The 132,630-nt window shown below is 43.6% G+C and overlaps 1 protein-coding gene across 1 annotated transcript; it reads left to right on the top strand.

Moving 5' to 3' along the window:
* Window positions 1-66,408: 66,408 nt before the first annotated feature.
* On the top strand, window positions 66,409-117,236 carry LOC138789642 (solute carrier family 13 member 1-like). The gene is made up of 16 exons (XM_069968396.1): window positions 66,409-66,980; window positions 81,517-81,645; window positions 83,845-83,981; window positions 89,769-89,944; window positions 95,812-95,848; window positions 97,404-97,449; window positions 98,005-98,043; window positions 102,529-102,677; window positions 105,398-105,517; window positions 106,760-106,858; window positions 107,600-107,701; window positions 110,770-110,870; window positions 111,620-111,747; window positions 114,005-114,166; window positions 115,769-115,906; window positions 116,035-117,236. The coding sequence occupies exons 1-16, from the start codon at window positions 66,804-66,806 to the stop codon at window positions 116,173-116,175; spliced, it is 1,881 nt and encodes a 626-aa protein (XP_069824497.1). The 5' UTR covers window positions 66,409-66,803; the 3' UTR covers window positions 116,176-117,236.
* Window positions 117,237-132,630: the final 15,394 nt, after the last annotated feature.

Genomic DNA, 132,630 nt, shown 5'->3' with positions numbered 1-132,630 from the left:
CCCCCGCAGTCACACTGCGGGGGTCCCGATCGGTAAGTGACAGGGGACTCCCCGTCACTTACACTTAAACGTCGCGGCGTTTAAGGGGTTAATGACATGCGGCAGCGCGATCGCTGCAGCGTGTCATTACCGGTGAGATCCCAGCTGCTCACTGCAGCCGGCCCCCACTTCCTATTACGTTACTGCTGGAAGAGCCGGGTACATACCGTACCCAGTTTCCAGCTGACAATGTTATCTCGCAGCCGACATCTGCTGCGTAATTGAGGTACGAGGAGGGGTTAGTGTATATGTTTATTATTTTTACCCCAAACCCCGGCCTGCCTGCTGATTTTAGTCTTCATGGGACTTCTCCTTTAAGCCCAGGAAATGACAGGTAAAACATGAGTCACAGATCTGTACATACCCATATGTATTGACTTTTATTTAATCCCCAGGAGAAACTTTATTTACTTCCTTGTCCTGGATTTTTACTACAGGTATGTTTAGATTAATGCTATGGTTTATTATTACATAATTAATAATGATAGTATACCCATCACAATGATAGTATTTGATAGTTACGTTACACAGCAAAAAAAATATAGGAAATGATATCTGCTGAATCAACAAATCACTGGTCAGGGTACAATCAAGTTATAGCTCACTGATTATTATTCACTAGACTAGTCAATGGTAGCACAACAAATAGGAAGAAGACACAATCTGCAGAAGCAGGATTGAAAGTGAAGCCTCAGTTTTGCAGCTATCTTAAATTTTTAGGTCACCAGTACACCAATAGCATTGTCAGTGTTAGGTATGGCAAGAGGCAGTCAAACAAGACAGTGAGGACAGTAAGCTCTAAGGTGACCCCACCCACTGTCCCTGCCTACTTGCCACAAGACAGTCCTAGGCGACTGCGGAGACACATGGTGGCAGTCCCTATACTAAATAGGGTGAAGCACAGAACAGCGACAGACGAACAAACACAATAAATCCAAGGTTAACATTCCAGGTCGGTAACAGCGGGCAGCAGAAGGTCGGCAGACAAGTCGGGTAAACGGGAACAAGACAGAGGTCAGGGCAGGTAGCAAACAGGATAGAGTGGACACAAGCAGAGTTCAGATAAAAGTACAGAGGAACAAACAGGAACCCTTAGCCTAGTAATTAAACTAACAGCCAGAGACTTGCTGCAGACCATGCTGCCTATTTATGAGGTGGATCCAGATCCCCATTGCACCGGCGCTCAGATAAACACCCTAACTGTCAGAGGCACCTGCCCATCAAGGAACATACAAGACTGCTCAGGTACAGAAATCAATTAGCAGAGACAAAGTAACTCTATCCTTGCCAGAGGCTGAGAGGCAAGGCGGGTGTGGCTGAACAAATAAGGCAGAGCCCTGTTCACACCAGGTTCAGTGCCTTCTGCGCTGTATGTCCTTAACACAGGGCTGGCCTTAGGGTAGATGGCACCCTGTTCGAAACTTTTTTTGACGCCCCCCCCCCCTCTGTTGATACCCCCTAATAGTGACATAGACTAAATCTTACAGCCTCCCACCCCTCTGGACAACCTCCACAATAAAACAACAACTGAGATGGGAGGCTGTAGTATTAAGATCGCCGCTCCCAGCTAATTAACTATTTAAATGCAGCTAGCAAAGCTGACAGTGGAGGGGAGATCCCTTGTACTGAGCCTGCCGGGGATCAGCATCAGATGATGCTGATCCAGGGTCGGCAATCAGTGTATCTGGTCTGCTGCACACCAGAATAATAGAGCACTGATCTGATAGATCAGTGCTCTATTAAATACTCAGCATTGATCTCAATTTGAGATCAGTGCTGTGTATATAGAAGTCCCCCAGGGGACTTCTAATTGCTGTATTTAAAAAAAAACAATAAAGTGTTTTTATTAATAAAAAAAATCCCCTCCCCTAATAAAAGTTTAAATCACCCCTCTTTTCCCATTTTATAAATAAAAATAAATTAAAAATAAACATATTTGATATCGCCGCATACGTTATCGCCCGAACTATTAAATTATCACATTCCTCTTCTTGAAAGGTAAACGGCATAAATGCAAAAACCTGCAAAGTGCAAAATTGCGCATTTTTGTTTGCAACAAATCCAGAAAAAAATTAATAAAAAATGTGATCAAAAAGTCACATATACGCAAACAAGGTACCAAAGGAAAGAACAGATTGTGGAGCAAAAAATAAGGGCTCCTGTGGGTCTGTAAGGGAAAATATGCAAAATATTCAAACACATGAAGGAAAAAAATGAAAGCACAAAAATGAAAACTGGCTACGTCCTTAAAGGGTTAAAAAAAAGCAATTGACATTAAAATTTCCAGCAAATTTGAAATTAAAGAATAAAAAACCCCATTAGTGTTGCCTTCACCAACCTGGTTGATCCTGCCTGTGAAACAGCTACTATTTTGACGGAAGGTAGAAGGCGAAAATTATCACTCCCGACTTGGTGGAGAAGTGACGATAAATAACAATACAGTATTCTTAAGAGGCCATGGAATTTGAATGAGGACACCTTCAATCCTTAAACAAGGATCCATGACAGGGCAAGTCTGGCAGTTTGGGCAAAAAAAATTTAAAATTGAATTTGAAATGTAACAATACTGTGACCCTGGTAAAACATCATTATAATGATCCAAAGGTGAAACAGGACATTGATGGTGACCTTCCTATTAATTGTGCGTGAGGATGTTAATCCTTCTACGAATGGGCCCATGAGATCAACATAATTAGAAAAATGGAGGAGTTGGCCACAGAGAGAGTAGGGACTCCTGGTGAAACTCATCAGACCTGGGTTTCTTGGACACAATTCTGAGATTCTAAGCATATCCTTACATTGATAGATTAGCACCAGGGCCGGCCTTAGGGTAAATGGCGCCCTGTGTAAATCCTTTTCTCGGCGCCTCCCCCCCCCCCCCAAGGTAACATAAAGATCCCTCTGCCTTCCACCCCTCCAGATGACATCAAACACCCATCACCCGACCCCCTCAACCATACACACAACTACCCCCCCAGCCATTCACGCAACTACTACTTCCCCCTCAAGCCATACAAAACAACTACCTCCCCAGCCATACAAACAACTATGCCCCCAGCCATACAACTACCCTTTCAGCCATACACATAACTACAATGACCTTTAGTTTTAACATAATAAAAAAAATAAAAGTTTACATTTTTTAAATAATTGTGGTTAAAATTGCCCTATTCTATTTCAGCTATCAGGCTTGTAGTCCTGTAATATTTCAGCTATCAGGGTATGCTTGGGGTTGTCCTCTAATAGTTCAGCTATCAGGGTATGCTGGTGGTTGTAGTCCTGTAATATTTCAGCTATCAGTCTATGCTGGGGGTTGTAGTCCTGTAATGTTTCAGCTATCAGGCTATGCTGGGGGTTGTGGCACTGTAATATTTCAGCTATCAGGCTATGCTAGGGGTTGCAGTCCTGTAATATTTCTGCTATCAGGGTATGCTGGGGGTTATAGTTCACTGGCAGTCTCAGGTTGGGAATGCTATGATTATCACCACTACCCAGAGAGTCTGATGGCTTCAGGTGCCATGATCACTGATACAGCTCATTATCATTAATACACTTCTGCTCTTCCAAATAGCCTATTTACTAAAACAGCTCCGCTATACCAAGTATAGTGATCACTTAGACAGCTCTGCTATACTGAGTGTGATCACTTAGACAGCTCTGCTATACCTAGTCCAGTGATCACTTAGCTCTGCTATACCGAGTCCAGTGATCACTTAGACAGCTCTGCTATACCGAGTACATATTACTGTATTCGGTATAGCAGAGCTGTCTAAGTGATCACTTTACTCGTTATAGCAGAGCTGTCTAAGTGATCAATGTACTCGGTAAAGCAGAGCTGTCTAAGTGATTGCTGGACTCAGTATGCTCAGTAAAACTATAGATAAAGATTTGAAAAAAAATATGTGCATGAGAACCTGGTGGTGACCCTCTAAAATGTTCTTCTAGTAAAGATTAATAAGAAAACTGTATGAATTTGTGGAATTTGAATGAGCACACAGCTGAACCGCTAAGTTGACAATGTGGCCTAGGCATGGCATGTGGAGTTGGTGCCACAGAATAGGGAGAAAACAATCCAACATATATCCAAGGATTGACATTGAAATTTAAAGAGTCACTGTCGTATTTTTTTTTTTTTTGCAGAAATCAATAGTCCAGGCGATTTTAAGAAACTTTGTAATTGGGTTTATTAGCCAAATCTGCCATTATCTGCATGTAAAAAGCCTTTTCCCAGGTCCCCCCCCCCTCCTTCCTCTTTTCCATCCACTGCAAAAAATCTGAAAATTATGACTTGTTGCATCAGACGTACCCAGTCTGCTCTAGGAGAACAATGAAGACAGGGGAGAGAGCTTCAAACTGCTTTTTCATGATAAAAATGAATTTTTTGGCTAATAAATCTAATTACAAAGTTTCTTAAAATGCCTCGACTATTGATTTCTGCAAAAAAAAAAATTCACGATAGTGACACTTTAAAGTAAATTTAAAATTGACTGTCATAATTGACTGCATAAGTGGTGTTCTACTAGAATGGTTAGACTGTATAATACCGATACTATATTGTAAGGCAGATGATTTTTGGGGTTTCATTTTCCAGAAAGAGATAACACTAGTCAGAAAATGAATTGTTTTCAACTTTTTGGTGGTAGTGTGTATGTGGTGTGAGCCTCTGGGGGAGTTGTGTCGGAGGATTGGCCGGTCACCTGCTAGATGGTGAAGTGTGACGCCACTCCGGTGGTGGCTGGCCGAGATACAGCTGGACCTCGAGGTGTTAATTTGTGACGCCAGTGCCGGGTAGGCACACAGGTATGATGGCATGCCTGCTTTTAGTTTAGGAGGCCGGGTGTACCTTTTTCCCCTGTGAACAGTGTCCTGCCGGGCTGCTACGGGGTCCCTTGGGATAGTGTAATCATGGATGGCCTGAGTGGTGTAGTGACCCTCCTGGACTATCGGAACTGCCACCCACAGAAAGGGAAAGTGTCCCAAGGTTACGGTGTATACTGTGTCGGTGTAAGGTGAAGGATCACAAAGTCTATTTTTCATAAATAAGCCTGGTTTACTAAGAAAGTACATGCTTGCAGCAAGTTACACAATTATGATGTTTCTCTTGATAAAGCACTTGAAAATACACTTGATAATATTTGTAGACAAATACTTGACAATACAGCAACTGAATCTGTGATAGGAATGTAGTATAGGATACAGTCCTGCCAACTGAGTAGCGTGTTGAGTGATGCAAAGAAGCAGAGTAGCAGAGAGGAGGATGTTGTGAGAGTCTCTACCCAAGTAGTACTGTACTCTGCCCGGATGTTGGAGGATGAGGTAGAAGAATACTTAGAAGAAGAATACTTGTGCCTGTGAATTGACCTGTCAGTCTTCACACCACCTGATGCCCACTACGTTTGGCTGAACCGTCCTAGAGGGTGACACAAAGCCCCAGACCTTGTTACCTGGGATGAGCGGAATGCTGAGGGTTCCCTGCTGACAACCGCGCTGCGAGAGTTCCTAGGCTTTGCATAACATTGCTCTATCTGGATCAGTTCCTAGCTTACTGCTGTCTGTGGATACTGTCCTGCTCTGTCACTCTACTTGTCCATGGCGTTTGTTGAGGTTGTCTCTGACTTGTCCTCTCTTGGAAGAGGTCTAACACTGCATAGTGTTGTGTAGTGTTACTGGGAAGAAAATGGTGTGCTGTCTTGCGTCTTACCCATACGGGGTTCTAGCTAAGACTGACCCTGGTAGGGGACCTGGCAGAGGGCCAGGGCCCAGAGAGGACCACTATAGAGAGCTGTCTAGCTGCCGTCCTTCCTCTACAATGTCCAACATAAAAGACTCTTACACTTCCTCCACCCATGTGACTTCCTTCCGCAGGGCATCTAATGTGCGCTGTGAGTGGGTAAGGAGTGCAAACAGAGGAAGTAAAGAGAGAGATAGGAGAGAAGAACAGATTTCTATTGGTCCGCAGATCCATGTGACATACAAACAAACAATAACCCTTTACAAAATTCAGCTGTGCAGCATCTGGATTCACATAGCTAATATAGCGACATCTAGTGGCGATACCTTGGTATTAATTTCATCATCACTTATATACAATAGGTACAGACATTTCTGAAGGGTGTAATAAATAGAAACACCCGTGGTAGGACACCATATGTATACTACTACATCACTGTGCCTCTTATCTCTGTATTGTGATTTCACAGTTCAATAAAAGAGATGAGTCAACCTCAAGCATGCTTGCTTACGGGTGGCTAAGAAGTGTGATTCAGCCCTAGGGACTCCTGAAACACATGGATACAGCTTTCAGCCTTCTTTAGCCACCAGTAATGAAATGCTGCACAAGAGGATTCGGACAAACCCAAGCGTGCTCAAGTTTAGCTGTGTGTTGTGTTTATTACCTCAGTAATATGACATCATTGTGTTCTGACATCAATATTTTTATAATCTATGTTTTGTGATAGAGGTGCACACGTTCAATTGCACATGCACATGTGCAATTTCCACCCAGTAACTATTTATGATATATGATGGGACTTGGAGAGGACGTATGATTGACACCATACGACTCTACACAATGATCAAACACATCAGTAATGTATATTGATGCTGAAATAATGACGCTTATCAATAGTATGTACAAGAAAAACCTGTGCGCCAGGTCCAGGAGTTGTCATCTATGAAAACAAACCAAGGACAATTCATAATCCCAGGTATTTTCATAGCTCCCACAATTGTAGCCACAAAAGGATACAATGTGTTACGCTGAGAGGATAAAGGATGACACAGGGAGATCATCTTTAGTAGGTATTTTAGGTAGAATTCCATTTACATATACGTTTTTAGGGGGGGATCTCCTTTACATATAAGGATAGTCAATTTTAACTTGACTTTTGCCATAATGGAAATCGCTGATCAAGCAATGTATCATTATACAAAGCATCCCACACATCTCAGCTATACAACTTTGGAAAAATAAGTGTGAGATTCCTGTCCATCAATGATTGATTGATTGTTTGATTAATACAATACTCCCTCATCCTTTCCAAATAGAACTGTAGCATTTGTTGTATATGTTTTAATGTTTTGCAGCAGCTGGGGCACAGACCTGTATGATACATCTATAGCTGCCTAGTGATATATATGATATACAAAGCTTTTTTTTTCTTTTCCCAGAAACAGCCTCACACTTGCGTTGGGATCTTGTGTGGTATTACACTTTGGCTCCATTCACCTTAATGGAACTGAATTAGCTGCAATACTCTAACTACCCAAAGTGACCCTGTTCATGGAAGAAAGGATTGCCATTAATAACACGAGTGCTATAAATCTTCTTGTGGCAACAGCCAGCTCTGCACCCCCAATAACTCTGAAAGTGTCCTGATAATACAGGTGTTTTCACCTAAAGACAATGTTTCTGTACTGATGTGTATCCCCTGTACATGCATCTGTGTTCATAGGGACCCAAGACCCTAGACAACAACCCTGCCCAAGTTCTACCTATATATTCCTAAAATGTTTAAGCTTTCATTCTTTACAAATATCCTGTAAGCAAACAAACCTGTTGTCTCCGACAATTCCAAGCCCGAATCTTGCTATATTCCAGATGCTAAATGTACACCAGCTGCATGTATATAATTAGAGAAGCTGCACATATATAATTAGACTGTACACCAGAATGTGTGTTGATTATGACTGCATGGCCTGTATCATTACTTCAGATATTCCTCCTAGTTAATACCGGATATTAGCAGACCAGTATACACTAGTTTCTAATTCACATAGATGATAAATCTGAAGTCATAAGTTTACATACGCAACCACAATCACTTCCTGTCATAGATTTGTGCAGTAACGTCAGTGCGGCATTTGATTACCGGTGGCTGAAGAGATGGATGCAGCCCAACTGTTGCATCTAACTGCTGTGACATCGGTGACATTGTACAGCTATTGGAATATGTATCCATCTCCTCCACATCTAAGAAGGCTTAAGGCCCTATGTGTCACGACCAGTCACACCAAACACACAGAGACAGTAAGCCCTGAGCTCAGCCCCGCCCACTGTCCCTACCTAATTGCCGCAATCTGCCCTAAAATGGCAGCGGACAACTTGGCGGCGGTCCCTGGCCTGGATAGGTGAAACAATAGACAAGACAAAACGAACAAACACAATAAGAATGGTCAGCAATCCGGGTCACAACGGTCTGGCAGCAAAGGTACAAAATCAGGATCCAAAAGAGTAGTCAAATAACAGGCAATATGGTCGGGGGCAGGCAGCAAGCAAGCGAGGTCAAAAGATACAAAGCAGAAATCAGGAGAAGCAAAGAAACAGAACCACAAGCAGGCAGAGACTAAGTCAATAACCGGCAAGGCACAGGCAGAAACAGAAATCTTAAATAGGACACCAGGAACCAAGTCCAGAAGATGATTGGAGGGACCAGCTGTCTATCACTGAGGCAAGGCATGTTAACTGTTACATGACCAGGGAAGCTTAGAAGCACAGACACGGGTGGGGCCGGGAAAACAATTAGCAGACCAGAAGGAATAAGACACAGTTCAGACAGGGCAAAAACAAGGCAAACTAAACACAGAATAAATGGAAGATTATGGCCAAAATCGCAGTCTTTGGCGCAGAGGTCTAATCTTCGCAGCAGAGGGTGTCACTGATGCCTTTTCAGGCGCAATCATGACACTATGACACCAACAGATTATCTGACAGATTTTTTTTAAGCCAAAGCCAGGAATGGATCTGAGAAGAGGAGAAATCTCAGTCTTTCCTTTGTTACCTGTTCTCTGTTTATAGTCCATGCCTGGCTTTGGCTCAAAAAAATCTGTCAGATAATCTGCTGGTGTAATAGGGCCCTTAATATCAACAAGCTATTGTTGCCTAATACATTATTCTTATAATGGGTCTTTATTTAACCCCTTAACGACCGCCGGCGTATATTTACGCTCTGCGGCCGCCTCGGAAAGTTCAGCGTGGGTCCCGGGTGCTGCATGTAGCCCGGGACCGCGGCAATTAGCGGGCACGGTCCAATCGCCATGCCCGCTAATTAAGCATTCAGATGCAGCTGTCAAAGTTGACAGCTGCATCTGAATCCTTTATGCAGCCTCATCCCTGTTGTCTTGTAGGGTGGATTGCTTCCCCGGAACGTTGTCCCGGAGGAGCGATCCACACATCCTGTACCTGCCCGGCTGATCCCGGCTTGGCACTCAATTGCTTTCGGCTGCTGTTGTGTTGTTATTAATTAAAAAACCCTCCACTAATAAAAGTTTGAATCACCCACCTTTTCCCATGTTATAAAAAAAATAATAAAGTTCAAAAGTGTCAGCTCACCCACTCCTTCACTGATACACTCGGATCCACCTTCGGTTATGTGCTGCGACATCCAATAGAAAGGGAAAACGATCCAGCTCAATTTAGTAAAACCAGTACTTGCGCTTTATTGGAATTCTTTAAAAGTCAGGACATAATACACCATCGTGCTACACACTTCTAGGCTCTGTAACATGCGCATTTATACCCAGTGAGGACAGAAGGCTGAGGTCTGTGAGCAAGGGCGCATGCGTCCGAAACATGTCAGCAGAAGTGTGTAGCACGATGGTGTATTATGTCCTGACTTTTAAAGAATTCCAATAAAGCGCAAGTACTGGTTTTACTGAATTGAGCTGGATCGTTTTTCCTTTCTATAAAAAAATAAACATGTTTGTTATCGCCGCGTGCGTAAACGCCCGAATTATTAATTTATCACATTCCTGATCTCGCACGGTAAACGGCGTAAGCGCAAAAAATTCCCAAAGTGGAAATTTGCACATTTTTGGTCGCATCAAATCCAGTAAAATTGTAATAAAAAAACGATCAAAAAGTCACATATGCGCAATCAAGGTACCGATAGAAAGAACACATCATGGCACAAAAAAAGACACCCCACACAGCCTCATAGACCAAAGGATAAAAGCGCTATAAGCCTGGGAATGGCTATGCAAGTGCTATGGCCTTTTAATCACAAGGAGGAAAAAAACGGAAGTGCGTAAATCGAAATTGGTTCTGTCTTTAAGGGGTTAAAGCGTAACTGTCACTGTTTTTTTTTTGCAGAAGTCAGTAGTATAAACGATTTTAAGAAGCTCTATAATAGATTTTATTAGGCAAAAAAGTCTCTTTCTGTACTCAAAAAGCAATCTCCCAGCCTCCCCCCCTGACTTCTTATCTGTGCATTATCAGGTAAATCCGTCTTCATTACAGAGAAGCCAGTGAAGACGGGTTCTGCAGTGTCCATTATATCTTATGGAGGGGCCGGGGGAGATGAGAGAGCAGGAAGAGGAGACATGAAGGTCAGCTGTCAGCTGTAGACTGTCTGGGCACCTAAAAAACACTGGATTCAGAGGTCAGAAAGGTCAGTGCTTATCTAGGTACTTGCTGAGAGAAGATTGCAGGGTGTTGTGCTGTGCAGGACTCCTCTGTGCTCACTCATTCCTCTCAGTTCCATATACACATAATGAACACAGAAATCCTGCTTCTTCTGAAGTGAGGGGGGACCTAGAAAAACACCTTTTTGAGTACAGAAGGAAAATCTTTTGGTAAATAAAACCTATTACAGAATTTCTGAAAATCGCTTGTACTTTAGATATTTATTGTTTTCACAAAGATGACCCTGAAATGACAGTTACGTTTTAACCCTTAGGGGACACAGCCAGTTTTGGAGTTTATGACATGGCCAAATTTGTCAAATATGACTTGTTACTTTAAGAATCAATAACTTTGGAATGCTTTTACCAATCCTTGATCCGTGATTCCAAGATTGTTTTTTTCGTGACATATTCTACTTTATGTTAGTGTTAAATTTAGGTTTATAACTTTTTGAATTTTCTTGGGAAAAACTCCAAAATGTTTTGAAAATCTTAAAAAAAATAGCATTTCTATACAAGTCTCTGCCAATAAGGAAAATAGTAATACTACATAAATTATTTATTAATTTATAAATTATTTATTAATTCATATCTAGAGCATGTCTACTTTATATTAACAGCATTTGGTTAACATGTACTTACTTTTTTAGGATGCTAGAGGCCGTAAATGTTTAGTAGCAATTTTCAAATTCTTCATGAAAATTTCAAACTAAGAAATTCTTTAGGAACCAGTTCAGTTTGGGAGTATATTTTAGAGGCCTGTATACTAGAAACCCCCAAAATATACCCCATTTTGAAATCTTCACCCTTTCAAGTATTCAAATTTACATTCATATAGTTTTTTAACCCTTTGGGCATTTCACAGGAATAACTGCAAAGTAAGTGTCAAGAACTTACCTTTCCGGGCTCCAGCGACGTCTGTGTCCAGCTCTGCTCTAGCGGCGTGCCATCGCTCCGGCTGCCGGAGCCGAGTGACGTCACGGAGACACAACGGCGTCCCTGACAACCTGGGACGCCGTGGTCACGTGACTGCCGGCCGGCACTCAGCTGAACAGCTTCTATGCAGGCTGGGTGGCGGATCGCTCTGCCACTCAGCCAGCAGTGCTGCAGCTGAATTGTGTCTGGATTCAGGAGGCCGGACCAATCAGCCTTTGGTCTGGGCTCCTGATCCAGTATAAGAGGAAGTCAGAGCCAGCCTCTAATCGCTGGCTATTAGGTTCACTCCTGGTCCCAGCTCCCCTTGTTACTCCTGCGAACCCCGTCCTAATTCCTTCCTTTTGACTATCCGTTGTTTTGCTGACTTTGTACCGCGTTGCCCGTGTGGTTTGACCCGGCTTGTTCCACTACTCTTATTGTGTTTTGTCTGTCCGTATTGTTCTGCGTGTTCACTTACGTAGCGTAGGGAATGTCTTCGTGGTTGTCCGCGACCGCTTAGGGTCAACTGAGGCAAGCAGGCATGGTCAGTGGGGGGATTCAGATCCAGGACCCACTGTCTCTCGTCTGTCTGTACCTGCCCGCCCTGACAGTAAGAGTGAAAAGTTCAAATTAGCATTTTCTTTGCAAAGATTTCAATTGTAATCCTATGCATTTTATACCATACAGATTACCGTTACCAATCCATCAATGCCGGCAATTGCTGATGCTGGACTGTTGGGGGTCCAGTGGCAGTTACACTAAACTGTCAGCTATCAGCCGAAAGTTTTGTTGTGGCTCCCGGTCACTGTGTAAACAGCGAGCATCTGAAGCAGCCTCCTACTCTCCTCCTACCATGACGTATTATAACTGCCTGGTGCAGCTAGGGGTTAAAGGGTATGTTTCACCTATATTGTGTTTTACTGGTTAGAGTCATTAAAAAATTTGTTCTTTTATTTTAAACTGTTTCTTTGACAGTTTTTTTTTCACCTTTTGTACATTGTTATGGGTAGAGATGATCGAACATCTGGATTTTGCAGGTTCGATCGAACTTGAACGTTCTCGAACCTGCAGCACTTGATTCCCAATGCCTTCCGGGTCCGTGGGGAAGGAGGAGACAGCCCGAGTACCGCCTGGAACTCTGGGAAACAACCTAGGACTGTTGAACTATATTGTTTACTGCATAGAATAATTTTGATAAACATTGTTTGAATATTTATTACAACAGGAAATTACAATATAGCATCCCTGTCACTCAACGCAAGACCGAGCAACAAAACAAAGCTCTGAACAGTCTTCTGATGAGATGACATATTTATAATTCTTTGATGAGTGAATCACGCGACTGTCACTATAGATGTCTGGGAAGTAGATCATACAGGTTTCTGTTGTGAAGGCAGCTTTACAGGTAAAGGCATCTATAAATTGTTGCAATAACACTAAACTAGTTGGGGTACTTGCATCTCTCAGTAGCCCCACGAATGCCCAAAGGAAAAGTGCTGGTGTGTCAGTCAGGTGATTGCATTTAACATACTAATTACAATGTGCTTCCAATTGGAGGATTCAAAATAATTCTTACCATATTATAATATAAAACCCGTAGAGTTATAGAGTAAATGCTGTTTTTGCCAATAGCTATCTGTCAACCCTGGTATTGCACAGGCCTAGTTAGCTGCTGGCAGTATTGTTACATTTGTACCAGCAATACTGCTATAATTCACTGCATATGCCAGTAATTAAGTTAACATGGAACCAAGGACGGTGAGGCTGCAAAGCATATCCCTACTGGCCTTCAGGTATCAAAATGATGCCGGGAGCAGGGAAACATAGAAGATTGTCTGCAGAAAAAGACCACTGGGTTCATCTAGTCTGCCCTTTCCCTTATTGTTTCCCTTCTTATTATCTTAGGACAGATGTATGTTTATCCCAGGCAGGTTTAAATTCTGTTATTGTAGATTTACCAACCACATCTCCTGGAAGTTTGTTCCAAGTATCTACTACTCTAAAGTAATATTTTCTCACGTTGCTTCTGTTTACTAAAAACACTTCCCTCCTGAAGCTTATTTAGGGCCTATTCCACGGGACGATTATCGTTCGGATAATCGCTAAACCATTTGGAACGAATCGATAATCGTTCGGTTTAATAGCAGTTAATGATTAAACGACATACGAGAAATCGTTGATTGCTTACTGTGAACTGGACCTATTTTTATCGTTGCTCATTCGCAATTTGTTTATTTGGAATAAGACGTCGTTTGCATAAGTAACGATCATTGTTCCGTGTAATTGGATGAACCATTTTAGGTCGTTCACAATAGCGGTCGTTTGAGATCATTTATCGTTAAGGATTTTCCAAACTATAATCATCCCCTGGAATAGGGCTCTTAGTCCTTTAACATACTTAAAAGTTTCAATCATGTCCCCCCTTTCCCTTCTTTCCTCCAGACTATACAGATTCAAATCCTTAAAGTGTCACTGTCGTGAATTTTTTTTTTGCAGAAATCAATAGTCCAGGCGATTTTAAGAAACTTTGTAATTGGGTTTATTATCCGAAAAATGCATTTTTATCATGAAAAAGCAGTTTGAAGCTCTCCCCCCTGTCTTCATTGTTCTCCTATGGAGAGAGCTAAAGAAAAGACCAAAACAGGACAACAAAGGGTTAATCTACAAATCCCTCACTCGTTATCTGTTCTGACCATCACCAGTGACCTGTCTGAGCTCGGATTACAGCTGTCACCCAGCTCCGTGCCTGTAATCCTCTGTTATCTGCTTTCTGCTGCCGGCTAACTCCCTCCTTCCTCCTCCCCCCTCCCCTCTCCCTAGAACAGACAGGGGACGTCTCCTGCAACAAGTCACAATTTTCAGATTTTTCAGAGTGGATGAAAAAGAGGAAGGAGGGGGGGACCTGGGAAAAGGCTTTTTACATGCAGATAATGGCAGATTTGGCTAATAAACCCAATTACAAAGTTTCTTAAAATCGCCTGGACTATTGATTTCTGCAAAAAAAAAAATACGACAGTGACTCTTTAAAGGAGAAGTCCAGTGAAAATTTTTATTAAAGTATTGTATTGGCCCCCAAAAGTTATACAAATCACCAATATACACTTATAACAAGAAATGAACATAAAGTGCTTTTTTCCCCTGTATTTATTACTGCATCAAGACTTCACTTCCTGGATAAAATGGTGATGTCACAACCCGACTCCCAGAGCTGTGCAGGCTGTGCTGGAGAGGATGATGGCGGGGGGACACTAAGGGACACAGGGAACTGGAGGGACACTGAGCATCCCTCTGCCATCATCCTCTCCAGCAGCCACAGCCCGCACAGCTCTGGGAGTCGGGTCGTGACATCACCATTTTATCCAGGAAGTGAAGCCTTGATGCAGTAGTAAGTGCAGGGAAAAAAAGCTCTTTATAAGCATTTCCTGTAATAAGTGTAAATTGGTAATTTGTATAACTTTTGGGGGGCAATACAATACTTCAATAAAAATTTTCTCCGGACTTCTCCTTTAAAGAGGATCTGTCAGCCGGCATACTGTACGTAACCCTTGCTAGAAGTCCCGCTACTGGATCCGGTGCCTGGGTGGAAAAATCATGGCCCAAAGCTGAGCACGCGCGTTATGCAAAGCAGTAAAGATGAGCCTGACATCAATAGTAAATGACTGGTATAGTGATGAAATCCATGATGAATTTGCAACAATTTCTGTACGTTAATCTTTTGCTGCGTATTTGTAACAGATCTGCATGAAAAAATTCTGATGCTTGTGGATCACTTTAGTGGGATTTATAAGGTCTTATTGCTTCGGGCAGCACAACCTGTAAAGACGGCCCTGCCTTCAACCCCACCCAATATAGACATGGCAGGTATATATATATTTTTTGGGCAACTATACTCCTAAAGAAACTGTATTACGAACAAACTGTATAACTATGCTTCTTAGGTGCAGAAGACTTTATTACAAATGTGTTTCAGGACAAACAAAATTATAGACATACCTCAATTATATACAATTATAAACAGGTGAGACTACAATGTCCCTGCCTATGCTAGTATAGAGTCCCCCCTGGTAAGGGCGTCCCCAAACTCCGGATACAGGGGGACTATCCCTACACTAAAGTAGTACGATATTCCATATATATATAATAGGAGTAAACGTGATAATAACCACAACACTTGATGGCAAAACAATATACCCATTCCACATATATAATAGGAAATAATGTAATATTTACCGCATCACTAAATGGCAAACAATATACTTGGTAATATAGCAGAAGTCAATGTAATCATGTATTTTGGCAAAGACAAAAAAGATAAAATATTGCGTAATATATTGCACTGAAGTGGCATCTGTGGCGATTTACTCTTAGCCACTTTATGCCCAATTAGTTATCGTAGGACCAGACCTACTGGTCTTAAGTGATATATAGTTTTGGACGTCACACTTCTTCCAACGCGTTTCCCCCTGCGGGTTCATCAGGGAATTGTGTGGGTCTCATAAGATGATGACTATTTTGCTTGGTAAGTAGTCATGATTGATAAGTAGCTTGAAATGAAGGTAGTATCCCTCACATGGAAAAAATCTAGTCTAAAGAGACATGTGGCCCAAGTCATTAGAGGGTCTATCCGATATGTGAAGATATTTAAACAATACACTTAGGTGTCGGCTGGCACCGGTATCTTAATGGTGCGTTCACACCTACAGGATCTGCAGCTGATTTTCTGCAGCAGATTTCAGTTAAATAACTTAACACAGCATCAAATCTGATGCTGTGTTAATATTTAACTGAAATCTGCTGCAGAAAATCAGCTGCAGATCCTGTAGGTGTGAACGCACCCTAAATAAGATCCCACAAGGTCCAGCTAGGTCCAGTTAGCAGTTGTCCGTAGATAAGGAAAACAAACTGTGTCTGGATGTGATTTATATTACAAACGGGTATACGATGTCAGCGTCCGTGGTGGCTGGGTTGCCGGGATGTACGTGTCCATGATGCGGGAACACCAACACCAACTATACTCCTAACACATTTGGATTGCCTGATCAACCATGTTTAATGCTGTTGGGATTAGGGAATAGGCAGCTACCTGGCATAACTAACACCACTTACCTTTAAACGGCAGATGTCAAAGGAAAGTTGGGCTGCTCCTATAAACATTAATGACACAATAGATTGTTTTTTTTTCCTTATATCAGAAAAGTGTAAAATTGTGATTTATTCCCTCTCCCTAACTGGCTAAGAAGAATGTACTTCATCCTCCTCACACTCATCCTCTATGTGCACTTGTTTGCTATTTACTAAGATAACCATTAGATGGCGCCAAGCTACCTGACCTAGGATCTATGGCATTTTCTTTACACCATCTACTGTTCTTTCAATCCACTGGCCACTTTAATGAGCCAGGCAGGAGAGTACCTAGATTTTGTAGGGCCCCACAGCAAAATGAGAAGGGACCACTTAACCCCTGGGCCCAATAGCTGTTGCTTTATACATAGTTTTGTCTATGGAGCGTGGGTTTAGTGGATGAGGTAGGGCGTGTAATAAAGGTACGCTCAATTCAGAATTTTTTTGGCGGAAAATAAGAAGGAAACCTACTCCAGCTCTGAGCTGGTGTAGGTTTCCTGCCGCGTGCACTGGTGCACATGGGATTTATGTAGAGGCAGTCCCCATAGTATTTTGGCCAGTGTTTCTCTCAGTATTTTGGTCAGTATTTGTAGACAAAATCAGAAGTGAAACCAAAAGAGAAAAACTATAATGGAAAGATGTGCAGTTTCTTTGTTTTCAACGCACTCCTGGTTTTGTTTGAAAAAAATACTGGCCAAAATGCTGATCGAAATACTGTGTGTGAACATAACACCAATATTTTCCAATATATGGTCTAACACTCTATACTTAACATGTAACACTACTATGAATCATGTTGTACACCGTACAATATACCCACTTATTCTGAAGAAAAAACTCACCAATGAATGTTATACCGAAAAGCATGTGAGTGTACTTTTACTTTAAAATACTTATACTTTATCCATAAAAAAAAAAAAAAAAAAAAAACACATTACGATGAAAAAGAGATGTCCAAAGTACAACATATCAGGACAGAAATACACATGGAGGATTAAGTAAACAATATAAACCATGTCCCATATAAAGAAACAGTACAGTGGTACCTTGGTTTAAGAGTAACTTGGATTGAGAGAGCTTTGCAAGAAGAGGTCAGAGTAATTCAAAATTGTGACTTGGTTTAAGAGCTCCCTGTACTGGGTGGGAGTGGGGAGGGGCATGGCCTGCACATGGTGGTCTACAGCACTGTACTCTGACCCAGGACGTCTCCGTCACCTTCCAAATCATAGCAGATCCACTTCAGGCTTGGGCTTGCATCAGGGGACAGGACTGTGGAGGTAATCTCTCCATAGCTGTAACCCGTCTCTCCCTGAACAGAGAGTGCTGCATGTATATGCCCATATCTACCCTGCTCATGCCTTCATGCTCCCTGCAGTCTCTGTCAGTCCTTGTGTTTCCTATCCTCTATCCATTCCTGCTATAATGTGCCTGCACTTACACTCAGCTATACACACTGCTGTATAGAAAAGTTTCTGTCACTGTCCTCCTGCACAGTTCTTACTTCCTGATTGGTCCATGCTGAGCACACACCCCTTCCCCATTGCTTGTCATGTGACCATGCAGACTTCTGACAGCAGCCCTGCTTCTCTATTCCACCTGTTGTACTACACTACTGCATTATGGGGATCTGCAGCTCCATCCTGTATCTACAAACTGACATATCCAGCTGTTTGTTTCATTTGTTTTACATGTTATTCAGAATAAAAAAAAATTATTATTTTTGGGCTGTGGAACCAATTGTTTGCATTCAATGATTTCTTATGGAAAAATCTGCTTTAGTTTAAGAGTGATTTGGAATACAAACGTGGTCCCATAGAAAACTTCTTCTGCTCTCCAGACTGGAAAGAATACACAACTTACTGCAGGACATAAAGCAGCTGATAAGTACTGGGAGACTTGAGATTTTTTAATAGAAGTAACTTACAAATCTCTGGCACCAGTTGATTTAAATAATTTTTTGTGAACCACCCCTTTAAAGCATTTATGGCTACAATATCACACTATAAAGGGCTTGTTTCTTGTATGTTATATGGAGATGTATAGTTTTGCACAGGAGTTGTACACAACATTTTACAATATTTATTTTAAATTTATTGGTACTATTTGAAGAAAGGTTGTGCAGGTGAGTATAAATATTAGGAACCTTTTTCCTCATTATCTAGTGCCTAGGCAATAAGGTCCTATTGGTTCCTAATCCATGCAGAGGTGTTAGTTCAATATTCCTTGATAAAGAGCTGGCTTCTGTCCTGACCACATTCTTTTGTTTGCTGCCTACCCAAGTGTCTGCTTAAAATCCATACTGAGACACTGCCTGCCCTTACCTCTGCCTGTACGACTGATTTCAACCATCTACCACTTTATCACAAATTGATGTCGTATGTCCATCCACACATCAGCTGTTGCTAATGGAGACTACTCCGGATGTAGCAACCTGGGATTTTCTTGTGGTAACATACACACTTCTTAATGGCAATGTTTCCTTTAAGCTTGGTGGAATGGCAAGAGAGCTAGGCAATGTTCAAGCAAAGTTGGGCAAACCAAAAAACTTTGCACAGGAACTTGCTAAGTCTCAAAGCTAATGTAGCATAGCAAATAAAATATAGTGGAACAGTGAGGAGGGGATTTATGAATACTGGCGTACAAGTACGACGGTCTTATGTTAGGCCCCTTCCCCTTTTCACCCGGCAGGATACACTAAGACATGCACGTTGGGGCGAGCAGGGCGTACGGGAGGCGTACGCCAGGGAGAAGGGGCAAATCTGCATCTTCTCCCTGGCGTACGCGTCGAAAATCCCCCCCTTAGTGTACATTCACATGAACATCTGTTTTGCAGATTTAAAAAATTAGTTATATTGGTTTACATAGTATTAGATCAGCATCTTTAGGTGATTACAGTGCAGTTATTTCCAGTGGCTCACATGAGGTGTGTTCAGAGTCATTCACTTTTCCTGTTTTTTTCTAACCAGACCAGGCAGTCTTAAAGACTTCTCCCGGCCATGAAAAAGATTTTAGGTTCCTTTCTCCAGCAAATATAGTAGTTAAGCCTTGATGCCTATAGTTTTAAGCCCCCCCCACGTGCCCTTACGTAATAGGTATGCTTTAAGCCCCTTTATAGTAGTAAGGTCCCCATATGGTATAAGCTCCCCTGTGCAGTCCCCATATAGTGTCAAGCCCCCTCTGTGTAAAATCTATATAGTATATGGTCCTCTATGCAGCCCCTATTTAATATCAGGTCCCTCTGTGCAGCCCACTTATAGTATAACACCTCTCTGTGCAGCTCCCCATATAGTATAGGCCACTGTGCAGACCTATATAGTACAGACCCACCAAAGTATGGCCCCCTGTGTAGGTCCCCCTATGGTAGATTACACACTTTGTAGACCCCTTTATAGTAGATGGCTCACTGTATAGTCCACCTATAGTAGATGGCCACCGTTGCCTGCACTCTATTCGTTCTCTATGGGGCTGGCGAACATTTCTAGGCACAGTAGGTGCTCCATTAATTTTCAGTCTATTATTCCTTATCCCCTGAATAGGGAATAACAAGCTGAGATGAGAATTTTAAATCAAATCATAAAATCTTGGGTCCTAGAGGTAGTTCAGGTGATATTGAAAGGCAGATATCTACTTTAACCTCTTAGGGACCCATGAGGTACCGGTACGTCATGGATCACTGTCACTTAATGATCCATGACGTACCGGTACGCGGGTCCTTTAAGAGGGCGCCGCGGATCGGCCGTATGCGATCGCGAGAGATGGACTGCTGAAATACACTGCAGGCCATCTCTCCCTGTCGGCAAGGGGGGTTGTTAAACCCCCCCCCCATGCCGATGATTGCTCCTATTGGCTGATCAGTTCAGAGACAGCACCGACCGCCATTACTGTTAAAAGTAATGGTGGCCACGGTGCCACGTCCCGAACGCCGTGATCGGCCGGCCAGTCGCGGCAATCAAAGTCCCTAAAAGTAATAAATACCTGCTCTGGAGGGGTCCAGAGCAGGTATTTGGCCATACTCACTGGAACCCGGGGTCCCGATCGGTGTCTTCCGGGTTCCGTGAAGTCATCTTCTTCCGTTTGGGACTTTGGCCTTTTCTGTTGGCCCCTCGGATGTCCTCGACTTTTTTTCGGCGCTCTGCTGCCCTCTAAGTGTAATACACTTATCAGCAGCTATAGGGATGTTAGGCATGTAGTAAATGTTTTTTGTTTTTTTTTCAAATTTTTTTTTTTGTATTTTCTGCACCCTTACGCTGCTGAGTGTTGATCTGCATCGCACATAAGTGCGCTGCTAATCAGCAACTCCTCCTTTTTGGTGTAGGGTGTTTTTTTCTATATCCTACTGCCACGGTCTGCTGATAAGTGCTGCACATAAGTGCGGCATTTATCAGCAACACCATTTTTGGCGTAGTTTTTTTTTTTTATACTTAATGTTAAAAGAAAACGTAAAAAACACTACATTACACTACACTACATTGAATTAAGTTTTACACTACACTACTACATACCCCATATACCAATCCCCATATAAAAATGGCCCCCAGGGCGTTTTCGGTGTCGGATGCATACGCTTTTATTGCCTCCGACACCGAAACAGCCAGTGAGGATGAATGGGGGATCCTTTTTTCCTCCATTCATCCTCATCATCCATCAGCATCTCAGTAGGAACTGCATCTCGTTAGGGAACTGATCTTCCCACTGCTGGATAAAGGTTACAACCTGTACGGGGATAACTTTTATACCAGCACTCCCTCTTCCGGTCCTTCGCCGCCCGAGCTACTGTAGCTTGCGGCACGATCTGAAAATATCAGAAGTAGTAATAAAGCCCTAATATTTAGCAGCCATGGAGCGGACCCAGCACTTCTGGATATAAAGGACACCGTATCGCACCAGGGAAACATTTTCCAGGTGACGTCCCCCACACTGGAAAACAGGAGACCCCAGAAGAAGTGCAGAGTGTAGCGTAATAGGGGGATCAGGAAGGACACCATTTTCCAGTGTGACACCTGTCCTGATCACCCCGGCCTCTGCATACTGGATCGCTTCAAGGCGTACCACACGTCATTGGAGTTCTATATTTTCTAAATTCTCTCCCTTATTCCTATTTCAGGGGTCACGTTGATCCGGGGATTATTCTGCCATTATGGAGTCGGGAAGGAATTTTTTCCCAGTGATGAGGCTACTGTCATCTGCCTCACGAGGTTTTTTTGCCTTCCTCTGGATCAACACAGGTTGAATTTGATGGACACCTGTCCTTTTCAACCATATAAACCAATAATTGGCCTAATACCCCCAAATAAATTAAAATTGTCCCTTTTCCCCAACTAAATAGGTATGGCCGCCATTCCCATTAGAGGCTTGCCATGATGCAATTACAAAGCCTCTGTGCGGCCAGGACAGTATAATCCCCCACATGTTACCCCATTCTGGAAACTACACCCCATAAGGAAACTAACAAGGGGAGCAGTGGGGATATGGCCCCCTGGTGACGGCCACATTTGGCACGTGAAAATGAAAAAAATGGTATTTTCTATTTTCACACCACATATTCTACATATGTGCCTGTTACCAGTGGGGTCCATATGCTCACTACACCCCTTGTTAGATTCCTTATGGGGTGTAGTTTCCAGAATGGGGTCACTTGTGGGGGATTTCTACTGTCCTGGCAGCACAGGAGCTTTGTAATTGCGACATGGCCTCCATCCTCCATTCCAGACTCTAAATGGCGCTCTGTCCCTTTGGTGTCTTGCCCTGTGCCCATATGGCACATTATGTCCACATGTGGGGTATTTTCGTACTCAGAGGAAACTACCCTATACGTTTTGAATTGATTTTCTTTTTTAACCCCTTGTGGAAATGGAAAAAAATCAAGGCTAGACCAATATTTAGTGTAATTTTTTTTAATTTTTTTACTCTAAATCATTGATCTTGTCTTTATTTTTTTATTTTCACAAGGGGCTAAAAGATAAAAAAAAAAAAAACACAAAATGTGTAGAGCAATTTCCCCTGAGTACGGAAATACCCCACATGTGGACATAAAGCGCCATGCGGGTGCAGGGTAAGCCTCCAAAGGGAAGGAGCGCCATTTGGTTTTTGGAGGCTGGAGTTGGCTGAAATGGATTTCAGTGGGCCATGTTGCATTTTAAAGGCCCCTGTGTTGCCAAGACAGTTGAAACACCCCACAAGTGACCACATTATGGAAACTGCACCCCTCAAGGAATGTAACAAGGGGTGTAGTGAGCATATGGACCCCACTAGTGACAGGCAAAATTGTGGAACAATGTGACGTGAAAATGAAATATTACATTTTTTACACTATAATGTTGGTCTAGCCTTGAATTTATCATTTTCACAAGAGGTTAAAAGAGAAAAAAAACACAAAACGTGTAGAGCAATTTCCCCCGAGTCCGTAAATACCCCACATGTGGACATAAAGCGCCATGTGGGTGCAGGGCAAGCCTCCGAAGGTAAGGAGCGCCATTTGGATTTTGGAGGTTGGATTTGGCTAGAATGGATGATGAACGCCATGTCGCATTTACAGAGCCCTCGTGCTGCCAAAACACTGGAAACCCCCACAAGTGACCCCATTCTGGAAACTACACCCCTCAAGGAATCTAACAAGGGGTGCAGTGAGGATATGGACCCCTTAATGACGGGCACATTTGTGCCGTGAAAGTGAAAAAATGAAAATTTTCACTTTCACGTCACATTTTTCCACATTTGTGCCCGTGACGGGTCCATATCCTCATTGCACCCCTTGTTAGATTCCTTAAGGGGTGTAGTTTCCAGAATGGGGTCACTTGTGGGGGGTTTCCAGTGTTTTGGCAGCACGAGGGCTCTGTAAATGCGACATGGCCCTTGAAATCCATTCCAGTGAAATCCAGCTTCCAAAAGCCAATTGGCGCTCCTTCCCTTTGGAGGCTCGTCCTACGCCCACTTGGCACTTTATGTCCACATGTGGGGTATTTCCGTAACCGGTAGAAACTGCGCTACATGTTTTGTGCTTTTTTTTTTCCTTTTATCCCTTTGTGAAAATGAAAAATTGAAGGCTAGAACAACGTGTAAAAAATACTTTTGTCTTTTTTCACGCCATATTGTTCGGAAAATCTGTAAAGCACCTGTGGGGTCCAGATGATCACCGCACCCCTTGTTACATTCCTTGAGGGGTGTAGTTTTCTAAATGGTGTCCCTTTAGGGGTGTTTTTTAGGTTTTGGCACCCCAGAGCCTCTGCCAACCTGAAGTGGTACAGTCAGAAATGACCAAATATAACGGAGCCATTGAAATTCCCTGGGCGCTCCTTTATATCTGAGGCTTGTGGTTGCATCAAATAGAGCAATAGGGCCACATGTGGGGTATTTCTATAAACTGCAGAAACGGGGCAATAAATATTGGGGTGCATTTCTCTGGTAATAGATTTATAATTATGAAAAATATTGATTTACAATAAAATCTCTGCACAGAAAATTAAAATTTTCTAATTTTGGGGGGTGCAGTTTCTGAAATGGGGTGCTTTGTGGGGATTTCTAACATACAGTCCCCTCAAATACACTTTAAACCTGAACAGGTCCCTAAAAATATCTGATTTTGAAATTTTACTGAAAATTTGGAAATTTGCTGCTAATGTTTTACCCTTTCTATTGTCTAAAAAAATGAAATATTGTTTAATAAATGCCGCCAACATAAAGTAGACATGTTGCTAATGCTATTTAATATATAAATTGGAAAAATTCATTTTTTCAAAAATTTTCACGTTATTTTGTTTTTTTTCATAAAGATTTGTTATAAGTATCGACTCCAATTTACAAGAAATGTGAAGTACAATATGTCACGAGAAAACATTCTCAGAATCAGCCAGATAGGTAAAAGCATCCCGAAGTTATTAATGAATAAAGTGACACAGGTCATATTCATAAAATTTGCTCCGGACCTTCAGGCCATTTCAGGCTCTGTCCTTAAGGGGTTAAGCCCCTTCATCCTAGTGATTTATATGGTTTCCTACTCACTGACTTGCACAGATGATACCCCCTGAATTGTACAATACTACAAGGAGACATATACATGTATAGGGGCACTTTAACATATTTGTGTAATTAATGTATTAATTCTGTCCTAATTTGCAATTTATGAGAACAGTTTTATATCTGCCATGGAAATGCAAACAGCATGATCATCTGCTAATAGAAAGGATAACAATCTGTTAGCCTGTCATGTTCGCGGCTGCTGTGAAATTTCTTACCAGTGCAGAGAAAAGACTGTCTGCTTGTAACAAATGTTTGCAAAGTACTACACAAACACACTGATAGTTTATAGATATGTATGCTTTAGAGCAGCGTTTCTCAACTCCAGTCCTCGAGTACCCCCAGCAGGTTGTGTTCTGAGGAATTCCTTGATATTTCACAGGTGATATAACTATAGGCAGTGCATCTGGTATCAGCGGAGGTGATCTTTGTATGGGATCTCCTAAAATAATGGCCATTTGGGGGTACTTGAGGACTTTGGACCTCAGCTGTAGCTCAGCAGTTTAAATCAATCTTATCCCCTTAGTGACCGCACATATGCTTATTCATGGCGGACACTAATGGGCTTTATTCCGATACATACACCAAAAAGAAAGGGCCATGGGCCCAAAAATACATCAGTATAAGCCCGCCTCCTGATGACGCCCCAAATCGGGTGAAACTATCTAGGGGCCATGCGCTGTTTCTTTTAATTAGCACACTCCTATGTCTAAAGAACTATAGATAGATGTATTGATAGACAGCCAGCTAGTAGTCTGCAGCTACTGGGTGACTACACCCTGAATGGGGATATGATATCACTTTGGCATTAGGAGTGAGTCCTTTAAAATTGCACTATAGATTTTTAATTTTATAAGAGCCAATAAAAGTTATATTTTATACAGTGGGAACTCATTCTGATGTGTTTTTGGGCTCATGGCCCTTTCCTTTTGGTGTATGGATTTATCCATCAGAATGGGTTCCTTATAGGCACATTTAGGGTTTGATTTAGATTTATTCCGATGCATACACCTTTTTATGGCGGTGCATCAAAATAAATTTCCAGCATTGCAGGGGTTAAAATCTCACTGCTTCGGGAAGCTGAGAGCTAGTAGTAGACCTCAGTCAGTGGTCCCTAATAGCGTGATAGCTATTATTTAATGAATTACAGCAGTTGCATATAAAGTGAATGATAGCTGTCAAAATGCATTTTTTATCACCAGTCAATACTAATTTTCAATTGGTGGAGATAAATGCATTTTGTAGGTCCCCTCACTTGTCCAAGATGTAATGGCGGCTTAAATATTCAGAAAGGAAGCCCCCATCTCTTCCTGGTCGACAAAAAAAAAAATGGTGCACACATTAGCCATTAGGAGTGGTAAAAAAAAACAACTGTCATCATGGTCATATTAGACTGGCCATGCTGTCCATAGTACCCCTGTCTTTGCAGCAGTCATCGCACAAACCCACTATGAGACCTTAAAAGAGAAGTCCTATCAAACTGAATCAGCTGGGCTGTGACGTTGCAGTTGGAAGAGCCAGGTAGGTGATGTACCGGATTCCAGCGGAAGATGACATCCAGCGGCCGTCAAAGGGACCTGGGAGCAGCCCAACAGAGGCACAGGGAAGGGTGAGTTTACTTTATTATTTTATCATACTCCCTGCCTCCCTGATGTTTTGTGGGACTTCCTCTTTAATGCGTTTCATGCATTTTAATGATAATTTGCACGCTCCCTAAGAAATCACCAAGATTACGATCGCCCCCTTAAACTGAGACCCCTATTTTCCCTCCTTAAGGGTACAAACCCACTTGCCGGATCTGCAGCGAGTCTCCTTGCTGCGTTTTTGCAGCGAGACTCACTGCAGATCCTGGCCCTATACTTTCAATAGCAGAGAAACTCGCAGCAGGGATGTACATCCCTGCTGCGATTTTGTCTGCAGCCCGCCCCATTAACCCCCCGGCCGCCGGACATTATACATTACCGGGTCCCCGTTCCTGCTTGCTTCGGGGCTCCCGGTGTCTTCACGGCCTGCCCGGCCAATCAGTGCGCTGCGGCAGGGCAGCGCACTGATTGGCCGGGCAGAACGTGCCGGGAGCCGCCGAAGCAAGCAGGAGCGGGGACCTGGTAATGTATATCCTGCCCGCAGCCCCGGCCGCCCCCCCCCGCAGCCCCGGCCGCCCCCCCGCAGACCCGGCCGCCCCCCCGCAGCCACGGCCACCCGATCGCAGCCCCGCAGCCCCGGCCGCCCGATCGTCCCCACGCAGCCCCGGCCGCCCGATCGTCCCCCCGCAGCCCCGGCCGCCCGATCGTCCCCCCGCAGCCCCGGCCGCCCGATCGTCCCCCCGCAGCCCCGGCCGCCCGATCGTCCCCCCGCAGCCCCGGCCGCCCGATCGCCGGGGCTGCAGGGGGGCGTGTAAGCGATCAGTGCTGCGGGGGGACGGGCGATTGGGCGGCCGGGGCTGCCGGGGGACGATCGGGCGGCCGGGGCTGCGGGGGGACGATCGGGCGGCCGGGGCTGCGGGGGGACGATCGGGCGGCCGGGGCTGCGGGGGGGCGTGTAAGCGATCAGTGCTGCGGGGGGACGGGCGATCGGGCGGCCGGGGCTGCGGGGGGACGATCGGGCGGCCGGGGCTGCGGGGGGACGATCGGGCGGCCGGGGCTGCGGGGGGACGATCGGGCGGCCGGGGCTGCGGGGGGACGATCGGGCGGCCGGGGCTGCGGGGCTGCGATCGGGCGGCCGGGGCTGCGGGGCTGCGATCGGGTGGCCGTGGCTGCGGGGGGGCGGCCGGGTCTGCGGGGGGGCGATCGGGCGGCCGGGGCTGCGGGGGGGGCGGCCGGGGCTGCGGGCAGGATATACATTACCAGGTCCCCGCTCCTGCTTGCTTCGGCGGCTCCCGGCACGTTCTGCCCGGCCAATCAGTGCGCTGCCCTGCCGCAGCGCACTGTTTGGCCGGGCGGGCCGTGAAGACACCGGGAGCCCCGAAGCAAGCAGGAACGGGGACCCGGTAATGTATAATGTCCGGCGGCCGGGGGGTTAATGGGGCGGGCTGCAGACAAAATCGCAGCAGGGATGTACATCCCTGCTGCGAGTTTCTCTGCTATTGAAAGTATAGGGCCAGGATCTGCAGCGAGTCTCGCTGCAAAAACGCAGCAAGGAGACTCGCTGCAGATCCGGCAAGTGGGTTTGTACCCTAAAGAATAATTTCTAAGGCCGTGTTCACATGGCATGAGACACCAGCCATTCAATGACCTGGCCTTTAATCCTGCAACTATTGCCTGATGTCCGTGGCAACCTTTGACCTCCTGCTGTCTGACCTGCGTCCTGGATTTCTTCTCCAGGATAGTCATGTGGCATGCGATTTCACCAGATGAAAGGCTGCTTGAGACCCTCAGGTGAGATAATTAATCACTGTTATTTTTATAAGTTTACAATATTTGGCCTGTATTGTTCATTTTTCTTTTGTACCTACAGATTTCTTGTCACTGGGAACTTGTATGCATTACGAGTTTGTGTTGGATATTTTCACAATATCCTCTATTGTTGGATTCACCTGTGCAACCATCTGGGAGCATCTAAGGGCTGTGATGCCACCCCCCTTGCCTGAGGATTGCATCCGTATCGCTGAGGGATTTGAAGAAGGAGTACAGTTTCCCAACAGCATCAGGGCACTGTATGGGAAGTGCTTCCATGTGAAGAAGCCCTCTCACTCAGGGTCACTATACTATAACTACAAGCAGTTTTTCTCAGTGGCCCTGTCCAGATCCATGATGCTGCATCATCCCGGAGGAAGAGATATCTATGCCTTCTGTCCCCATCCCATAGGAAAGGAACTTGATAGGAGGACCTGGATCGTTAGGACTGGCTGTTCAGGACTTTTTTCCAAATTAGTTCCTTTCTCTGGCAGGAGCTGTATCTTGGTGGATAGTGGCCCTGTGCTAGAGACTTTTATTCTGCACTGCTTCTTCACGTTATATTCAGTTAAGTAGTTTTGGTTTCTGTGTTAGTTAGTTAGTTAGTTAGTTAGCTAGTTAGTTAGTTAGTTAGTTAGTTAGGGACTCGTTCTAGATGAGGCCTGTTGACATGGGTGGTGAGCTTACAGTATTTCAGGCAGGGCCGTCTTAACAGCATTATGGGCCCCTGGGCAGAGGTGCGAATTGGGCCCCCCCCAACCGCCGCCATCAAATCCCCCACATCTTTGCATATAGTGCCCCCATAGTAGCCAATTCCCCCATATAGTGCCCCCCATAGTAGCCAGTGCCCCCCATAGTAGCCAGTACCCCTATAGTAGCCAGTACCCCCCATAGTAGCCAGTAACCCCATAGTAGCCAGTGCCCCCCATAGTAGCCAGTGCCCCCCATAGTAGCCAGTACCCCTATTGTAGCCAGTGCCCCCCATAGTAGCCAGTGCCCCCCATAGTAGCCAGTACCCCCATAGTAGCCAGTGCCCCCCATAGTAGCCAGTGCCCCCGTAGTAGCCAGTGCCCCCATAGTAGCCAGTGCCCCCCATAGTAGCCAGTGCCCCCATAGTAGCCAGTGCCCCCCATAGTAGCCAGCACCCCTATAGTAGCAGCACCCCTATAGTAGCCAGTGCCCCCCATAGTAGCCAGTGCCCCCCATAGTAGCCAGTGCCCCTATAGTAGCCAGTGCCCCCCATAGTAGCCAGTGCCCCCATAGTAGCCAGTGCCCCCCATAGTAGCCAGTGACCCCCAAAACAACAAACCAGTTACTCACCCTTCCGCCGGCCCCAGCAGCTGATGTCTCCCGGCAGCGCGCACTCCCGTCATCCTCCGGCAAAGGCAGCGGGTAACAGAGAGACTGCCTGTGCCGGAAGTGTCAGGCTGCACGACACATCCAGGACACAGGCAGGGTCTCTGTACCCCGCTGCCTGTGCCCGGAGGATGTCGGGAGTGCGCGCTGCCGGGAGACATCAGCTGCTGGGGCCAGCGGACAGGTGAGTTCCTGGAGTGCCGGCCCCTTCTTTTGCCACTTAGCTGAGCCGATCAGAAGCCCAGGAAAGTGCTGCTCATTGCACTTTCCTGGGCTTCTGATCGGCTCAGCTGAGAAGCGATAGAAGGGGCGGGCTGGGCGGGCGGAGGGGGTGGCTCAGGGCCGCTCACTATGCATATGCTTAGTGAGCGGCAATACAGGGGGCGGGCAGGACGGCTTCCTTGCGGTGCTCAGTACTGCTTGGAAGCCGTCTTCGCTTTATAGGACGCACTTAGTTTTATAAGTGCGTCTTATAAAGCAAAAAATACAGGTGTGTCCCAGAGGGCAGGGGGCCCCCTAGGACACAAGGGCCCCCGGGCAGCCGCCTACCCTGCCCAATGGGTAAGACGGTCCTGATTTCAATACCCCTTTTTATTTAGAGTATTGTTGACACAAATATCAACCAAGACCTCATCAACTAAGTGGACAAATTCTTTTCCCCTAGAGCTGGGATAGGAAACCTTTGGTCCTCCAGCTGTTGTAAAACTACAATTCCCATCATGCCTGGATGGCTGAAGCATTAGCTTTGGCTACCCAGGCATGATGGGAATTCTAGTTTTGTAACAGCTGGTGGGCCAAAGGTTCCCCATCTCTGCCATAGACAATGTACAAAATCAGTTTTTGGTGGTCAAAGAAACAGAGCAATCCTCCCAGAGAAATGGCTCTGTTCATCCACAGTTTTTCAGTCAGTCTTTCCATAAAAACAATAGTGGAATTTATTTTTAAAAAGACAGAGCAAAAGACAGACAGAATATTATGTGTGAACATAGTCATTGTGTGCAATGTTGTGTATAATAAAGTAAACACTACTACTTTTTTGTTTTTTATATACCCAAATTAGGCGCCCCCCCCCCCCCCCCCCCGCCCCCCCCCCCCCGGCACTGGCAGGTTACATGCATGGTATATACCCTGGCACTTCAGTGGCGCTCTGCTTGATGCCCGCTGTTCTCATTAAACAGACATGATGGAGAATGGAAGGAGGTCGGGGACGTCTTAGTTTGGGGACCGCTTCTGTCTAGTGTCAGACAGGGGTATCTGGGGCCCACCAGAGGAAATGATCCTTGGGGCACATCTATATAGAACCAGTGAGACACGACATGCTGACCTGGTCCTTCCCTGGATTCATCTGTATCTGCGACAAATCCCTTGTGAATAACATTATTCAGTCGAACTAAAACTCTCAGAACTCCCTACATTTATACAGCTCTCAGGGTATGCTGGGAGATGTGGTTTCTGAGAGGATAACCCTTTAATAAATCACTGTGTGCAGAGGCTCCTGGTAGCTGCAATCTGTGGGTGACATCAGCCCTGAAGGTCCAGCAATACATCTGTCTACAGCGGCTGTTATCAGAAGATTGTATTACTGTACTACAACTCCTAGCATATCCTGAGTAGGGATGGTGCGAACCTGCTTCGGTTCGGGTTTGTACGAACCTGAACTCCCAGAAATGATTCCGTCTGTCTGCCCGCTCCGTGGAGAGGGTGGATACAGCGGGAGGACCGCCTGGAAAACTGGGATACAGCCATAACCATAGGCTGTATCCCAGTTTTTTAGGTGGTCCTCCTGCTGTATAAACCCGCTGCACGGAGTGGACTTGACTTGATGAAGGCAAAAAAATCCAATTCACAATTTAAAGAAAATTATGGTAAATTTGCAAGTTTTTTTTAATTTACTCAAATTTCCCACCCTCCCCTAAAACTGCTGTCAACATAAATTAAGCAGATGGAAATATATCTATATCATAAAAATCAAAGTCTGTCTGTCTGTCTGTCCTTCTGTCTGTCTGTCTGTCCTCTATAGACTTCCAAACGCCTGAACCGTTTGACCCCAAATTTGGCACACAGATACATTGGGTGCCCGGGAAGGTTATTGCGAAGGTCCCGTCCCCGCCAGATGTACAGGAGGGGAGGGGGAGGGGAAAGAGAGGCGCCCCATAGAGATGAATGGGAAAATCTCCTCACTGCAAACACAGGTGATATAATTAGCTGCAGCAGACACGGCAGTTGGAGCCTTAGCAACCAATAGGATTACTGCTTTCATTTTCACAGGGAGCATGGTTGCTAGGGAAGCTGCCTCACAACATCCACAGTAATAACTGGTAGACCCCCTACTCCATCTATACAGTACAGGTATATACAGGGCCCCCTACTCCATCTATACAGTACATGTATATACAGGACCCTCTACTGCATCTATACAGTACATGTATATACAGGACCCCCTACTTCATCTATACAGTACATGTATACAGGACCCCCTACTCCATCTATACAGTACATGTATACAGGACCTCCTACTCCATCTATACAGTACATGTATACAGGACCCCCTACTCCATCTATACAGTGCATGTATACAGGACCCCCTACTCCATCTATACAGTACATGTATATACAGGACCCCTACTCCATCTATACAGTATATGTATACAGGACCCCCTACTCCATCTATACAGTACATGTATATACAGGACCCCCTACTCCATCTATACAGTACATGTATATACAGGACCCCCTACTCCATCTATACAGTACATGTATATACAGGGCCCCCTACTACATGTATACAGTACATGTATATACAGGACACCCTACTCCATCTATACAGTACAAGTATATACAGAACCCCTACTCCATCTATACAGTACATGTATATACAGGACCCCCTACTCCATCTATACAGTACATGTATATACAGGACCCCCTACTCCATCTATACAGTACATGTATATACAGGACCCCCTACTCCATCCATACAGTACATGTATATACAGGACCCCCTACTCCAACTACAGATTACATGTATATACAGGACCCCCTACTCCATCCATACAGTACATGTATATACAGGACCCCCTACTCCATCTATACAGTACATGTATATACAGGGCAACCTACTCCATCTATACAGTACATGTATATACAGGACCCCCTACTCCATCTATACAGTACATGTATATACAGGGCCCCCTACTCCATCTATACAGTACATGTATACACAGGACCCCCTACTCAGGGGCGGTCTTGGCATTTCTGGGGCCCCAAGCAAAGTTATGTCTGGGGCCCCCCCTCGACACGCGTTCCAAAACAATAGACTGCTGTGTGTTGCCCCCAGTGGTAAATACCCCTTGTGCGCTACCGCCAGTAATATAAACTCCTTGTGTGCTGCCCCCAATAGTATATACCCCTTGTGTCCTGCCCCCAGTAGTATATACCCCTTGTTTGCCTTCCCCAGTTGTATATAGACCCCTGTGTGTTCCCCCAGTTATATATAGCCCCCCGTGTGCTGCCCCTGAAGTATATAGACCTCCTGTGTGCTGCCCCAGTTGTATATAGACCCCCTATGTGCTGCCCCCAGTTGTATATACCCCCTGTGTGCTCCCCACTAGTATATAGGCCTTCTGTGTGCTCCCTTAGGGGTATGTAGCCCCCCTGTGTGCTCTCCCACTTGGATATAGACCTCCTGTGTGCTCCCCCACTTGGATATAGACCCCTGTGTGCTCCCCCAGTAGTATATAAACCCCCTGTGTGGTTCCCCCAGTAGTATATAGATCCCCTGTGTGCCCCACCAGTATTATATAGACCCCTTGTGTGCTGCCCCAGTAGTATACCGACCCCTGTGTGCTCCCCCAGTTATATATAGACCACCTGTGTGCCTCACAAGTAGTATATAGACCCCCCTGTATGTTCCCCCAGTAGTATATAGACCCCTGTGTGCCCCACCAGTAGTATGTAGACCTCCTGTGTGCTCTCCAAGTTGTATATTGACCCCATTCTGCTGCCCCAAGTAGTATATAGACCCCCTGTGTGCTGCCCCAAGTAGTATATAGACCCCTCTGTGAAGCCCCAGTAGTCTATAGCCCCCCGGTGTGCTCCCCCTGTTGTATAGCCCCCCTGTGTGCTCCCCCCATTTATATAGACCCCCGATGTGTGCTCCCCCAGTTAAACAGACCCCTGTGTGCTCCCCCTCCCATATAGTATATAACACAATAAAACAAACACTTATACTCACCTGGGTCCGGGCATCTCCTCTTCTCTTTACTCTTGTGGCCGCAGGAAGAGGCCGCGCTCCCCTTGACCTGGCGCCGATGCTCCAGTGATGTCACTGGAGCGCCGGCACCGCAGGGACAAAGCTGCCACTTGTGACAGCAGGGAAAACCCTTCCTGTGGCCACAAGAGTGACTGACAGGAAGGGGGCCAATGTCTCCCGCCCTGTCAGTGCTGCTGCATGTAACTATGAGCGCTCATTACGAGTGCTCATAGTTACAGTTCAGATGGCAGCAGCGAGCAGGGCAGCGGCCCTGTCCAGCGGTCTTGAGCACAAGAGCGGGGCGTGGGGGCCCCCCTGGATGTTGGGGGCCCCAAGCGATCGCTTGGTATGCTTGGTGCCAAAGAACGCTACTGCCCCTACTCCATCTATACAGTACATGTATATACAGGGCCCCTTACTCCATCCATACAGTACATGTATATACAGGACCCCCTACTCCATCCATACAGTACATGTATATACAGGGCCCCCTACTCCATCCATACAGTACATGTATATACAGGACCCCCTACTCCATCCATATAGTACATGTATATACAGGGCACAACAGGTATACCAAACTGTGACTGGGTAACACTGCTACACCAGACCTTACCAATATCGCCATACTGTGACTGGATAACACTGCCAGACCTGACCAATACCGCCATACTGTGACTGGATAACACCTCCATACCAGACCTGACCAATACCGCCATACTGTGACTGGGTAACACCGCCACACCAGACCTGACCAATACCGCCATACTGTGACTGGATAACACTGCCACACCAGACCTGACCAATACCGCCATACTGTGACTGGATAACACTGCCACACCAGACCTGACCAATACCGCCATACTGTGACTGGATAACACTGTCATACCAGACCTGACCAATACCGCCATACTGTGACTGGATAACACTGTCATATAAGACCTGACCAATACCGGCAAACTGTGACTGGGTAACACCGCCACACCAGTCCTGACCAATACCACCATACTGTGACTGGATAACACCATCATATCAGACCTGACCAATACTGCCATACTGTGACTGGATAACACCGCTATACCAGACCTGACCAATACCACCATACCGTGACTGGATAACACCGCCACACCAGACCTGACCAATACCGCCATACTGTGACTGGATAACACCCCCATACCAGACATGACCAATACCGACAAACTGTGACTGAATAACACTGCCATATGGGTAAATACAACCCTGCAGGTATACAGGACACTACAGGTATACAGGACCCCAAAACTATACACTACAAGTGCACGAGACCTCCACAAAACTATATACTACAGGTATACAGGACCCCAAACTTTACACTACAGGTATACAGGACCCCAAAACTATATACTACAGGTATACAGGACCTCCACCAACTATATACTTCAGGTATACAGGACCGCAAACTATACACTACAGGTATACAGGACCCCAAAACTATACACTACAGGTATACAGGAACTCCACCAACTATATACTACAGGTATATAGGACCCCAAACTATACACTACAGGTATACAGGACCTCAAAACCATACACTACAGGTATACAGGACCTACACCAACTCTATAATACAGGTATACAGCACCTTCACCAACTCTATACTACAAGTATACAGGACCCCAAATATACTACAGGTATACAGGAACTCCACCAGCTATATACTACAGGTATATAGGACCCCAAACTATACACTACAGGTATACAGGACCTCCATCAACTCTATACTATAGTTATACAGGACCCTCAAACTATTTACTACAGGTATACAGGACCCCCGAACTATATACTACAGGTATACAAGACCTCCACCAATTATACACTACAGGTATCCAGGACCCTCAAACTATAAACTACAGGTATACAAGACCTCCACCAACTATACATTACAGGTATACAGCACCAACTATATACTACAGGTATACAGGACCCCCGAACTATACAGTACAGGTATACAGGACCTTCACCAACTGTACAGCCCCCCCAACTATGCACTACAGATATGCGAGACCCCTAAAAACTATACATTGTGGGTACACAGAACCCCTCCAACTATGCACTACAGGTATACACTAATTCCACTGATTAACTCAGATGAAACAATACCTTTAGCTTGGCCTCCTGGGCACCTTAGAACAAATCTAATTAACACACTGACACTTTATACCCGGGCAGCGCCGGGTACATACATTTTCTAATGAATATATATATATATATTATATATATATATATATATATATATTCAACAGAATGTACTTAAATATGTAACATATTTAGTTTAAAGTTGTGAAAAATTAGTAAAATTATCTTTTTTCCCCTAATTTATTTATTTTTTTACCTATTTAAGAAAATGACATCAAATCTTTTTTTTTTTTTTTTTTTTTCTTACTACTTAAAGGGGACCTGTCATCAAGACAATGCTATCTCATCTATCGCCATCATATTATAGAGCAGGAAGAGCTGAGCAGATTGATATGTATCATTGTCGAAAAGATAACATGTTGTAACATGTTGATTGAAATCCCTGATCATTCTGTGTTATGCTGCGTTTACAGGAAGCGATAATTCGCCTAATCGATTGTTTAACGATTTTGAAGCAACGATTTGGTTTTTATAACGATCAGCGTTTAGACGAATAAATCGTTAGAAAAATTGTAAGAAAATTCGTAAGAAAAATCATTATTGCGATAGTTTTTAAGATCGCCTAAGCCCATCTTTTACATAGGGTGAATCTTTGAAAGACTGTTTACACAAAGCGATCTGCGAATTTTTAGAGAACGATGACCAACGATTTGTGAACATGTTGAAAGATCAAAATGAACGATTTTTCGCTCGTCGATTGATTGTTTGCTGCGTTTACATGGAACGATTATCGCTCAAATGCGATCATTAACGCAAAAATTCGAACGACAATCGTTCCGTGTAAACGCAGCATTAGGGGTCCAGCAGGTCATGTCACTCAATGGATCAGACTCTTTAAACTGCAAACATCAGAGATTTCAATCAATAAATTTGACAAAATCGTTTCCCATAAAGACATATATTAATCTGCTCAGCTCCTTCTGCTCTATAACATAATGCTTAAAGCTTAGATAGCATTTTCATAGTGACGGGTTCATATCTGACAAAAAAAAACCTTACAATCTTAAAATTGATTGGATGTTTGAAATTGTTACCGGGTTATAATCTGATAAAGTTAAAATCTGATATCAGTTATAATCTGATAAATTCCAAAATCTGGCTTGGTCATTAATCCCTTGCCGCAAAATTACTTTCCTGGAACGTCATGTTGTCCCTGCCTCCCCCTGCTGTGTCTAGCGGCGATCGGGCAGCAGGAGGAGGCTGTCCTCCCATTTTCACTGCCCAGAGGGCAGTTAACCCCATAGGTGCCGCGGTCCACAGGATCTATGGGGCATCTGGAGGAAGATCTGCTCCCTCCGACCCCCCTTCACCGTTCAATCGCTTGCGTGTCTCAGGGGGGGTAACCATAGCAACCCAGGCGCTGGGCTGCTATGGTTGTAATGATCAGGCCCCTGCACTGAGGCAGGGGTCTAATGCTGTGAGTGTACTGAGAGCTCATTCACTATATAAGGGTATATGCACACTGAGCAATTCTCGCGGAATTCCGTCGCAAAAAGCGTGTGGCGTCCACGCTTAATTCCATCTGTGTAAATGCAACGTTGCTCCTTTCCATAGAGAACAAAGGGATTTCCGACTGTCCGTGCACACAGAGTAAATTTCTGTCTGGAATTCCGCGCAGAATACGCTTTCCGCCCAAAAAATTGACATGTCCCCTAGAGGAATCCTATAGAAGTCAAAAATGAGGCTTAAATACTACTTGAAATTCTGCTTGCAATCCGCTCGGATTCCACTCAAATTCAGCTCCTATTCTGCCAGAGCAGAAATCTTTCAGCTACAATTCCTTGAGAATTCCTCAGTGTGCACATACCCTCAGGGTATATGCACACTGAGCAATTCTCGCGGATTCCGCCGCGAAAAGCCAGCAGAATCCGCTCAGAATTCTGTCCATGTAAATGCAACATTGCTCTTTTCCATAGAAAAAATGGGATTTCCGACTGCCCGTGCACACAGAGGAAATTTTCGTCAGGAAATACGCCTTATGGCCCTGTTCACACTGAGGAGAGCCCCGCAGCCGCAGGAGGAGAGTCCCATCGTGGAATTCCGACATTCTTGCTCAGTGTGAACTGGGCCAAAGAATTGACATGTCAATTCTTTGGGCAGATTCCACTAGAGGAATCCTATAGAAGTCAATGGGGCTTGAATTCAGCTTGAAATTCTGCTCGATTTCAGCTCGGATTCTGCTCAAGTTCAGCTCCTATTCTGCCAGAGCAGAATAGGTGAGGAATTTCAAGCGGAAAGCTTTCTGCTTCAATTTTTTGAGAATTGCTCCGTGAGCATATACCCTCATGTATTATAGCTGTACCTGCAAAAGTAAGTTAAAAATGCACCACACACATACATCAATAAATAAATAGGTTAAATAAAATAAATAAATAAATAAATATAAACAAATAAATAAATATGCACATTTCCTACCCCTCTTTATAAATGATCCCCTATAAATAAGATACACATATTTGGTATCACTGTGTCCGTAATGTCCCCGTCTATAAACTCATTACATTAATTATCCCACCCGATTAACACTGTAAAAAAAATAACCAAAATGATATTCTTTTGTTAATCCCTAAAAAGTACAGAAAAAAAAACAGATCAAAACGTCACATGTACCCAAAAGTTGTACCACTAAAAACGTCAGCTTATGCCGCAAAAAAAAAGCTGATAACAAAAGCTGATAACATAAACTATAACATAAGCTGATAACATGTCATATGTAACGTCTAGTAAACAGTGTACAAAAAAAAATTTGAAAAATCGCTGCAAAATTTCGAAGCCCTCTAACATCCTAAAAAGTAAATGGAAGTTCACCAAATGACGTCACCATAAAGAAGACATGTTGTAGTAATAATTAGTTCATGTGGCATGGCTATCTTTCTTAGGAAGAGCTTTGAATATAAAGAAACGTAAATTTTTCCAATTTTTGTGCAAATGTTGTGTTGTTTAAAAACTACTCAATGTATGAACCAAAGTTTACCACAAACATAAAGAGGAATATGTCACGAAATAACTATCTCAGAATAACCGCGATAGTTAAAAGCATCGCAGAGTTATCACTACATAGAGACAGGTCAGATTTGAAAAATAGGCCCTGGGCATTAATGCCAAAACAGGCTGCGGAGGCAAGGGGTTAAAAGTATCTGTCATTTGTATAAACATTTGTCATGTCATAGAGATTGATCCGGGTCTGAGTGTTCCAACTCATACCGATCAGGAGAACAAGCAGGAGAGCTCCCCACTCTGTGTTACAAAGAAAGAGTTGGGTTCTCTATGACAAAAGTTTTTACAAATGACAGGTACACTTTAACCCCTTAAGGTCAAAGCCGATTTTCGTTTTTGCGCTTTTGCTTATTCCATTTTAAGTTTAAAAGTCAACAGCGCTTGCATTTTTTCACCTAGAGACGTATATGAGCGCTTATTTTTTGCGAAACCAATTGTACTTTGTAATGACAGGCATTATTTTTCCATAACATATGCTGCGAAACCGGAAAAAAATCATTTGCGCTGTCAAATTGAAAAAAAAACTAATTTGTTTTGATTTCGGGGAGTTTTGCATTTACGCCGTTCGTCCCATGCTAAAACTGATTTGTTATGCATGTTCCTCAAGTCGTTACGATTACAACGATATATAACATGTATAACTTTTATTGTATCTGATGGCCTGTAAAAAATTCAAACCGTTGTTAACAAATATACGTTCCTTAAAATCGCTCCATTCCCAGGCTTATAGCGCTTTTATCCTTTGGTCTATGGGGCTGTGTCAGGTGTCATTTTTTGCGCCATGATGCGTTCTTTTTATCGGTACCTTGATTGCGCATATACGACTTTTTGATCGTTTTTTATTAAATTTTTTCTGGATTTGATGCGACCAAAAATGCGCAATTTTGCACTTTGGAATTTTTTTACGCCTACGCCGTTTACCGTGCAAGATCAGGAATGTGATTAATTAATAGTTCGGCCGATTACGCGCGCGGCGATACTAAATATGTTTATTTATTTATTTATATTTATAAAATGGGAAAAGGGGGGTGATTTGGACTTTTATTAGGGGAGGGGATTTTTTATTAATAAAAACACTTTTTTACTTTTTTTTTTTACTTTAACTAGAAGCCCCCCTGGGGGACTTGTATATAAACAGCATTAAACTCTCATAGAGATCAATGCTGTGTATATACACAGCAAAGATCGATCAGATCGGTCATAGATTGCTATGGCCTGCTGCAGGCCATAGCAATCTATTGCCGAGCCGGGATCAGCGTCATTCCGACGATGAGGCCCGGCCTGGGCAGAAGAACGGATCTCCCCCCCGCGATCGCATTGCGGGGGGGAGATCCGTCCCACTAGACACCAGGGACACGGAGAGCACAGCATCTAAGTGCAGCTGTCAGGTTTGACAGCTGCACTTAGAGGCTTAATTAGCCGGCGCGGCAACGGGACCCGCGCCGGCTAATAGAGGCACTGCCCGGCTGCACGTGTCAGCCGGGATCAGCGCCGTTCAGAGCAGGTCATGGTCAGATACGTCATGGGTCGCTAAGGGGTTAAGGCCCAAAATGGCTTGGTCACTAAGGGGTTAAAGCACTACATAAAGTCACAGGGTGGCCAATGCCTTAAAGGGGTTATCCAGCGCTACAAAAAATGGCCACTTTTCCCCCTCTATTGTCTCCAGTTCTTGTGTTGTTTGCAGTTAAAGGGGTTATCCAGCGCTACAAAAACATGGCCACTTTTCCCCCTCTCTTGTCTTCAGATTGGGTGGGATTTGGAACTCAGTTCCATTGAAGTAGATGGGGCTTATTTGCAAACCGCACCTGACCTGGAGACAAGTGAGGGGGAAAAGTGGCCATGTTTTTGTAGCGCTGGATAACCCCTTTAAGCTCCATTTACTTCAATGTAACTGAGTTTGAAACCCAACCCAATCTGGAGACATGAGAGGGGGAAAAGTGGCTATGTTTTATACACTTTATACTTTTGCTGGCCGTACCCACTGCTTGCAGCAGATCGGCTGTCATAGTAAGGTTTATGGGGCTCCTGGAGATGGAAAATCACTGCATGAGGCTGTATTCACAAGTCTAGTAAAATTTAATGAACCATTCAAATCAATTCATTCATTCACGTGATCTGTGCCGCGCCCCCCATCGCGATCCGTTCTGCGAAAATAGGACATGTCCTAGTGCAGAGGAGGATCGCGGCACGGATCCCACAATAGAAGTGCAGCCCCTCAACCACCACCCCCCGACCCCCCCCCCCGGCTTACACATGTTCAACAGAAGTGGCGTGGTCTCTCATTGCCATGTTCTGCCAGCACAGGGGGAGTAGGCAAGTATTTGTCAGATTATGTGCTCTCTGCTGCCAGGAGGTGGGGTTGAGCTGCACCTCTATTTGGGGTCTATCAGCGCGGATCGCAGTGTGGGTCGTGACACGGATTGTGTGAATGAAGCCTGACACCTTTGTTCTTGGAAAGGTAAGCCGGCGCCAGAGCAGTCTGGCTGCAGCTTACCTTTCTCCTCCCCATAACTTACCCCTCCCAATAAAGAACAGAGGAACACTCGGCTGCACTTACTCATACCTAGGGCCCTGTAGTGTCACCACTCCTAGTCACCGGCTGGGTTCTTGAATCTCCCAAGTTCCTGTTTCACAGAAATTACCTGCTACCTAGCCAATCTGTGACTACAAAGTTGTCTCGTCTCACCCTTAAGTTGTCTCGAACACCCTTAAGGTAAATTAAATGTAAGGTTAGGGTATGTTTACACTGAGCATATGTGGCGGAATCCTGCCTGCCTCAGTGTGCCACTGTTTCTCTATGGGAGGGCGCTCACGCCTCTGCTCCTGCAGCTCTCCGTTCAAAAAAATTGACAAGTCAATTATTTGAGCAGAGGCATGCGAGCCTTCCCATAGAGAAACAGTGGCACACAGAGTGCTCTGCCATGGAATTCCGCCACATTTTTGTGAACATACCCTTAAAGTCCCATATGATAATTAGCCTACATTAGGCGTATATGCCATGATACTGGCAGAACAGTGTGCCAACATTTACTACACCATAACATTGCCAGTCTAAATGTCATCTATTAAGTTCAATAACCTGAACTTGGAAAACTAGAGACTCCATTTTGCCCATATCTGAGCATGTACAGTGGTACCTTGGTTTAAGAGTAGTAACTTGGTTTGAGAGCGTTTTGCAAAAAGAGCTCACAGTTTTTCAAAATTGTGACTTGGTTTAAGAGCATTGCTTTGGTTTAGGGCAAGTGGCGAGGGGTATGGTCTGCATAGCGGGGTCTAAAGCACTGTACTCTGCCCCTGGAAGTCTCCCTCATTTTCCAAATCATAGCAGAGCTACATATAAGGCTGGGGCTTGCATCATGGGACAGGACTATGAAAGTAATCTCTTTATAGCTGTAAGTCCTCTCTCCCCGGACAGAGAGTGCTGCTATACTGTGCCCACATCTGCCCTGCTCCTTCCTTCATGCTCCCTGCAGTCTCTGTCAGCCGTTGTATTTCCCATCCTTTCCATTCCTGCTATAATGGGCCTGTACTTACACTCAGCTATACACACTGCTTCTATAATGTGTCTGCACTTACACTCAGCTATACACACTGCTGCTGTTTCTTCAGGTTTATGCACTTACTATACATTATACTCCACATGCTGATTGCTATACTCTACAGTACCTTATAATATCACATACTCAGCTGTTTCTAAATGTTTGTTTCCCTTGCTTTACATGTTATTTTGAATTTAAAAAAATCATTATTTTTGGGGTGTGGAACCAACTGTCTGCATTTCAGTGATTTCTTATGGGAAATTTGCTTTGCTTCAGAGTGGATTTGGATTACAAGCACAGTCCCGGAACCAATTATGCTCGTAATCCAAGGCACCACTGCACTGTGTTCTCTGCAGAACCATAGCCTAAGAGGTCATCATAAGGTCGTTCACCAGTGTTGTGAGTTGAAAACTAATTTCATGTTACTCGTAAAATAGCCACATTTTTTTGTAACGGTTCTGGTTTTGTTTATCTAGACAAGGTGAAGTATCAACATGTGTATGTACGACTGTGGTCTTTGGATTGCATCCTTGCATGTTAGTCAAGACTGTTTCTTTATATTGTCATTTGCAGTAAACAGAGACATTTCACATGAACACCCTCTCTCCACATCCTGAATGGTTTGTATTTACTCTGCTCTCACAATGGATATCATTCTAAAGGACTCGGGTAAAGGACCATGAGAAGACCAGATCAAGTGTAGTATCTGTTCTTATGCTGGGAATTTCGGCGATGAGGCAACCCGGGAGGCCTGGCGCCTTATGAACTGTTTTAAGGACGCTATATGGCTTGCCAGGAACCGCCTCATTTTGAAGAAGGAGAGGATGTTCTTTCTGGACTGCCGCAGGCTGGTCCACAGCCTGCTCAGAGACTATTCCATCATGGACAGATCGGACCAGGAAGAAGAGGATTGATACCCCTCTCCTTCCCCCTCTCCCCTTGTGTTGTGTTGTCTTTCAATAAAGCTTCGGGCCTGTGATTTCCCCTCCCTACCCCCCTCTTTCCCACCCCCCTTACCCCATCACTTGTCTGTATTGCTTTATTGTTTGTTGTTATAGGATTGTTAAGGTATGCAGGAATGTTAGTGTAGCGGGTGGTATGATGTATAGCGTTGGGAGCCTGTGCTGTATGTTGTACCATGGTGCTGAGTATGTATTGTCTTATTTATTGGGCTGCGCTGCGTCGCAGTTTATGTATGCTCGACGACGACTGATTGTAATAAAGATATTTTCAATAAAAAAAAAAATCTGTTCTTATGCAGAACTTGCTCAGAAACTATTTTGTATTGAACAGCCCAGGTGTTAATGAGGAAGAGGATTTACACCTGCTTCTTCCCCTTCTCCTCCTTGTGTGTTTTTCTTCCCATAAATCATTTGGGCCTGTGATTTATTTTGCCCACCTTTTCTGTTCCCCATCCCCCATTACTGTCTGTTTTTCTTTATTGTTTGACTTGTTTATAGTGTTAGTGTAGCACATGGTATCATGTATAGTATAAGGAAACCTGTTCAGTATGTTCTATGTTAAAGGGGAACTCCACATAAGGAAAACTTGTTTTCTATTAAAAGTGCATTAAAAGATATATAGATGTGTTTATATAATGTATTACCATATCTGTATGGTTCTGCAACACTGGTAGCTGATTGAAATCCAGGAAGTGAAGAAAACTGGTCTCTGTGCCAATCCACATTGTCTCCTGCTCCCTCTGCTCTCCAACCTTAGGAGATAAAACTTGCATGCCTCTGTCTCACATTGTGTGTGTTTGCTGAGCATAGACTGATGATGCAGACAGGGGGCAGGGCGTGAAGTTATAGGAGGCTTCGCTGGATCCCCAATCCCTTGAGTGATTCACCATCTCTAACAAGCCAGAAGCAGCTGCTGCAACTTCGCTGATTGTGAAAAACTCTGCACTAAAATTAGGGCTATTTTCACACATGCTGGAGTTTCATTGCAGTACTGCAGCGTATTCACAAAAATGATGCAGTAACACAATTAAATGATGCTACTGTACATGGCACAGAGGATCCCGTACACAGTATATCCCATGTAACATAATATTGGATAAAGTCCTTATTGTGGAGCTCAACTTCAAAGATAAAAGATGCTTGAGCATAAATTATTGATGAAATTATTGATGAAATTATTATTTTTTTTTAAATTAAATAAAAAAAAAAGTTCTTTACTTTATTCCAATATCGGCATTACAGGTAGAGAAAACAGTGTGCTGTGTGGTGTTACAGGTAGAGAATACAGTGTGCTGTGTGGTGTTACAGGTAGAGAAAACAGTGTGCTGTGTGGTGTTACAGGTAGAGAATACAGTGTGCTGTGTGGTGTTACAGGTAGAGAATACAGTGTGCTGTGTGGTGTTACAGGTAGAAAATACAGCGTACTGTGTGGCGTTACAGGTATTAACTGTGTGTTGTGTGGGTGGGAACACAATGAAATGATAAATTACTGCAAATAATTCAGTAACAAAATTAAACTGCAGTGTGTGAATACAGCCTAGATGTTCTGCAATACATTTGGACGGGGAATGTGCAGGGTGGAGGACTGTGATGAACAGATGAGAGAAAGCATTGCATTCTGGAACCTGTAGTACTGAGTACATCTGCTCAACCAGGAAGTACAGAAACACAATACAGAACAACCCCCCCCCCCCCCCAAAAAAAAATAAAAAAAATAGTAGTTTCAAAACTGGGATAGATAGGTAAGTAAAGCTATAAGCTTCTGCAGAAAGTGAATTTTTTCCCCTCTACCTGAATATCCCCTTTAACCCCTTCCCGACCAAGAATGTACCTGGACCAAAGGATAAAAGTGTTATAAGCATGGTAATAGAGCAATTTTAAGGAGCATTTCGATTTTTAAAAAGGTTTTAATTTTTTAAAAGCCGTCAAATAAAATAAGTCATACAAGTTACATATCGTTGTAATTGTACTGATCTGAGGAAAGTAGATAACATGTTAGTTTTACCATAGGGCAAACGCTGTAAACACAACCTCCCCCCCCCCCCCCAAATAAAAAAAACCCTGTGTTTTATTTTCAATTTCACTGCGCAAATATTTTTTTCCTGGCTTTGCAGCATATTTTATGGAAAAATTAAAACTGTTATTGCAAAGTACAATTAGTGTCATAAAAAATAAGGGTTCATAAGGGGTCTGTAGGTGAAAAAAGGGAAGTGCTACAGCCATTTAAACGCAAGGTGGAAAAAACGAAAGCGCAAAAATTTAAATTTGCACTGTTCTGAAGGGGTTAATGCTATGTATGTAACAGTGTGCTACTTCTTAGCTTACACTGCATTGTATGTTTATAACAATGAGTTGCATATGTCCATATTGTGTCCATATTGGTGACTATTGCCAGGGCTGTGAATGGACAATTACATAAATGAATGAGAAGGTTACATAGAGGTTGGGCCAATGGCTACTTGTGGGCAACACAGGTCTCTTGATTGAAGTCATGCTGGCTGAAGGCCCTATTACACGGGCCGATCACCAGGAGCAAGCGAGTGCCGACCTGTCAGATCAGCGCTCGCATGTTGAAAGACATTGAAAGACAACAATTTACCGACATGGTGCATGTTGGCTGATCATTGCCTTTTGTTACAAAAAGTGATTATCAGCTGTAATGGCCGACAATTAGCAAAATCACTTAGTGCCAAAGGAGTGGTGACCCTGAGGTTCCTAAACATATTGTGGATAGTATTGCACTGACTAGCCCAGAACATAAGAAAAGGCTCTATGCAGGGTTTACACTAACCTCACTTTTATGTGTATGGGCAGTCCGGGAGAAATAATTGTTAGCTGAATGATCGCATAGAGTTAAAAAGATAGTTCACAAGTTAAAAGTTAGAATACTGGCGAAACTATCTAGACATTGCAGAAAGAGGAAGATACAGTATAACCAGCTGCCATCAGTTTAAGAAGCAATAGCGATGGCTCAGTGATGCTCTGATCCTCTAGCATCGGAAGCCTACAGAGTGTGGAAGGCAAGATGGATTCTATGAACTCACCTGAAAAGGTCAATTTAAAGAAGAAGATTTCGCCTCTGAGGGTTCTTAACCTCTCATCTAAGAAGTGTTCCATAAGTGCAAGACAGCCTGTGAGTAGGACAAGCTACAAGCAAGAAACACGGCCTTTGAGAGCCACAACATTTTCCAAACTTGTGACAATAAAAAGTCACCAAAGGCAGTCCATGCTGCAAAGATAGTGTCTATTTTCTGCAACCTTCTTCTCATCCAGGGTTGGCTAATTGACTGCTCAAAGGCCCCCTGTAGAGGTGTAACTACCATTGTAGCAGCCATAGCAGCTGCTATGGGGCCCACCACGTTAGGCGGCCTGTTGGCCCACTCCTGCAATACACTGGCCGCACCTGGCCACCTGGCATTCACCATTCTCTTCTTCCATAACAATGATCATGCATTCATGTGACAAATCTGCAGAGTACTTCTGTGAGTATAAATATTTACCACAGTCACTCAATGACAATGTCAAGCTGTGAAGATCCTCCCTTTTAAGTAAATCTGTAACCCATAGCAACCAAAGTACATAACTAGCAAAATGCCTTAGAGCCCAACTCTTCAATTAATCTACTATTAGCGACAGTGACCAACTCCTTTTACAGTCCATTACAGTAGGATATATGAAAACTGAACAACCCCTTTATGTACGTCAAGACACTTATAAAATGTAGAAGAAAACACAATCTTCTTCAAAAATCATTGGGTAACTAACACATTAGGCAAAGCTGAGAAACAGGTCAATCAGCTTTCTAAAATGGCCTCAGTTACAAGAAAAAACGTTCTCACAGCCTCTTCTTAAGAAGACATGATTAATTTTTACCTGTCACTGAACATCTGGTCTTTTCAGCATAACTCTTTTTATGTAAATAGTTTCATGTATGAGCTGTACATATACGAACGTCTGCCATGCACTAGTATCACAAAGTCTACAAAAAGTATTTACCAATGTAGTCTGTTTCCTGTTTTATTATCACTGAGGTTTAACCCCTTAAGGATCTAGCTATTGTAGTTTTTGCAGGCCTTGAGGGCACATTTTTGTCTATCATCAAATTAAAATTTTTTCCATTGACATAACCTATAAAGGCTTGTGTTTGCAGGACTAATCGTCTTCATTAATACCACCATTTCAGGGTACATTAAATGTATTAAATATATATTGAAAAACTTTTTTTGGGGGGGGGGGGGATATGCCATTTTGTTTTGAGTTTTGTTACGTCTATAATGTACTTTACTATACTGTAGTTTTTATATGTTTTAACTCTTTATCGAGGCCTTCCTACAAGTACAACCCCCTTTAATACACAACACTGCAACTTTATTGACAAAATATAAGTCAAATTACTAAAAAACAAATGGTGAAACAAATATAAGGTAAATAAATTACCCCTGCCCGAAATAGTTACTAGCAAATACTGGCATTATATTGGTACAAATACATTTGCAAAAACACGCTCCGCTCTGGTTGTTTCGATTATTCAGGCCTACCAGTCTCGAGGTGCCTGTTTGTATTATTATTTCAGCCTCTCTTTGCAATAAAAATTTCCACCTATCACCTCCAAATGGTAATGGTCTCACGTTTCAGACCTAAAGTACTAATTAATTTGTAGATCGCTATCATGGTATTTACTCATGTGGGCAATTAGTCTTGAATTCCCACCCCCATGGATAATGTTAGAGAGGAGCGAACCGGGTTCGAGTCCATCCGAACCCGAACGATCGTCATTTGATTAGCTGGGGCTGCTGAAGTTGGCTAAAGCTCTAAGGTTGTCTGGAAAACATGGATACAGCCAATGACTAATATCCATGTTTTCCACATAGCCTTAGGGCTTTATCCAACTTCAGCAGTCACCGCTAATCAAATGTCGAACGTTCGGGTTTGGATGGACTCGAGCATTCTCGAGGTTCGCTTATCTCCAATAATGATCTATCAATGTATAGAGCACATGAGTGTAGTGATCAGACATCAGATGTAGTGATGTTGTGAATTTTGAATTGACATCCACCCAATTCCACATGTCTAGTACATCTGGCAGAGTTACAAAGATTAAAATCTCAACACAACAGGATCCCGGCACTTACAGACACACGCATACTCCAATCCAGACGTCAGCACAGTACTCGCGTCTGTGAACCCAGGAAGTGACCAGTGTCCCAATGGCTTGTCAGCGTCCATGACCCATGTTTCATGGAATTAAGTCAATTAAAGTAAGAAGTCCGTTGAGTGCCACTTTTCTTCAAGTGAACTGTTTGACTGAAACTATTACAATGGCCGCATTTACAGGGGAACTATCAGCAGGTTCATGCAAACCTGTTGATATAAACCTGTCGCTGTGACCCTCATATTAGGCTGGGTTGACACTACATTTTTGCAATCCGTTTTTGCAAAAAAAGGATGGAAAAACAGATGCATTTGTGTGCGTCCGTTTTGATACATTTTTTCATTGACTTCCATTATAAAAAAAGGATCAAAGCGCATCCATTTTTTCTAACGTACACAAAAGTAATGTCAGCTACGTTTTTGTGTACGTTAAAAAAAAACAGAAGTCAATGGAAAAACAGATCAAAACAGATGCACACAAATTCATCTGTTTTTTTCCATCCATTTTTCATCTGTTTTTAAAAAAAAAAAAATGGATTGCGAAAACATGGTGTGAACCCAGCCTAAGCCGCGCTGTTCTTCTTTTTTTCTGTCAGTCCTGGTCTTCTGGAGCAGTTTGATAACATGAGAGCACAAAATATACTTTGTGATTGTATATAAGTATAGTTTGGAACATTGTGTTGTCTTGAAGTACTTGAGAAAGGCCCCCCTGCATTTGAGGGCAGAAAAGCACTGCCGCAAATAAACTTTTTCTCGTTTTCCGCTCGTATGGTTGTAAGTATAGATGTTCCTCATTACCTACAGTGTATGATTGAATCACCTAGCTGAGACTTGTGGTACCTCTACCTGCATTCCTTGCATAGAAGTTGGTTTTTGTTCTGCCTGGTCCTTACAGAACACTTTGGCTGCTACAACCCTGGCATATGAGAACTGCCATTGGATGTATAGAAGGAAGTTGCCATTGGCTCATTTTTGGGAAAATGTAGTATTACATGGTGTCAATTCAGAACACTCTGATGGCCTGAGTCATCTACAGCAAAAGCCACAATTAGTTCCACACACCCAGTTGAAATGCTCCGCCTCATTAACCCAGATTATTTTACCTACGTAATTATCCACCCTCCTTCTTTTTGTTTCTAGTCTCAACTTACTCAGAATTTTCTCATGTTTGTCACTGTTATTTTTCTTTGGTTGCTCAGGTCCATTGTAAGCATTAGTTGATCATACATCTGGCGTTGTTTGTAAAATAGCTACAAAGCTAAAGAGTACCTCAGATAAGTCAAAAGTTATTGATCCCACTGGGTCTCACTGCTGATATAGCTGGGGAGAGACTGCGGCAACAGAGCCATCCACCCCCCAGCCGCCTGCTGTGACTGTAATAAAAACCAGTCTCATAAACTTCCATTGATAGACAGAGCAGTATCGGAGATACGGCCATCTGCCGTGGTCTCTCCCCTGCTATTTCTCCTGGTCAGTGTGGGCAGTGATACCTGTGCCAAAAGATATTTTGATGACAGGTACTTTTTAATAGAATTGAAATAAAGACAAGAATCCATCCTACCTTCATTCCTAACAACCCTTAGCAAAAACTCTTTAATCCAATACATAGGGGCTATTTACGCTGATGTTTTATGGCAAGGCAAATGCACAAATCACAACTATGATCTAAAACAATGTGTTTGTAATAATTGAACATAAGTCAGTTTGTCGGCACCAGGGAAATTACAGACCTTACTGGGCTGTAGACTCAGCATATTGACAGAAAATATGGCCCTGGGAGAGTTGTCATTTGAAACATTGGAAAGGATTATAAAACATTTACATTCAAGATGAAGATCCAATGCAGAGTGTGGCAAAAGATGTTGGTTGTTCCTAGTAAGCTGTAGGTAAAATCTGATGCAGGTATAAACAACAAAGGAAAGTTTCAAAAGGAAATCCAAGAATGACCAAAAAAGATGTCAAACTGTCACAATTTGAGATGACTCACAGCAGTATGCCTTAATAATAGAAAACGGACAACGCAAAAAAAATCTTCAGAAACAGGAGTCAAAGCTTGTGATAGAACTGTAAGAAAATGTCTGGGTGAAATAAAAAGCAATAATGGAGAGTGGAGGCATGGATGAAAGTAATATTCATTGAATCATGAACTTGCATTGGCCAAGGAGACTTTTGTCTCAGTCCATTGTAATGAAACATGTTAGATGGCTGCCTGAAGAAAACAATCACATTTCCCACTCATTTATGTTTTGAAGTTAAAGAACAGGTAAATGACAACGGCAGATGGACTCATGACATACAAATTTTTGACATTTTTCTCATTCCATTGATAGAAAAAAAGATCTTTCTTAATACACAACCCTCTGACTTTATTAACACACCTATTATGTGGGAAACCCTTAAATGTATGGCATGAGGCCAGTTTAACACATCTTATTGATTAGAGAACATCAGAACAACAAACATTAAGACCCTTTTTGAAAATCATGAGAGCTGTGCCAGAAATGTAATTCCACTTCTCAGGACCATATAGATCAATGCTCTATATGTTAGGCTAAGTACCTAAGTTATGTTTCTTAGCTCACTTAACCTTTCAAAGTTAAAGGCAAATATGAGGATCTCCCTGAGGTTATGAAGGCCCTAAGTAGGTTCTCAGGACTGGTTTTTCCACTGGAGGTTAATGAGGCCCATGAGGACATAACAAATAGGTTTCACTGTTCTTGAGGTTGCGTGGTGCCCTGGAGTGGACAGCTTTAGGGGATGTACTGGTGACGCAGATTTTGTGCTGTTTAGCCTATGACCCAAGAAACCTTAGTCAGTGCATGGACATGATGAAAGTGACAGCATATTGTCATTTTGTCTATGTTGTTTTAACTTTTTATGAATTGATGCTGGTAAAGAAGATATCTGGTCATTAAGTTGGTGGAGTTCTCCTTTCTCAAATGATTTACACCCATGCAAGCTTGCTTTGCTCCTGCCTATAGAGATCTTCCAGCCCTAGGACGAACACTCAAGGTTCTCACATAATACACTCTTGGGTCTCACGTCCCACCCAAGGGTCAACACTTTATTCATTAAAACATAACCTTCGGCTTTATTCCTGGATGGCTGGCCCAGAGGCTCCTTTTTTCATGGAGCCCCAAATGTCATAGGATTTCACCCAATTTGTCACTTTGCTGTCAGTCTTTTCCACCATCTCACCTGATGTCTCCCATCTACATATTGCACTTGGGAACGAGTGAACCCGCTTGCTTTCTTTCCTTATGCGATAGCTTGTTAGACAGAAGTACATTCTTTTTCTTGGATGGCTGACAATTACAGAAAGCTTACTACCCTAGTCTAATATATATAAGAGTCCAATGAAATAAAACATACGCATCAGTATAACAGACAATAGAAATAAGTGAATAGTGGCTAGTATGTTGCAGTAAGAAATAACTGATGTAAATGCAAGTGGCCGGCACCTTATATATTAGTTATAGAGAATTATCACATAAGACCCCCACCACGAGCAGCTCTGGAATGATGAATCTGGATGGTCTGGGAGTAGGAATGATGACTAGGGCTTCATTCTTCTGTCATAGTTATATGTGTCTTTGGTTGAATGTTTTAGGGTCCTTTTAGATGTGAAGATTTGTTGGCCGTGGGTGCCACAGACGACCACCAAACTACGAGATCGGCACCCATTTGCAGGACATTTGCATGTTTGAGCATGTTCGTTTTTCTAGTCTGTTTCTATTTTCTGACTGCTATTATTTAATTTTTTTTTGTACATTGTTATGGGGGCTACTGTTTTGCCTGTACTGTTTTTAACAGCATTTAGTGACATACTTTACAGCAAGCATCACAGACATAGACAACAATAGACAGGACTTGCCCCGTTGAGATAAATGTGAAACATTGGAGGTCATACTCTGCGATCTCTGAAGAGGCCATTCCTCAGGATGCTGCTGTCACTTTAGCAGCCTTAAATTAAACCAACTCTGTACCCACAATCTCACCCCTTCCCCCCCAACTGCTTGTACCTTCAGATAGCTGCTTTTAATCCAAGATCTGTCCTGGGGTCCGTTCGGCAGGTGATGCAGTTATTGTCACACCCTCTCTGTCCTTCCTCCCCACCCTCTTCATCATTAGGAATGCTCCAGGCAGATTGCCTCCTATTCGTCAGCTGGGCACATGGGCTGGATCATTAAGACACCTGTGCAAATGTTCAGCATGGAGAAAATGTTTCAGTGGCATTCCTAATGATGAAGAGATTGGGGAGGAGGGACGGAGGGGTGGTGCAAAGTTAGGGCACAGATATTCTAAGCCACGGCCATAGGGCAAGGGGCTGTAAGTTTAAAAGAAGTTGTTTAGGACAATAACTGAACCACCTGCCAAAAGGACCCCAAGACAGATCTTGGATTAAAAGCAGCTATCCGAAGGTACAAGTGGTTTGGGAGGGGGGGGGGTCAGATTGTGGGTACAGAGTCGCTTTAAGTTGGGGTTTACGCAAACCTGATAGCTTAGTGTATGAATCCTGCTGCCTGGAGAAGATGGATTCAGCCCTACGCAGCCCCCAATCAGCACAGTCAAGCATTCCTGTGTTCCCTATTGGGAAGGGTTAGCCGCAGCCAGACAATAGCTTATCTCTCTGCGAACAAAGGGATCGGGCAGTGATTTCACTTCATGCTCCACTCCTATCTCCACCAACGTCATCTGTCAGCGTAGTCTCGGTAGACACAGTGGTGGGTTTGGCCAACAGAAATATGAAGTATATGGGGATCTTTAGTTTTAGACCTATTGGTGAGGTTAAAAACTGCATAATTTCAGGAATATTTTATAATATAGATAATAAAATAAAAAAAAATCACTAAAAATCTTTTAAAAATCTTTTTAACATAAAAACTTGATGTAAAAGGAACCTATCACCCGAGCGCCCGGGGCAGAGCCCACCCGACCCCCGGTAGAGCCCCCAATACTTTTCTGCTCCTAAGGGTCCCGCCGTGGAGAAATCACCGCCTGACGGTCTGTGCGCTCAATATGTAAATGAGAAGAAATGAGTCCAATGTCCATAGGAAATCAATGCTGCAAACAACGGCCATTATTGTATACATTATGCGGACAGATGGCCATTGTTTGTGTTGACTTCAATGGGAATCATAGAAGATTAAAATAATGACCGTTATTTTAAATAAAATTGGTTGCTATTATTTTAGCCATAAAGACAGTGTGTAAACGTAGCCTTAGCTGTATATCTGGGTGTCTTGGTTCCATTGGTCCTACAAGTTCTCTATATCTTGTAGAGAGCCTATTGTCATTTTCATGATGCGTGAACCACAAGTCATCCTGGCAGTCCCCACCCACCAGCCTTGATTGATAGGTCTCTCTTTGGGCATGGGGAGAGATCTATCAAGCAAAGTACAGAAGGTCAGGTAAAAGCCAATGGTATAGAACACATTCAGTCCTGTATAGTATTTTCCCATAGTATATTTAGTAATATTGGAGCTGAAGATTTAGGCTTTATGTTTCATATTTGAATCTATATAACATTACAATCCGTGTAACAAAGCCTACCTACTCCAGCACAATGAAAAGAATTCTGCCTCTGGCCTTTCTTCAAGCCATATTTATTATGGTAAAACATAACCAAGTTAAAATTCCCTTCTCCATTACAATGTGTATAAACCAGTGACCTTACCAGGTTTCTTACTGAGTAGGAAATTCTAAAGGTTCATGGGTCATAGACATTAAAGTGGAGGAGATGCATTGTCACCACCACCCACTAGAAAAGAAATGTCATGCTGCATTTGCATTTGATTTACAATGGGATCAAGGGGCATCAGAGGCTACTGTATATATTATTACATTTAAACACCTTTCTATTCATTTTTATTTATTTTCCTCCATCAGCCATGTACCTTATAGACCTCACATCACCTAAACAAAAAATCACAGCAATATTTACAATAAACTTTTGCCCCTCTGCCTTTTGTCTCTAACCCCCGCCTATCAGTCTGTAAGCTCTTGGGAGCAGCGCCCTCACTCCTTATATATGGCTTGATAATTACATGTGTATGTCTGTTATGTCTGATTTTGTGTATGTTTGTACCCCCAGAATTGTAAAGTGCTGCGGAATCTGTTGGCACTAAAAAAAAAACCACTATGGGCCCCATGGATCCCAATCCTAGTGTCTAGGGGGTAGTGTGGTAAGAGCATTCCCCCCCACTCTCACTCTCTCACAGCACAACATCCCCCCCCCCTCTGGGGCTCAGAGCGCCTCAGTATGCTCTGAGGGCCTTCTGAGGGTGGGAAGGGTGGCCTTTAAGAGCCGTCCCAGGGGAAGGGGGGGGGATGTTGTGCTGTGAGAGCCTGAGCGCCACCTGGGGGGATTACCCATATCTGTGAGCGCTCTGTGGTGCTGCTGGGGGGTGAACTGTCAGCTAGTTAAACTTGCAGCCACTACCATGGAGGCAGGCAGTGCTCTTCCATGGGGGCCCGGGCCTCTTTGCAGCTGCACGGGCCTCTTTGCAGCTGCGTGGTCTGTATCCACGGTTAGCACTGTAGCCTTGCAGCGCTGGGGTCCTGGGTTCAAATCCCACACCAAGGGCAACATCTGCAAAGAGTTTGTATGTTCTCTCCGAGTTTGCGTGGGTTTCCTCCGGGTACTCCGGTTTCCTCCCACACTCAAAACATACAGATAGGTGAATTTAGATTGTGAGCCCTAATGGGGACAGGGAGCAATAATTGGCAAAACTATGTAAAGTGCTGCGGAATCTGTGTGCGCTATACAAATAAAAGCATTATTATTCATTATTAGCTACCCCACTGGTGCTATATAAATAAATAATATATTTTATGGTGGTGTCAGAAAGTTGTACAGACTTGTAAATTACTTTGTTTAAAAAAATCGTGTCTTCCAGTACTTATTAGCTTCTGTATGCCCTGCAGAAAGTTAGGTATTATTTTCAGTCTGACACGGTGCTCTCTGCCGCCACCTTTGTCCATCACTGGACTGTGCTTATTCTTTCATTAGGTGCCACTTATACAACGCACATTCTATTTCACATAATTAAACAAATTATAGAAAACATAATGTTTTTATGGAAAAAATAATTGATAGCCTATCCTCTGGATAGTTGATTGATGGGAGGCTGACAAGCTGTTTGGTGCTTGCACTACATGGAGAAGAAGACAGAATCAGTTGGCTCAAATTTAGTGTAGTGGTGGAGTCACATTACTGCAGCTTTGGCTGCTATTAAAGTTAATAGGAGCTGTGGCTGCAGTAACCCGATGCCGCCACCACAAGGAGTACTGCTTCTGGCCCTGTTCTCACTGTGGTTTGGGCGCCAAACAGTCTATAATCACAGCTTATCTTTCATTTAGAAAAATGTTTAAGGAGTCTCAGGGAAAATGAGAAAGGGAACCAATCAGCACAATTGTGCTGATATAGTTCCCAGCAGCATAGTATAGATTAACTGTGCAGGTCCAGCAACTAGTCATTTGGGCGAGAGATGTCTGTGACCAGTCAAGCCTCTCTGCCTCTCAGTACGCTCTGCGGGGATGATTGACAGGCAGAGAAGCCACTAATGGATCTCTCTGCCTGTCAATCATGCTCGCACTGTGCTCTGACAAGCACAGGGCCGTGACTGGTCACAGACGTCTCTCACTTAAATGACTAGTTGCCACCCCTCTTCTGGCCTCACACAGCATAATAAAACATCTTTATCCCCCTTGTAAAGCTACTGCTGAAGCCACGGTTTGTATGCTCTGGCGATATGCAGTAAATCTATACTGTGCTGCTGGAAACCATAGATAAAGTTTTGATTGGTCGGGATCTCAGCTGAGTGCCTATGTTCATTTTGCAGTGGAGGAGCTGGGTTAAGGCCTTATTACACGAAACGATTATCGGCTGTTGCGGTTAATTGTCTTGTGTAATAGAAGGCAACGATCAACCAACATGAACGATGTCGGCTGATCATTGCAGTTGTTTGTCTTTCAACATGTTAAAAGACAAACAACTAATATAGCAACGATCTGCTGCTGTCGCACCGTGGAATAGGAGCAGCAGCAGCAGACCACTGCTATCCTCTATGGGCCCCCTGTAGTCACCCGCTCGCTGCCGACAGGTGTAATACCGGCTTTAAGGGGCTTTACTGCAACCACACTCCCATTGATTGACAGGTTTCATCTTCCAGTCCTGTTTCCAAATTTCACACCTGCACAGGAAAAAGGTTAGGGAATAGGCTTTTGCACTGAAAGCTGAGCCCTACCATCAATCAAGCAGTGACAGCAGTGAAATTACTTTACTAAAAGAGTAGTATCTGCTTGAAACAAACTTCCAGCAGAAAGTGATTAGAGGTTAATACATTTACAGTAACTATAGTTACAGTGGTTAGTAAAATTACAGTAACTGAATGTAAACCTGCCTGGGATATACATACAGTGGTAACTTGGTTTAAGAGTAACTTGGATTAAGAGCATTTTGCAAGAAGAGCTCACAGTTTTTCAAAATTGTAACTTGGTTCAAAGAGGTTGTCCAGCGAAAATCTTTTTCTTTCAAATCAACTGGTGTCAGAAAGTTATATAGATTTGTAATTTACTCTTATTCAAAATCGCAAGTCTTCCAGTACTTCTCAGCTGCTGTACACCCTGCAGGAAATGTTTTATTATTTTCAGTCTGACACAGCGCTCTCTGCTGACATCTCTGGCCAAGACAGGAACTGTCCAGAGCAGGAAATATTTTCTATGGGGAGTCATAGAAAACCGAGACAGAGTTACCGTCTCGGCCAGAGATCTCAGCAGAGAGCACTGTGTCTCACCTTCCAAATTATAGCAGATCCACTTCAGGCTGGGGCTTGCGTCGGGGACAGGACTGTGGAGGTAATCTCATCATAGCTGTAACCAGGGGCGTAACTAGAAATAGCTGGGCTCCATAGCAAACTTTTGATTGGGCCCCCCTTACTTCCCAACTGACCCTAAGCTGTCTACCTGGTGCTGCAAATGATGACAGCTCAGGGGACCCAGTGTACTTCAGGATCGGGCAATAGGGCCTTCCTGATGTGGTGGGCCCCATAGCAGCTGCTATGACTGCTATAGTGGTACAGTAGTTACACCCCTGTCTGAACCTCCTTCTGTATCTACAAAATGCGGCTGTTTTTTCATTCCTATGCACTTACTATACATTATACTCCACATGCTGCTGGGCTATACTGTACAGTAACTTATAATATCACATACCCAGCTTTGTAAATGTTTATTTTACCTGTTATTCAGAATAAAAAATCATTATTTTTGGGTGTGGAACCATTTTTCTGTATTTCAACTATTCCTTATGGGAAAATTTGCTTTGGTTTAAGAGTGGATTTGGATTACAAGCACAGTCCCGGAACGAATTATGCTCGTAATCCAAGGCATCACTGTATATCTATCCTAAAATAATAAGAAAGGAAATAATATAAGGGCAGATTAGATGGACCAAGTGGTCTTTTCCTGCCAACAATCTTCTGTGTATCTAAGGCCCCTTTTTATACAGGCTGACGGGCTCATGATGATGAATGGCGATTCCTGTGATCAGCATGAACTTTTAAAGCCATTAACAGCTTGATTAATTGAGTGGCCGGGCCACATGAGTAGTCACTTGATCATTTGTGCAGCCATTTAAATTCATCAATATCAGTGCCAATAACAATGTTTTATTGGCCTCACAAAAGATGCAATTAGCTAACGATAAAGATTTTTCTCCTTTGTTTGTAGCCCTTGTACACAGTCCACTGGTCCTACCAACTCTTATTTGCCATATAATAAACGGCCATGTGAAAGGAGTCTGTGGTAATAGTCATCCAATCATTGGAGTTCAGTCTATGCAATAATTGCAAAATACTGACCAAAATGCTGAGCAAAAATACTGCGTGGGAACATAGCCTAAGGCAATGTTCACACAACATATATTTTTGTAAAAATCATTATTACGAAAATATATGTTACCTTTCCTTCTATGGGATCCTGCCGGAGCGTATGCATGTAGTATGTGCTCTGGCTGGGATCCCAAGCGCCGCCGCAAACAACAGACATGTCAGTTTTCTGCGGCCGCAAATTCATTGAATACCGGCCGTAGAAAACTATGTTAGTGCACACTGCAGAGCGAGCAGCGTGTGTTGTGTGTTATGGAGAGTTCTGATGTGGGCATGCACGGATGCGCCCACATCAGAACACTGCGGCCGAAAAGATCATCCGGCCGGTACTGCAGGTACATTGTATGAACATGGCCTAACAATGTATAAGAATACAGTGCATGCACTGTTGGCATGCTTGCTGCAGGACAATGAAAGAGAGTGCACAGATAAGGCTTAGTTTACACAAGTTTTTTCTTGTTCACAGTGTACTTTTTGTCCTGTGTTTAACATGTATACTCGGAAAAGCTACTGATGTGTATGCTAAACAGAGGTTGTGACCGATGCCAAAGGCCACATTCACAGCACATTCCCGGGGCTCTGCTATACAATAGTATACAACAGGTTATCACTAGTAGGCAATATTTGGTCCATTGGAGCCTATGTCTGTGGCATGAGTATACTGTGGTATATGTAAGGATATCTTTTTGTAGATATTTTTACTGGGAATCATAGGGTGAAATGCCACCAAGGACAACATCTGCAAGGAGTTTGTATGTTCTTCCCGTATGACATCCCTCACCTATAGGCTAATATATCTATTTATCAGATTCTATTTTTTTCTTTACATTTTACTGTAAGAGCAGTTACACTATGGAACTCTCTGCCACATGATGTTGTCATGGCCGAGTCACTAACAAGTTCAAGGGAGGCCTGGATACTTTTCTTGAAAAATATAATATTACAAGTTATGGGCATTAGATTTCCAGTTATACGTTGATCCAGGGATTATTCTGATCGCCATTGGAGTCGGGAGGAAGTTTTCTCCATGTGATGAGGCAATTGTCATCTGCCTCATAGGGTTTTTTTGGTACTTTTACACGGGACGATTGATCGTTCGTTTTTGCATGATAACGGTCAAATTTGAACGATAATCGTACGTGTAAACGCAGCGAACGATCAAACGACGAGCAAAAAATCGTTCATTTTGATCTTTCAACATGTTCTCAAATCATCGTTGATCGTTCGCAAAAAATTTGCAGATCGTTCCGTGTAAACATTCTTTCAGCGATATCACCTATGTGTGAGATAGGCTTAAACGATCGCAAAACGATCGCATAGCGAATTGTCCGTACGATGTATCGTTCCGTCTAAACGCTGATCGTTATAAAAAAAGCATTGTTCATTCAAAATCGTTAATCGTGCGATCGGGCGAATTATCGCACCGTGTAAAAGTACCATTAGCCTTTCTCTTGGTCAGAACAGTAGGCGTTTCCAGGCTCGGACTGGCCCACAGGAGAACAGGGGAATCCCCCGGTGGGCCCTACCCTTTGGTGGGCCCTTGAACCTGGTGCTTTCCTGTTACAGAGGTAAATCTGTGTGTGGACATGAAGTATGTATATTATGTGAGTCTGTGTGTATGGTGCATGTGTGTATTATATATGCATATATGTATTGTGCATTTGTTTAGATGTGTGTATAGTGCGCGTACTATGTATGCATATAGGTAATGTGCATTTCTTTATCTGTGTATGAGGTGTGTATGTATTGTGCATATTTGTATGTAATATGTATGTACACGTTTTGTGCACACCCCTAAAACTCCCCCTCCCAAACCTAAACCAGCAGGTGTCAATTAAGCAGGGAGGGAGGAGAGGGGAGACTTTCCAGCTTTTAGCTATTAGGTTGGAGAAGCCTCTTTGTACCAGAGAATAAAAACATTTTCTGTGCTGTAGAAGCATAGACAAATATTTTTAAGGTACAATGTGTCTTCTTGACCTAACAGCATCTAACAGTGTCAGCAGGTTCCTTTAAAGGAAAAGTCTCCTGAAACTAAAAAAATGACAGGCGGGCAGGGGGGTGCGGGAAGATGATAAAGAAACTATACTCACCAGTCCCGGTGCCCCTGCACCACTCTCTCACACAGCCGCTGGAAGTCATTTTCAATCATTTCTGACTGGGTTCCGTGTATGTCATGGCCCTAGCTCCTATAGCTGCAATGTTACATACTCAGCTGATGGATTGCCGGCTTAGCTAGTCAATCACTGCAGCGGTGTCCATCCCCAATTAGGGATTGGCTGATTGGGCAATCCATCAGCAGAGTATGTGATGCTGCAGCTGGAGGAGCTGCAGGAGGTCGGTGGCTACCTGAGATTTGTTAGTGTCATTGGACTTTTCTCAAGAAACTTAAAGAGGTACTCCGGGCTATGTGTGGTTTCCCTGTATGTCTGAGGAGGGGGTGGATATAGAGGCCGCCGGTCACTTACCTCCCCGGTTCCAGCGCTAGGTCCTGGATCGTGGCGCCCCGTTCTCCCGTCCGGCTGCCGCTTTCTGGTCTGAGCTGCGGCTTGAGACGTGACGTCTCAAGGCAGCTCAGCCATTCAGCTCCTCGGCCGCTGAATCGCTGAGCGGCCTTGAGATGTCATGTCTCAAGCCACAGCTCGGACCAGGAAGCGGCCGTGGGACGGAAGAACAGGGCGGCGCAATCTGGGACCCAGTGCTGAAACCGGGGAGGTAAGTGAACGGCAGCCTCTATACCCACCCCCTCCCCGGCCATACAGGGAAAATACACATAGGCCGGAGTACCTCCTTAAGTACCACTTTATGCTTTTTGCATAGAGTGACTGAAAAGTTACTAGCAGTGAGTGAGCATCGCTGGTAACATACACAGCGCTGTGCAGAGTTACTATAGTAATGTAAAAGGTTTGGTGCTTGTTATATCTGTAAGTAGAGTGGGCCCCAAGAATTTAATTCCTAGGTGGGTCAAAGGTACCCCAGTCTGACACTGGCTGGGCCAGTGCTCCCCCTAAAAAATTTATTTCAAATCAACTGGTGCCAGAAAATTATATAGATTTGTAATTTATTTCTATTTAAAATCCGTCCCGTACTTATCAGCTGCTGTATGTCCTGCAGGCAGTAGTATATTCTTTTCAGTCTGATAGAGTGCTCTATGCTGCCACCTCTGTCCATGTCAGGAACTTACTCTGGAAAGTTCCTGACATGGACAGAGTTGGCAGTAGAGATCACTGTGTCAGACTGGAAAGAATACACCACTGCCTGCAGGACATACAGCAGCTGATAAGTACTGAAAGACTGCAGATTATTTTTTATATAGAAATAAATTACAAATAATTGAAACATTTTTTTTGCTGGAGTACCACTTTAATACTGTGAACTATTTTACTTTTTAACAACCCCTTTTGTACAGTCAGTGCAGTTTCTCCAGTGATCAACTAATCGGGTGATCACCGATTTCCTATGAAAGCCTGGGAAATGTAGTTTTACATGCCAGCCATACTGCTTGTCTGTACTCTCCAGGTGGGGATCCCCTCTTTCCCTATTCATCTCAACAGTTTTATTAATTATACTCTTCGGCAGCCCTTTAAACATACAATTACATCAGATTGTCAGCAGCCTCCTTCATGTTAACAAATACGCTGTATATAACCATATACTGGTGGATTCTAAACTGAGTGACCGGAAATGCTGGGAATTGTAGTGTATAGAAATGTCTGTGACTGCAAAGCATTATGGGGAAGCTTGATGTCATGTGTTTTCAGTCATCATCATCATCATGAACTTTTCAGCAATGGAGCAGCTTTATCAACATGCCAGAGATTCGCCTATAGCAACCAATCACAGCTCACCTTTCATATCTTAACAAGCTCTTATTAAATTAAAGCAGAGCTCTAAATGGTTGCTATGGGCAGGTTAGACTGTCTTAGTTGCGCATGGCAACCAATCACAGTTCAGCTTTTATTTTACCAAAGTAATTTGAGAAACGAAAGCTGAGCAGTGATTGCTCGCTATGGGCCATATGAAAACATATTATTTAGTGTTTTTAGTGTGGCCTAACCATAAGCTGTTTGCTTGGTTACAAGTGTGTTTAGTAACCAAGCAGTAAAGCTCATCACCAGTAATTAATGGGTTAATGCTTCAGATGTGTTTACCTGCAGTTACCATGGTAACCGTGCAGCGTGATGACAAGCGCTTATGTCATAAAGAAGGTTCCATAAAGCAATGCACCGCACCCTGATCAGTGCCATCTTGGATGCGCCAGAGGACCTTGAGCTTGTATACTTTACTGCCCCTACCCTTGATGGAATTTGGAGGTTCTAGCAGGGGAAAAGGGGTGGTCTGCATTAGACTACCCCTTCATCAAGTCTCCACCTTCATGAGAAGTGGACCTGGATCTGTGAGGGAGAAGAGCTACAGCCGCCTAGCAATCAATAAGGTGACATGACAGCCAGATTTCTCTCACATCCAGATTACATTTATAGTATGGTATTACCCTCTAAGCCCAGGGGAGGGGCAGCTCTCCAGCCATGGCTCCCTCGAGGTTTCCCCCACAGGGGGTTTTTCCTCGCCTGAGTGCTGGATGGTGACTCTTTGTGAGTCTGGGGTCTGCCATTTTCGGTGTCATGCAATTTTAAATAAAATGGGGCCCCTTTGACACCTGATTTCATTGTGTTGTGTCTTTATTTTGCATTCTTTGGTGTAATTTATTATGCTTGGGAGTTGGGGATCCATCACATGTTGCAGAGTCATAAAGCTAGACATCTGCCTGCTACACAGATCTATCACCTGCACAATGAGGGCAAGTAGGATGGAGCAGAGGATAGTAAAACTCTTGAAGAAAAAACATGCATCTCAAAGGTTTATACCTACATCTGCAAGGTTTGTCAAAAGTTTTTTTTTTTTCAAGTGACAGGGTCACACCAATCATAGCATATCATAGTAACATGGACACCACCATAAATATACATCATATATACACAACCCGGTGGCTCTTGTGTGTGTAGGCATTATCAGGGACAACGCAAAGTACTGCACCCCCACACACATACATCCAGGTGTGGCCTAGGTACCTGCCCCCCCTCCCTAAAATCCACAGGATAGGGGATATCAAGCTGATTGGTAGGGGTACCAGTGGTCACGAAATTGTGGGGAACATGTTCCCCTCAAATAAACAAATAATTCTCTATGGGTCTTATTATCCCTTATCCTGTAAATAACTTTGGGAGAGGGGTATGTTCTCATGTACTATATGCCGGATTCAGACTAGGCATTTTTCAGAAATATGGCATTTTTACAGGTCAAAAACGCTGTGACCAGATGTTAGCTTATAGTCAGTGGAGAATGGCGAAACGCAATATCCATGGGACATTTTTCTGTTATGGTTTTTTTTGTTTGTTTTTTGTGAAATCGTAGCAGGATATGTGTTTGGTGTTTTACAAATCAAGTAGGGACATCGACCAGGACCAAGCAGATAAAAGAGGACTTCTTCATAAGATGAAAGCGGAACCAGCCAAAAATGTAAAATAAAAACGCACGTATGCCGCTGAATGTGATTAGGACACAAACATGTGCGGCATGAAAATGTATTTAATAAAAAACAATTGCAAGCGCTATGGCTTTTTAAACATGAGGAGTAAAAAAAACAAAAGCACAAAAATTGTCTCAGTCCTTAAGGGGGTTAAGGAAGCGTTACGAGGGCACGAGGTCGAGTAAGTATACTTTTGTTATTATTTTCCCAAACACCCCTGCCTTCCTGAGATTTGTTACTTTCATGGGACTTCTCCTGTTCACAGAGTGACTGACAAGTTACTAGCAGTGAACTAGCATTGATGGTCATATACACAATGCCATGCAAACTCGCTATAGTAAAGTGAAGGTTTGGTGCTGGTTATATCTGGTATATGAAGGGTGGGCCCCTGGAATTAAATTCCCTGGTGGGCCCAAGGTACCCCAGTCCGATATTGGGCGTTTCTCTAAGTTGAAGCTGATAACCTCAGTACAGCGAATTCAGTGGGGACGGACTGGGGGCACAGCCTAAGGGGAGTCCCTCATGACAGGGATTTGACAGGACAGGAGAGAGTAGGCAAGGGGTTAATATGGTATAAGGGTTTACAGTAAGGAGGTGGGGTGAAGAATAAAGGGGTTAGTCCGGGGGGGGGAAACAGTGGGGGTGATTGGCCGAAGGGGGGGGGGTGGAGTAGCTTGGGGGTGGGGGGTAGGGGGGGATAGGTTATATAGGTCAGCTACACAGGGGGTCGGCAACCAGTCCGACATTGGGCGTTTCTCTAAGTTGAAGCTGAATTCAGAACACAGTACTGCAGGAGATAACAGCTCAGTTTGCAGATAGTCCTGACATCCTAGCCATAAAGTACAATTTATTTTCTTTAGTCTAACAGCAACTCATCTTGTTCAGTGAGGGTATGTTCACACTGAGTAAGGGCCCTTGCACACTGAGCAATTCTCGAGGAATTGTAGCTGAAAGTTTTCAGGCAGAATTCAAGCAGAATTTAAGCCCCCCATTGACTTCTATAGGATTCCTCTAGCAGATCTACAGCAGAAAATTCTGCTCGGAAATTCTGCAGTGTGAACAACAGAGCAGAAAACCCATTGAACACAATGGGACTTTGCTCTGCACATTTTTTACGGGAGGAATTTCAAGCTGAATTTCAAGCTGAATTTCAGGCTGAATTCCTCGCCTTTTCCTCAGTGTGCACATACCCTAAGGGTATGTGCACACTGAGCAATTCTAGCGGAATTCTGCCCGAATTCCGCCATAAAAGGCGGGCGGAATCCGCGTGGAATTACGCCCGTGTAAATGCAACATTGCTCTTTCCATAGAGAACAATGGGATTTCCGACTGCCCGTGCACACAGAGTAAATTTCCGTCTGGAATTCCGCGCAGAATCCGCATTCCGCCCAAAGAATGTACATGTCAATTCTTTGGCCGGATTCCGCTAGAGGAATCCTATAGAAGTCAATGGGGTTTGAATTCTGCTGGTAATTCCGCTTGCATTCCGCTTGATTTCCGCGCGGATTCCGCTCAAATTCCGCCCAAATTCTGCTCAAATTCTGCCAGAGCAGAATAGGCGAGGAATTTCAAGCAGAAATCTTTCAGCTACAATTCCTCGAGAATTGCTCAGTGTGCAAGGGCCCTGAGGCTATGTGCACACTGAGGAAAAGGCGAGGAATTCAGCTTGAAATTCAGCTTGAAATTCCTCCCGTAAAATATGTACAGAACAAAGTCCCATTGTGTTCAATGGGTTTTCTGCTCTGTTGTTCACACTGCAGAATTTCCGAGCAGAATTTTCTGCTGCAGATCTGCTAGAGGAATCCTATAGTAGTCAATGGGGGGCTTAAATTCTGCTTGAATTCTGCCTGAAAACTTTCAGCTACAATTCCTCGAGAATTGCTCAGTGTGCAAGGGCCCCAAGGCTATGTGCACACTGAGCAATTCTCGAGGAATTGTAGCTGAAAGTTTTCAGGCAGAATTCAAGCAGAATTTAAGCCCCCCATTGACTACTATAGGATTCCTCTAGCAGATCTACAGCAGAAAATTCTGCTCGGAAATTCTGCAGTGTGAACAACAGAGCAGAAAACCCATTGAACACAATGGGACTTTGCTCTGTACATTTTTTACGGGAGGAATTTCAAGCTGAATTTCAAGCTGAATTTCAAGCTGAATTCCTCGCCTTTTCCTCAGTGTGCACATACCCCAATTCCTTGCTGAATACTCGTCTATTCCTCAGTGTGAACATACCCTAACAGAACTTTTGTTAGGCTAGCAAAGATAGCAGTGTAGCACTGCAACATCGCATCTAATGACTGTCAATGTGGTAATGTTGCAACAAAGCAACTGTAACAAAAAAGGTCACAAAAAGTCCACCTTTAAGGATTTATAGTGACAGTCACATGTGACTTTGGAATCACTGACATCAGCAAATCTCAAGTGACTGCAATTTCTCTGTAATTTTGCCTTTTTGTTTTTTTATGGAGAAACCACAACTGTAATAAAACCCCCACGACAGCGAGGAACACAAAGCATTTTGGTTGCCCAACATGTGTCACCCTATTGTTCGAAATGTTTTTTCATCATACAGTCAGACATGACTGTAGTTTTGGTGGATTTTGTGGGGACAGATTCCCTTTAAGAGCTTGTAGGCTGAACATCCGCTTTGTTGCACCCACTTCCCCTGAAGTCATGCTGTAGACAGACACAATCCAGGCTGAATACATAAGAGCAGTGCTGGGCAGCACAATGCAGCATTGCAGCCGAGCTCCCCTCTCAGGGAAGGAGGGAGGGATCCCCAGGCCTATAGGGTGATCCCCGGCCGCTGGCAGTGACGTGGCACCGGGTGCTGGCCACATCCAGGACTCTATTGTCAGTGACAGACAGCCGGCTGTGTGGTGGTGAGCAGCAGCCTCCCTCTCCTCCTTGCTGTATGCCTGCCCATTGCATGGGGGAGGGTCTGCAGCCCGGCTCATTCTTTCCCCCTTGTGTTTGATGTGCAGAGGCCAGCCATGCTGAGGTGAGAGAGGCTGCAGCCAGGGAGGCTCATCCTGTGCACAGACCCCGGCCCGACTGCTGCTGTCTCTGCCCCCCTGGATGCATGCATGCCCCGGCCCTGCCTCCTCTGCAGCATCCCCTGCCCATCTGGATCCCGGGCTTGGTGTGCCTTCACATGGCAATGTCTTTCTTGCGGCAGCTCTGGCAGCAGAGGGATATCGTCATCACTTTTGTGCTGCCTCTCCTCCTCCTGCCCCTGCCACTGGTAGCACAGAGCAAGGTAAAGATGCTGCTATACTGGGATAGAGTGGGGGAGGGGGGGGGGGGGGGTATGGAGCTCTACCTGGCTCCCATCATCTGCTAGTATACAAAGCCCCCCTTCCATTAAAGTTTCAGACCTAGTGGTGGGGGAGGGGTAGTGTACTATGTATTGGCTCTATCCTTGTGTAACCTGCACTTTATTTATTTATTTCTACATGTAACAACTGTTATGAATAGAGAGTCCATGTGGTCATTGTATCCTTCTGTAATAATAGCTTCTCAGCTGTGGGATTTCTGGAATAAAGAACAGCGGAGATTTGGTATCCAGACTCATGCACCCAGGCAATGTCCAGCATGGTGGCTGACTGCAATGCCAGTGGCTGTCCGGTGCCAGGATGCATCAGTGGAGGAAAAGTTTGATGAAATGTTGGGATCTGGCCATGATGTCTTTTACAGACACAGTTGATAGTTGTCCCTTCAGTACAATGGTGTAGTCCTTTATAGATATGTTTGGAGGGGGGGGGGGGGGAGAGATTTATCATTGTTAGCGTATTAAGTGATTTTATTTTGCTAGTTGGTCGTCATGCCACAAATGGTATTAAATGTGGATTAAAGTGGCACATGTAACTTTAAAAACCATATTGAAAGCAAGTTTAAAAGTGTGGTCTGGAAAAGATAAGTTTGATAGCAAATTTCAATAAATCAGCTACCAGTGCAAAAGTCTGATATCTGATCTTATTCTAGAAGTTTTCATAAAATAACTTTTAAGTGTGGAATCAGAATTTTTGCGCAGATTCCCATTTGCTCATTATTTTTTGACAAATGTACACAAACTTTTATTCTATATGTGGTTACACCAGAACTCGTAACTCCATAGGCAAATCTTTCGTGGTCACAGGTTATATAAAAGTGGGTAAGAGTTTCACAGTGCAAACTTTTTAGTACTTTGACATCTCACACATTTTCACCATCTAGTAGGCAGTTACACAGTGTGTGTTCTCCAAAAAGTTAAGGGCATATGGACACCATAGAAGGGGTCCCCCTCTTATTAGCTAAAGGGGAGCGCTGCTTCTGGAATGCTCTATGCAACAGGTTCATCCCTTTTATTGAGTGGCTGACATGTAATATCACAGATTGGGGGGTGGGGGGGGTGGGTTTATCATAGTCCAGTCTTATAACTTATCCTTGCCAGCACAGGGGCACATGACTCTACATAAAACCTGTCACATCTGAGCTGCCTTTGTGCCCTCGCTGAAATCATTGCCCGCTCGGACCTGGTATAGAATTAATCTAAAATCAATGCCTGCATAAATGGTGATATCGCCCCGAGGAACTTTCTTTTCTTTACTTATGGGGTCTTGTATAACTATATTGCATTTTGTATTGTATACCCAAACTAAAGTGGCAGAGGTTTTGAAAGCTCAAAAAGTTCTTGAGGGATATAGTAAGTTTCAGAACACTTGTTAATCTTTGTGTCGCATGTGCCTGATTTGTTTGTGTGTCTCTTATACAGCTGAGACAAGTCTGTGCCATTGTGTCTACATCCTACATTGATTTTATTAATGATTTGCAAAGGAGGCATGTATTTACACAAGCTGTTAGTCGCATAATGGTGCAGCTCTTTGCCGCTCTGTTACCAGTTTGTGTAAAAGTCCCTTTAGGCTGCACTCGGACTAGCCGTTTTTCTGTAAGAATGCCACCAAACATGCCAAACTAGCCGCAAGGTGTTTTTTTTTTTTTTTTTTAAATCATAAAAGTTTTTCACAGACAAATTGGCATTTTTCCCCTATAGACATCTTTGGGGGTAAAAGTGATAGAATAAAACAACAACAACAAAAAAAACCACAGGGGTTAAAACTATGGATTAGCGAATTTACAGTACTAGCAAAGCACTTTGCTAGGCTCGGCGGTCGGCTTTTCAGCCGGCTGACTTTGAACTATGTGCTGCTCTGGTCCGGTTGCCTGGAAAAGCTGGATCCATTCCTGAGAAACTTCTCCCAGTTTTTCAGAACTAGATCCAAGTTTTCCAGGCACCCAGGGCAGAGCAGCACAGAGTTCATAGGCAGCCGGCTGAAAAGCCGACCGCCGAGCCTAGCAAAGTGCTTTGCTAGTACTGTAAGTTTGCTAATCCTTAGTTAAAATGCCTGTAGTAATTTATACTTGAACTGCAGGAAATACTGTTGGCAGTTTTTTGTGGTGTTTTTCATTCCAAAAAAATTACTGGAAACACACACGGCAGGGTTTTTTTTTTTTTTTTTGAACACTGCAGTATTTGTGCCAAAACCAGAAGTGGATTCAAATGGAATGGAAAATATAAAGGGAGGACTTGTACTTTTCTGTTGGAGTCACTTCTGTTTTTTACACAAAAACTGCCATGTGTGTTTCCAGCCTAAGGGAAGCCTTATGGCCCTGTGAGATTTCAGGTTATTTTGCAGTGGTGCTGGACTATTAGGGCAAGTTCACATCTATTGGGTTCGCTGCAGATTATTTTCATCAAGTAGGTAGAGAATCTGAAATAAAAAATTTTAAAAAAAGTTTTCACGTTTTCACACGTGCAGCAAAATCTACAACATTGCATTATTGCATCTTTTTTCTTCCCTATTGGAGTCATTGGAAAAAGCCTGCAACAAATATCTACAACATAAGTTTTGATCAGTAGGGGTCCTAGTTATGTGACATGCTCTCAATCGCAAAATAAGAGTGACCGTGTGCTTTACTTCCTGGTTTGCTGCTTAAGGGGGTACTCCAGAGAAGCTTACTTTGAACAGAATTCAGCTGCCAGAAGTCTGATGCCACGCCATGGCTGCTTTCCAGCGCCGCTATTCTGTGCTGTGACATCAACTGCAGAGGGCGTCTCTTGTTTCAGGCTGTGCCACCCTCCTCTTCAGACATAGCGGCACAGCGGTGTCTCTAAAGAGGAGGGAGCAGCACAGCCTGAAGCAAGAGACGCCCTCTGCAGCTGATGTCACGGCACAGAATGGCGGTGCTGGAACGCAGCCATGCAGTGACCTCACACTTCTGGCAGCTTAGTTCCGTTCAAAGTAAGCTTCGCCCCTTTAAACCATCTTTTGCAGGAGATAGGCCCCAAGTCTATTGAGCTCATCTCTTGCAACAAGAGGGTTTGATAGGGAAGCCAGGGAGTGAAGTGCACAGCCACACGCTTATATATAGCATTTGATAGCGGGTCATATCACTGGGACCCGGAACAATTAACACTTTTGACATTTCAGATTTGATACTGTATTTAATCACTTAAGGTCCTTTTTCATGGGGCAATTATCTCTAATCAGCATTGTTAGGAAGACTCATTCAGATATTTGACCTGTTTAAGCCAGAGATCAGCTGATCAACCATACGCCCTCTTGTCAGCCATATAAATCATTGATATCTGCTGCACATCTCTCTGTGTAAACAGGTGATGTGTGGCCAATAACAATTTATTTAAATGGCCACACAAACAATACAGTGATCATTCGTCTGGCCTGGCTGTGAGATTGATTGTGCCTTGTAAAGAGACATATCGGACACTCTAAAAGGACCCTTAGTTACACTGATAACTGCAGCAGATCTTGTACATGGGAATGAACCCTAAGGGTACTATTACACCAACAGATCTGACGACAGATTATCTGCCAAAGATTTGAAGCCAAACCCAGGAACAGACTATAAACAGACAACAGGTCATAAAGGGAAGACTGGATTTCTTCTCTTTTCAAATCCACTCCTGGGTTTGGCTTCAAATCTTTGGCAGATAATCTGTCGTCAGATCTGTTGGTGTAATAGTACCCTAAGAGTAGCTTCACGTGTGTTGTATCGCAGCGAGTTCCACAGCTAAATCCGCCGCGATACTCTGTACTTCATCACTTATGGCTCTGCATTCTTGCAGCAGATTTTCATTCTGCTGAGAGAATGTAGCCACTACCACTTAACCCACCGCTTCTGGGCTTTAAACAAGCAAATCCATTATCTGCCTGCGCACTTGTCTGCTTCTCCGACTCCGGGGTCACTGATGTCCCTTTCAGCCAACCAGTGTCTATGGCAGGACAGCGCACTGATTAGCTTATTTAAAGCCCGGCAGCTGATGGGTTAAGTGTAAGTAGTCTCTTTTCCTCGCTGTGAACGCACCCACACGTTCTGAACGTGGCCTATACAACTCTCATGTCGCGTGGCTATTGGATAGGTAAATTGGGGGTGGCTTTGGCATGCATTCCTAAAAAGTAAATGTGGAAAAGCAGCCTAAAGTAGATATCTTGGAGCACACCAATATGAGCAGGCATTACTTTTACAGGTCTCTTTGCTAGAGTCCCTAGTAGAGTGACTGGTGATGGCAATGACTGCCCATTCTGCAGAGGATACTGCCCACAAAGTGCTGCTCACAGCCAGCCTTCCTTTTTGTACTATATATTCTAATAAAAATATACAGTACAGAGGGGTGGTTCTGTATGAGCGGCAACAATTCATTAGATATACATTTTAATGAAGTTATATTACAAATTAGTTAACACTTTTTTTTTACACTCCTCACGCCTTTAAATATTTGCCTACTGGCACAATTAACTGATTGTGGTAACCTTGCTGGAGCAGTGCTTGCCAATATTCAAATGTCCCATACAACGTGAATAGAGCAGTGGCTGAGCATACACACTGCTATTTCATTTATTCCAGGACATTTGACCTCTGTTCTCATGATCTCTGAGTGTCAGCTATCTTGTGGATAGGGGATCAATTTAACACTTGGACAACCCCTTTCATGTTATAAAAGACGAGGCTAGAATAGCTATAAGGGCTATTTTAACATGAAAACTTTGGAATGTGTGGCTGGCCACAACTTATCTCAGCTAAAATTGCTGGAGTTTCCAGAAGTTGGATCTGCCACGATTAGCTGGTAAGATTAGCGTTCTCAGGTTGCAGGATTGTGCTCAGTAAGGGGCCTTTTACACAGCCCGATAATCAGTAAGGAACATTGCTAGAAACGCTCCTTCGGCTGATAATTGGCCTATGTAAAAGTGTAAAAGGAGCTGGAAAGCAGCCGATTCTTGGCTAATCGTGTCTTTTGGGCCATGCTAAAATATATCACAATAATATATTTCTATGCACACACAAACGATGCAGGAATCGTTTGCTCCTGGAAGTCCTTGCACGCCCCAATATCGAGCTATCAGATCAGCTAAAGAATACTTTTGTAGAAAGGTGCATGGAAATCCACAGCAGCAAATCTTATCAAATTGTTCAAGTTTTGCAGATTCTTATGTGGAAAAAGACTTACAGGTATCTGGTATAAAATTAAAAAAAACAAACACTAAACTCTCCTTACCAATCCTCTGGTGCTCCTATAGAAATTCTTTCCTGGTCTCTCGCTGACCTCCGTTCATTCATTTTCCAGCAATGTGGATGCAGTGATGACATGGTGACTGCTGATGCTGTATTGTCATCACTGCAGGCCAACGGGGGACCACGGAAACGTTTCCGCGAAAATACCAGCAGATTGGCAAGGGGAGTATGGTACAGTACTTTTTTTTTGTACCATAATCTGTACTTTTGAATTTTGCTGCTGATTATCAAGTAATCCGCAGTAAAACCTGTAACAGAAGGGTTTGTTTGACCATTAATAATAGAGGAAAAAAATTCCGCAACATAAAATTTACATGATTCAAACATGGTAGCCAGCCATTATTGTTAATAGATTGGGTAAAGTTGTGGCTAGAGATGAGGGAACCTCGAGCACGTTCAAGCTAGTACGAACCCAAATGCTCTGCATTTGATTACTGGTGGCTGAAGAAGTTGGATGCAGCCCTAGGAAAACATGATTACATGTTTAGGCAACCTTAGGGCTTTATCTAACTTCTTTAGCCACCAATAATTAAATGCCAAATGTGGGATATCCAGTACTCCAAAAATTCATAAAAAAGTTCAAACTTTATTCCATATCAAAATATATATAAAGCTCCATGTTGGTAGCCAGAGACCAGTGTGTCTCATGCAGGTGCGCCTAATGGTGGTATGCAATTAAAGAATGTTTACTTCAGCTCAGTTTCCCTCCAGACAATTTTCAAAGTATATGGATGAGATTTTTTTGAACTCTGACCCACTTCAACGCTGGTGAATTTGCCCCTGTGTAAATCGGCCCAGAAAAATCCACAACATTTTCTTCCTTTGTGAATGTAGTCTTATTGGGGTTGTTTAGAGTAAAACATGACTGTCATCTTCTAGAAACAATGCCACACCTACCCAAGGATTGTATCTAGTATTACTTGCAGCTCAGCTTAAAGTAAATGGGGATTAGCTGTAGTACCACCCACAACCTGTGGATAGGTGTGGTGCAGTGTTGAAAAGGAAGCAGCCATTTTCTAATGTATCCACTTTAAAGGGGTTATCCTACACGCTCACATTTTTAACATGTTACTTCTATATGAGAAAACATAATAAACATGTTATGCTTACCCCTCGGCACTCCCCTGATGTCCTTATGCAGTCACTATGCGCTACAAACAGCGGGGGACACCAGTAACTCCATCAGGAAAACGGGAGAGCGTGGAGTGGTAAGCATAACATGTGCAGCAGCTCCTTCCTCTCCATGTCGTATAACGTGTTTATGTTATATGGCAGCAACATGTTAAAAATGTGCGAGCACTTGATAACCCCTTTTAATAGAGCAGGAATCAATGATCACTCAGTTAGATCTCTTTGCATACTAAACCATTACAGTTTGATAGATTAGTCCTTATTCTTTATGGCTATGTTCACACACAGTATTTTTGCTCAGTGAGTGGATTGAAAACACAGAAAGGCTATGTTCACACACTGTTGAAATTTAGTGGATGGCTGTCATTTAATGGCGAATAATGGTCATTATTTCAAAACAACGCCCATTGTTTTAAAATACCTGCAATTATTTGGCAACAAATTCCCATCGAAAACCATTCCTCCTCTGGACAGTTACTGTTTTTGACAGAGTTGTCAGCAGAGAGCAATGTGTCAGACTAAAAAGAAATTACAAATCTATATAACTTTCTGAAACCAGTTGAGTTGAACGAAAAACATTTTCACTGGACAACCCCTTTACGAACCAGTTCACTCAGAGGAATCAGCGCTGATTCCTCACTGAAAATTCTGCCTAAAAATATAGTGTAGAGCCAAATTCAATGGAATTTGCAATCTGCAGTTCACACAGCAGAATTTCCGTGCTAAATTTTCCACGGCCGATCCGCTTTCCGCCAGAATTGACTTGTCAATTCTTCTGGTGGAATCCCATAGAAATGAATTTTTCAGCCCGGAATTGGAAAAAATGAATGAATTTGATTAAATGAAAAATAAATTTGTGCGGAATTCCACCATAGGTTATTCCGGGTAGAACATTTTCCTCATGGAATTCCATGAGAACACTTTCCGCCCAGAACACTTTCCTTGCTGATTCCTCAGTGTGAACTGGCCCTAATGTTTTACTTCTTTTTTTTTTTCTTTTGGGCCTTTGTGTCTTTTACAAAAAGCTGTATTTGATTCCACCAAATTAGGAAGGAGTATTAGGAAATATGGGAGAAACTTCTCTTTTAAAACCTATTTAGTTGTTGGGGTGGATGATATTGCCTTCTGTCTCTATATAGACAGGCTGCTAATCTGATGCAATGTATAAGGCTTATTTCATCCTTGAACGTACAGTTATCTCATCTGGGCAGAAAACCTATATGCCATAGGAACGTGTCCTACAGGACACAATGAAGGGTCTGTTCCGCTCTCTCTATGACCTCAGTGTTCACAGATGCAGCTAAAAAGCCTGCGTTCATACAAGTACTATATATTAAAGGCCTTGGAGTTGAACAGTTTTAAAATTAGCGTGCGGAAAACATTAGAAAGCAGTGGTGTGACTTTCAGGAAGTTTGCTCGCTGTTGGTTACACATTACTCAGTTAGGACTTACAGTTAGTGCCTCACTTCTATGATCACTGAATCATTCATTCAGTCTAGGTTTTTTTTTTTTTTTTTCTAGATCTAAAACCATCTTTCATTCTGACTCGCTGACGTGTCACTATGAAGCTGTCTGTTTTCTGATTTATTTATATATATAATATTTCTTTTTTTTAGTAAAATTATATAGTGCAGTGGATGTGCACAAAAATACAGTTTTATTGTAAGTTCATAAGAGATATTATATACTATATTTTTTTGTTAGAAAATACAACTTAAAGGAGAAGTCCGGTGGTGGGGGGACATAATAAACGCATATATACCTGTCTTGGTGTCCGCGCAGTGCTGCATCCAGCTCCTGGACCCCCGCTGGCAGTCTTCATATCTCCCCTCCTGCTACTTCACAACCCAGCTGACGGATGCCCCGCTCAGTCAGCTTGCTTGAGTGTGCATACAAAGATAGCTGTCAATTACTGATTAGGACCGCCTACTGGACTCCTGAGCATGTGACATGATGCAAACAGATGAGACACCATGTTCATTGTGACAGGTTCTCATTAAAGGACAACTCCGGCCAAAACTATTTTTTAATATGTTATTACTTATGGAAAGTTAGGCAAATTTCAAATGTACATTAATTATGGGAAATGCACATATAGGGCTATTTCCCTTAATTTAGTAGATCAGGGAGACTTTAGATTCTTTAAAAAAAAAGTGACGTCACGAACCGGGGGTGTAATAACAATGGAGTGTCCAGCAGGGGCGCACTATATATAGAAGTCAATGAGTACCATTGACTTCTATATATAGTGCGCCCCTGCTGGACACTCCATTGGAATTACAATAGATGTGTATATGAATGTAATATACAGGATTTTTTTGATTGATTACTTTTATGGAATACTTTGGGGAGCAAGGACACTTGTTCCGCAAAGTATTTCATAAATGTATTCAATCAGTACATTTGGATACCGTAAGCCCGCCGAACTGCCGCCACTCTGGACTACACTGGACTACTACTTCGATCACCTGCTCATAGCTGCAGCGATGAGCGGCAGCGATCTCGTAGCGATAACAAAGCTACTACACCTCCCATCACCTGCTCATGCTATGAAATGATGGGAGTAGTAGTTCAGTGTAGTCCAGAGCGGCGGGCAGCGGAGGTTCGGCGGGCTTACAGTATCCAAATGTACTGATTGATTACATTTATGGAATACTTTGGGGAGCAAGGACACTTGCTCCCCAAAGTATTTCATAAATGTATTCAATCAAAAACACTGTATATTACATTTACATACACATCCATTGTAATTCCAATGGAGTGTCCAGCAGGGGCGCACTCTATATAGAAGTCAATGGTACTCATTGACTTTTATATATAGTGTGCCCCTGCTGGACACTCCATTGGAATTACAATGGATGTGTATTACAATGGTTCGTGACGTCACGGTATTTCAGAGAATCTGAAGTCTCCCTGATGTACTAAATTAAGGCAAATAGCCCTATATGTGCATTTACCATAATTAATGAACATTTAGAAATTTGTCTAACTTTCCGTAAGTAATAACATATTAAAAAATAGTTTTGGCCGGACTTCTCCTTTAAGAGCCATTGTATTTTTTAATAAGTAAAACTAAGGTGTAGCTTAATTTGAGGAAGCAGCCACGTGTTTGGTTTCCTGGCCGTGCACAGTATAAGTAAAGGAAGATCCAGCACTGCAGATAGTATTGATCTGTATTGGCAGCACATTAAAAAAACCAACGTCACAAGTTTAGCTGACGCATTTTAGGTTACACTAACCACTAGTCATAGCAATACCAAAGTTCAAAGACCAATTATCCTGCTTTTCTTCCTTTATTATCTAGAGTCTAAGCTTAGAAAGTATAAAGGTGACTTAAAGTGGATTTGTCAGCTTTCCTGTAATGTCTGTTGTATTATTTTCTGGAGCATCTTTGTTGTCTTTACAACTCTGCATTGTGCCTTTGGTATTTTTCCTGCAAATGTAAGACTTAATGGTGTACTGCAGGCAGTCATACTTTTTGATATATTGCTAGGGTTGCAGCAAAAATAATAAACAGCTTATTCTTACCTACCATGCTCCCCCCTTACCTACCATGCTCCCCCGGGGATCCTCCTGTCACGTCTTCAGGTCCCCAGCTGAGCGCCCTGGACCTACTTTTCGGTAGTGACAACCGCTATGCCAATCACTGGCAGTGGCGTTGTCCCACTTGAGTCAGTGGCTGGCCGAGATGTAACAGCCAGAGTGTTTAGTGGGGAACCTGAACATGCGACAGGAGGATCCCAGGGTGAGCATGGTAGGTGACAATAAGCTGTTTATTATACTTTCTGCAACCTCAGCAATATTTAAAAAAAAAAAAAAAATATATATATATATATATATATATATATATATATATATATAGCCCTTTACCTCATCACACTCCCCTCCTCCAGGCTATGCTGTCCTGCTCTGTGGTGAGGATGTCCATAAGATGGCTGACATGGAAGAGCATGTGACCATGTCCCGCCCCCAGTGTCCACCATAGGCATATACAGGCTTAGTGGTGGACACTGGGGGGCAGGGGCGGATTAACTTTACCATAGGCCCCGGGCTGTTCACCAAGCCTGGGCCTCCTGACCCCACTGTAACTATGGCAGCACTAGGCTGGTGCTCATAGTACAAGACAGATAACGTCATGATGTCCTGATTTGTGCAAAATTGCCATAAAAAAAAACATAGATTTTTTGCAAATCATGGCGGAAGTGTAGCCAGGAGACAGTACACCACTGAAAGTATAAGTCTTTTTGGGTGGTCATGGGCCCCCCAGGAGCTCAGGGCCCCGGGCTACCGCCCGAAACGCCCCTATTATAATCCACTACTGCTGTGGGGCGTGGCATGGTCACATGCTCCTCCATGTCACCCATCTTACTTCTGTTTAAAAAACCAAGTCTTCCAGTACTTATCAGCTGCTGTATGCCCTACAGGAAGTGGTATGTTCTTTCCTGACTTGGTGCTGTTTATATTTACAATGGTAAAATAACAGGACAATTATGAGAAAATAGTATAATATTAGTAAAATATATTGATTATTGGAAATGGTGTGGCATTGCACCCACAAACGTATATTCCTAGATAAAAAGGTAAGAATCACCAAAAGCTTTATATTTCTTCTGCCCAAGAAACTTTAGCCATGGATGTACTGCTGGCGACAGAACTTCTGAGAGACCAACACTGTAATGAGGTGCCATCATATATAGGTACATAACAACACCGTGCATGGGTACAGATGCTCCTTTCTTTGCTGGAACCCCTCTGTTTTTTTTATATCCATTAAAAATGGCTTTCACCACCTACTGTTGCAATAGATTTGGAATACATAGACGTTAGTTGTCTACCTCATCTTTACTAAGGAGGGCCAACTCCCAAGGTCTCCGATAAGGTACCCAAAAACAATCTGCAAGCAGAATAATAATACGTTTCAACAGATGACAAAGTAACACCTAGATATCAAAGTTATGTGAGTTGTGCAATTACAGTATAAGCCAAATACAGTGGTGCCTTGGATTACGAGCATAATTCGTTCCGGGACCGTGCTTGTAATCCAAATCCACTCTTAAACCAAAGCAAATTTTCCCATAAGAAATCACAGAAATGCAGACAATTGGTTCCACACTCCAAAAATAATTTATTATTCTGAATAACATGTAAAATTAATGAAACAAACATTCAGAAACAGCAGAATATGTGATATTACTGTACAGTAATGGAGAGGATGGGAAACACAAGGGCTGAAAGACTGCAGGGAGCATGAAGGAATGAGCAGGGCAGATGTGGGCACAGTATAGCAGCACTATCTGTCCGGGGAGAGAGGGGTTACAGCTATGGAGAGATTACCTCCACAGTCCTGTCCCCTGATGCAAGCCCTAGCCTGAAGTGGATCTGGTATGATTTGAAGGCGAGGAAGACCTTCTGGGTCTTGAGTACAGGGCTGTAGACCCCGCTATGCAGACCATGCCCCTCCTCCATGCGCGCTCCCACAGTACAGGGAGCTCTTAAACCAAAGCAATGCTCTTAAACCAAGTCATAATTTTGAAAAACTGAGCTTTTATATCAAAACGCTCTTAAACCAAGTTACTCTTAAACCAAGGTACCTCTGTACTTGAGTGCACAGTACTCAGTAGGAAGGATTTTGTTAAAGTAGAAGAACATTTTTATTAATGTATTGTATTGTATCACCCCCCAAAAGTTATACAAATCCCCAATATACACTTATGACGGGAAATGCTGATAAAGTGCTTTTTCCCTGCACTTACTCAAGCTGTGCAGGCTGTGGCTGCTGGAGAGGATGATGGCAGGGGACACTGAGCATCCCTCTGCCATCATCCTCTACAGCAGCCACAGTCTGCACAGCTCTGGGAGTCGGGTCGTGACATCACCATGTTATCCAGGAAGTGAAGCCTTGATGCAGTAGTAAGTACAGGCAGAAAAGCACTTTATGTGCATTTCTGGTAATAAGTGTACAGTATATTGGTGATTTGTATAACTTTTAGGGGGGAAATACAATACTTTAATAAAATTTTTTTGCCAGACTTCTCCTTTAAGATACAAAATGGAGACTATAATATACTTCAAATAGCAGATACAAAGTGCATTCTATATTATAGACTTCAAAAAGCCACGTTTTTTTTTTTTTTTTTTTTACTAGCACTACAGGTGCTCCTTGCTGCCACCTCATTCCATATCAGAAACTGTCCTGAGCAACAGCAGATTTCCATATAATACCTCTCCTGCTTTTGTGTAGTTCTTGACACAGACAAAGGTAGCAGCAGAAAGTACCGTGTCAGACTGGAAAGAGAACGTCACTTCTTGCAGGACATATAGCAGCTGATAAGTACTGGAAGGCTGCAGTTTTTATTTTTAATAGAAGTGGTTTATAAATCAGTATAACTTTCTGACACCAGTTGATATAAAAATATTTTGCTGGAGCACCCCTTTAAAAATGAGCTGGTCGACTTGGTCTATTGGTGCTGATACTGGGCATAAAGCCGAATATCTGCGCTTGTAAAAGGACTCTATGTTGATTTATGACTAGATCCAACTGCTGATATTGTCATATATTAGCATATAAACTCTTTAAAGGGAATCAGTCAGCTGTAATTCACAACCCAAACTGCGAACACTGTTAGATAGCTGTTAGAGCAAGTAGACGCATGGTACCTTTCATATGTCCAGCTGTGCTTCCAGGATGTAGAAAAATTTCATTTTTACTGTGCTGGTTTATCTATGTTATGTATCTCTGCCCCCCCCCCCCTTATGTCTTTTTGTTTGTTTGTGACATCCCTAGGCTCCCCTAGTGGTAACAGCCATTGTTAGCGCTTCTAAGTACGTGCTGGAAACATAGCAGGTATTTACCAACACATGAATCTTTTGGTACAAAGAGTCAAAGTTTTTCCAAAGGATTTTCCAAGCTCCTGAATAGCTACAACTAGAATACCTCCTCCCTCCCTGCTTGACTGACACCTGGAATCTGAGTCCCAAGCAGGGTCAGGTATGAGAGGGAGGAGGTGTTACAGCCTGGTTCACTTCAGAAGCTCGGGAAAGCCTCTTTGACTCTGAGTTTAAAGGAAATCATTTTCACTCGAGTAGCCCTTTAAGGGGTGGAGAGAGGGGCTGATAAGAGGCACCAGATAATAGCTTCTCTAAGAGTTTTTGCAGATGACAGGACACTGACGCAGGCTGTAGAACTTGTTGATTTCTGGAGATAGGTGGTTGATCTGGGTATTTTCTTCTAAATGCTAAGTTTGCCATATTACCTTATATAACCACCCAAAATTGATCCCTAACACAAAATGGAAGAACGCCCCCTAGCAACCCATGAGACCTCAGTTATTTTTTTTTTTTTCTGTGCTGAATAATGAGTTAAAAGAAACCAGTTGCCTAAAAAAATAAGTAATGTAACACTATTAATTTCCCCTAATCTACCCTCTAACACTTTAAAAAAAATGTATCTGTTTAGCCTGCCTGACTCCCACTGCCCAGTCTGGGGCTATTTCGGACATGTACAGTGGGAATAGGGCACAGCTGTAATATGCATGCCCGTCGGAGCTAAAACGTTGGCACTGGTACTGGCTGCTAGGACGGCCTTTAGTTGACATGGCATGACAATGAGGTGTCCTTACAGTCAAACCACACCTCGGGACTGTGACTAGTTGTAGCCCAGATGACTAGATGCCCTTGATTTGCATACAGCATGGGACTTGATATAAGTAAACTTTCATGTACCCCTGGCAGGCAGCCAGGCTATACAGATACATTTCCAAAGTGTGTTAGGGAGTGAATTAGGGGGAATTAATAGAGTTACTACTTTTTTTTTTTTTTTTAGGTGATTGGAACAAATCAGCAGGTTAGAAGAATCTAAGCTGCTGATATCTTCCTAGAGCACATGGGGAGCTGAGGATGAAGGTATGTTTCTTACCTTCATCCGTGGGGCAGTTTCTGTGCTATCAGCACTTTAATACAACCCCCAATGCACCAATCTGCCCCGGCATAAGGATTAAACTCCTAATAGCACGGAAACAGCCCTGTGTGCTATAGGGAGATTAAAGATCAGCAGTTGTTCTTATATTATAAACCGTTTTATTTTGTTTTTTTAGGAGGCAGCATGTGCTTATATATTAATAATCACAGCTGCATACTGGATTTCGGAGGCCATTCCTCTGGGTGCCGCAGCGCTGGTTCCTGCATTTATGTTTCCACTGTTTGGTATCATGAAATCAAGTGAGGTTGGTAATTCCTTATTAGATACTTTTTCTGGTCCATTTAAATGGGGATTTAATAACCTCGTCTACAATATATTGCATTATAAATTCCTGTGAACTGCTTATCTGCTGTGTGTAAGGTCCAAACTCCTTGTGTAAATGTAGTTAAAAAATGGCCTTTAGAGGCGCTCAGTATACAGTAAACTCCACAGCTCCCTCTAGTGGTAGCTGCAATCAGCTAGAATCAGCTACCTTCATATTTACCATGTATCCATACAGAGTTTCTATCTATAAAGGTTAGTAAGGGAAAATGAGTGGCACTACAGAAAACACGAAGTGGGTGCCTGTAGACGTTGTTCAGACCACGAACCTTCTTTGTAGATATAGACGATAATCCACGGCACTCCGATAAGTGAAAAACTTCAAATTTATTCGAACAGGTAGATTACATGGTGCAACACAGCAAGACACGATGTTTCGGCGGAACACCCGCCATTTTCAAGTTCAAAAAGTGAACTTCATGACATCATTAAATACGTGCAGAGTGTAAAGTAATTGGATTACACAGTTGTCAATCACACATCAAATCATCTGGTGATTGGTGTAGACATGTGTCCATCTTGGTAAGGGACTGACAGTCCATCAGTGCTAATTGGATACAAAGAATCCCTTTCTTTTCCGATTCTTAAAGCACCAACTTGGGCGTGCAGGTGCAATATATGTGCAATAAAAAACGTGTTGTGTGAATACATACAAAAAAAACTTGAAAATCCAACGCATAGTTGCTTGTGAAATTGAAACGTAATAATCACATGGTAGCGAAGAGAGGATAAGCTCACCGAATGTCCTGGGAAACACCACTTGGGCTATTAGTGATAAGGTCACGTAACTTCGAACATATCGCAATATGAAATTAATACAGTAAAATCAGCATACTCGTTGTCTGCATCACGGTCAATCCGGTAGTTGGGGTTTGCACCGTTCCTTCTCCATAGGAGGAAAGATCAGCGCATCGGGAACCAGAGCCCGCCTGACCGCACGGAGCCCGCACGGACGTGTGAACTGGATCCGACTTCCCCTCCAATGATCCAGATATATTCCGATCTTCTGCAGATGATATTTACGATTACAAGATGAAGGGCAATGTGTGGCGTTGTTCCTAGTTCGGTGAGTCCTCTCTCCATATAATACATAATCTGAAATATAAAATATATAGCAATGAATAACAGAAATTAATATAAATTACATTAGTATAGTCTGAAACAATACAGATAAATAAATTATCTGTATTGTTTCAGACTATACTAATGTAATTTATATTAATTTCTGTTATTCATTGCTATATATTTTATATTTCAGATTATGTATTATATGGAGAGAGGACTCACCGATCTAGGAACAACGCCACACATTGCCCTTCATCTTGTAATCGTAAATATCATCTGCAGAAGATCGGAATATATCTGGATCATTGGAGGGGAAGTCGGATCCAGTTCACAAGTCCGTGCGGTCAGGCGGGCTCTGGTTCCCGATGCGCTGATCTTTCCTCCTATGGAGAAGGAACGGTGCAAACCCCAACTACCGGATTGACTGTGATGCAGACAACGAGTATGTTGATTTTACTGAAATAATTTCATATTGCGATATGTTCTAAGTTACGTGACCTTATCACTAATAGCCCAAGTGGTGTTTCCCAGGACATTCGGTGAGCTTATCCTCTCTTCGCTACCATGTGATTATTATGTTTCAATTTCACAAGCAACTATGCGTTGGATTTTCAAGTTTTTTTTTGTATGTATTCACACAACACGTTTTTTATTGCACATATATTGCACCTGCACGCCCAAGTTGGTGCTTTAAGAATCGGAAAAGAAAGGGATTCTTTGTATCCAATTAGCACTGATGGACTGTCAGTCCCTTACCAAGATGGACACATGTCTACACCAATCACCAGATGATTTGATGTGTGATTGACAACTGTGTAATCCAATTACTTTACACTCTGCACGTATTTAATGATGTCATGAAGTTCACTTTTTGAACTTGAAAATGGCGGGTGTTCCGCCGAAACATCGTGTCTTGCTGTGTTGCACCATGTAATCTACCTGTTTGAATAAATTTGAAGTTTTTCACTTATTGGAGTGCCGTGGATTATCGTCTAGATCTATGAAGGTTGCTATTAGAGATGAGTGAACCGCAAGCATGTTCGTTTTTTTTGTGCAGGTGGCATCTGAATACTTCAAAGACATCCACTTGCTGCTGTTTGGTGTGGTCTGTCTGGCAACCTCAATCCAGAAGTGGAATTTACACAAGCGAATAGCACTATGGATGGTGCTGTCTGTGGGAAGTCAGCCTGGCTGGTAAGGCTCTGTCATTTTCCTGTAATTTTCAGCTTGCTCTGACATGTCAATACTGTATCTACCTGACAATTAACTTTGCACCCTGGGACTGTGCTGCCCATGGTACTTAACCACCACAAAATCACAGTTCCAAAATAGTATACCTCACTTATGCCTTAAGCAGAACTATAAAGGTCATGTTTAAGAGAGAGTCAGATGTTTATTGTGAAACTGAAGTAATTTGCATAACATATTAGGCTAAATTTATGCTGCGATTTCAACGGTTTTGCATTGGGGTTGTGATCTGTACAGCAAAAATAAAAACTGGCTATTGTGCAAACAGTGGCACCCTCTTAAAGGGGAACCATCAGCAAGTTAGACAAATCCAACATGCTGATCTGCCCTGTCCGCTCTATTGATTATCATTAGAAGGAGCTGGCTAGCTCTGTGATTTAGGGGGGGGCGGGGGTCTCGTGACCTAGGATTACAGTGCTAACAGCATAAGAACAGTGCTGAGGAGGAAGGTAAGAGACATACCTTTCTCATTGCCCCCCTTTGCAGTAAGGGGCTCTCCGCAGCTTAGATTAGTCTACCCTGCTAATAGTTCCCCTTTAGTTAATGGGTCTGCTGATAGTTAATACAGTACATATTCGGAATCCTGTCCATAGTTTAGGTCTGCGATTAAGGATTGTGTAAATATAGCCTTGATAGATACATACCACTGTTGGGCATTCCCTGAAGAGATTTATCACCCCTAGGCTATACTAGTATCCGTTTTAACTGATATGTAATGTAAAGCTATTATAAAGATCCTAACATTATCATTAAATGACTACCTGAGTAAAGAATAAAAAATAAGACTGCCTGAGACAATTGCCTTGCAGTAACAGATATTACCTATAGGCTAATATGGTACTACATTTAAAGGAGCATTGTCGTCAATAAGGATGAAATTAAAGGGAACCTATCAGCCCAGTCGGGCTGATATGGTTCCCTGAACCGCTGGTTACTGCTCCTGCAGCAGCCATGGCACGTACCTGCAACGGAGCTGTATAACGGGAAAAAGCACCCTAATCCCCCAGGCTCGTGACAGGCAGGGAGGCGGGGAGGTAGTCATCTGGGTGGCTCCCCACCCGTCACTAGTCACCACGCTCTGCCTGTTGGCGTGCTCCGAGTGATGATTGACAGGCAGAGGGGCCAGTAACGAATAGTCATTCGTCCCCTCAGAGCACGATGACTAGATACGAGCGGGGAGCCATCCAAATGACTACCTCCCCGTATCTGCCTCCTTTTTTTGGTTATACAGTTCCTGTTGCAGCCGCGGCTGCTGCAGGAGCTGTATGCAGCGGTTCAGAGCCCGATCAGCCCGATCAAGTTCTTGTAGAGACTCCTAACTCACTTCTGTACCCCAGAACCTCAATGACCCAAGGGCCGGCCTTCAAGAAGAGTGGGATGCCATGCCACAGCAGACAATAAGTTAACTTATGAACAGCAGGAGACATCATTGTCAAACTGTAACTGATGATCAAGGACACCTGACAAGCTATTGAGACAATGACGTTATTGGTTATGGTATTGGTTTGTTTCAGTACTTTGTTTAAGCTGAGGAAATCATTATTGCATGCTTGCTTCTTTTTTTTTTTTTTTTTAAGAAGGCCACAAAATGTAAAAAAGGGTTTGGCAACACAAAGTCGGTGGGGGCTTTCAGTACATACCCTGAACATGTCAACATATCATGATGTGAACAGATTGTAAAACACTTGTTCTAAACAAAATTGTTGTAAACCAGTCAGTGACATCTGTAATTGAAAGAAGATGTTTATCATTTATGTGAAATCCCCTATACTTGTACCCGCTCTCAGGCTCTAACCACCAATATAACAGAAATCTGATAATGCCTCACTGCCAGATTAGCATTGTAGCCTCTCTTCTGCTGTGCAGACTGGCCTTTAAAGTGTATGTCCGACATCATGTTATCATATCCAGCAATTTTGCTGCAAAGGACTTTATCTGGTGGCACCATTAACCGTTTAGAAACATAACTGACTCCATTCATGCCTGTTTTAATGGTTTAATGGAATCAAAGGACACAAACTTTTTATTTTGCATTCATGTTTTGCCTATTTATTTTTTTATTTTTATTTTTTTTGGGGGGGGGGGGGGGGGAAGCCTTGGCATTACTCAGTTATCAGTAGTGAGACCCCAGCAGGTTTTTGATTCTGAAGAAGTGGTGGTCCAATAGGGTAGACAGCACTATAGACTATAGGATTTGTCTACTTTTTATCCTAATGAACAGTGGGGATCTGGACATCAAGCCCCATGACCGATCAAAACTTGTGCCATATGACATGTCAAAATATGCACTGCTCAAAAAATAAAGGAGACCCTAAAAGACCACATCCTCTATCTCAATAAAGTAAATATGTCAGTTGCAAATCTTTATTGATTGGCGCAATACAGTGAAAACAATAAAACATAAATGATCAATGTAAATCAAAATTAATATCCCATGGAGGTTTCATTTCATTTGCATTCATTTGCAATGATACTCAAAATCAAAGTGGAAAATCAAATTACAGGATTCAGTGGAAATGCCTCAAGACATGGCAATAAGACCTTATTACATGTGTGTGGCCTAGAGGGGCCTGTATGACCCCCCCCCCCTACAACATCTGGGCATTCTCCTGATGAGGTGGCGGATGATCTCCTCCCAGACCTGTATTTAAAGCATCAGTCAACTCCTGGACAGTCTGTGTTGCAACATGACGTTGGTGGATGGAACGAGACATTATGTCCCAGATGTGCTTAATAGGATTCAGGTCTAGAGAACGGGCGGGCTAGTCCATAGCGTCAATGCCTTCACCTTGCAGGAACATCTGACACCCTTCAGCCACATGAAGCCTAGCATTGCCATGCATCAGAAGTAACACAGGGCCCAATGCACCTGAAAATGGTCTCACAATAGGTCTGAGGATCTTGGCACCTCCAGCCTTCATCACTTGCTCAGTGATAACCTGTTCTTATCCGTGAAGAGCACAGGGCACCAGTGTCTTATCTGCCAATCTTGATAATTTCTGGCATGGTTCACATGGGACTGCAGCAGGCCTCAATAACCCCTTACCTTGTATATCACAATCACAAAGCTGAGCTATTTTACCATATAAGGGGCTATACAAGTGCCCCCCCCCACCCACTTCTGGATTTGAGGGTATGTGCACACTACGGAATCCCGGCAGATCACCCGATGCGGATTCCGCAGCTCGCCCATGCTTGCATCTCCACTGGTCCCATAGACTCCATTCTATGGTTTGGCGGATTCCGCTGTCCGCTCAAAGAATGAACCCGCTCATTCTTCGAGTGGACGGCGGAATCTGCCAAATAATAGAATGGGGTTTATGTAACCAGTGGAGATGCAAGCATGGGCGAGCTGCGGAATCCGGTGCGGGTGGTCCGCCAGAATTCCGTAGTGTGCACATACCCTTACATGAATAGCCATCTATTTGAGTGGCCACCATGTTATACTACATTTACCCTGCAGGACCACAGGTCCGGTAATCCGGTAATATCAGCATTTAGCTGGGGTTGAAGTGAGCAGGACAGGGGGCAATCAGATTACATAAATAATGGCCTTTGGGGCAACAAATCCATTAAGTAAATGGGGCTGAGCAGACCTTTTTTTTTTTTTTTTTTTTTCTAACATACATTCTATTTACAAGGATAAAGCAGAAACCTAGTGTTGCTGGCATCCACAAAACCTAAGAAGAATTATAGATTTTCTTTCTTTTGCAACGCCAATGCAGCATTGTACCGAGAATTTAAAAAAAAAAAAAAGGTTTCTTGCTTCTGATTACCTCCAGCATTTTCCTGAAATGGCCATTAATGATTTCTCAGGAAAGAGGGAAATGAAGAGCTTATACAATCCATGCAGGCAGTTCAGTGACTCTCTGCATTTTAATTGCAGATCCATATGGCCCTTCTGTATAGAAATTTCAAGGGGCCCCATGATGGCATTTACCAATAACTGGGGAAAAAAGTGATTAAACCCAGCAAAAGACGTCAGCTGGGCGAGAGTCATGTTTCACAATGATGTTATGTTCCAGATGTGGGAACTGTATGGATGTATATTGGTGATGTTTGCACAGAACCTAATCTATGTCGTAGGAGGATATCATGCCTATTTTCCACTGCCATTGTGAATTACATAGAAACATAGAAGATTGTCAGCAGAAAAAGACCACCTAGTCCATCTAGTCTGCTCTTATATTATTTCCTTTCTTCTTTTCTTAGGACAGATGTATGTTTATCTTAGGCAGGTTTACATTCTGCTATTGTAGATTTACCAACCACATCTGCTACTCTTTTAGTCAAGTGAAATTTACTCATGTTGTTTCTGATCTTTCCCCCAACTAATCTCAGATTATGTCCCCTTGTTCTTGAGTTCAGTATTAAAAACACTTCCCTCCTAAACATTATTTTTTTAGGTGAGGTTTCCAGAACTGGACACAGTATTGCAGATGTGGTCTATAGGGATACTCCAGCCATTTAAACTTTTTTTCTATAGTGCTGGAACTACATAGAAAATAATAAACACCCTATTCTTAACCAGATTCCCCTGGGGTCCTTCTGCAGTGTCTTCGGGTCCATAGCTGAACGCTCCCATCGCCAATTCTGAAACTGACTCGTCTCGGCAGTGAAAACCCACCCAGCCAATCACTGACTGCAGTGGAACAGTGCTGCGGCTGGTGATTGGCTGACGAGTAATGTTAGGAGCTTTCAGCAGAGGGACCTGAGGACACCCCAGCAGGATCCTGTGGAGTGTGGTTAGGTGTTTATTATGTTTTAGACTTTGATAAGAACAATAGCACAGTGAAGTTAGTTAGCCCAGTTGCCCTTAATTCCGCTGCAGCACTTGTGTCAGCTGGTGGAAATGTTGCATAGATCTATGCATGTGAAGCTCCAGCCAATCACTGGCTCTTACTGCATGTATTCCACAAGACCACTAAGACCAGTGACATTATCTCCACATTTCTAGCAGGGGACACCAGATTGGTTGCAATGCTAGATCAACTGCGAATTTAGGGTGGAGTAAAGTTGTGTGTGTGTGTGTTTTTTTTTTTTTTGTTTGTTTTTTAATTCAATTTTTAAATGCAATTTACATATATCTGTTTTAGCAATGTGGAATTATTAGCCCTTGTTGTGTGTTTTTTCTACATCCTATAAGCATTAGACTTCCATATGGCAGAGAGAAATCCTGCAGTTTGACTAAACATTCAGACGTTAATTAACACAGTATATGAAATGATGAGAGCCATCTGGGGTATCGGTAATGTATATAGCCTATGCACAAGTACTTGGTTTTTCTCCACTATGTATACAGCATTAAATATGCATGCTATGTACACTGTACGTGGCTCCTGACTCCAGACAGGGGATGCAGTGAATAGCATTTGCTATTTCATTACTCAAGTGCAGGAATAGCATAAACATAGCTTGCTGCTTATTGTCAGAACACAGCGCTGCAGGTCTTACTGCATGTCTGTTCCAAAGTTATACAATATATTCTAGTGGAGTATAACTCTCACACGGAGCTACAGACTGTGTCCAGAATTATTGCAGAGTTGGTTACTCCTGTTTGTTTCTCCTATGTGTGACCCTGTAATAAAGATTGCATGGTCAAAACTATGCAAAAGGGTTGTCTGGGATTACAAAATAGGGTCTGTCCATTAGGGACAATCCCTTCATTGTATTGAATCACTGTTTTCTCTCCCAATAAGCACTGATCTTTTTTTATTTTTATTTGCATCTCAGGCTTTTATTGGGTTTCATGAGCTGCACCTCTCTGTTGTCCATGTGGTTGAGTAATACATCTACAGCTGCCATGGTGATGCCAATTGTGGATGCTGTTCTGTGCCAGCTGAACAGCGCTGCACCTGAGGAGAAAGCCTTAACCAATACCAGTCCAAGCCCTCCGCCAAATAATGAAGGTATGTATAAAGAATCAGTTTTTTATTAGTAACAAGTGGCCCAAAGAAATTAAAATTCCTTTATTTCAGCACCTGAAAGGTGCAAGTGTGTCAAACATTCTGGATTACTGGATGTGAAATGACTGCTGGTTATCATTCTTTTTGGATTAACAGGTGCCATTTTGAAGGAACTTCACTGTATATTTTTAATTGCATTTATAAGCAGGGGTGTAACAAAGAGCAACATAACTGCACCCCCATACCCCCTTGCCTTATTAGTATTACTTGTATAAGAAAATGTATTGTATCAGCATTGTATTCTATTAACCCCTTAACGACATCGGGCGTAAACTTACGCCCTCGCGCCCTGGTACTTAGCGCATCAGGGCGTAAATTTACGCCCGATGTTTCCCCGATCGCTGCGTGTTCACACACAGCGGTCGGGGAAGATGGCCTGCTATAAATCATAGCAGGCCATCATAGCTTCACGGCACGGGGGGTGGTTAACACCCCCCGTGCTTACGATCGCCGCTATTGGCTAATCAATTCAGATCAGCCAATAGTGGCGATCGGAACCTTTCCGGGTCATCGGTGACCCGATGACCCGGAAAAAAATGGCGGTCGGTGCTGTCCGAGGACGGCGCCGACCGCCATTACTGTAAAAAGTAATGTTGATCGCCGTGCCACCGGCCCGATCGCCGTGAACGGCCGGCCGGCCGTTCACGGCGATCGGGCCGGTGGCACGGCGATCAGAGTCCCACAAAATAATAAATACCTGCCCTGGACCCCTCAGCTAGGTAGCGGAGGGGTCCTGAGCAGGTATTTGTACATTACTCACCTGTCCCGGGCTCCTGATCGGCGTCTTCCGGGTTCGCGGCGTCCTCCGTCATTACGTTCGGTCTTCGGGTCTTTCCGGCGGTCCCCGTCGTCTTCTCTCGGCTATTTTCGGCTCCAGCCTCGTCAATTTCCGGATTTTGCGCTCTGCTGCCCCCTAGCGGCTGATATGTGTAATACACTTATCAGCAGCTACAGGGATATTCAGAATATAGAAAATTTTTTTTTTTTTTTTTCCAAATTATTTTTTTTCTATTTTCCGCACCCTATCGCCGCTGAGTGTTGATCAGCATCGCACGAAAGTGCGCTGCTAATCAGCAACTCCTCCTTTTTGGCGTAGGGTGTTTTTTTTCTGTAATCTACTGCCACGGTCTGCTTATAAGTGTCGCGCATAAGTGCGGCATTTATCAGCAACGCCTTTGTTGGCGTAGGTTTTTTTTTATACTTACTGTAAAAAAAACACGTAAAAAACACTACATTACATTGAATAAAGTTTGACACTACACCACTACATACCCCATATACTAGTCCCCATATAAAGATGGCCCCCAGGGTGTTTTCGGTATCGGACGCATACGCTATTGTTGCCTCCGACACCGAAACAGCCAGTGAGGATGAATGGGGGGATCCTTCTTTCCTCCATTCATCCTCATCATCCAGTGACGTGTCTGGGGGTAGCGTAGCGTACGCTGCCCCCCAGACACGTCTTTTCCGCCAGTACCGTCCCAATAAGAGATGGCGGTATGGAGTGAAATTCTACTAACTCTGTGAGAGTACCTCAGGGTACACTTACAGATTTGGGGTACGTGCACACTGCGGAATGGCGAAGGATAACCCTTTGTGCATTCCGCAGCTGGCACCCGCCGGCGGACTGATGCGGGCGCGCGTCTCCACCCGTGTCAAAGACTCCATGTTATGCATGGGCGGATTCCGTCGTCCGTCCAAAGAATGAACACGTTGGACGGAGAGCGGAATCCGCCCGTGCATAGAATGGAGTCTATGACACGGACGGAGACGCGCGCCTGCATCACTCCGCCGGCAGGTGCCAACTGTGGAATGCACGAAGGGTTATCTGTCGCGATTCCGCAGTGTGCACATACCCTTAGAGTGTATGAAGGGACACCCGAATCCAGCCCCAGATGCCCCCCTCCCCCCCCCCCCCCCCCATCCTCGGAGTTAGTGGGAAGGTCGTCCGGGAACTGATCTTCCCACTGCTGGATAAAGGTCACCACCTGTACGGGGATAACTTTTATACCAGCACCCCCTCTTCCGGTCCCTCGCTGCCCTGTAGCTTGCGGCACGATCCGAACATATCAGAAGTAGTAATAGCGCCCTAATATTTAGCAGCCATGGAGCGGACCCAGCGCTTCTGGATATGTGGGACCCCGTATCGCACCAGGACAACATTTTCCAGGTGACGTCCCCCACACTGGAGAACAGGAGACCCCAGAAGAAGTGCAGAGTGTGGGGTAACAGGGGGATCAGGAAGGACAACATTTACCAGTGTGCCACCTGTCCTGATCCCCCGGCCTCTGCATACCGGATCGCTCCAAGGCGCACCACACGTCACTGGAGTTCTACATTATCTAAATTCTGTCCCTTATTCCTATTTCAGGGGTCACGTTGGTCCAGGGATTATTCTGATCGCCATTATGGAGTCGGGGAGGAATTTTTCCCCTGTGATGAGGCTACTGTCGTCTGCCTTACGAGGGTTTTTGCCTTCCTCTGGATCAACAAAGGTTGAATTTGATGGACACCTGTCATTTCCAACCTTATAAACTAATAATTGGCCTAATACCCCCAAATAAATTAGAATTGTCCCTTTTCCCCAGCTAAATAGGTATGGCCGCCATTCCCATTAGAGGATGCCATGATGCAATTACAAAGCCTCTGTGCTGCCAGGACAGTAGAAACCCCCCACAAGTGACCCCATTCTGGAAACTACACCCCATAAGGAATCTAACAAGGGGGGCAGCGGGGATATGGCCCCCTGGTGACGGCCACATTTGGGACGTGAAAATGAAAAAAATGGTATTTTTTATTTTCTCGGCACATGTTTTACGTAAGTGCCTGTCACCAGTGGGGTCCATATGCTCACTGCACCCCTTGTTAGATTCCTTATGGGGTGTAGTTTCCAGAATGGGGTCACTTGTCGGGGGTTTCTACTGACCTGGCAGCACAGGAGCTTTGTAATTGCGACATGGCCTCCATCCTCCATTCCAGCCTCTAAATGGCGCTCTGTCCCTTTGGTGGCTTGCCCTGTGCCCATATGGCACATTATGTCCACATGTGGGGTATTTTCGTACTCAGGGGACACTACCCTACACGTTTTGTGTTCATTTTCTTTTTTAACCCCTTGTGGAAATGGAAAAAATCAAGGCTAGACCAACATTTAGTGTAATTTTTGTAAAATTTTTACTCTAAATCATTAATCTTGTCATGATTTTTTCATTTTCACAAGGGGCTAAAAGATAAAAAAAAACACTAAATGTGTAGAGCAATTTCCCCTGAGTACGGAAATACCCCACATGTGGACATAAAGCGCCATGCGGTTGCAGGGTAAGCCTCCGAAGGGAAGGAGCGCCATTTGGTTTTTGAAGGCTGGATTTGGATGGAATGGATTTTAAGGGGCCATGTTGCATTCAAAAGGCCTCTGTGTTGCCAAGACAGTTGAACCCCCCCACAAGTGACCCCATTATGGAAACTACACCCCTCAAGGAATGTAACAAGGGGTGTAGTGAGCATATGGACCCCACTGGTGACGGGCACAAATGTGGAACAATGTGGCGTGAAAATGAAATATTACATTTTTTACACTATAATGTTGGTTTAGCCTTGAATTTATCATTTTCACAAGGGGTTAAAAGAGAAAAAAACACACAATATGTGTAGAGCAATTTCCCCCGAGTCCGTAAATACCCCACATGTGGACATAAAGCGCCATGTGGGCGCAGGGCAAGCCTCCGAAGGGAAGGAGCGCCATTTCGTTTTTGAAGGCTGGATTTGGATGGAATGGATTTTGAGGGGCCATGTTGCATTCAAAAGGCCTCTGTGTTGCCAAGACAGTTGAAACCCCCCACAAGTGACCCCATTATGGAAACTGCACCCCTCAAGGAATGTAACAAGGGGTGTAGTGAGCATATGGACCCCACTGGTGACGGACACAAATGTGGAACAATGTGGCGTGAAAATGAAATATTACATTTTTTACACTATAATGTTGGTTTAGCCTTGAATTTATCATTTTCACAAGGGGTTAAAAGAGAAAAAAACACACAATATGTGTAGAGCAATTTCCCCCGAGTCCGTAAATACCCCACATGTGGACATAAAGCGCCATGTGGGCGCAGGGCAAGCCTCCGAAGGGAAGGAGCGCCATTTGGATTTTGGAGGTTGGATTTGGCTAGAATGGATGATGAACGCCATGTCGCATTTACAGAGCCCTCGTGCTGCCAAAACACTGGAAACCCCCCACAAGTGACCCCATTCTGGAAACTACACCCCTCAGGGAATCTAACAAGGGGTGCAGTGAGGATATGAACCCCTTGATGACGGGCACATTTGTGCCATGAAAGTGAAAAAATGAAATTTTTCCCTTTCACGTCACATTGTTCCACATTTGTGCCCGTCACCAGTGGGGTCCATATGCTCACTGAACCCCTTGTTAGATTCCTTGAGGGGTGTAGTTTCCAGAATGGAATCACTTGTGGGGGGTTTCCAGTGTCTTGGCAGCACGAGGGCTCTGTAAATGCGACATGGCCCTTGAAATCCTTTCCAGTGAAATTCAGCTTCCAAAAGCCAATTGGTGCTCCTTCCCTTTGGAGGCTCGTCCTGCGCCCCCTTGGCACTTTATCGCCACATGTGGGGTATTTCCGTACTCGGGAGAAACTGCGCTACACATTTTGTGTCTTTTTTTTCCTCTTATCCCTTTAAGAAAATGAAAAATTGAAGGCTAGAACAACGGTTTAGTGTAAAAAATAAATTTTTCTTTTTTCACGCCATATTGTTCGGAAAATCTGTGAAGCACCTGTGGGGTCCAAATGCTCACCGCACCCCTTGTTACATTCCTTGAGGGGTCTAGTTTTCTAAATGGTGTCCCTTTAGGGGTGTTTTTTAGGTTTTGGCACCCCAGAGCCTCTGCCAACCTGAAGTGGTACAGTCAGAAATGACCAAATATAACGGAGGCGTTGAAATTCACTAGGCGCTCCTTTGTATCTGAGGCTTGTGGTTGCGTCAAATAGCGCAATAGGGCCACATATGGGGTATTTCTGTAAACTGCAGAAACGGGGCAATAATTATTAGGGTGCATTTCTCTGGTAATAGGTTTATAATTATGAAAAATATTGGATTACAATAAAATCTCTGCACAGAAAATTAAAATTTTCTAATTTCTTACACACTTAGCTTTTATTTCTGTGACTCCCCTAAAGGGTTAAAACACTTTCTGGATATGCTTTTGCAGAGTGTGGGGGGTGCAGTTTCTGAAATGGGGTGCTTTGTGGGGCTTTCTAACATACAGGCCCCTCAAATACACTTTGAACCTGAACAGGTCCCTAAAAATATCTGATTTTGAAATTTTACTGAAAATTTGGAAATTTGCTGCTAATGTTTTAAGCTTCCTATTGTCTAAAAAAAATTAAAGATCGTTTAATAAATGCCGCCAACATAAAGTAGACATGTTGCTAATGCTATTTAATATATAATTTATGTGGTATAACCACTTTCTGTATACGCAAAAAAGTTTCAAAGTTGGAAAAATGCAGTTTTTCACATTTTTTCACATTATTTGGGTTTTTTTCATAAAGATTTGTTATGATTATCGACTCCAATTTACCAGAAATGTAAAGTACAATATGTCACGAGAAAACAATCTCAGAATCAGCCGGATAGGTAAAAGCATCCCGAAGTTATTAATGAATAAAGTGACACTGGTCATATTCATAAAATTTGTCTCTGTCATTAAGGCCATTTCAGGCTCTGTCCTTAAGGGGTTAATATATTTAATGATTATTTTTATATTCTTATTATGGAATCTTTTTGTGTTTCCTATTTAGACACTACAAAGATTGATCTAGCATCTTTTCCTGAAAGGTAAGCCTAATATTTTATATTAAAGATAAGTCCAACTTTTTCTGACATCATATAAATGTTAGACAATGACATGAACATCTTCTCAGATTAAACCCTGTTATTCCACAAACAAGGATCTTTTGTAGTATACCTGAACTTTTTAAGCTTGTAGGGTGCAGGAAAAAAGGGGATTATTGCCCAAAGCCATTGGGTGGCAACAGGGCCGTACACCCATCCAGACCACCAGAAAAAGGAATGTGTCAGCCTTTACAGCTTGTTGGCCCAGCAGCCTTTCATATGGAACTCTGCCCTAGCTAACTGTGGGCAGCAACAGAGCTCCTGGGATCCAGCAGCAATGGGTGTCTCCTGGTCTAGTGGCTTCCAGTACATCTGAGAATCTCTCTCCCATACGACTGTCACCCTACAACCCTAAACAAAAATCATTGTTCTTCCTCTACAATAAACTTGGTTGTCACCCCCTGGAAAGATGTGAAAACTAGATTGTGTAGCATGTGCATATATAGTCCATGATGGGGTGAGGCTTGGTGAGAAAGGGGAGTGTGGCATAATTTAGGCTTTGTGCGCCAAAAGGTGTTACAAACTTAGGGCCCTTTTACACGGGACGATTATTGTTCGAATTTAAACAATAATCAATCTGTGTAATTGCAGACAATGATCGAAAAATCGTTTGTGTGTCGTTGGTCGTTCACTTGGATCTGACCCTAAAATCATCGCTTATCGTTTGCTGTAATTCCACATTTGTTCACTTATCGTTCAGAGTAATTCCAAATCATTCCTCCTTTTGCTGGGATCAAACGATTGTAGTTACGATTGTTGTAACGATCGTAATCAACAACTATGGTTTTGTGTAATATGATGAACAATTTCAGGTTAACGATAAATAATCTAGTTTGCGATTGTTTATCACTAGTCGTTAAAAATAGATTTGTCTAATCGAACCTTTAGAGTACATGGTTTTATAGTTACACCAGACCAATTACATCGGACTAATTTTTGACTGTCTAGTTAACATTAAGTATAAGCCAGTATTCTGCCCCAATTTGAAAAGAATTAAAAGAAAAAAAGTAGCACACAAGTTGCTTGAAAATCTTACAACAGCAGACTCTGAAGCTGTGATGCGACCGTTAAGATTGTATTCTTTGCTCTATAAAACATCCTTGTATAGTCCTGGCCTTACTCTGGAATCCTTTAAATGGCATCATGTAGATTAGTCACCTGGGCAGAAATGCCTTACAGCTTTCCCTGTACAGTATTGTAACACCCTTGTTGTTCAGAGCAATTGGGATAACATTATTCCAGAGAAATTTCACATGAGCCGTAACCTACATAGGTTCAGCAAAGGTGCATTTATTCTTTTAGACTACGGCAACACTTCCATAATATACATCCATACGATTGTATGAAGACTTACATGAAATCCACAGATACAATTCAGACAGAAGCATTTCATTACCTGTACTTCTGTACTGACAAGGGGGAATCGGGAAGCTGTCTGAACATCCGCTAGGAAAATGATGGAGACATTTGAATTAAATTTTTTCCCCTTTTCTTCCAGCAATAATATTTTGGATAATGGAAACGCAAATACGGAAGAAAATGAGGTTTGTTGGATGAGTGCCGCCTCTTATTTATTTTCCCTGTAACCTCATCAGAGGAGAAGTGGCCATTTTGTTTTCATTTTTCTTATCAAAGTAGAAGAAAGCCCCAGTGTAATGTTTTTTCATATGCTGTAATGTATCATCCGTACTTTGTGCATATAATATTATCAAGTGTTGCCCTAATAATTTGCAGAATACTGGAAATGGACAGTTTTCTGCTTTCAGTATTGTGAAATGAATGTTGATGTACTACAGCATAGTTGTCTAACTCGGGCCATCCAGCTTTTGCAATCCTATCATGCATGGATAACCAAAGCCAAAGCTTTGGCTGTCCAGGCATGATGGAAATTGTAGTTTTGCAACAGCTGGAGGGCCTAAGTTTGACACCTGTGTCTAAAGGAAACTTTCTAAAGAGAACCCACCAGCTCTCCAACATGTTTGTTTTATTAAATACTTTTTTCCTTTCTTGTGCTATTCCTGTTATTTCTTTTGGAAATGTATAGCTAAATTGACAACAACTGGTATCGGGGCAAGTAAATAAAATCTGTTTGTTTATAGGAGGAGGCAGCATTTGAAAGTCGGAGATATTCAAAGCAGGTGAGGCGCCTGTATAGGGATCTTAGTTCTGTGCCGAACATGTACACAATTTTGTGGAAAGGGGCTGATCTGATGATCCTATGCTCTTGTAGGGCTTGTATGATGATGTGTGGTCTATAATCTTTCAGGGTTATATAGGCATCATTTTCTGATTCAATATATTTTATTGAAAATTTTTCAATTTTTACAAAGATATAACAGAGTATCATCACATTTTGATCCATATGTAACACAGTATGTGGCGCTTATGCATTAGCATATATATAAGAGTAATGTGTTATCTGGCATCATTTTCATATACAACTGTGCTGACAATGGGGCCCATTGACTTCTGGAGTAAGAGGATGTATAGGCAATAGAGATGAGCGAACCTCGAGCATGCTCGAGTCCATCCGAACCCGAACTTTCAGCATTTGATTAGTGGTGGCTGCTGAAGTTGGATAAAACCCTAAGGCTATGTGGAAATCATGGATATAGTCATTGGCTGTATCCATGTTTTCCAGACAACCTTAGAGCTTTATCCAAGTTCAGCAGCCACCACTAATCAAATGCCGAACGTTCGGGTTCGGATGGACTCGGACTTGAACCCGGTTCGCTTATCTCTAATAGGCAAACGTGGTAGCGTTGGGTGTCTGCTCCATATTTCCAGACACATACATCTAATCCAGCTATTTTATGCCAGAAAATTAACACCATCCAGTGTTGGGCCATGTTCAAATGGCCATAATCATTACGTAGCTTATATAGTGTGAACATAGCCTTAATATGTTCCCCTAGCCTTAATATGTTCCCCTATTATGCTCTTATGGTTCTCAGAATACACCAAGAGAACGGACCTCAGAAATACCAATAACCCCCTTATAATAAAATGAATTTATGTAATGCTCCAAAGCCTGCCATGTTCCATGTAATGCTTTCCATGCATAGCTAGAAAAAAAGACTTTCCGGAAAAAAGATGTGCCAACCTCTAATGACATTTGTAAAACATGTGGTCATATACCTATTTTATATTTCAAATTTTGATGCAAAAATGTGACATGGAAAGTTTAGGATATGTGTAGTGTGGAGGGGTATAGGTGTGTATTTCTGTCCCATATATTATTGAGAGACTTTGTTTACAGTTACGACAACGTTAGAGAGAGACTGGATGGATATTGGATATTTAAAGCGCAACTATAATTTCAGTAGCCAAAAAATGAAATTCCTCAAATAAAAAGCCCTCGTGTTACCTTTTAAAAAGAGCCCTAAACTGTGTTGATAGTGTGTACGCTCGCTGAGATATCCCCAGTTGTTTGGCTTAGAGGAATAAATGAATTTTTCTCCTGGCTGAGACAAAGTGGGCGTGGCCTATCCCTCATCTCCCTGGCTGGGTCCCTCCATACACTGAGCAGCACCTTAGCAGATGTACAGGGCCGCCATCAGGAATTTCGGGGCCCCATACAACCAAAGTGTCTGGGCCCCCCACATTAATAAAAAAAAAAAATTGTGTGTTCGACCCACGCCTTGCTTGGGGGTATAATTTGGTTCCGATCAATTCTAGAGAACTGGCTCATATACCCCATTTTCCCCAGTGGCTTAAAATGTAACCTCTGTTATACAATTATAAAATTGTAGAAACTAAATGTGAACAAGGTGCAATTTCAATGTCACCATACAGACACTTACTTGTATAGCTGCCTCTTGTGCTCTGTATGCAGTGCATTATATTCACCCCTGCAACGTACAATTTATAGCGTGTCTACAAGCCCAGCGGGGCTCATTATGATGGAGACTAAAACTTATACAAGAGTGGGGTAGGGCTAATGTTGATAAGGCTAATATAATGAGGCTGTTCCATGTTAGTGAGCATATACAAATCACCCCCCCCCCCCCCCCCCAGGCAGACTAGTTGAGCTCACCCAAGCCAGTGATAGCGAATACATGGCGGTGAGAACGCTTTCTAGGAGATCCTGTTTGTGCAGCAGAGGTGTCTTTATCCTGCTCTGCATAGACCCCCGAAATTCAATAATCCCAGACGGGGCATTGCCTAGCACTCAACAGCATTCTGAATACAGGGGAACCCCTACCCCACTCTTGTATAAGTTTTAGTCTCCATCATAATGAGCCCTGCTGGGCTTGTAGACACGCTATAAATTGTACGTTGCAAGGGTGAATATAATGCACTGCACACAGAGCACAAGAGACAGCTATACAAGTAAGTGTCTATTTGAATTGCACCTTGTTCACATTTAGGTTCTACAATTTTATAACTGTATAACAGAGGTTACATTTTAAGCCACTGGGGAAAATGGGGTATATGAGCCAGTTCTCTAGAATTGATCTCACACAGACCCCAGCACACATGTATACAGACACCAGCACACATGCATACAGACACCAGCACACCAGGGCACGATGAAGTTTGAACTTCTGCAACCTGGAGAAATCACCTGCAGTCCCATGTAACACCACATAACACAGTGGTATCTCTGAGTACAGATAATGTAGTAGATTTCACCTGCAGTCCTATGTAACAGCACAGATAACAGTGATATCCCTCTGAGTACAGATAATGTAGTAGTCATCTGCAGTCCTATGTAACAGCACAGATAACAGTGATATCCCTCTGAGTACAGATAATGTAGATGTCACCTGCAGTCCTATGTAACACCACAGATAACACAGTGATATCTCTGAGTACAGATAATGTAGATGTCACCTGCAGTCCTATGTAACACCACATAACACAGTGATATCTCTGAGTACAGGTAATGTAGTAGCTGTCACCTCGGGGCGCCCCTACTAAATGATGTTCTACAAAATAAGAAAAGTGTCATACAGTGACTCACCGGTGATGTCTTCTTTGATCTGAGGCGTTACTTTCCCTTTTCCTCTCCATCCGGCCCAGACCTCCATAATGATTTCTTCCAGATATGTTTAATCTTTTCAGAACCTGCGAGACAAACAATTTAGGCTCCGCACATTTCTAGCAACTTCCTTCCCTTTCTCCCTCCTGTAGGCTCCCATAGTAACTGCGCTGTTTGGTATTATGTGCAGTAAAGCGAGTAGGAATGTGGGATGCCCCCTGTATGTAGGATCCCCTGCTGTGCCCCCTGTATGTAGGATCCCCTGCTGTGCCCCCTGTATGTAGTATTCCCTGCTGTGCCCCCATACACTAATAATGCCCCCAGAGGTGCCCCCATACACTAATAATGCCCCCAGAGGTGCCCCCATACACTAATAATGCCCCCAGAGGTGCCCCCCATGAACTAATAATGCCCCCAGAGGTGCCCCCATATACTAATAATGCCCCCAGAGGTGCCCCTAAAAAAACAAACATCCTACTCACCTAATCCGCGCTGTGCAGGCAGCAGCTCTTCCTCCTCTTCGGGCTCCATCTTGCGAGCCGCAGGGACGGGACTTCCGGCAGGCGTGATGACGTCACGTCCCGGCCTCCCATAGGCTGCTGGTATGAAGTGCGGGCAGCCTATGGGAGAGAATTCAGGAGTAGGACGCTGCCAGGTGCTGCTCCTGTATTCTGATCGCTTTAATGTTCCGCCCGCTCAATGTGCAGGCGGAACATCAAAGCGATCAGTGCATCCCGAGAAGCTGCGCGGCCGCAGCTTCTCAGGATGCTCAAAAACAGGTGGCAAGGGGGGCCGTGCGGGCCCCCCTAGCGTAGCGGACGGGGAGCGGCGGCCGGCGGGCCCCCCCCATGTCTCTTAGGGACCGGGCCCCATACGGCAGTACCAGTTGTACTGCCCTATCGGCGGCCCTGCAGATGTATCACACACAGTGGGATCAGATAGAGCCCCAGCATACAGTATCACAATGTAAGATTAGATACAGAGCCCTGCAGATGGTATCACACACAGTGGGATTAGATACAGTCATCTGCTCTCATTACACTGTAGGATAATGTCAGCCATGGAGGTGGGGGCACCTGCTGCAGACATCTGATAGTGAGTGTTATATGTACTATGGAAGGACTACAGCTGTTGTGCTGGGACTTGTAGTCCTCCCCTCAGTGACTCACCCACTCTCCCTCCCTCATGCAGTACATTGGCTGGGTCATGGCTGGCATGTCCCTCCTTGTTGAAGCACTGAGTACTTGTCCCTCCATCCATCTCCTCCCCTGCGCTGCTCCTCACACACAACACCCTCAGCTCTGCTTAGTCACCTCTGTGAGGGGAGGGGGGAGAACGTGCTGCTAGGAGGTGGGGGAGGAGGGTTTGTTTATGTTTCTCTCTGTGTCAGGGCTGTTATCTGATCCTCCTGTCAGAGTCCGTACCTCCCGGGAGGGGCGTGTCCAGCAGGAATGCAGAAATAAGTCAGAGCCAGAGAGGGCTGTAAGGGCATAGTCAGCCTTATGTATTTAAAAAACTGTTCATTTTAGGTTATTAATGTATATTGCAAAAAGTCTTATCATGATCTAAGCTAACTAAAACTGAATGGTCAAAATATTTTATAGTTGCGCTTTAACTTCATTTGACATGGTTTTTGCAGGCCAAGTCTGGGCGATTCTACAGGACCAAACGTGATCACATGATGTGCAAAGCCTTTTCATTGGGAATTGCCTATTCTTCCACCATTGGAGGAATGGCCACACTCACAGGGACCTCAACTAATCTCATATTTATTGAACAGTTCGAAACGTGAGTAACACTTCATATATAACTTCATATATACACTATATCCGTTGTGTCTGTAGTACAACTCATATGCACTGTTGTGAATACTATACTAAAGTATACCTCTTTTGGTATTAGAAGAGAACAGGCAGGAGACGATGGTGATGAGTGCGTCACTAGCTGCGTCTGCTCTGCTGACTTATACTTTGCTGATGTCTATTTACTGGCAGAGTGTAGTCAGCATCTTAGATTAGTCTCCCACACAGACATTGATATTCATAAAAGTGCTAGTCTGAAGTCATAGAAAAATTACTTTTCACACTTGAGACAGACCCCTGACCTGGTCAAATAATCGGGTTCAGATGACTATGGAAACCTTAAAGTGACACTGTCACCCCCATTTTTTATTTTTTCATCTTTAAAAACGTTTAAATCACAAATTTTGCTCTATCCATACCTTACTGTATGTCACATGTTTAATCATGGTGCTGGTTGATGAGAAAACTGAACTTTGATGAGCTTGTTGTTGCGCCACTGGGCGGGACTTAGCCTCTAAAAGCGCCACATTGCTCTGTCCACTACACCGCCGTTGACCCCGCCCCCTTGGCTATGTCATCTCTCCAGGCCGCCACTCCTACTTGTTTGGCCCTCCCAGCCTTCACCTGGATGTCGGGATGTGCGCGGCCACATCACCCAGCGTAATGCGTGTGCGGCCCCGTCATTTCTCGCGCAGGCGCACTGGGTGAGTGCCGGGTCCATCTTCAGCTGGGCTGTGCGTGCGGTCGCACAGCCCGCGGATTTTAGCAGGCGCCAGCATGGTGGGGCTGTCTGAATGTCCGTCGGCATCCTGATGCCCCCTGAGCTCTCGCTGCGGCTGTGAAAGTCTCCTCACAGCCAGCAGCGAGGCGCTGCGTTAGTGCGCAGGCACAGTGCGGCCGTCCTACTTGCTACTTATATGGGTCTGTGTGAGGTGTCATTTTTTGCGCTATGATCTGTACTTTGTATTGGTGCTTTGTTTGCATATATGCGACTTTTTGGTCGCTTTTTATTACAATTTTTCTAGATTTGATGCCACCAAAAATGCTCAATTGGAATTTTTTAGGCGCTTACGCTGTTTACCGTGCAGGATCAGGAATATGATAATTTAATAGTTCAGGCCGATTACGCATGCGCCGATCCTAAACATTTATTTATTTTTTTACACACATACTAACAGCCTCCCTGGGGGACTTCTAGTATGACTGCTCTGATCTCTGGCTGGCTTTAGATGCGGGGATCGCCCCTCCAAGATTGCGTCCCTGCGAACCCCCCACTAGACCACCAGGGAAGGGCTACAATGAGTATTTAGATGCAGCTGTCAACTTTGACAGCTGCTTCTAAATACTTAATTAGCGGGCACGGCGATCGGACCGTGCCCGCTAATAGCCACTGTCCCGGGCTGCATGTAGCACCCTGGATCGCGGCAGCTCATAGGGGGCTCGCCGCGAGACCCCCCCACTGAACTTCCATAGCTGCATCAAGACGTTTAGTAACATCCTGGTGCAGCTATGGGTTAAAGGGGTATTTCTCCCAAAATCGTCTTTACGGTGTTAAAGGGGTAGTGCGGCGGTAAAGAATTATTGACAGAATAACACACATTACAAAGTTATACAACTTTGTAATGTATGTTATGTCTGTGAATGGCCCCCTTACCCGTGTCCCACCACCCCCACCCGTGTACCCGGAAGTGTGGTGCTCTATACATACCTGTCACGTGCCGACTCGTCTCCGATGTCTTGTTCGGACGGCTGGGCCGAATCCCTCCGACCGTCCTGAGTGCCACGATTGGCTGAGCATAACTGTGTTCAGCCAATCGCCGATGATGCGGCAGAGGGCGGCCGGCACCCAGGACGGTCGGAGGGATTCGGCCCGGCCGTCCGAAGACGACATCGCAAACTGAAGATCGGAGACAAGTCTGCACGTGACAGGTATGTATAGAGCACCACACTTCCGGGTACATGGGTGAGGTGGTGGGACACGGGGAAGGGGGCCATTCACAGACAAAACATACATTACAAAGTTGTATAACTTTGTAATGTGTGTTATTCTGTCAATAATTCTTTACCGCCGCACTACCCCTTTAAATAGGTGACACTGTCCACCAAGACAGACAAGTTTTATACAGGTATATATCAAATGCCTTTAAAGTGTCCTTATGTGCACATAGACTAGTATATTAGTGAATTATAAAGTGTTGCTGTATTTCTCAGTATATTAGCATGGAAAAAGACATTTCAGTATTGAGATTGCTATGTTAAAGGAGAAGTATGGAAAAAATAAAAAAATTCAAGCAGGCAGGGGGGAAACATAATAAACCAACCCTTACTTATCTCTCCCTGCGACACAGGCTCCAGGATCCCCACCAAAAATGTTTGACCCACCTGATGGATTGCCCGCTCATCCATTCAGTGACTGCATGCAGCGGTGTCCCATCCCTGTCACTGATTGGCTGAGCAGGCAATCCATCAGGAGCATGACATTGCTGGAGCAGATCCCCAAGCCCGGTGGGGGTCCCAGAGGGGTGATACAGTGTTCAAGAAAAAGGTAAATAGAGCTTGTTTATTATGTTCCCTCCTGACTGCTTGAAAATATTTACTTTGGACTTCTCCTTTAATTTACATTTTCTTTATTTAGGTTTTATACTGTGGTGTAATGTTATAATCTAGAGATTAGATAGAGTACTAATCATCTGTATTTCTCTACAGACGATACCCTGGATGTCAGTTTGTAAATTTTGGATCTTGGATTGCTTTCTCTTTCCCTATTGCCTTTATCATCCTAATATTTTCCTGGATGTGGATTAACTGGCTTTTTCTGGGATTTAGGTAAATATTAAAATATCATCATGTATGTTTATTTTCAATGGCATAAGAAAGGGACAAAAAAAAGGGCAGAAATCCTATTCTAGCAATGTGAGTGTTAGGATCTGTTCCTCTGTTGCAGCTTCTGTTACACCTGACAGATGAACTAGTGTTGCATACAGTGCTATATTTTTCATCAAAATGACAAGCACCCTTACAGACCCTATCATTAATCAAGAAGTAAAACTACAGAAATAGACTGAACCATTTGTGGTGGAATCGTATATCTACAAAAAAAGTTCTGCCTAATAAGTGCTTTCCCAAATGCTAAAGTTCTCCAGTAAAATCATACCAGACCTTTCCAGGGAATCGGAGCACTTCAAAAAGTGCTATTACAGTGAAACCGACCGAATCAGTTTATAAGATTTGTTGCATTCTTTTTTTTCAGTTTAAGTGCTTGGACCTTAGCTATTTTGCTGGTTCAAGTGCTGCCAGTGCAAGACAGTGAACATTGGCATCTGAGATGGCAGAGCTCCGAATCTGGTTTACAAGCTTTGCCCATAAGTCCCTTTTCAAAATGAAAAAGAGTTGAGACATCTGGGTGATACTGCAGTATCGGCCAGGTAAACATCAATTTATTTGAATTGGGATGTGGGCACATTCGTGTGTACCCGCACTCTAATTTGCCATAGACCACAATGTAAAGCCGTACCTTACATTGTGTGCACAGGCTATCTTGAATGTCCGCTGTTCACTGAATAGCAGCCACACAAAATAGACCTGTCAATTATTTTGTGCAGCCGCAGAGGACACTGGCCATAGTCTATACAGAGTGTACTGTACATACTACAGCCGTTGATCCATACACTCTAATGTAATTTCACACTGTTAATAAACAGCGGCCTTTGTTGCAAACTGCAACAGCGGCCGTTGTGTTTTTTTTATGCGAAAATACACTGTATGAACGTGACCTTATACTGTAATAAAGTAAGGTCAGGTCAGCCTTAGAAAAGAAGTCACCAACGAGAACTTTTATATCAGATTGCTTGTGTTGTAAGGGTCAGACATATATAGCATACTAAAGTTTTAATCTAGTAAATGGAAAACAGGCAGACACATGATAGGTCAGTAGGAGAATAAATGGGTGATGAAGGATCATTACTGCCCTGTCAGATAATCCCGGAAAATGACACGAGTGTGAACAGAGCTTTACACCACCCTAAGCAGAAATCTATGTATTCAGTCTACCTCATATGTATGTTGCAGCCTAAAAGAAATGCAGTGTTGGCGAAAATCCAAGTCCCCAAGTGATGAAGATTCAAGAAACATTTTAAGACAAGAATACGAAAAACTGGGCCCACTGAGGTATTCCCGATCTACTCTATACAGATTTGATTTCACAGGTTAAGCCCTTCAGAACTGGACCAATTTCAATTTCAGCATTTTCCTCTTTCCTCTTCTTATTTCTTTTATATTTCTATAGATGCAGAGCCATATTAGCCTTTATTTTTATGTGTACAGAGCTTTAAAAGGGGGCTTCTTTTGTGCCATGTAGTTTTTATTTTTACCATTTTAGTATAGAGTTGCAGTATCAAATACAGCTGCTACTTAATTTACAGCACTAGGCTTGGTAAGTGACAAAAAGTCCTCATTGCCTGTGCGACCACTGCAGCCCCTTCAGTCATGTGATCGTGGGGGTGTCTGCAGTCAGATCCCCACATATCTGATATTGATAGTCTATGTCAGCAATATACCATCAGTATAAAGGTCCTGGAGAACCCTTTCAACATGGTCCTGCATGCAGTGTGATATAATAGGATGCGATTGCATTGTAAATAATTGATGGGATATCTTCTTTCAGAATGGCTCCCTTCATACAGAGTAATTTTATGGGCCTGTAATTGCAAATATTTAATTATCATTGTTATTTATTATGTTTTCATATAGCATTTTATTGGTTCACAAAACTTTCATATAGTACCACAATATTCTATATATTCCACAGCAGTTTATAACAGGAAAGTGTTCGTCCAGTATATGCAGCCACTGTGTAAATATATAAGGGGCTATTATCCAACTTTATTAATAGATAATTATTTTTTGCAGTTACCAGGAGGTGGTGACACTTACAATCTTCCTGTTGATGGCCTTGTCCTGGTTCACACGAGACCCTGGATTTATCCCAGGTTGGGATTCACTGTTTGGACTGTGAGTTGTGCTAGGTGGATACAAATATATGCATTTTTACTATATCATGTAATTTAACTGCTGTGTCTGTTAGGGTAGCCATTGACAAAACATGATTTCTGATCAAGAACAACCTGGTAAATAAATCTTTGAAATCTAACATTCTCAACCCTTCATACTTCCTGTTATGTGCAACCTGGAGCCCCCCCATACAAATAGGATGGTTAGCAGGTCCCGCTAATATCTGCTTTTTTAGCTTACTTGGGTCTATTTTGTGTGGCCAACTATATTTAGGATCTCTAAGCACTGCTTTTCTGAACTTTTTTTTTTCTTTTTTTGACACATTACGGAAAGACATCAAAAGTTTTGATTGGGTGTCTAGGTGTTCATCCTCACTGATAAATAGAATGTGTAGGGAGAAGCGTGCAGCTATGTGCTTCACTCCGTGGCTTACTGTGATGTCTATCCAGTTGCAAGAATGTCTCCTGCAGCTAGATTGCCGCAAGCTGGGAAGTAACCAGGGTCGGACTGGGTCTGAAAAGCAGCCCTGGCACACAAACTCTACCAGCCCACATATATATCTCCCCCCCGCACACACACCCATTGCACCAACTATGTTGAGCAGAAGAAAAGAAGAGTATACAGCAGTGATCAGATACCAGGTGTACACAGATGCTGCTGAGTATTACGACCCGCAGAATCAAGGTCCGGCGTGCGGGGGGGATTCGGGGGTTGGCGCTGAAGGTCCGGCGGGCGCGGTGCAGGGCAGGAAGGTGTGCTGGGGGTGTCGGCGGGCTCTTGACCAATCTGGAATCACGGGCACTTTCCTGATGTACATCAGAAAAGTGCGTGGATTCCAGCACTCCCATGGACTTCTATGGGGTGTCCAGGCCGGAATTCCAGACAAAAATAGGACATGTCCTATTTTTTCCGGAACGGACACCCTTCCGGAAAAATCCGGAAGGGTGTCCGAGCCTAATTAAAGTGTATTGGTCCGGAAATCCGGCGGATTTTCTGATAAGTAATCCTGGTGGTTTTTCCGGAAGTGTGAAGGGGGCCTTACAGAGGATCTGTACCCTCTCCTGTCATTGTGCTCTTCCCCTATCAGACTCCTAAATAAATTATCCCAGTCCCCTGACTAAATAGAATCCACAGACCCTGAAATGAATTTATAACCTGGAACCCAAATAAATTTATACAGCAGACCCAAAATAAATTCATATTCCAACATGTAACTTCAAACCCCAGGCCACATTTTCTTATACCCCAAACACCAGAAGAAATACAGATCCTTGACCACCTCCCCCCACACAGCTCGATCTCTTCAACCTCCATTCTCTATAGTGCACCAACTCCTCCTCCAGGTAACACAGAGGGGGTACAACCATAGTGACACTGCCAGGAGTCGCCCTGTGCGACAATGTGAGATGTGCTGCATCACCGGCACTCACACACACCTGTCGTCGCGGATCTGCCTCTTTCTCGCACAGTAAACACTTAATGATATTATTTCTGTGTCACACAGTATTAGTACTATTATATAATGTGTGAGCATCAGGACTGTCCTCAGAAGATGCAGCATTATCAGTCAGTAGGGACAGACACAGACAGAATGTGCCTAAGCCCGCCATAATCGTACCCCCTCTCTCCTCCCCTGTGTAAGTGGTTACACTGTAGTTACACCAAGGGACTTACAGGCGGCGTCTTCTCTGATTAGAGTCGTTCTCTTTCTTTCTTCCCCATCAGGCCCGGCCATCATGAAGATTCTCCCGAGCACAATTTGTCTTCACAGAATCTGCCAGACAAACAATTTAGGCTCCTGGCATTAGCACAATCCTTACCTATATACAGCCTTCTCCTCTGTATTGCCCTGCTATAATTGAGCCCACTTTGTGCCACATATAATAGATCCCTCTCTGTGCCCCTATGTAGTATACATAGCCCCCTTTGTGACCTCATATAGTATATATGCACCCACTGTGCACCCATATAGTGTATATATACCCCTTCTGTGCCACCCATATAGTGTTCATATACCCACTCTGTGTCCATATACCTCATCTGTGCCCCCCATAGTGTTCATATACCCCCTGGGCCCATATAGTGGTTTATGCCCCCTCTGTGCCCCTTTATAGTTGTTTCATGCCCCCTTTTTGCCCATCTGAACCCCATATATTTATATGCCCCCTCTGTGCCCCATAGTGTTCTATGCCCACTGTGCCCTATATTTTGTACTCCCCTGTACCGTAATTAGTTCCTCTATGCCCTATATTTTTTAACCCCCTGTATTCCAATTAGTTCTTCTATGCCCCCTGTGAACCCCCCCCTGCCCTCTGTATACTCCAATTAGTTATTTAGTAATTCTATGCACCATATAGTTGGCCCCTCTATGCTCCAATTACAAACAACCCCCCCCCCCCCCCGCGCAGTGCCCCCACCAGAGAAAAAAAAACAACTATTCACCTGTCACTCGTTCCCTGCAGCTCCTCTCCCAGCAGCGCGTGTCTTCACTTCACTTCAATTAAGCAGCCCAGCAGCAGAGGGCCACACCAGTGCTGTTTATTTATAATAATTTTTATAATAATTTTTTTTTATTATACAGTTCGGGGCGGCACACGGACTGGTAATCCGGCCAGCCCAGCGGGCATTTGCCCGGTTTGCCAGGTTACCAGTCCGGGCCTGGAAGTAACACACACAGCCAAGTGCTTCTCTACCCTCGTTCTAATGATCAGTGGGGGTCTGAATACTGAGACCCTTAGCATTTAAAACTTTTGACATGTCTGTATGACATATCAAATTTTTTGTTAAATGACAGGTTTACTGTAAAGAATGTTGTTTACCTGTCCAAACTCTAGAGTGTTTTGTCATTCTACTTGAAAAAAATGCAGCTGTCTTTTTGTACTCGCTCTTTGCATCCTTGCATATGAACCTGGCTTGTGACAAGAGTAACAATACATAAAAAAAGCTTACTGCTGCAATTATGCAATTATTATTCAAGATTATTATTATTTTACTATGATTGTGCTTTTTGACTATTTTAGAGCCTTTGTTAAATTTCTTGCATGTTTTGTTTTTCATTGCATGAACAGGAAAGGTTACAAATCTGATGCTACCTCAGCTATTCTATTTGGCTTCTTATTATTTATTATACCTGGAAGAAGGCCCAGCTGGTGGTGCTGTAGATCAAAGGGTATGTTCTTGATTTTGTTTTTTTAATGTAAAATGGCATGTGGCATAAGATACAACACCACGTGACAAAAATTTGAGTTATGGTGGAAGATTCTGGTTCTGTTTAAGCCACAGTGTATTGAGTTTTGAACCCTGCACATACCTTCTGTTGGCTTGTTTGCAGTATTATAGTACTTTCACATAGGAACAATAGATTCCAGCTCTATATCATTTACTGCTTGTAGTATAACTAACAGCCTCTTGTACAAGTTGCTTTAGTTGAATTCACTTGCTTGAATTAATTCTTTTCCCTTATACTTGCTATCCCATGGGTCACATTAGAAATGACTGCTGTTTGTGTGCTTGTTATTTATAGAATGCATGCACCAGAAACCCTTCATCTAAGCGGGTGGGATATGCCCAAATCAGATTTATATTTCTTTAGGAAGAAGAAATTGCTGCTTAGGCAATCGGGTGATTACCCCAGGTCCTACTCCCAGTACTCCTGGTAAATCAGCAGATCCTGCAGGGGAACGCCTTGGCTGCTGTAGGGGAAATGTAGTATTACACAGTGGCTGCTTAGATGAATTGTCATCCCTGTAATACAAGAATGGCTCTAGTCTGCAGAAAGAGAGAACACCTCTCCATTCTAGCTGATTGAAGACCTTCCAATATGACATCCATATTCCCAATATATATATTTTTTTTATTACAAAACTTTTACCTGGTTTTGTTTGCAGTAGCTGTGCTGACTGTTTTTTGCCATTATAGAAAAGCCTAGAGTATCTTCGGCCACAGAATCCACACCAATGATCACATGGAAGGAGTTTGAAGAATGTATACCTTGGCATATCGTTGTTTTGGTCGGAGGCGGCTTTGCTTTGGCTAAAGGATGTGAAGTAAGTAATTATAGATGAATAAAAGGGAGTTTCCACCTTTACCTTCCCATTAGCAATAATGTGTTTCAGGCATTCTTTACCTTACTTGACAAGAGTGCATGGTTAACCTTTGGTATTGTGATCCCTGGTGACACAGATCCCCACACCACCTAGTTCATTTAAACTTGCTTGGCTTTTCTAGAAATAAAAATATTAATAGATTCCAATCAATAAACCGCCTTTTCTCCCGCTTTCTCCCGCTTTCTCCCGCCCGGTTGGCGAGGTCCACCCTTTCTCTGGCAAAGATGGAGGGAGGTTTGGCTCTCCCAGATCCGCACAAATATTATATTGCAGCAGTGGCCACTAGGGTCCTTGATGGCTTCCATAACTTTGACTCGAAATTATGGGTGAAGTTTGAAAGTCTTAGATCCCCTTTTTCCCTCCCGTCCCTCTTGTGGAACAAACCTTCCTCGTGGACGGGCACACAATTATCCTCTCTACCCTTGATAGCCTGCACTACTTTGCTGACGTTCAGATACGCAAAATCTAGTAACCTTCTCTATGAAGCCGATGGCCCCCTCACCCCCATAACACTGACTTCCCCGCAGGACGTGCTGACCCCTCTTTTCTGACCTTTCCCAAGACCCACCATCTTAGCTTTAGAGAGGTATGCACAGCCTCATCCCTTATGAGTTGTTAATCCCCGAGACAGACAGGACACCTAGGCTTCTTTGGCAAAATCTTCAGATGTCACATTTTTATAGGTTCTTGGCTTCTAGCGCCAACCTTCATAGACAGCTTTCGGCGTTTGAAGACCTATGTATCCAAACTGAACCTCCTAAGCACACCGTTTCTCTTCTATACCGATTATTAAATACTCCGGAGGACTCGCACAAGACAAAATTCCAAACAAATTGGGAAACAGAATTGAATCGCACCTTTTCTAAAGAGGACTGGGAAAAGGCGATGTTCTTCTGTCACAAATCCTCAGTCTCCAGCAGGTCGCAGGAGATGTGTTACAAAGTACTATCAAGGTGGTATAGAGTCCCATCTTTGCTCCATAAACTGTACCCCTCAGTCTCTGACACCTGTTGGAGATGTGGGATGGCCAGGGGAACGATGAAGCACATATGGTGGGGTTGTCATAAACTGCAGGGGTTCTGGACAGAGGTGGTTTCTATAACGCGGGAGATCACAGGGACGCAGCTGGAAAACGACCCAGCCATGCTCCTGCTACTGATGTTACCCGGTTCCATAGGCAAACTTAAGAAGGGACTTGTTAAGTTCCTCCTGTTAGCAGCTAAAGTAGTGATACCCCGGAAGTGGAGGTCGGAAACCCCACCCACGATAACGGACTGGTTTGCAGAAGTCTTAGGCTGAGTTCCACAACAGGCTCCCACCTACGGCCAAATTGTGGTTCCCGTGGGCAGCTTTCTTAGATACACCTGCCTACAAAGACCGAGCCGTGTAGCAACAAGGCCTAGCCCAAACTGTGGTTCTCGCCCCGTAAGCAGACCTTCTCTCCTATGCCCGGATCGTGCTGGCATTACCCTCTTCCCCTTCCTCCTTCTCTCTCTCCTTCTTTCAACTTCCCATCATGCTTCATTCTCATGAGTTCTTGGTTCAACACCTCTGTTTTATTAGCTTAGTCTGGAGAAGTACCTTGCTGAGGTGATTTGTATACTCAGACTCTTACACTCTTGTTGTTGTTAATTTGTGTGTTATCTTGCAGTCAGGCGCTATGCCTGCTTCTATTGTATGTACACTTTTCTGATACATCTTACAATAAAAGCGTTGAGAAAGAAAAAAAAAAAATATTAATAGAAATTCTTTGCATTGAAGGGTGCTCAGGAAAAATGTAATGACACCCCTGAATATTATTTCTACCAATAAGTGCAGTGTTACTTTGGTCAGGCCACTCTGGGCATGCTGCTTTGTGTGAGCTCTTCTTTGTATGTCTGCACTAGTCTTTGTCTGCCCCTTCTTTTTTTCCTGGGACAATTTATCCTTTCATTAATGTATCAGTCGCTTTTAAATATATTGTCCCTTTTTTTTTTTTTTTTTTTCTTTTACTTATGTCTGTTTTTCATGAAACCAAACGTGCTGTAATTTCACTTGTCTCTACCAATTTACCTTGCTTGGTGTACTGGGAGTGCACCACCATCTTTGCTTTCTTGTTTTCCCCATTAGAACAATGTGAATAGAATGACAATTAAAATGTACTTTATATCATCCGATCTGTTGTGGACCCAATGCTAGTGACCCCTTCCTTTTGTAGGTGTCTGGTCTGTCCGTGTGGGTTGGGCAGAAGATGGAACCATTGAGTAGCTTGCCAGTCTGGGTGATTGTACTGATTGTTTGTCTGATGGTGACTTCTGTGACAGAAGTAGCAAGTAACCCGGCCACCATCACCATATTTCAACCCATCTTGTCTTCACTGGTAAGAACATTCATTATAAACCAAAATTGGACTTACAGTATACAGTATTATTTGATAAAGAGGGGAAAAAAAACTTTCTGCATACTTAAATGGTTAATTTGGGGTCCGAAATCCACTGTGCATATCTTCCCTGTCGTTTTTTAATTAGATGACATACTCTCTACGGGATTGTCATCCCGCTCTGAGTATGTAAAAGCCGGCCCCCTTAACACCTCCCACCACCACCGCCCGGAGCATAGTTTTCCTAATCCACACTCCAACTGCATCTGAGGCTCCCGAAGGTCCTGTCAATCCAATCAGTGACTGCGGTGGGGCTGTGAACTGATTGGCTGAGCGGGACCCCCGGGAGCCTGAGATGCAGCCAGATTGTGGATCAGGGAAAGTATGCTCCGGGTGGAGGGGGGTTAAGGGGGTTGGCATTTACATACTGGTAGAGAGTATGTCATCTAATTGAAAATGAATGGGAAGGTATCCGCAGCAGATTTCACTGCGAACTTGCAGCGTGAAATTCACTGGGGATATGGTACGTGTGAACGCACCTTTATGGATAGTCTTTCTTAGGGTATGTGCACACTGCGAAAAATTGGGGAGAACTTCAAGCGGATTCCGCTGTGTGCCCCCTCTTGAAGTTCTGCCCACTCCATAGGCTCCATTCTATGCTTAGGCAGATTCTGCCATCCGCCCAAAGAATTCACATGTCTTAATACACGGCCCGACCTGTAGGATAAGATAGCGCCAGTTATTACTGCACATAGTAGTGTTTATGCAGCCTTTTACTTTAATTGCGCATACCTAATTAAACGGACAGAAATGTTGCCGGTGGCACATTATTTTCCGACAGTGTGAAAGACTGCGATTGGCCAACAGTTTATCTGTTGCTTGCTCGTCTGTTGACTACTGTCCTTATCAGGCCATGTTCACACTTTGTAAGACGCCGGCCGGGTCACGGAACGGCCGGTGTCAGCTAAAATCAAAAGGGTTGTTAATATTCAGCAGCGCTAAAGATCATCAGGCCGCTATGGCAGTACTGGCCGGATGATCTTTAGCGCTGCTGAATTCGGATGCAGGTGCATCTCTGCATATTCCCCGCTGCTAACAATGGAGCGTGTGGCCGGAGCCTTATGCTCCATTGTCTGAACTGACAGGGTTTTCTGATGCCACTATTCAATGAATAGCGGCCGCAGAAAACTGAAAAATGTCAGTTTCTCTCGGCGCTGCTAGGGATCCCGGCCAGAGTTTATACCATGTGTTTACACTCCAGACGGGATTCCTTTGAAGGCAGCACTATGCAAGCTACGTAGTAATCACGACCGTTGTTTCAAACCGGCAACAACGGCCGTGATTATTATGTAGCTTACGTTGTGCAAACATAACCTCTCACTGGAAATATCTGCCTGATTTGGCTCTTTACGCACACACTCTCACCCACTTGCTCTCTCTAATCTGCCTAATTTATCATCTTGTCTACTGCTCTGTTCTCTCCAATCATTGTGATGCAGATCAGAATTCAACTCCTGGTAAAAATCACAAAAAATGCAAGTCAAATGAATGAATTTGCAAAATGTAGTTCAGATGTTAGTAAGTCTTTTCTCTTCGTGACAGGCTGAAGGAATAGGAGTAAACCCACTTCTGGTTATCATCCCAGCAACAATAAGTGCCTCCTGTGCGTTTCTTTTGCCTGTTGCCAATCCTCCGAATGCCATTGTATTCTCATATGGTCACCTGACTGTGCCAGACATGGTGGGTACAAACTTGACGGTTGTCTCTCCCTAGTGGTTAAAATAGAGAACTTCCTTCTTTTTAATAACCAAGTTTTTCTCAATTTACCTTTTTGACTGTTGTTTTTTTTCTCTTCATTTCATTCACAGATGAAAGCAGGACTGGGCACAAACCTGATCAGCATGATAGCCTTGTGGTTTGGACTCTACACTTGGGGAGTTCCCATGTTTGACCTGAACACTTTCCCAGATTGGGCATCTCACAACACATCAGCAGTTGCATCGCCTTGATTGACTTTTACTTCTACAATTCTCATGTGAAGAAGAAAGATTCTGATTGACTTCTAGGCACGAATATGAGCAATCTGTGTCCTCCAAATGTTTTTAGCCTGAGTATTATCTACTAGCACGGCGTGAATGGGCTAAGGACATGGAGTACACGGGTTGCCTATGGTTTAGTGAACACAGTAAAGCATTATAGAAGGTTTCTAAAGCATTAGCATATTAACAACCCTTTTATCATTCACAAAAGACATATTTGCTATCTCAAATCTTGTGATATGGCTTGACGCTAAATATCAGCATTGCCATTCCAAAAACACATGAGAGAGTATTACTTGCTTCTTCTAACAGGGATGGAGCTGCCCTTCACAACTCCACAATTGCCTTACTGGAGTAAATCCCACTCTGCCCTATTGCAAAACTACAACTCCTAGCATGCCATGACAGAAAAAAGTTGTAGTTTTGGCCCTTCAGGAGAGCCGCAGTTTGGGGACTACTAATGTAAGGAATCTTGTTGTAAGGCAAAATGCTAAATTCTTCCTCTTCTATGAATGTCACAAGGCATGTCTTGAGAATTTGGCGTTTTATTTGCTCTTTATTTAGTGTGGACACTATAGCAATATACTTTACATTTGGTAGTTACATCCAGAGCTTTCAATACAGATAACTCTCAGCACTTATCACGAGAACCTGCCTTCTCGGCACTTGCTGGGACAGGGTCATCAGTCAGTGGTTTTTTTTTTACAATACAAGGTAGCAGAACACCTCTATCCCCATCCTCTATTTAGGGCTGTCTGCAATTATGAAGGCTCAGAACTGCTAATGAATCCCCTGGAAATTGTACCTTTTTTATTCAACTCATGGTGACATGTTAGAAGGTGTGATTGGCGGACGACAGCTGCTAAGAAGGAGGAAAGAAGGAAGAGAAGCACTCAGCTGGGCATTGTCACTGTTTCTGCTCTGTTTTCTGAGGAAATCTACACACATGGGTAAAGCGCCATGACAGTCTCAAAGAGAAGCATAGAAACTGTTATGGTGCCTGTACTGCATGAGGGGAGATTTATCAAACATGGTGTAAAGTGAAACTGGCTCAGTTGTCCCTAGCAACCAATCAGATTCCACTTTTCATTCCTCACAGACTTTGGAAAATAAAAGGTGTAATCTGATTGGTTGCTAGGGTCAACTGAGCCAGTTTCACTTTATACCATGTTTGATAAATCTCCCCCATGTGCTCAGCTTTCTAAGGACAGCTTAGCACAAACTAAAGGAGAAAAGAATTCAGCATCTCAGAAGTTGAATAAAAGTTTAGGTACATATAAAGCATACTAACTAAGTTGCTGTACAACGCCAAGCGAGTTATGTGTACAAGTAGAGATGAGCGAACCTCGAGCATGCTCAAGTCCATCCGACCCCGAACTTTCGGCATTTGATTAGCGGTGGCTGCTGAACTTGGATAAAGCCCTAAGGCTATGTGGAAAACATGGATATAGTCATTGGCTGTATCCATGTTTTCCAGACAACCTTAGAGCTTTATCCAAGTTCAGCAGCCACAGCTAATCAAATGCCGATCGTTCAGGTTCGGATGGACTCTAACTCGAACCCGGTTCGCTCATCTCTATGTACAAGCCCTCTTAATAGGACTCCTGCACGGTACTCAATGGGAATTACATGGTGTGAGCGCCATCTCTCCACTTTGAACCGTGCATAGCAGCTCTGGAGGTATGCTTCTTAGGGCCAGTTCACACTCGGGAAGATCGTCGGAATTCCGCAGCGGAAATTTCCGCCGCAGAATCCCGCCGTGCTCAGTGTGCTGCTGTAAGTGAATGGAGAGGGCGCGCGCTCGTCCGCTGCCCCCGCTCTCCGCTCCAAGAACTAACATGTTAAGGTTAAATATTGCAGTAGACATGGAGCCACAGTGTATATGTGCGCATATGAAGGTATGATAAATACAGATGTATTACTGGTCCCGACAAAACACATTATAAGAGAAATAATATGCAAAACCTTTTTGTGTCTGTGAAAACTGCTCAATGTTTTACTGTACTGGAAAAGACAGATGGACTGAAGTGAACTTAATCTTCACTCTTTACAGAGCTGATACTTTTGGTGCTATAGAATATGTCTGAAAAAAGGGAGAGATAAAAACTTTAGATTTTTGCTAATGAACTAGTTTTTCTTCTTTTTTGGTACCTATTAGCTGTACAGTGCAGGACTCACTGATGGCAGGTATCTCAATATTTATGTTTAGTGGGGAGAGGTTAACACTATAGTAGTGACGTATGAAGAGAATAACTACTGGGAATAACAATATCCCTCTATGGGACAGGAGCATGACACACTTGAAGCAGTTCCCCCATAATAAAGCTTTCTTATGCTCTTGTTGAACTGGCATTAATCGCTGTCTGTGAACCGCAGCCGTGTGCCCAGAACCATTGTACGTTCCTTTGGCATGTGCTGGACAATGCTTTTCTTTTATTTGCACAGTAGGATAAAATACTTGCATTATCACAGGTCAAATGCACAAAGCTCATGTTCTGTTTTGGGAGGTTTTTGTACTATAAATTATGTATCTTATTAACATGGAGAGACTGATCTGAGACTCCAAGTGTTTAATAATAAAAATTTTGAATAAAATGCAACAGTTGTATTAACGTTTTGTCTTCATAGTCTTTTTTTGTTGTTGTTGTTTTTTATTCCTATGTGACTTAGAAAGAATAGTGAAATATAACTTATACCCCATTCACAGGATAGGTGGGAAGTATCTGATTAGTGGGGGTCCAACTGCTGGGACCACCATGATCTTGAGTAAAGGGGGCCCTTTGTCCCACTAAACTCTATCTTCTTTTTATACAAAATGAATGTTTAACTGCTGTTCCATTCACTTGGAAAATGACCCCCCCCCCTTTCTTGTAATTCTGTAAATAGGTGGATAAGCTGGGGGTAACCCCTTTAAAGAATGTCTGCACACGCACAACTTTTTTAATATGAGAGCAATTACACTGATCTGGTTCCTGGGACCCTACTAAGACAGGAAGAGAAGAGGCTTTCTATGGGAATACCCATAGAAAACCACTCCTGCTCTGGACAGTTCCTGTCACGACCAGAGATGTCAGCAGAGAGCATTGTTAGACTGAAAATAAAACACTTCCTGCAGGACATACAGCAGCTAATAAGTATGGGAAGACTGGACATTTTTTTTATAGAAGTGAATTAAAAATCTATATAACTTTCTGACAATAGTTGATTTGAAAGAAAATTTTTTCCGCTGGACAACATCTTTAACCCCTAGACAATCCTGGGAGTTGGATTTCCTTAGTATTTCACAGGTGATATAATTATACTCCATGCATCAGGTATTCTCACAGGTGTTCTTTGTATGGAAAATCCTCAAAACATGACCTGTTGGTGAGGCCCGAGGACTGGATTTGAGAAGCACTGCTCTATTGCTTTCAGCTGCAGCTATCAGTGCCTATCTCATTAATCTATGCAGTATTACTATACTGCATAGATCTCAATGAGAGATCAATGTAGCTACCCAGGGGGGAATGGCTTAAAAACAAAAATAAATAAAATATATTTATATATATAATTTTTTTTCAATTTCACCACACTATGAATTTTTTTCTGGTTTCGCAGTGCACTTTATGCAAAAATTCAGCCTGTCATTGCAAAGTAGAGTTAGTGGCTATGGTTTTTTAAGCACAAGGAGGAAAAAACGAAAGCGCAAAAATTGGCAGGGTCCTCTAATGGTTAACAAAGACAGCACTGAGGATCAAGGTACGGAAAATTAAAGGGGTTTTTAAGTGCTACAAAAACATGGCCACTTTCTTTCAGAGACAACACGACTCTTGATCAGGTCGGCTGATCGTTGGGGCGTCATTTGTCTTTCAAACATGTTGAAAGACAAACAACTCATACAGCAACGATCTGCTGCCGTCGCTCCGTGGAATAGAAGCAGCAGCAGACCACTGCTATATGCTATGGGTTGCCCCGACAATCTAGCGATCACCTGGGCGGCCCCTCCCGCACTCACACCCGTGGAATAGGGGCTTTACTTGGAACAGGTAATCAGGACATAACAGCAAGTGCAACCAACCTGCTGTTATGGTGTGTTTACATAGACAGATTTATCTGACAGATTATTGAAGCCAAAGCCAGGAACAGACTATAAACAGAGAGCAGGTCAAAAAGGAAAGATTAAGATTTATTGTCTTTCCAAATCCATTCTGGGCTTTGGCTTTAATAATCTGTCAGATAAATCTTTCTGCATAAATGCACCATTAGTTTCCTGCAAAGGTTGAAAGCTGCAGGTGCCCTTCTACAATTACAGCAGGTACACAGCAATTATATTCAGTGGCAGTAGTTTCTGCTGTTTTACTGCTGCAGCATTATGGTGCATTTACACGAAACTATAATTGGCCCGATCGTATGATTAACGATGTCGGAGTAACGATTTTTTTCCATAACTATCAGCGTTTAGACGGTATGATATATCGTACGGAAAAATCGTTTTGCGATTGCGCGCCCGCAGCCCGGCCCTCCGCTTATCCGCATCCCCCTGCGCTGGCTTGATCGCCACCCCCGCCGCCGCTCCGGTCGCCCCCCTGCGCTGGCTTGATCACCCCCCCGCCGCCACTCCGGTCGCCCCCCCCCCCCCCCCCGCGAGCATACGTTACCTGCTCCGCGCAGTAGGTCTTCCGACATCCCTGGCTCCGCTCTTCAGTGCAGTGATTGGCTGAAGAGGGGAGCCGGGAATTTCAAATGGCTCCTCTTCAGCCAATCAGTGCTCCTCTTTAGCACTGATTGGCTAAAGAGGGGAGTCGGGAATTTCAAACGGCTCCTCTTCAGCCAATCAATGCTGCCTTGCATTGATTGGCTAAAGAGGGGATCCGGGAATTTCAATCAATGCAAGGCAGCATTGATTGGCTGAAGAGTAGCCGTTTGAAATTCCCGGCTCCCCTCTTCAGCCAATCAGTGCTGCCTTGCATTGATTGGCTGAAGAATCGTTATGTGTAAACGCAGCATAAGTTGTATTTCTTGCCCACTAAGTCTCTGTTTCAAACCCGCTCTGCCTCATTATGATCTTGAAAAATATTGGCAAAAATATTAACTCTTCAAAGCTCAATGCTGACAAACTCCTAGCAGTTTCTAAAAAATGGACTGCTAGGGACAGATCTTCACAAAATGCAATTACTAGATTTTTCACTAGGGGGCAGTAGAGAGATTTAAATGACAAATTTCAAGTAGCATTTAATTCATAATCCAAATCTATAATCAATGCACTAGCAAAGGACACTAGGGCTTGTTAGTGGGGCAGATATTTTATTATTTGTCATATTACACATGCTCTTTCATTAACAATAATCATGACAAGGGCAGAATAAATTAGGTTAATGAAAAGGAAAAAAAAAGGACAGTAAAAAGTGCATTTAACGAACAGGGATTATTTATATAATAATTTTATACCTTAGAAATCTCTATTAGAAAATGTAAGCCTCTTTACATGAACATGAGTAAAGTTACATTCATATGATGCACAAATGGTGCAGCACAGGGGAGGATGGCAGAAGTCGGCAACAGGGAAGCGTGTGTCCCTTCTGGTGGACATATAAGGTCTATGAGCTGGATCTTTTTAGGATAGAGCGTTTATAGCCAGAATACCCCATTTAGGGTAGCTTCACAAATACGGTATTCGTAGCTGATTTCACACTGAGCATTCCGCAGCGAGTTTGGCGTGAAATCCACTGCAATCCAGTACATGTAAAGCTACCATTAAAGTGAATTTCTTGGAATGCTTTGTAATACACAAGGTAGCTTATTGATCGTGCTGTTATGTGTTTACTCTGAGAAATAAATATATATATATATATATATATATATATATATATATATATATCCATAAGAATAATACCCAGCCACAGGAAACAGCGGCATATTGTTTATGTAAAGCTAATATTTTGTCAGGGAATGTTTTAATTTCTGGGGATAGTTTATCAAGATTTGGATAAGGGTCCCCAGAGAAATGGAATATACATTGTGCGCATTTCCTGTAACTCCTTTGATGGTGTGGATTACTATGTTCTCCATAATATGAGCTATAAATATATACTGTATGTAGCGGAAGAGATCCAGCAAAGATACTGACTGGAACTAATATCCCAACGTACCAATCTATTGACAAACTATGTAACGTGCTGTGGAACCAGTTGGCGCTATACAAATAAAAGCATTATTATTATTTTTTTTATAAAAGCATTATGACTTTGTGACTTCTAAATGATCCTTCTACTCCAGTGACGTGAGAACCTGTCAGGCGTGCCATGGCATTACAGTAGGCATGTTCCCTTTAAAGGGAACCTGTCACTGGGGACAAGGGCACAGAGCCCGTACGACCCCCCCCCCCCCCCCCCCCTTGGTGCAAAACACGTTTCCTACTGATGTTCAGCTCGGACCTTCACCTGACAATAGACCCCGGTAAGTGGACCTTCACTAAAAGTTGTTGAGTACCCCTGCTCTATGGGCTTTGGACTCATCTCAGTGGCACGCACACACAGCTTCGGGCGCTGATATCTTCGTCCCGTGACCGGCTCCAGGAACGGGACTCGTCGGAAAGGGTAAGTATCCGGGGGCTGCACCGGGGGGTCGGGCGGGCTCTGTGCCTGTGTCCCCGGTGAAAGGTTCCCTACAAGCTGCACCTGTAGAACTTTTAGGCAGGCCCTGCTCACTTTAATGTTCAGCCTGCTCACTTTAGTGCGGGGTGAGCAGGCTGATCATCAAAGAGAACAGAGTGATTGAGCAGGAACTGTTAGCATGCTACTCCTAATTACATTAAAATAGTTTATATGAATAGTATTTTAACCTCCTGCTTAGGCTAGGTTCACACTGCGTTTTCAGCATCCGTTTAACGCATCCGTTTTTTGCAAAAAACGAATAAAAAACGGATAGCAAAAAACGGATTCATTTGTGTGCATCCGTTTTTCCATTGACTTCCATTATAAAAAAAACGGATCCGTTTTTTTTGGCGGACTAAAACGGACCAAAAAACGTTGCTGACCCTATTTTTCTGGACGTTAAAAAAAACGGATCCGTTAAACGGATGCTGAAAACGCAGTGTGAACCTAGCCTTAACAATCTGCTGTCTCTCTTTATCCTTCTGCTTCTTGCTGCTGGTGATATCTCTCTTAATCCAGGTCCACCTTTCCCTATTGTTAATCCGTCTCTTTTCCCTCCAAGAACTTTTTTAATCTAAGAATCACTGTCGGACATCTTCTGGTCCATCTGTCTCTCCGGTATCCTTCATCTGCGCTCTCCTGAACTCTCGCTCAGTGTGTGACAAAATCAGTCATGACCTCTTCATTACCAAATCCTTCACCCTTCTGGCTCTGACTGAAACCTGGTTATAACCATCTGACACTGCTTCCCCTGCATCTCTATCCTATGGTGGTCTTTAAAGGGGAACTCCAGGTAGAGGTTAAAAAAAAATGAAACTTCTGCAGAAGCATAAAGCATTACTTACCTGTCTATTCCAGTTTTGAAACCACCAAAAATCCATTTGTTTTGGGGGGGGGTTTGTTCTGTTTTGTGTTTCCGCACTTCCTGGTTGATCAGTTGTACACAGTACAACAGGTTCCAGAATGCAATGCTTTCCCTCAGCTGTTCATCACAGTCCTCCACCCTGCCCATTCCCTGCCAAAATCTGTTGCAGAACATGTAGGCTGTGTTCACACATTGTTTCATTGTGTTACTGAATTATTTGCTGTAATTTATGATTTTGTTGTGGTCCCACCCACACAGCACACTGTATTCTATACCCGCAACACAACACAGCACTCTGTATTCTCTACCAGTAACACCACACTACACACTGTATTCTCTACCTGTAACACCACATAGCACACTGTATTCTCTACCTGTAACACCACACAGCACTCTGTATTCTCTACCTGTAACACCACACAGCACACTGTATTCTCTACCTGTAACACCACACAGCACACTGTATTCTCTACCTGTAACACCACACAGCACGCTGTATTCTCTACCTATAACACCACACAGCACGCTGTATTCTCTACCTGTAACACCACACAGCATGCTGTATTCTCTACCAGTAACACCACACAGCAAGCTGTATTCTCTACCTGTAACACCCCACACAGCACGCTGTATTCTCTACCTGTAACACCACACAGCACGCTGTATTCTCTACCAGTAACACCACACAGCACTGTATTCTCTACCAGTAACACCACACAGCACACTGTATTCTCTACCTGTAACACCACACAGCACGCTGTATTCTCTACCTGTAACACCACACAGCACGCTGTATTCTCTACCAGTAACACCACACTACACACTGTATTCTCTACCTGTAACACCACACAGCACTCTGTATTCTCTACCTGTGACACCACACAGCACACTGTATTCTCTACCTGTAATACCACACAGCACGCTGTATTCACTACCTGTAACACCACACAGCACTCTGTATTCTCTACCTGTAATACCACACAGCACACTGTATTCTCTACCTGTAATACCACACAGCACGCTGTATTCTCTACCTGTAACACCACACAGTGTATTCTCTCCCTGTAACACCACACAGCACACTGTATTCTCTACCTGTAACACCACACAGCACGCTGTATTCTCTACCTGTAACACCACACAGCACTCTGTATTCTCTACCTGTAACACCACACAGCACACTGTATTCTCTACCTGTAACACCACACAGCACGCTGTATTCTCTACCAGTAACACCACACTACACACTGTATTCTCTACCTGTAACACCACATAGCACGCTGTATTCTATACCCGCAACACCACACAGCACTCTGTATTCTCTACCAGTAACACCACACTACACACTGTATTCTCTACCTGGAACACCACACAGCACGCTGTATTCTCTACCTGTAACACCACACAGCACTCTGTATTCTCTACCTGTAACACCACACAGCACACTGTATTCTCTACCTGTAACACCACACAGCACGCTGTATTCTCTACCAGTAACACCACACTACACACTGTATTCTCTACCTGTAACACCACATAGCACGCTGTATTCTATACCCGCAACACCACACAGCACTCTGTATTCTCTACCAGTAACACCACACTACACACTGTATTCTCTACCTGTAACACCACACAGCACGCTGTATTCTCTACCAGTAACGCCACACAGCACGCTGTATTCTCTACCTGTAACACCACAAAGCACTGTATTCTCTATCTGTAACACCACACAGCACGCTGTATTCTCTACCAGTAACACCACACAGCACGCTGTATTCTCTACCTGTAACACCACACAGCACGCTGTATTCTCTACCTGTAACACCACACAGCACACTGTATTCTCTACCTGTAACACCACACAGCACGCTGTATTCTCTACCTGTAACACCACACAGCTTGCTGTATTTTCTACCTGTAACACCACACAGCACATGTAACACCACACACCACGCTGTATTCTCTACCTGTAACACCACACAGCACTCTGAATTCTCTACCAGTAACACCACACAGTACGCTGTATTCTCTACCTGTAACACCACACAGCACGCTGTATTCTCTACCAGTAACACCACACAGCACGCTGTATTCTCTACCTGTAACACCACAAAGCATGCTGTATTCTCTACCTGTAACACCACACAGTATTCCCTACCTGTAACACCACACAGCACCCTGTATTCTCTAACTGTAACACCACACAGCACGCTCTATTCTCTACCTGTAACACCACACAGCACACTGTGTTCTCTACCTGTAACACCACACAGCTCGCTGTATTCTCTACCTGTAACACCACACAGCTCGCTGTATTCTCTACCTGTAACACCACACAGCATGCTATATTCTCTACCTGTAACACCACACAGCACGCTGTATTCTCTACCTGTAACACCACACAGCCCACTGTATTCTCTACCTGTAACACCACACAGCACACTGTATTCTCCACCTGTAACACCACACAGCACGCTGTATTCTCTACCTGTAACACCACACAGCACGCTGTATTCTCTACCTGTAACACCACACAGCACGCTGTATTCTCTACCTGTAACACCACACAGCACGCTGTATTCTCTACCTGTAACACCACACAGCACGCTGTATTCTCTACATGTAACACCACACAGCACACTGTATTCTCTACCTGTAACACCACACAGCTCGCTGTATTCTCTACCTGTAATGCTGTTATTGGAATAAAGTAAAGAACTTTTTGAATTTTTTTCTTTTCATTTCCACGCACATATTATGATCAAGCATCTGTTATCTTTAAAGTTGAGCCCCACAATAAGGCTCTGATCCTCTCTGCTGTTTAGCATCATTTACTTGTTTTACTGCATCATTTTTGTGAATACGCTGCAGTACTGCGATGACACTCCAACATGTGGGAACACAGCCCTAATTTCACTGCACACTTCTGCACAATTATAGAAATCAGTTCAACACCTGCTTCTGGCCGGTCAGAGATGGTGAATCACTCGGGATTAGGGGATCCAGCCAAGCCTCCTGGGAAATCACGCCCTGCCCCCTGTCTGCATCATCAGCCTGATCTTAGCAAACACACACAATGTGAGACAGAGGCATTGAAAATGTGTCTCCTAAGGTGGGAGAGCAGAAGGAGCAGGAGACAATGTGGATTTGCACAGGGGCCATTTTTTTCACTTCCTGGATTTCTATCAGCTACCAGTGTGGCAGAACCGCACAGATACGGTAATACATTGTATAGACACATATTTAACTTTTAATGTACTTTTAATAGAAAACAAGTTTTTCTTATCTGGAGTTCCAATTTAACTCCCCCACACCCCCAGACCTGAGGGTAGGCATAGTGGAGGGGGTTGGTATTCTTCTTTCCCCGCAATGCACTTTCCAGGTCATCCACCCTAGACCCTCACTTTCCTTCCCCTCCTTTAAAGTTTGAACCCTCAAACTCTTCCATACACTTTCCCTTAGAGCTGCTGTTATCTATCCCACCCCCGGCTCCCCTCGACAATTCTTTGACCACTTTGCCACCTGGCTCCCTCATTACTTATCCACATAAGTCCCCACACTAATCCTGAGTGACTTATACATCCCCATCGATATTCCAATCTCCTCCCCTGCCTCTCAGCTTCTACTTAAAGGGGTAGTGCGGCGGTAAAGAATTATTGACAGAATAACACACATTACAAAGTTATACAACTTTGTAATGTATGTTATGTCTGTGAATGGCCCCGTTCCCCGTGTCCCACCACCCCCACCCGTGTACCCGGAAGTGTGGTGCGCTAAACATACCTGTCACGTGCCGACTCGTCTCCGATCTTCAGTCTGCGATGTCGTCTTCGGGCGGCCGGGCCGAATCCCTCCGAGCGTCCTGAGTGCCAGCCGCCCTCTTCAGTGTCATCGGCTGCTCAGTCGCGATTGGCTGAGCATAACTGTAATAATTCTTTACCGCTGCACTACCCCTTTAACCTCCCCTTTGGCCTCTAACAGCTAACTAAATCTCCCGCACACAAAAGTCAGAATTCCCTCGACCTGATCTTCTTCCGACACTGTTTAGTTTCCAACTTTATAAATGACCTATCTGAGTTATTAGACCACAATGTTCTTTCTTTCTCAGTCACAAACATCCACCCCCCCCCCCTCTTGACACTCCTTCCCCACACAGATACAGAAATCTGCATGGTATCAACACTCAACCAACTCATAGACTGCCTACAATCCTCACTGTCCCCAATGTCATCCCTCACCTGCCCAAACATAGCAGCCAAACACTATAACAACACCCTGAAAACTAGTTTCCCCTAATCTCCGCACACCCTGTCACAGATACCAGAAGCTCTGGCACACTCCAAAAACTGGCTTTCTTCAGCAGTACTCAAGGACTGCTGAACATCTGTGGAAGAAATCTAGAACCTCAGCAGATTCCATCTCACTACACTCATTCACTACAAATTCATTCTCAAAACCTATTACTCTGCCCTTCATCTTGCCAAACAAGCCTATTTCACCTCTCTTATCTCCTCATTGGCCACCAATCCAAAATGCCTCTTTGATAACTTTAACTCTATTCTTAAAGGAGAACTCCAGGTAAAATCTATATTTAATATGTTATTAGATAAGCAAAGTTAAACAAATTCTTAATGTACACTAATTATGGGAAATGCACATATAGTACTATTTCCCTCAATTTAGTAGATCAGGCAGGCTTCAATTTCTCTTAAAAAAATGTGACGTCATAACCCGGGTGTATGTACCTGAAGGGTCCAGAAGGAGGTGCAGTATATGTAGAAATATAGAAGTAGAAGTCTATGCAGAAGTTTATGTAGTGCAATCATTCCCATCCCCAGCCCCCTACCATGCAGTGGGTGAACTCTTTAGTTACCATCTATCCCGTTCCCATCTGCCTCCTTCCCCATGTTGTCTGCTCATGTGCTTCCCTCCCCTTGCTGCCCAGTACCCGCTCATGTGCCAGCCTCCCTCTCCGTGCCACTGCAGTAATTAATGATTAGGGGGAGAGAGCGGCAGGGACCAATAGAGGAAGGTCGATAAGTAGCTCTCACCCTGCTGCACAGCACCAGGCAGCGCGGGACAGGTGGGAGGGAGGCACATGAGCGGGCACCAAGCAGCATGGGGAGGGAGGCTGGCACATAAGCAGGCAGCACGGGGAGGGATGCACATGAGCGGGCAGCACAGGAAGGGAGGCACATGAGCGGGCAGCACAGGAAGGGAGGCACATGAGCAGACACCGGGCCGCACGGGGAGGGAGGCTAGCACATGAGCAGGTACCAGGCAACACTGGGAGGTAGGGAGGCACATGAGCGGGCAGCATGGGGATGGAGGGAGGTAGATGGGAACGGCATAGATGGTAACTAAAGAATTCACCTGCTGCATGGGGACGGGGATGATGGCACTACATATACTCCTGCATAGACTTCTACTTCTATACTTCTACATATACTGCACTCCCTGCTGGACCCTTCAGGTACATACACCCGGGTCGTGATGTCAAGATTTTTTTTAAAGAAATTGAAGCCTGCCTGATCTACTAAATTGAGGGAAATAGCACTATCCGTTCTGACATCACCTCCCAGCCCCAAAGTCCCATAGATCCTTTTCTTTCTCCAAGCTCCTCTCCTTCTCTCTTCCTACTACCTGCCCAAGTGACCCTATTATCTCACACCTCCTCCAATCACTCTTTCCTGCTGTCATTACTCACTTCACTAAAATATTTAAAGGGAAACTATAATGTTTAGCACGTGCCAGGATACGCTATGATAAAAACTGCCGCTGCGCTCCAACCACGCTCCCGATGCAGGCATGTGACAGATACTGATTCCTTCCAGCAGCTGATTGCAATGTAACTTTACTCATGTTCAAGTAAAGAGGGTTACATTTTTTATTAGAGACTTTGACTCAATAGAGTGACTTAACTGTGCTGCCGGAAGGAATCCGTATCTGGCGCGTGTCTGCATCAGGAGTGCAGCTTAAGCGCAGCAGGTTTTTTCACAGCGTATTCTGCCGCCCACTAGACATCATAGTTTCCCTTTAAACTCTCCCTCTCATTTGGTATCTTTCCCTCCTCCTTCAAACATTTTGTAGTAACCCCATTACTGAAAAAACCTTCAGCCATCCTGTACAGCCAACTATCGACCTGTCTCCAATCTCCCCTTCATCTCTAAACTCCTGGAACGTCTGGTCTATTCTCACCTAACCCGCTATCTCTCTGACAACTCTCTTCTCAACCCTCTACAGTCTGGCTTCCGATCCCTTCACTCCACTGAAACTGCTCTCACCAAGGTGTCAAACTATCTCCTGAAGGCCAAGTCACAAGGAAACTACTCCTTGCTGATTCTCCTGGATCTCTCAGTAGCGTTTGACATTGTGGACCACCAGCTCCTCCTCTCCATGCTCCGCTCTCTTGACCTTAAGGATTCTTTTTTTCTCCTGATTTTGTTCCTACCTCTCCGACAACTCCTTCAGTGTAACCTTCTCTGGCTCTACTTCTTCTCCCTTACCTCTTACTGTTGGTGTTCCCCAGGGATCAGTCTTGATTGCCCTCCTCTTTTCCCTCTATACAGCCCCCATCAGACAGACCATCAGCAGGTTTGGCCTTACCTACCATCTCTACACTGATGACACCCAGCTATACACCTCTTTCCGTGACATCACCCCTGCAATCCTGCAAAACGCTAGTAACTGTGTATCTGCTCTTTCTAACATTATGACCTCTCTATTTCTGAAACTCAGTCTTTCTAAAACAGAATTCTTGTATTTCCTCCCTCTAACCAACCCCGGCCTGACATCTCACTCTGTCTGTGGTACTAGCATCACTCCTGTGCATCAAGATTGATGTCTGGGGGATATGCTAGACTTGGATCTATCTATCTGCACGCTCCTGTCATCTACATCTTAAAAACATCTCCAGAATATGCCCATTTCTTACCATTGACACAGCTCAGACTCCTACTGTCACCCTGATCTATTCTCGTCTTGACTATTGTAACTACCTACTAATTGGTCTTCCTTTCTCTAAGCTCTCCCCTCTCCAGTCTATCCTGAATACAGTAGCCAGACTTATCTTCCTTTCCAGCAGTTACACTGACGTCTCCCCTGTGTACCAGTCACTGCACTGGTTGTCCATTAAATCCAGAATTCAGTTGGAAACTTCTCACCCTAATCCAGGGGTAGGGAACCTTTTGTGCTGAGAGCCATGAACGCCAAATTTTTAAAAAAGTAATTCTGTGAAATCCATACAGTACATATGTCCATACAGGGGACAACCCACATACCTACTCACTTTACTGCACATGACACCAAACAGGATAATCACTACTGTTTGAGACCCTATAGGTGGGAAAATGGGAGGGAAGTTGCTGGAAAAGTGCAGAGTCTAATGGTGTGTTTACACTGACAGATTTATCTGACAGATTTTTTTATGCCAAAGCCAGTAACAGGCTATGCACAGAGAACAGGTCATAAAGAAAAGACTGAGATTTCCCCTTTATTAAAATCCATTCCTGGCTTTGGCTTAAAAAAATCTGTCAGATAAATCTGTCTGTGTAAACGCACCATTAGATGATTCCTTGGTGCTTTCTCTGGATCCCTTACAATGAGCAGTGAAGTTTTATAAAGGTGTACTACAAATCCCAGCAATAGAGTGTAGTACCCACTAGTTTAGGGGGGGGGCTGTACGGTACTATCTGGACCTAGATGTGATACTCCCTTTACAATGAGCAGTGAAGTTTTATAAAGGTGTACTAAAAATCCCAGCAATACAGTGTAGTACGCACTAGTTACATGTCACTTTCGGCGGAATGCGGAATCAGCCGGCCCACAGAATGGTGTCTACGGAGCCAGCGGAAAGGCGCACGGACAGCCGACAGAATTCCGCGGAGTTTATCCGCGAGAATTCCTCAGTGTGAACCCACCCTATAAGTGGAGCTAGATTCAGAGAGGAGTGGGCGGAGCTACAGGCTTGCAGAGCTGTGATGTCACTGCTGACCCCTGTGACCTGGAAGTTCTTTATGTAAACAAACACAAATCCAACAAGCAGCAACAGAGGAGGAGGCCCAGGGACACAGAGGCGAAAAAAGGTTAGAGAAAACCACTAAGGGAAAGGGACAGATTACAATTTATTCACATTTCCAATAAGAAAAAAATGTTGGACAACCTCTTTAACTTTTAGTCCCCCTTGGGGACTTTAATTATTACTGCACTAATCTCTCATAATGATCTGTGCAGTATACTTATCCAGCACTGATCTGCACTTTACTACTGCAGCCCCATAGCTTTATACATAGCATCTATCTGCTGCAATATTTGAGCTGCAAAAAAGGATGTACAAATGCCCTGGTGCCAAATTCTTTACACTAGGGTGCTTGGTTTCTGTGGTTTCAGTAATCTTAAAGTTTTGATGATTAAAAAAAAAGTGTGCAAACACTGAAAAATATTTCACATATTTTTTTGTTACTGCTGAAATGATCTGTCAAGCAATGACTGCCAACAATATGCTGATAGTAAATTGAAAAAAGCTTTCACTTTCTTATTATGTGTGAGCTGAATGATGACTGTGTATCAGCTGCCCTGCTATAATGATTCTACCTTTGCATCAGTTAAATAATAGTGGAAAATATTCAGTAAGAAAATAGAAAAGATGAGCACAACTTTTGTTATTTTTAAGTGAGATATTATAGTAATAATAGGGATAGTTGGTTAAATGATTTTCCTTCTAACGTATACACCAATGTATTGTAAAATTAAAACCACCTGCTCAAAAGGAAACTCACCCACTGTAACCCTTACAAACCAGCCACACTATAATACGGCATTAGGGAAGCTTCACACAGGACAAATTGCAGGGGAAATCTCGCTGCGAGTTTTGCAGCGAGATCTGTTACAATCCAAGGTCCTGGCAGTTCCTTGTGAATGCATACT

Source organism: Dendropsophus ebraccatus, chromosome 4 (genome assembly GCF_027789765.1).
Source record: "Dendropsophus ebraccatus isolate aDenEbr1 chromosome 4, aDenEbr1.pat, whole genome shotgun sequence".
Lineage (NCBI taxonomy): Eukaryota > Metazoa > Chordata > Amphibia > Anura > Hylidae > Dendropsophus > Dendropsophus ebraccatus.
Note: the sequence above shows the minus strand (reverse complement) of the source record. Positions and strands in the feature narration are given on the sequence as shown.

Excerpts from the sequence above, each read along its gene's own strand:
- LOC138789642 (XM_069968396.1), top strand. The coding sequence starts at position 66,804 with ATGCATGCCCCGGCCCTGCCTCCTCTGCAGCATCCCCTGCCCATCTGG. Across the intron at positions 83,982-89,768 it reads GTGGGAAGTCAGCCTGGCTG|GCTTTTATTGGGTTTCATGA; the intron begins GTAAGGCTCTGT and ends TTTGCATCTCAG. Across the intron at positions 95,849-97,403 it reads CTAGCATCTTTTCCTGAAAG|CAATAATATTTTGGATAATG; the intron begins GTAAGCCTAATA and ends CTTTTCTTCCAG.